Consider the following 142,414-nt stretch of genomic DNA (forward strand, 5'->3'; position numbering starts at 1 on the left):
GACACTCGGCACAGTTTCTCTGTCCATCTGCTGCTTTGTACCGTCTCTCTGTCTGTTACACTCAGTCACATTTGGCTCTGATAGTGTTTAATCTGTTTGTTAACTTTATTCCGGGTGATGTTACATATCCTCTGTTGATACCAACAGTTTCACATTTCTTGGGCTTAGCACCAAGTCCATTTTAAGTGTCTTTACAGAGTCTTGAAAAATACACAGTATCATTTAGCTTTAGGTTGTAAGTAGCAGTTTTTTCACCCTTTCCTTTGGAAGTAAATGTGGACTTCTTACTAGTGATGGGTCATGGGTCAAAATCCTTTCTTGTAGCGCACAAATTTCTTGTTGATATATCCGAGAGCTATCAGAGGGCATGTTGAAAGGACTGTAGTTACTGAATCATCAGATAAATTCTAAAAAGAATAAAATTGATTAAAAAAGTCTGAGTTCACTTGTGGAAAGAAGTAAAATGATTTAAAAGCAAATAAAGCGATAAGCAGCAGGAGGAAGCAGAGACACGTCTGCACTCTTCAGAAGCAGGAAGCAGGATAGTTAAAGCCATGAGTAGAAGTGCCTCCAGTTGGTTCAAAACTTCATCATATCTTGCAGATATTGTTGGGTTTTCAACTCAGACCCTGGTGTTCATGAGGAAGGCACTTTCACCAGTTACAGCCAGATCTCATGAAGCGGTGTACTTATTACACGCCAACTCATTTACTGTGTTTTTACAAGGCTTATTTATGCTTTTGCGTATTATTTTCCGCTACATATTTCAAGGAAATGACGTCCTGCCCTCAGCTTTTACTTTAACTCTGACTATTTCACAGTTTGTACATTCATTTTGATGTTATGTAGTGTGACAGGAGGAGAACCTCCACCGTACTGCACCCTAACCATTTGACGTGTTATGTGAACGGAGGAAAATTACACTCTGAAAGCATAAAATAGGCATAAATGAGACTTTAAAAGCTGTGTACTATTTATACACACTTTCATTAAGTGGACCAGTGAGTCATAGCTTGCTCTGAAGGCCCACAGGCACTGCTGGGATTTGAACCCAGGATCTCCTGTTTATAAGACAGGCACTTTGGCCAACTAAGCCACAGCGCCACATGGTTCATAAAACTGATGAAAGAATAAAGAGCATGAACTGGATCCATTTCAGGAAGTGGTTTTTGTGATTTATTTCCAATATTCATGTGATCTCTGCATAAATCAGGGCTTGATGTTATTGAAATTATCTCCATATGTAAAAACATTGGATATGGTCCCAGTTCAATCTTCTGTACCTCAAGAATATTTAAAGCCATGAGATGAAGTGCTTCCAAGTACAGACTGCTTTGGAAGTCCAGCATTCCTGAAGCACTGCTGTAAACAGTTATGGCACCATGTTGATGTACATAATAACACCTAAAGGCACTGCTGGGATTTGAACCCAGGATCTCCTGTTGACTAGACAGGCACTTTGGCCAACTAAGCCACAGCACCACATGGTTCATAAAACTGATGAAAGAATAAAGCAAACATTTTGCTTGTTAGTACTTAAAATCCAAATTACTTTTTAAGATAGTAAGTAAGCGTTGTTTCTAAGTGCTTGTTAAAATGATTATTTAAGACAGTAATTAAGTGTTTTTAGGCGATGTGAAAACCGTTTGCTGTGACTTTCAAATATGCTTCAAAAACTGGACGTGTTTCTTCAGATAAACTCCTGACCAGCTGTGAAAAAGCAGTGAAAATGTCTGTCCTGTATAAACTTTGTGATGTCAAACAAGATCAGAGATGACATCGATTGTGATGTCACTACAGTGATGACATCACAGCTTTGTGAAGGCTTCTGTTCTATCTCTTCTGGTCTGTGGTTCCAACCACAGATTCTGGATGGAAGTGAAGTCCAGATTCCAGAATGTTGATTTGTGTTCTCTGTTTATCTCTGGACGACTTCAGCTGATTACTTCCTGTCACTGTCACGTTGGAAGGTCCACTTCTGCCAGTTTTTCAGCAGCCAGTATCATGTTTTCCACCAGCAGTGTTTTCCAAGGCAGAATAATGTCAGTTTGTTTAAAATGTTGCCAAAATAAACTATTACAATTACAACAAATGTCATCTCAGGGCACTTCAGTAATAAAGTCCAATTCAGGCCAATTGGAGTTTTATTCATTGTAATTATAATCCAATTCATTAAATTCAGAATGAATCCAATTCATTCATACAGAGCAATTCAAAAACTATTTCCTCGCTAAGGAAACCAACAGATGGCACCGAACCTGCACTATTTTAATTAGATAGAACTTTTTAATAGTTCTAAGATCATATCTTTCTGGTTTTATTTGCATTTTACAAAGAGTCCCGAGTAATTATGAAAGTGGGGTTTTAATTTGAAGAAAAAGCCTCAAAATAAAGTGATTTTTAGGAGTATGCAGGGATTCATTTCCATCTAATGAACAGGTCAGTTATATTAAACAGTGGGCCGTGTGAGCAGCAATCAGGGGAGTAAGGAGTTCACAGATCATAGACAGAGGCAACCGTCCAACTATTCAAAGCTTTTAAAATGAGTAATAAAATCTGACAGGTAACCGGGGAAGGAAGTCCTTTAATCCTGGAAATATTCTCCAGGTGATAGTCGGCTGACTTCCTAACTGAGCTGATCTGGCTGCTGAAGTTCAGCTCTGAGTCCATAATAACACCCAGATTCCTGCTTGGTTTGTGCTTTTTAACATCACAGCCTGAAGCTGAGCTCAGATTTTTAACAGCTGACAATGACCTCTGTTTTCTCTTTGTTTAGCTGCAGGAAGTTCTGGATCATCCGGTTGGTTATTTGTTGGAGGCTCTTTGCTGGGCCAGTTATTCCTCTGTGCCAGCAGCTGAGCACCAGTTCTGCCAAAACTAACAGGAAACATCATCCTGCACCGCTGGATTATCAACAAGTAATACTGACCAAGTCAGGAGATTAAAAAGGATGCAGAGGACAGTCAGCCATCTCCTAAACACGGGACTTGTGTTTGACACCAGTCTTTGAACTGCTGTGAGACCGTTGTTTCCTTCATTCGTTTTTCACCTTTTTTTCCAAAACTACTTGGTCGAAAGGTGTAAAACATTAAAAGTACTGGGTTAAAGTTAGAAAAGCATCATCTTTAGGAAATAAAATACACTTTTGGGGGAAAACTTGGCCAATAAGACCAGGAGCTCCTGACCTGTCTCATACATTTCAGTAAGACCTCGGGAAATTGTACCAAAAAGGGCAAAACATGTCTCCTTTAAAGGACCAATAAGAGCTACATCTCAGACTCTACAGGCCTCAGTTAACTTGTTAAATGTGTCAGTGGGTCGGTGTGAAAACTCAACATCTATGATGTTATTTCCAGCTTTTACGTTTAACTGAAATAGAAAATCTGAGAATTACAACAATTTGGGTAGAGTTATTTTACGACAGTAAAATATTTGGCAGTGACTAAGTGCCTTTAGCACAGACAGGAGGGTGGAGGCGAGAGGAGACAATGAGGCTGATACCAGAGCAACCAGATGAGCCTCCAGCGTCCACCTGTCCTGATAGTCCCTCACAAGCAGCTGTCTGTTGTTAGCACGTTAAGCTTTGATTGGTCTGGGCTGGTCTGTGGCATTATTTATAACCCTTCACCCTTGCTGCTTCCTCTCATAGCTTGTTTTCACCATGACAGCTGCTGGGTTCTTCCTGAGGTATAAGCACAAGCTGCCTTTTACAGTTTTTGTTTGATTGGAAACATTAGTTAATATTGCATTCTTACTCTTTGTTGTACATAATTTCAGGGTTTCCCTCTTTGCCTTGTTGACTGCTGCTACATGGGGTTTTCCCACTAAAGGTGTGCTATCATCTGTTGTGGTAAAACATTACATGCTTGCTTGAATTAGCTTCTGCTAAACTTGTTCTCATGCACCCAGGTTCAAAATCAGCAGGCCAGAGCAGCAGCGGCACAAGAGCTGCAGGTCATTTTGGCTCTTACCAGGGAGCAGCCGCTGGCCGCCCGGTGACCGTGCCCTACACTGCTTCCAGTGACGTTTATATGGCGACACCTGTGCAAGCCTCTGGTCTAAGTCAACCTGTTCTTCAGGCAGACCCAAGATTCAGTGGCTATGGCTCATTTGTGCCAACGCAACTGGTTGTCCAAGCTCCTGGTTTTGTCCAAGCTCCTGGCCTTGTCCAAGGTGCTCTTCAGGCAGATCCAAGATTCAGCAGCTCTGGCTCCGTTGTGCCCGTGCAAATGGCTGTGCAAGCTTCTGGTGTCCCACAGGCTGTTCAGACGGGTCCAGCATTGAGCAGCTTGAGCTCTGGCCTGCCTGCAACAGGATACTCTACTGTCACTTATGTGCCTGTTGACGTAGGATCTGACGCTGGCGCTCTGCAACCTGGAGCTGCCCAATCTGGACCACAAGGTAAATCTTCTGCTTGGAGTGTAGATGGCCCAAAATATGTTTGGAAGCCTAAAGGTGTCTGTGCGTTTTCATGTAGTCACTAGCAAATCTTGCTTAGTTAAGAATATGTTAAGACTCTGTGGTTTCAGAACTTCTGCTGTGAAAAGGACTAATTGTGAAATGTCTCCACACAGAAACCCAGTGGGCTATTGCTCCCTCAGTCTTTGAGGATGCGTCAGCCCAAGCCCTCAGCCTCACTGACGTTCTCCCTGCAGCCCCTCTGTCACCACCTGGCCCTGTCCTCCAGTCAGGGGAGACCTCCAGTGTCACCAAGGAAGCTGAACTCGGGAATTACCAGCAGCAGACGGAGGAATTCGGCTACCCGGATGACCGCCAAGGGTCTGGACCGGGATCCGCAACCGTACTGGTGCCACGCTTTGGTGTGGGTGGATCTCCTGACTTTGACTACAGGCTTTTGTATGGCTTGTACCCCTCTGGAACCTACAGCACCTTCAGCCAGCAGCATGAGAAGGGCAAAGACTACTTTCAGGATGTCCACTACTTGAAGGAGCATATTACTGACAGCCATGGTTCTGGGCAGCAGAAAAAGTTCTTCCCAAGTGCCCGCTAGAGCTGAACATGATGTGCAGAGGGTATGTTGAGTGGTACCTGCAAATGTCTTTATCTCAATGCTCTAACTAATCTGGTTCTGTTTCAGATTGGAAAGCTGAATCCAACGGCACAAGATTCTTTTTAGTCTTTGAATAAAATCTTGTCAAATGATCTCGCTTCAGAATGATTGACTAAGGGAAACAATGGCCTGTGTACACCATCTGGGTTGAAGGCAAATGGCAGGCATCGCCTGTCATATTTGACTCGGACATTCTGCTTTCGGTTTCAAACATGGCTTCTCAAAGCTCTGCATCTTGAGAGGAATTGCTATGGCAGTGTTAAATAGTTGCTCAATTGACTATAGCGATCAGCTACAGCATCCTTTACAGCCATTTCTCTACACCTGTACATGGCAGCCAGACACAACCCCTTCCATAGGTTGCTGAGTGCACGGTAGCAAACCTGAAGGCTTGCCAAACCAACGTTGTGCTTGAAATACTTGGCTGGATACTCCTTAAATATTCTTCTACAGTTGAGCCACAGCCAGTGCTGTCTTTGGCAGTCTTGTCAAATGATGACCTTGCCAAGGGTTTTTTTTTTTTTTTTTGCTAAAGTTAACAGACTTAACTACTTGTATAGGTGGTTTATTCAAGTTGAAACATTTAACAATTTTTGTTTCATGTTATGCAAAGTCTTTTCTTGACAGTTTTCAAGATGTAACCATGTTGCTGGTGGTCGAATGATACGCTAACTGTCAAGGCTTCTAAATTTTTCCATCAACTGACCAAAATCTGAAGTATTTCCAGGCGGGCCTTTATATATTATTGGGGGTTAAAATTACTTTCTTTGTGCCTGCGGTCAAGTTGGGCCCTGAACTTTCTGCCATCAAGTGAATCAACTTTCAGCAGTGACGCTTTACCAGACAGTGTGACTCCTGTGACCTGACCCTGTCATGCAGTGTGCCGACTCAAGGCAGATGGCGGCTGCGCAGATGTTTTTCAACATTCGAATATTAATTTTCACCTTTGTCGTTTATTTTATTTTTTATTTTAAAAACCTATTCAAATTTAGAATATTCTTTGACAACCCTACCCTGTACCACTCTACTGTTGTGCTTTAATAGGCAACTTGTTGCCTTTCCACTCTGTAATGGCAGGTTCTGCAGTTGTGCCAGAACATGCCTATTGATGTTGCATCCTCTGAATGCAATAATAAAGAATTACAGGAGTCAAATCCTGAAGTAACAAATGCCTGGAGCAGTTTTACTGCATCACTAAGACAGGATGTTCCTGATTTTAACAATATTACAAAGGTGAAAGAAGGCAGTCCTAGAAACCTGTTTTATGTGCATTGAATGATAAATTCTGGTCAAAAATAACTCCGAGGTTCCTCACTGGAACTATATTACCATCCATTTACTTTACTCAATGTATCCAGTTTAGGGTAGTGGAAGCCTTTAGCCCAGTGATACTATTTTTTTCCACAAGAGCCACATTGGCAGAGCAAAATCAAGGGAAGAGCCACTTTTATGACAACATACTAAGTCCCCTTTTGCAAATATGCATTTCTACATATAAAACATCCCACAAAAAAAGAAACAACACAGCCAATACATTTTCAATTAAGACCGCATTTACCTGAATACTGGAATCCTTAATACTCAATACTGGAAGCTGGCATGCATGTCCTTGACTTTCTTCATGTTGTATTTGTAGTTTGTTGCAATCATAGTGAGACATTCAAGATGAGCATGGTTTAGTCCTTTTTTAATTAAAAACCGACCCATTGTGCCTGCATCTTGGGCTGGCTAAAGGAGCTAGCGTGCACTGCGGTCAAGTGTGACGGTGGTTTAAGCGGGCTGCGTTGCCAGGTTTAACAGAGCCCCCTTTAGGAAACACCATTAAGCCTTAATAAAAATACTTCATACTGTGCAGTATTCGCTGTATGTTATTTGACAAAAATTGTTATTGTTACCATATTGTTATAAGCTACTATGCGAGTGCGAGCCACCAATTAAAGCTTGAGGAGCCACGCAATGAGTATCTCTGCTTTAGCCTATCCCTGCTGCCAATTGAAAGAGTCAGGGTACACCCTGGACAGCTCTCCAGTCCACTCTGCAAAAGGTCTCATAATTTCCACACTTCCATTCACTGAGACTCTGCTAGAACTGTTTGGAGACCTTTTCTAGAGGGCCGTATCAGAGAGCCTACTGTGGGAGAGCACTTTGAAAGTTTGATTGTGCCAACTATTGCTAGTTTAATAGCAAGTTAGCTGAATCGAAGGAGTTAAAAAATATTTTGCAAATTGATCATGTAGCTTTGCACGCGAGGGAATTTGAAAAGGCATCTTCCACATGTGGTAGAATCAGGAACACAAAAGCAGAGGAGATATTTAAGTCTTGTGTAGGATGAAAACCAACATGGGAAGATGTGATGCCATGTTAAGGACCGAGTCTGTATGAAGCACAGTGTCATAGCCCTCCAGCTGGTGTCCCAGGTGAGACGAACAAAGGCCGCACACACAGAGGGCAAGTCGAGACAGTTGGTTAAGAGGGATGTATGGCTCTGATGAGGCACACAGAAGACACCAAGTGGTGCCAAGCAGAGGGGCAAGGCTACGTAGCATAGGCTAAAGAGTCACATGCAATTAAAGCTTGGAAAAGGCCAGCGAGTGCAGATTTAACTGAAACACCTTCATGGTGCAAGGTCAAGCAGGGCCACTGTATTGAGCTTCAAGTTATTTTGGTCTGGGTTTGTGTAATGCAATTCAACCATGAGGAGAAGGAAACATGTAGTGGTGGAATTTAAAGCAGCAGTATTCAGTTTGCCCTTCAAAAGCAGAGTCAGCCTCAGTGGGTGTGGTGAAGACTCAAAGCCTCTATGAAGTGAAAACAAACCTTGAGATCAATACACAGACCTCATTTTATTGGTCAAGTTTATTTTGCCAGAGTTCAGCCACATGTTGGAATCTCCATGGAAGTGTCCATGAGAGTCACCTGCAGAAAACAGAAGGGGTCAGTATTGATACAGGAGTCTCAATACTTCAGACACGAGTCCAGCTTTACCTTAGTACAACTTCTGCCCTTTAGACCCAGTCTTGGCATCAACGTGGTCAAAAGCATCCTGGGAGTATTTGGCGTACGAACTGGAGTCGCGGGCTCGTTGGTAGCCATTGCTGGACTGGACGACGTGGGATGAAGGGTATACAGTGCGCATCTCAGATGTGTCCTTAGGGACCTGGTCGGAGGTCCAGGCAGACTGTGGGAAAGAACTGTCGATCTTCAAGTTCATTAGGGCAGCAAGGAAACGAGCAAAGTCTGCGTCCTGCGCAGTAAAGCCAGCATTAGACCCAGAGGAGCCGCTGCCGTAGCCAGAGGAGCCGCTGCCGTAGCCAGAGACAGAGGAGCCGCTGCCGTAGCCAGAGACAGAGGAGCCGCCGCCGTAGCCAGACCCAGAGGAGCCGCCGCCGTAGCCAGACCCAGAGGAGCCGCCGCCGTAGCCAGACCCAGAGGTGCTACTACCAGAGCCAGAGGACCCACTATTTTGACCTGAGCCCAGAAATTAGTTGAAGCAAAGTATGACAGCATGGTTAGTCATGCTGTCAGTAGCCTCTGTATCACTGCCAATATGTTTAGTAACAATAAACAAAGCTAAAGGAGTATTTGAATTTCAAGTGGGTCATTAAACCTGAAGTCTAATATATTGTAAGATTTGGTGCTGCATGATTAATATAGTTGCAGACCCTCTTCCCTCTCATTCCTACCAACATCATGGGTTGAGCATGTCCAGACTAAACAACTTCCCATGTTGGCTGCCTTTATATAAACTGCACCTAAATGTTGATATACTTGCTTTTCTGGGGGGGATAACATGTTCCAATGCTGAAGAGCAGGACACAAAGCCAGGAAATCCTGTTTGGATTTCAAAAGAAAAGAAAGAAACTTTAGTATATAGGAGAACAAAAACCTAAACCATTAAACATGAAGACTCACCTGAAGAAAACCTTAAACAACATGTTGAACAAGACAAAACAGAAGCAACACAATTCAGATAAAACTGGTCAAAAACAGCAATCTGGTGACTGCTGTTGAGAGAAGTTTTGTGCTGTAACTCATCTGAGGCTGCAGCTGACTTTATATTGGTGCTCTACCTGCTCTAATTACACTCATAAACCTCACCTGGGACCCAGTCAGATCGTGCTGCATTCAATTCAGCTCTGAAAAGGAACACTTCTGACATTTAAAAAGGTTTGTTGCAACATGTGAGGAATGAACATGGGATGTTTTAAAGAAGGTGAATTACGCTTGGTCAGATACGGTGTTAAACATCTGGACCAAAGTCCTGCAGATCACTGTGGGCCCCTAATCTCTGGCTGGGGAGTGTGAGGGGAGTGACAGAGATTTGGTCTGAAGGACTCCAGGTTATAACCTCGGTTCTAATACGTCACAAAGACGTCACATTCATGAAATTGGGGTCCAACACATCACTTGTCCACTTCACTAGTGGGAGCTGCTAGTTGGGTTTCAAGGGGAAAAAACTGAGCTCAGCGTGACATAAGACTGGAGTCTTAGTAAGTGAACCTGCTGAGTTCTGGAAATAACTCTAACATAATGTTGACTCCTTGGCAGGAATAAGGAGCTCTGCAGCTCTCTCATCCAGAGGATCTAGAAGCATGGATGTGTTTGGAACATAGCAGAGGGTGTATTCTTCCTAAAGTCACGCTAACTGCCTTCTGCGCACTCTGAGATGTTTAAAGCTCAGATTAATATCTGAGCTGAGATGTAGAAACGTGAGACAACATGATGCAGAGCTGCTCTTTTATTAAGTGATATGGAGGAGATCTTAGATTTATTTCAGATGAACTTGATTAAACAGGACATAACGGAGGTTAAATGTTTAAAGCACCTTGTGCCATCATTTTGTTCATATCTGAAAGTGTTTCTCAAATTTGTCTTGATGATTTCTGTGGATTTCCATCATTCCTCCTGAAAACTTGTTGCCTTGTGAGAACAACCAAAGACTCCCACAGACTCCCTGTGACACAGCAAACTTCCAACATGGGAAATGTGACATTTGAGCACTTTATAGTCTGTAGGCGACTGTTTTCTGTTCTTTGTACTGTGGAGGCTTTAGCAGCCATCAGTGAGGTGGAACTGTACTGAAAATACACTGAAGTTAAAGTTACATTTTTAACTCATTTAAAAGGGAAAATGTGTCTATTTGAATAATGCTCTTTTTTAATATGGGTCTAAGTTTCTGAGAAAGTCTTTTTTTTACTGTAAAATGTTGACTGTCACACCTGAACTTCATATTTATTTATGAAAATGAGAATATTTATATCCCCAGGTTGTTTTAATTCTGAAAACTAACATTTGTTACAGTAGTTCACATCATCTGTCCTCATAATTACTTTCATAAAATCCAACAAAGACCAGACTTTATCATGTTCATATTTAAACTGCAACCTGCAGGTTAACAATGTGAGTGACTTAAAGTGTGGGAACAAGTCCACAGAAGATTTTCTTTTAATTATGTCAGTATATGTCGACTATGTGCAAGTAGTCCCCACAGGCAGTGTCCTTGCTGTAGGGACGACCAGGTAAGACATCTGATTCTCACATATAGATGGAACATTTGATGTTGCATTATGCCCAGTATTAATCAGACATGTTTGTTCATGTTCCAGACAGGATAGTGAATGCTTTTGTGCACAGTCCACTGTGTGGTTGTACAGCTCACGCCTTAACTGAATATATTCCAACACCTGGCTCGTCTTCTCGCATCTAAATGTAGAACAAAATAGATGTTTGATCTGTAAAATCTGATGTAATGAACAGAATCCATCCAGTTGTTTGATTTATTCATTTATTCTAACCCTCCCCGGGCTCCAACTCTAACTTTCCCCGTTGCCACTGATTTTCAGTCCACTTCTCGTGTCATTTGGCATAGCTCAGCCTTTTCTCCCCGTTTCCCCTCCTTAAGAACGGCTTCTTGACAGCCACCCTTCCATGGAGACCATTTCTGATGAGGCTTCATTGAACAGCTGAAGGTCCAGATGCATCTCAGGGAATCACCCGTTTTCTGCAAAAATGTCATTTCATGCATGTCAAACTGTTATTTTATAACAGTTTGACATAACACCCAAAGAAATGGGAACAGATGACAAATTCTTCCCATACCTGAATTTTAGCTTGAGCAGCTACTGATGATGCAGCCCTTTTGGCCACCTGGTACCTGCTTCAGGTCAACCTCCTGAACAACCCAACACAAAAGGCCTTTTTCTTCAGCTTTAATGTTTCCCTACATGCTAATATTCACAAGCAGGTCCTATGCTACTGTCATGATAGGCAATGATGGCCTTCTGGCCACACCTCTGCTATTGAGGTTGAGAGGCTCCTTTCAGTTTCCATGACCCAACCGCAATGGTAATGTATAGATTTAATAAAAATACTCAGCTTTGTGTTTAAGATGTCATGAACAGGGTCCTCCACTTGATGTTTACCCCACCACCTGATCCAACTTACTTCCAGGTAGTGAGTAAGTGACAACATTGAGGCAATACATTTTGTTCCCAAGCAACTTCACTAAAAGTAGCTGCCACATCTTTTTGATTTGTGTAGCACAAGCTTCATTACAAATATGCAGAGTACAAGACCTTTGCAGCCACAGAAGATATTTATGAAGCCATCCTCGGTCATGGACTTGCAGAAACTACTGTCCAGGTTTCACATGGCCCCAGCATCTGATGGGTCTGCCCTTACCCAGAGCTGTAGGGTGAGGACTGCTACAGAGTGTAAAGGTTCCCCCCTCAGCACAATATGCAGCAGTGGAATCTTCTGATAGAGCTCAAGGCCACACCTTTACCCACTGCTGTCAGAGAGCTGCTGTCAGCTTTTCAGCCATTTTTAGTTGGGAATACATTCCAAGCTGAAGCCGTCAAGACCTTCATAAGTTCACCTTTGAGCAGAAACTGTCCTTAAGTTAATGCCAACAGCTTATTTATAGGATTAAGTCATGTCAACCTGTCAGGCCCTCAACTATCCCCTCCAACCCACAACTGGATGACCCAGAGACAGCTAGGAGCCATTTGATGGAGCAACAAGGTATTCAAGTTAAAGCCATTTATTCAAGCGGTAGCAGCAGCGATGCCTCTAGAATATGCAGAGCTGCAAGACAAAGAAAGTCAGTCAACTACCAGCAGCTACAGAGAGCACACATGCAGAGTAAAATGAGCCTCACCAGAAAGATCCTCAGAAGCCGCTCTGAACTTGAACCTTGTGCTGAGATGTTTTGCCGTGGTCTGGCTCAGATTCTGTTGGGCTGTAGCGGAACTGGCTGAACAGCACACGCTTCTTGTTGTAGCGGGACCGAGATTTGTAAGCGTAGACTTGATCCTCGTCGGTCACAGGAGTGAAGACTGGCTCGTCCTCGCCGCTGGTGTCAGATGAAAGGCTCCAGCTCCCATCTTCAAACTGGTAATTGCTGCCAGGAGCTCCAGACTGACCTCCCTGAGCGCCATGCTGCTGTGCTGCAGAACCACTGGTTCCAGCTGCTTTCTGATACGTTGGCTTAGATAGAGCTTGTCCATAAACTGAATACATGGGTGAGGAAACAGAATTAAGATCAGCCTTCCATTTAAACCCAGAGTCAATTTAAACTGCTTTTAGTTGCTGAGCTTTGATTGGGATCAGCTTACCGCTTTGTGCAGGAATGCAGGTGATGCTTCCAATCAGCACACAAGAAATCCACAAAACCCTGCAGAAACAGGGACATCTCATATGAAGTTCTGAGTACATTTAGAGACCAGTGGGGTCCAACCCCCACCTCCCCTTAACATGCCCAGTCCTGTTGAGCTCAACTGCATATTCATAGTGTAATGCTGCGAACAAATGAGGTTCTGCTTGCCTCAGACATTTAAGGCAGCAGAGGTTCAGTGCCACCACTTAGAAGCACTGGGATAGACTAGAAGTTAAGGCCGGCGCACACCTTTACGATTCGTGTACGATTTTGTCGGCCCGATTACTTCGCATGGGAATCGTAAAGGTGTGCGGTAGCAGCCGACAGACGATTTTGTCGTTTCATCGGATCAAATCAAACATGTTTGATATTTCCGTACGGATTTTCCTTGTGCCGAATACAATCGTATGTGTGTGCGGTCTCTGTTCCGATGCCATCGCGCAGGATTATTTAAACAGCCAATGGGAATAGCGCACTTAGTCACGTTGGCCGACTACGACACAAACATGGCTGCCTCCGGTTTGAAAGTCACGTGATTTGTGGCTTCCTATTTCGGTCATGTGATAACATTCGGGGACAAAACTCGTAGGTTCGCAAGTGTGTGCGGTGGACGTGCGAGCGTGTCAAATACGGTCCGAATTGTTATGCCGATCACCCGACAAACAATGCAACGATGACATCGTAAAGGTGTGCGCCGGCCTTTACTCACCTCATTCTGGTGCAATATAATTAAAGCTTGCCTGGGACCTGCTCCTGCCAAACTGCACTAACACAAAGTTCAGAGCCCTGTGACACTAACCTGAAGCTGCAGGAGCTGCTTTCATATGATCCTCAGTGCAGAGGGAACTGATTGCTCAGCGGTAACAGCTGCTGCTGAAAGGTGCAAGGCTGCAGTTAACTGGCAACAATGGACTAACATATGGAGCATCTCAGTGTTATGTCCATAAATAGATAATAATCAGGAACTCTTGTGAGTATTATGTATTTTAGTTACATATATAAATATTAAATTATAAATATAAATGATCAAATATTCTGAACTGCTGATATACGTGATAATAATAACAATAACAATGGTGGCTGCTCTCAACACGTGAAATGCTTCTCATAATTCATTATTAGTAGGCTAATTGATGAATAAACATCCTGCTGCTGAATATGTGTTTAAAAATAAATAAATCAGAAGGAAACCTGCAGAAGAAAGTCTTCTAACAGCTGTCTCTCTGTGTTTATTGGCATACAGCACGGTTAGTGAGATCCAGATCCATGTGGGCACTCAGGACGGATTTAAATAGCGACTCTGAATGGACGGTAAACCCGCACTGAAGGCCCAGTGAGCCAAAGCACGGCCGCCACTGAAAAATATATTTGAAACCCGTCAATATGCTAACTTTGCGTGTTTACCTCTATAACTGATGTTATATGTAAAACAGAGCACATGGTCAATTAGCTTTTTAAAAATCTTTATTTTAAAGAAAACGATCAAAACAAGAGTTTTTCTGGAAGAGATTTAAATAAGTTCTGAATATGCACTGAAGAGAGGTTACATGTGAGTCTATTTTCTTTGTACAAAACTTAAAGCAAAAACCTGAAGTCTGCACACTGAGGAAAACTGGTTTTGAGGATATTTATGAAATTTCCTCCTAATAACCAACTTGGGTGGGTCACCCCAGTGGAACATTTTATGTGTAGTCTGCAGGTTTCATGTTTTCAGCTGGAGATGGATGCTTTTTGTTCTGTATGTTACATATTTTTATCTTGATCAGGACATTCAGAACGCTTGCATGCACAGGTAAGTCCAGCTTCAGTTCCAGGTGTACTCGTCCATTTAACTGAACCACCATGTTGTCCCAGCGTACATGCACGGGATAGACTGTGTAGGAAACCTTCATGACATTCTGCTGCCTCTAACTTTCTCTGTGGGACATCACGCTGCATGTAAGTGCAACTGAAATCGCTGCCAACATGTTGTCTTTAAGTCACCTGAAGGGTGATTTTCTCAGATGAGGCTGCGGTTACAAAATCAGGATTTTATTAGAGCAGAGCGGCAGTCTGGACATGCTTTAAGTGACCACGAGTTGACACGTAGTCTTAATGGGCTGATTTTCAGTTTAGCCGTCTGACAGAAGAAACAGAAAAATATGTGGATGAGAGCAGCTTTATTGGGAATTTGGCTGGAAATATACACTCATTCTTTCCTGTTTTTACTAAAAGATGCAGAAATATTAAACTCTGTAACATGTGTTTAGTGCACCAACCCATGCCAACTCAGTTAGCATACATACAGTTATAGGAATAGTTTACTGAATGTCCCATCTTGTAGACAGCCTCAGTGTTGCATTTCCAGTCCAGTCTGCTGTCCAGGTGAACCCTCAGGTATCTGTAATCCTCAACCACCTCTTCACCGAGGATGGAGACGCTGTTCAGCTGACTGCTGCTCCTCCTAAAATCCACAATCATCTCTTTTGTTTGTATTCAGATGAGGTGATAGTTTATTTTCCTATAGATTTGATAGTTTCATGTAGATGTGCTGAGGTGTGACAGGGAAGCTGTTGGTACATGGAGGATGTGAGGTCTGTAGCAGGAGGCAGCAGCATGCTGAGTTTGTCTGAACTCTTCCATCTGTCTGATCCCACATTATCCCAAAATAATATAGTGTGTTTACTTGCACTGTTTGAAGACCTCTAATACTTGTTTTTTTGTACAGTTGTGTTTCCCCTCAATTTAAATAAAATTTGTTTGTATTACATTCACTTCACTCTCATATTGTTTTTTGTTAGGCTTTTCAGAATACAACCATATGTGTCACTTTTGCAGAGATGTTCACAGTTAGTTGAAATACTTGAAAATGTCAAGGTGGTGACAACTGCCTCAAAGTCTCTGAAAAGGCCTTAGACTCCAGAGGGTTAAACTTACTTTGATTTGTTTCAGAGATCAAATGTTGTTGCTGTTCTGAAAACTCTCAGTAATGATCTAACTAAACTAAATGTAACTAACTAAATGTTCTGATTCTGGATGTTTTTCTGTGAATAATAAATTGTGGATTCATCCTGATCATGAGTTGTGTTTCTGTGAAAATGGGAGTGAGGCTGTCACACCACCAGCATCCCTCATGGTGGCAACAAGTAACTGCTTTGCTTCAAAGATATTTGTTTAAACCATCTGTGGCTGGAAGAGTTGCTTGGCTTCAGGATCATATTCTGCTTTCACCTGTTTGGGCCCAAACGCTTTAAACTTGTTTCTGAATGTGTTCTGAGACGTTGGAAGAAACTTAGAAAACAGAAAGAACGACATGAAACCTCAAAGTGATTAAAATCAAACCTAAATGTAACAATATTATATGATGTCAGTCCTTACAGGAGATGTCATTTGTACTCAGAGACAAGAAGTGGAAGAAGAATTCTTGGACATAAGTTACAGAATCAGAACCACAGAGATTTTGTTTCAGGTAAAAACTGTAGATTTACTTTTCATTTAACTCAAACTACAAAAATATTCACATGAAAACATACTTTAACATAAAGAATAGAATAAATGAGGTAGAATGGCACTCTGGAATAAGGTGTTACGGAATGATTAAAGGTGATGTGTGTGATCTTACATCATATTCTATGATCTGATTCTGCTCTTTCTGATGTTTTTTAGTATCACTCTGAATCTGCTGAAGTTATCAGATGAATGTAGTGGACTAAAAGGTACAACAGAGTCTCTGAATGTGCTGGAGTACAAGTATAAAGTAGCACAAGATAAAAATACTGAAAACATTGTAATTATGTTCTGTATATTTAGTCACTTTCTGCTGTTGTCAGTGATGGCCTTTTCTAAGAAATCTGACTCAGCTCTGATCATTAATGAGAATATGATGAAGAAAGGATGATTTCATCCGAATGAATGAAAAGGTTTTGTGGTGGGGCTGAGAACTGTTGAACTCTCACTGTTCTGTTCCACGTATTGTTTAAGGATCGTCACAGGTACGAGTTTGGGTGGAGCGGGTCAAAGTAAAGTGGAGTTTCCAGCAGACTCCTCAGTTTCTGTCGTGTTTGGAGGCCAGATGGAGAGCTAACTGCGCTGTTTGGTCTGCCACTTATTGATAAAGTTAAAGTTTGGAAAAAAACAAACAATAACAGGAAGAAGTTCCCTGAAAGCAGCATCAGTGTTACAGGTTGTGAGTCCTGTGAACAAACTGACACAGTGTGATGTTACAGATATTTAAATCTCTCTTTTCTCACGTTTTCTCAAACTGGGTGGTGTCGTGTGTGCAGTGCAGCAAAGACTGTGCAGACCTCTTTATAGGAGAGACCAAACAGCAGCTCCACCAGCGCATGGCCCAACATAGGAGAGCCACCTCTTCAGGTCAAGACTCAGCAGTGCACCGACATCTCAAGGAGGAGGGACACTCTTTTTAGGACAGTGATGTCCACATTCTGGACAGAGAAGACAGATGGTTTGAGAGAGGAGTCGAGGAAGCCATGATTATTGTAATCACACAGTCTTAAAGTGGAGCTTCTTCTTATGTTTCTATGCTGCTGAGCACTCACATCATGATGACTGATGGCTGGAGAAATCCTGCTCTTCAGCACATTTCATTTTACATCCAATAAAGTTTAAAGTTCACATTGTTCAGCTTTCATGCTGCTTCCACATCTCTTACTGTCTGTAATGCAGCTCCAGGTGTTATTCGATGTATTTTGTTGAAACATCTGATCACCTTATGACACATCAGGAAGTTAACCTGGAATGGATAGTGTAGTGGTAAGATTGCCACCATTCATGTAGGTGACCTGGGTTCAAATCCTGTGCATGAAAGGTACTACCTCCAGTAAGGGTCCTTAGGCAAGACCCCCTTACCCTAGCTCCCTACCTGTAAGTTGCTTTGGATAAAAGTATCTGCCAAATATGTAATGTAACCAGCTTGGGCTGCTGCTGATTGGTTGGCAGACACCTCTGTTTGGTTTTGGCTCTCAGTCTCCATGTTGCTGATCCTGGATCTGCTGAGATGTCCCAGGCCATTGTTGGCTTTGATCCTCATACATTTAACTTTGTCCTGAGAAAGGACAAGTTCCAAAAAGTCAAACAGGGACTGCTTCAGCATTTGACACAGCCTATATCATGCCAACGTTCATCTGGGGCTGCAGTTTTTCAATTAGTTTCAGACTTGTTGTTGGATTCAAATGTTGATGAGTTTCTGTGGCAGATAGGCTCCAGTCCCCCTGAAACCATGTAAAGCAAATGGAAGGATGGAACTTTTAATGTTCTTTTTGATGTAAAGTTATCTTGAAGAAAATAAATATGACCACAGAACATCAGCACTGGCCTCCCCCAGGAGTGTGTTCTCTCCCAGCTGCTCCTCTCCATATAAACAGCTGCATTCGCCTGGAGAAGCGAGAAACTTTACAGCACCTGGTATTCCAAGTCGGTCTCCCATCCAAGCACTTACCAGGCCCAAACTGTAGTTGTTGTGGTGGCTGTGTGAGGAAACAAAACTGAGGGTTGCCCATCCGTCTAACTGACAGGACAGCTGCACCACGACCCAACTCCATCTGGTCCCTGTGGTGGACTTTAAGGCCTTGGGTGACAAACTCTGTCCGGAGAAGCTGCGACCTCTGAAGCGTTCAACTGTGCCTGGAGGTTCACTTGACAACCTGAACATGGATAGCATCGAGGTTCTGAAGAGTCCTGGATGACTTTAAAGCTAGAAATCAAGTTGCTTCAGGTTTTGAATCTTTTATTTTCTGGTGGGCAAAAATAAATAAGAATGTTGATTGGATAAATTACATCTACAAGGCATTGCTGAAAAATTAGGTCCAACTTCCCTTATGGCATGGCAAAATAGAATGTCTTTGGAAATGTTACTGGCATAGAAAGTGTGTGAAATGTTTGAAACGTTGCACCTTTATTCCTAACAATACCTCACCTGATGGCAGCATCACCAAGGCCTTAGAGGGACTGACATCACTCTCTGCAGAGCGAGCAGAGAACTCTGGGATCAACGACCCCTTCACTGGCATGATGGAGAAGTGGTTTGGCCGGTGGAGCGGACTACTTGCTTCAGTACTGCTATCTCTGTCTGTTGTAGCAGCCATACTAGTCACCTGTGGTTGTTGTTGTATCCCATGCTTGAGAGGACTGTTCCAAAGATTGAGACCACCCTTACCTGCACAATGTATCTTTTTTTTTTTTTCAAAGATTTCTTTATTGGTTTTTCAAAAGTAAATACAAAGGTTTAGGATCTTTTCATGTGGTGTATGTCCAGAGCCCAACAAGTAAGGCAATTTGAGTGGCTGACATTAGGAATGATACCACACATTGGTTAAAAAAAACAACAAAGAACAAACCAGACCCCCCACCCCCCAACCATATACAGTACACCATTTAACACAAACTAAACAGAAACATAACAAGAACAAATCAATTATAAAAGTAATAATAACAACAACAATAATACCAAAACTTAAATTACAAAATAAAAACATACCTACACAATACACAAAGCCTGCAACCTTAGAAAAATAAATAAATAAATAAATAAATCTGTTACCACAGTAATCCATTTCCTGTAACATATGCACACAGTTCTAGTCTGTCACAGAGGGGAGATTCAACTTGTCAATGTAATCAGACAAATATCCCCATGTTTTTGTGAACTTGCGGGTAGAGCCTTTCATGCTGTGTTTTATTTTTTCTATTTTCATAAAATAAAGAATATCTTTAATCAGGGAACTGAATGAAGGGGCATTAGGAGACTTCCACCTGAGCAGAATTAGACGCCTGGCTACGAGAGTGATAAATGCAACAAAGTCAGCCTTATACGAAGATGTGGACATAGTAGAGGGGAGAACACCAAACAACGCAGTTAAGGGAGAAGGAGAAATTGTTTGCTCTAAAACATAGGACAGGATATCAAAGACCTTGGACCAGTATTCAAATAGTTTTGGGCAAAACCAGAGTGTATGTCCCAGTGTCGCAGGTGCTGAGTGACACCTCTCACATGTAGGGTCAATGTCAGGGAAAAAACGGCTTAATTTGACCCTAGTCCAGTGAACACGGTCAACAATCTTACACTGAATGACGCCATGTTTAGCGCAAATTGACGATGAATGCACACGTTGTAAGATTGAGTCCCATACATCATCTAAAATATCAATTCCCAGGTCCTCCTCCCATTGAGTCTTAATTGAATTGAGATTTACTGGTCTTAAGGCATACATTCTATTATAAATAGAGGATATCATTCCTTTAGCATTAGGAAGAGGCATTAAGAGGGAGTCAAGGGGGTTAGTAGAGGGCACATTAGGGAAATTGGGATATAAGGATTTAACAATTTAATCTGTAGATATCTAAAGAAATGTGATGTGGGTAAGGAATATTTTCCAGATAGCTGTTGAAATGATGCAAATACCCCATCTATATACAGATCCTTTAAGGACTTGATACCCAACCTAGACCATATCGACCACGCTTCGTCAGTCAGTGAGGGTGGAAAAGCAACATTTGAAGTGAGAGGAGAGAGGATAGAAATATCACCCAGATTGAAATGTTTTCTGAACTGGTTCCAAATTCTCATTGATGTTTTAACACATACATTTTTAGTGTATGAAGACCGAGAAAATCTGAGAGGGGAGTACAATAATGCCTTCAAAGAAGTGGGTTTACAAGACAAGGCTTCCATCTGTAGCCAAGTAGGCTGTGGACTAAGAACATCTAGATGCAGCCAGTAGTGTAGGGTTCTAATATTGGCAGCCCAATAATAGTACTGAAAGTTAGGCAATGCCATGCCTCCAAGTCTCTTAGGCCTTTGGAGTAGCAATTTGCGAATTCTGGGTGCCTTCCTATTCCAGATAAACTCTGTAATCAGTTTATCAATCTTACGAAAAAATGTTTGTGGGATGAATATGGGGATGGTCTGAAAAAGATATGAGAATTATGGCAGCGTGTTCATTTTAACAGAATGAATCCTAGCTGGCAGTGATAGGGGTAAAATAGACCACTTTTCAAAGTCTTTCTGTACACTGGATAGCAAACTTGCAAAATTAAATTTAAACAAATCCTGAAATTTTTCTGTGACCTGTACCCCCAGATAAGTAAATCTGTGATTTGCTATTTTAAATGGGAAAGAGTGGATAGGATATGCTCGAGCTGCGGCATTTATTGGGAAAAACTCACTCTTACTAAAATTTATTTTATAGCCTGATATAGAACTAAATGTTGTAAGGCACTGAAGTGCTGCTGGTATGGATGTGGAGATGTCTGACACATAAAGGAGGAGATCGTCAGCATAAAGCGACACCTTATGTTCTATACCCGACCTAGATACGCCTACCCGCACAACGTATCAACAGGTAGAGAGTGACGATGATGACGAGCTACATGAGGATGATGGAGACGAGGATGCAGATGACGTTTAAAGTGCAAAGCAGTACCTTGCATGAACCTGAGTAAATTCTAAATGATATGTTTCACAGAAATCTCCCTGAAGTGTTAAACAATGATGTAGAAGATATAAGGCTATGCAAAGTTTGAAAAGACCCCAACAAAAACAAAAACAAATGCATGTGTATATATGAATCTACTTTACTAATTTACATCCTCTTTTCCTCTAGTATAAACAGGAGGGAAATGTTAGAAAAATATCATGAAGTTATACTATGAGAATAAGTGTGAGGTACCATGTGTGAGACGATGTTGCAGGGTCAAAGGTCACTGTGCTGGAAAAGGCCTCCTATCTATCTTATTTCAGCTTCTGTCTAAGCCTTGTTTTACTGAATGTCTCATAACCTTGTGTGGCCAGTGATCTCGTAGTAGGAAACATAAATAGCGACAGTATCATTTGTTGAACTCAGACAACTCTGCGTCAGCTTCCTGATATATTCTGCAGACTCCTTGCTGCAAGAATAAATGTTTTGTGTTAATTGTCTCCAGCGACTCTGAGACTCATTTTGAGATTTTTCTTGACACCAACACAACAGACATTTGAAACAGTTTCACAGCTTGAAGTTGAGCCTCGTGCCCTTTTAGTGTTGGAACAGCCTTAACTTTCAGCTTCAGTCATGAGCATCATACAGCTGTCTGGAAAGTACAGGGAACAACTCCAAACCTTTTTTAGACTGCGTTAAAGATTTCTGGGACTTTGGGAAAGATGATAAAGGTCAACTTTCCCTCGTAAGCAAACAAAAATTTTCTTCAAAAATATCTCTGTAGCAAGAACATGAAAACCATGAGAAATGTTAACATCTGACCTTTAATAAAAGCAGAACAATGAAATACAGACGAGTGTAAAGCTAGACTTTACATCAAACTGAAGTGATATATTGCTTCTACAGATGTTGTATGGTTACATAAATACCCACGGCTGGGGATACTTGTGAATCTGAACTTAACAAAGCATATATGTTCAGTATAACAGAATAAAACACGTTTCTACTTTCAAACAGATTGCATTTTGTTCCGTCCATCAACTCACATCTGATGCCACGTTTGTCTTGAATTGTGGAAGATCTGTCCACAGTTAAAACAATCCTAAAAAATTATAAAGCACTTTCAATCATGTGCTACCCACAGAACATTCAGAACAAAAGTCCACAAACAAGATTTTTAATCTGAACAACGGTAGTTCCTGTTGCTGGTCCCAAGTGAATGTTCCTTATCGAACGTAAAATATGTTGTTGATTAAAACCAATCATTTATCCGCAGTGTGAGTACGTTGGTGTCTCTTTAAACTAGATAATGCACTGAAAACTGCTACACACTGATCACAGCTGTAAGATTTCTCTCCTGTGTGAATATGTTGGTGTCTCTTTAGACTAGATAATTGAGTGAAAGCATTTCCACACTGACCACAGCTGTATGGTTTCTCTCCAGTGTGAATACTTTGGTGTCTCTTTAGACTAGATAATGCAGTGAAAGCTGCCCCACACTGACCACAGCTGTATGGTTTATCTCCTGTGTGAATATATTGGTGTTGCTTTAGACCACCTAATGTAGTGAAAGCTGCCCCACACTGACCACAGCTGTATGGTTTCTCTCCAGTGTGAATACTTTGGTGTCTCTTTAGACTAGATAATGCAGTGAAAGCTGCCCCACACTGACCACAGCTGTATGGTTTATCTCCTGTGTGAATATATTGGTGTTGCCTTAGACCACCTAATGTAGTGAAAGCTGCCCCACACTGACCACAGCTGTATGGTTTCTCTCCTGTGTGAATACGTTGGTGCATCTTTAGATGAGATAATCTAGTGAAAGCTGCCCCACACTGACCACAGCTGTATGGTTTCTCTCCTGTGTGAATATGTTGGTGTTGCCTTAGACCAGCTAGTGTAGTAAAAGCTGTCCCACACTGACCACAGCTGTAAGGTTTCTCTCCTGTGTGAATAAGTTGGTGTTTCTTTAGAGTAGATAATTGAGTGAAAGCTGCCCCACACTGACCACAGCCATAAGGTTTTTCTCCTGTATGAATACGTTGGTGTGTCTTTAGAGTAGATAATTGAGTGAAAGCTGCCCCACACTGACCACAGCTGTAAGGTTTCTCTCCAGTATGAAGCTTCTGATGATACCTCAGATGTGATGAACTTTTCAAAACTTTTCCACAGTGCTTACAGCAGTGCCATCTGGATCCCTCTTGGACTATACGTTTCTGCAATGACAGAGAGGAAGAAGATTTAGATTCTTTTGAAGTTCACACAAACGATTTCTCCAAGCTAACCGACGCTAACCAACATATTCTAACTGGACCTCGGCAGACAGAGCCACACAGGTCTCAATATCTCATATCAAACATGAACACTGAGGGTGAGTTTATAAGTGCCCTCAGCTATCAGCACTGTGCTCTCATGCGTTCTCCACACATTTAAGTTTTTAAACAGTAAACTTGCTCTTTGACTAATTATTTTTTGTCTTGATTAAATTCTGAAAAGGGAACTTTTCTTGCTACAATATTTCTAAACGATAGAAGGAAGCAGTCTTGTCCAAGTTGTTCACTTAAACATGTTGATGACCACTGGTTTAAATGAATAAAAGTAACAGTGGTGGTAATACATGACATTCTAACACTAACCCTTTGTTCCAGCTTCCAACTCAGAGGTCTGCAGCCATTCAGCTCAACAACCATCAGGGAAACATGGTCTGTTTTAACTCAACCTTCATTTCTCTCTAAAACAACTCTTTACACTGAAGTAGAGAGCTCTACAAACCTGTCATCTAACCATTAAAGACCCAGAAGTATTACCACCACCAGGTTCAATTCATGTAACCCAGAGACTTTAAACACAAATAACGAAGATTAGCTCCTGAACCTCTCAAATCTGCAGACTGAGAGCCAGAAAACGTCCCACCACAACAATCTGCCCGCTGATTTTCTTCCAGCAGATCATTCAGCCTGCAGCACATGTTGAGCTCGGAGAGAGGAGATGAAACCAGGAAACACTTTGCGGTTTTTAACCAGGAAAAACTCAAACTTTGACACTTTTTCCACATCAGATGGAAAAGCAGAATGAGCAGAGGATACACGGAGCCCCAACACTCGTCCTCGTGTCTTTAGCGTCCTCCACACTGACCTGTGGCCCGGTGGAACCGGAGGATGAGCTGGCTCTGTTCCTGGTGGAGGGGTTTGGATCCTGGTTCTGCTGCTCCATTCTGGTCCTGGTCCTCTGACTGATGGACTCTGTCTGAAACTGTCAGTACACACAATAAGATCCAGCTGTGGCGTGCAGCGTGTTAAACCACACCCACTTTTCTTCTTCTCTGGATAACCTTTCTGCACAGTTTTTAACCATCCAGTCACATTCCATTAAACTCATTACTGTGCTTTTTATTTAAATCCCTGTGAACTTTAAAATGCTTCTTTAAAGACCCACTAAGGTCACAGTTCAAAATATTTGTAGCTTTTTGATCAAATTCAGAAAAAAAATGTAATAATAACTCTGTAGACCGACACCCACTGTGTGCAATATCCCATAAATCTCACCTGAGTCACTGGAACACCATCAACTTAAATCATTTTACTACATTAAGACAATGATCCTGTTTGAGGAAAGGGTCCCCATATCATCCCAAAGACTGAAGTTCAGATTTTCTCTGTTTCTAAATGTGTTCTCATTTCCAGAAGCTGGCAGGGATCCAGGAAAGTAACACAGAGTAATCTCAGATTCGTCACATTTACACTCTGAAGCCCATCTTTGAGCAGTTCAGTTCTCAGGGAGCTTCAGTCTGGACTGAGGCCTGAAACTGAGAAGATGTGATGGTTCAGTGGGGGAATCATCTGGTTCTGTGTGGCGGACATCACGTCAGCAGGAGCTGTCTGACTGATCTGAGACGCTCTGAAGAACAACATGAAGTGGACCTTTCTGAGGCCGTCCTTTAAATATAAAGGAGTGTTTTTCTGGCATCAGAAGTGCTCGTCCAGCGATTCATTCCAGAAAGCTGCTTTAGTGAAAGCTAAAGTTTGAGATGAAGGAAACTCTCAGACCCTTAAAAATCTGAAATGTTTTTCAACCCAAATAACCTACAATCTTTATTTAGATTCTGAAATGATCTTAACTGGTAAACTTATGTGTCCAGTAGAAGAGTAAAAAGTGATCTTTTGTTGTGGTCAGATTAGAGTATCAGCTCCTAAAAGTTGCACAGATCCTCCTAATAAAGATCATTTTAGCTCCAGATGTGGGCAGGTGGACTTAAAGAGTAAAGATATGTACAACCTTTTTATCATCTGGTCAGTCAAGTCTTTAAAATAATGCTATGACTCCTCTTCACACAACTTAAACTCTTCATGTAATTAAAGTATTTATATTGAGCATAATTAAGTCCCATTTTAAGATCTAATCATGAAATATGGCATATTGTGTACATTAAACACATCAAATCACATGTTCCACAGTTTTATCAAAAAGACAAATGGTACCCAGATAAGTCTGGAAAGAAGAATTCTAAATTTTACATTGATCATCAAACTTTTTAAATCACAAAAGATTTCAGCAAAACTACAGAAAGAAGTTTAGAAAACTGCAGCTTTAGTGGGAAATGTGACAGGATGGTCAAAAAGTGCCCCAAAAGGTTAGAAAAGAGGAAGAAAAGGGCCCAGAAGTATGTTTCACACACAGCTAAAAGGATAAAGCTCCATTTTATTTGGCCATCTGGCCGGCTTATTGAAATCTATAGCTGAGGCTGGGTTTCTGGTATTGTGCACAGCTTTGAGTACGACGGTTTGCAGAGCATTAGCATTTTCATTAGCATGACATGCTAACTATGGATATCAGCCAGGTTATTTAAACTTTTTTACTCTCTGGTACATGTTCTGACTGCCCGTGTCCAGGAGCAGGAATCAAACCAACGACACAGAGCACTTTGAAGACTTTTCTGCAAATGTTTGACCGCAACATGTATTATTTTCTGGCCTTACCTGCAGCTTCCTGTAGTGATGTTCCTGTAGATGTGCCGAGCAGAGTGGTGTAAAGAGAGAGCAGCGACACTCCCTCTATAGAAAGAAAGGAATGCGGAAGTCACGTGGGTCACTGAGCCGCTGATAGGTCCAGATAGTCCCAAACACCAGCAGTTCCACCGTGGAACGCCGTTCATTTTTGGGGTTTCTCAAGTATTATTTCCGGTAAGTTAATAAAATTACATTTTTTTTTGGCACTGTGAGGCACTAGCTGGTTGTTCTTTAACTAATTGAGTAAGTTAAGTTTTAGTGAATTAACCGTGCTAACCAGCTAGTTGTAGTTTAGCTGCAGCTAGCTAATGTGAGCAAAACGGGTCCAAACGGGTCTCAGGACATTCACCTATTACTGTCTGATTCAACTTTTTAAAATATTCAGCCAATTTTGAAATATTATACTTTAGAATTACTCTGTCCCTTCCTGCACTGTATCTATGCTGGCAGACTGATATGGTTCATTTAGTTGGAGTTATGTTATTGTTATTGACAGACAGAGGCGGCAGCATAAATGTGATTATCAGTAAAGAAAAATGTGATTGTGAAGATGAGTAATTATTTCATATTTTTCAGTTAAACCACCGACTCCAATGAACTGCTTAAGCATGTTATATACACATGATCAACAAGGTAACCTGATGCCATTTTCTCTGTGTCCTCCAAAATAATCAGAGCTGAATCAAAATGTTTCAACAACAAACACTTGAAAAATTGTAACCTTTACAAAGTTGCTATTTACTGCAGGCTGTTTGATTTCATTCCTTCATTTAGTGTTTCATCATACAGTCAACCTGAGACTAAGATCTCTATTAGAAGACAGAACAGGAAAAAATAATTATGTACAGTAACATATCAGCAAGAATAAATAACTGTATGACATTTATAAAAATAAAACAACTATGATCAAAGTATTCCGGTTTACACTGCTGACATTCATGTTCATCTTCATGTTTTCAGGGGGACTGATTGTGAGAGGTGAGCTGGGCGATGAGCAGCTGGGTGGAACTTGCCCGTCCTGTCAGTGATGGAGTGATGCACCAGCTGGTGAGTGGAATGGTGCACAGCTGGAGCTGGCTGGGTGATGGGGAGGCTGTCAGAATAAAAGTGATCAGAAATGAATTTATCACCTAATAAAGCTAATGCAAACATGGCAACACAGTTTTCTAAAATGTCCTGAAGAAGCCGGATGATGTATGAATATAATAACTTCTATGCAATTAGTGAAATAGAAATGAAATGTCAGGGAGCAAAAAGATAAACGCAGCATCCATATGTACTGGTGTTGAAGCTGCCGCGGGGGGAGGGATGCTTGCAAAGGAGAGACCAAGCGTCTCCATGGCAACAGGCGAGGTGTTTGGTGGGGGCTCGCTTGTTGTGGGACAAGATGCTGTTTTCTCTTCATGTTCTTTGTCTGGCTTTTACTCCCCAGATGCCCAGCTTTGGACAGCACTTTCTTTCTTTCATTCAGGAGATGCTTTGCTGGCAGTCTCAGTCTGAGCCTGATGAGTCTGCTGGTTATTCTCCTCTGTACATCATGACATGAAGGGAGCACGCTTTCCAGCAGCCTTGCTTCTCTCTGTAGAGCATCTGTGGCATTTGGGAGTTCCATGAAAGATGCACTGGACCTTTTTCAGAAAAGCTCCTCAGTTTTCTGGACCAGTCTGAAGGCCGACAGAGCACTCCTGGATTGAATTCCCTCAGCGTCAGTAAGGTGCCGTGCTCTTCTTCCAGACTGTCATCATTTTGCTTAGTTGCACTTTGGCGTCCATCACAGATGTTGGAATATTTGATTACTTTGTTTACACCGTATCCTGTAAGATGGTGGAGAGGACGGGTTTCGCTGTTTGTGAGATCAGGAGTGCCTTTGTGTCCGATCAGCTGGTCCACACTCAGGCCAGGACTGGGAAATGTCTCCTTAATGTCCAGGAACTCTGCCAAAAGCCTGCTGTCTCCTGACTCCTGATAGCTTCCTGATTGGACTGCGGTAAGAAACTGCCCGACTGAGATTGATCTCAGGGCCTGGTGTTGGGACAGGATTCCTTTGCCTTATGCAGCTGAACAGGTTTTTAAAGGTCCCAGGGCATGAAATTTTCACTTTCAGAGGTTTTTGAGCCTTAAAATGAGTTTCTCTAGCCTCCTTAAGTCACCCCAGTGAGTAGAAATTGCGAAATGTATTCACAGAGCAGTACAGCATTTCCTCCGTGTTTTGAACAGAGCGCCTCGAATTGTCTCGTTGACTCAAGGCTCCTGGTATGACGTCATGCCAGGATAGAGCTCATCAAAATTTCCCACCCCCTCTCTCCGCCACGCCCTCTGTCTCCACCCACTGCTGGTAAACTACCTGTATCTTACCCGCCCAACTCATGTGGAGTAGACCGAGACTCGCCACGACTGAAGACAGTCACAGAAGATACAGCAGTGGCTTCCAAACGACGTTACCATGCGAAATGTACAGTGCCAGGATGTGAAGATGAAGAGAAGAGTCTGTTTGCGCTTCCATCCGCTGTCCCTTTGAAAACGGAATGGCTAATTTCATTTAGAGGGACGGGTGCCCATGCATGTTCCAAAGAGCGTCAGTGTTTGCGCGACACATTTCAGAGGAATGTTTTCACAACCCTACACCTGAAGTTGAAGCCTGGATCAGTGCCAAGCCTTGCCGGTCCATCAGCTACCCACACCGATCAAGTAAGTCATAATTATTTGCTAGCCGCTAGCACTTTATGGGTGACAGCTAACTAGCCAACATTAGCTGTGGAGGTATTTATCCATGAAACCTACACTGCGCTACAAAACCAATACTCTGTTAAACTGGTTAGATTTGGAAAGTTGGTTGTAAAACAAGACATTTGTCTTTTGACCAAGTATCTTACGTGTAGGGGACTACATACAGCATGAATACTTAGGTAAGCAAGTCTAGTTCTGTTCTGCGGCTAGATACGTCTGTTACACGGAAAATGACGCCCGACGATAACAATTCATATTTTGTAAGCCTTTCTTTAGATTGGTGACTTTATATTTTGTAAGCATTTGTTACGGTTTGGTGACTTTTTTTTTTAAACGTCGAGTCGTTTCTGCGTCTTTCGTGTGTGATATGCGATCGGGTGTTGTGGCTGGGTGAAGGATGTTTAGCAAACGTTTGCTGACTTCCCTCGAACATACACCATTACGTATCTGTCAATTCGAACACAATTTTACTTCAAATCTGTCGTGACACGTCAGTTTATCATGAGTGTAACGCTCGGCTTTCGAACCATGAGATGTGTGCTCTCTGTCTGCATCAGGTTCACTTTCACTGGCCAGCACATCAAGTGCTCACGTCCAGACATCCCGGAGCAGGGATGCTGCCTGCCAGACTGACCCCATTGTCACTAGGACTGCAGCCACACCGAAGAATGTTGTCTTTCTCTATAGTGGAATGCTTTGCAGGTGAGATGTTTTACCTTGTAGTTGTTGAAAGTTTTTGTTGTCTGAAATGTCATTATTGAGCCGGGTTTCTCCAGCACTGTAAGGCACGAAACACCTAGACCAGGTCCCCTGAAAAGATTGTCTTGTGAATGTAATTTATATTTGATTTACCAAAAAATGTATACTTTTAGGGAGTTTTCAGATCATAGTTCCTATGAAACTTCACAATATATGAAAAGCTTTTTCCAAAATGTTTTTTACCTACTTTCAAAAATATTGTTTTATTTGTTACTACCATTAAAAGCAGCATTTAAATGTTTCAAATGCTATCTCAGCTGATATCACTTTCCTGATGCTTGAAATCAGATTTAAAAAAAAGTAATGAGAACAGCTTCTATAGCATTTTGGAAAAGAGCTTTTCATATGCTCTCCCATGATGCATGTGTCTCTACCAGCTAACCCCCACCACCATGACAAATGAAAATTCTGTGAGAAACACCGTTTACATTGTTTCTTGTACTTTCAGACTGTACTTGGCGGCGATCCACTTTAATGAAAATGCAAACCGACCACAGGCCCAGACAGCAGACGGTGTACCTCTCTTCAAAATCTCCTTTCCCAAATCCAAGAAGGGAGAGTGCAGTCAAACGTCAAAAGACTAAGCCAACCTTTGGTAAGACCTCAAAAGTTCAAGAATTCAAGTCCAACTACTTTTGCCTTTATCAAATTTACTGAGGTTAATTCCAACAAATAGGAATACAAAAAATGTGAGAAATAGAAATCTAAACAAACATAAATATATAGAACAAATATAAATATATAAATAAACATTGAAATGTACAAATGACTAACTGAAATATACAAATGTTGTGCGTGTACAGTGTGTATGAATGTTCTGTGTGAAAGGGAATGTGGATGTCCTGATGGACCGAATTTTTCGCATGCGAGGGAGTCTAAACCCGGTGCAGTGTCCTTCATCATCGGGGTACTCGGCACGGATACGCAGGACCACACAGGCAGGAATGACCACTCTGATCCGGCGACCCAAAAAGCCCCAGCACCACGCCACGAACTGCCTGCAGGCCAAATACCTGAAGCGCCTGGAAGAACAGATAGAAAAAATTACACTTGCAGAGAATGTTGTTGTTCTTCTGTTATTGCTATGTTGTACATATTTACATATTCCTATGGATTATTCTTGATTGTGTTTTAATAATGTCTTGTAAATAAATATACAAACACTCTTCATACTGTCTGCATAGTTGAATTATCAGGCTCTGTTGGGTGGGTGTACTGTAAACTCTATGTATGTGGCTATGAGTGATTATTTTACAACGCTTATCGATGCGTTCTTCTCAGGCGTAAACTGCCAAACAGGTAGATCCAAATGTTTACAGTGTTACCTGAGGGATCTCCATGCAGCATCTATTCTCCCTTTCTGTGGGCATTATCGCAAATTCCACATTGACACCTATTATTTAAAAAAAAAAAAAGGCAGTGTAATGATATTCTGTTTTCAGGTAATGCCGGCAAATATAACAATGAAACATCTTTAGTGGCAAGTAAATGAGTTAACATGTGAGCATGGAGAATAATTACATGCTGGTCAGACTACTATCATGTTTTTTGCATGCCATAGGCTACTGTATAACTACATGGGCAACGCACAGCTGGCTGTTCCCAGTGAAGACAGGCTACTAAAAAAGGTGTACACAGAAATATGTGGCATAAGTTTCACTTCGTGTAGTTACCCTTTGGATCCAGCACCTGGTCAGGATATGATGAGGTATGTTTTTTTTTGTATATTACAGCATGTAAACCTTTTTGTCTAGAAAACTTGGTTATAAATCGCTCCCCTTATGTCAACACTGGGTGGAGAATCATTTGCCAAACAGGACAGTGTTTGTGGGGGTAATTGCAATTGCAATTTTCATGAAATTACCCACCGCCAGCGTTTATTACAGTTGTTTTTCATAACATGTTGGCAATGTGTACTATGGGAAATACTTTGGCAGTGTTACTGTTGTACAATGCAAGGCGACATTGAGAAAGTTACTTGGTGTAGAGACTGGAGATGCCAGCAGCCATACTCACTAATGTTAGCACTGCAAATACGTGCCCACATTGCAAAATAAGTTGGGAACTTATACGTTTTGTAAGCAAAAATAATATTTTAGGTAGTCCTGATGTAGTGACTAATTTCTGCTCTAATTAGGCTACCGTAGGCTAAGCGACTGCTATATCTGCGCACCTCAGTGGTTCGGACCGACCCAACTATAAACGTTTCCAGACATAACATTTCAAACTCACCATTCTGAGACGTTTTGCTGAAGGCGCTGCTGATCTGCAGTTTGTTGCTGAACTGCCTGCGCCTCGGCTTCAGGGTCCGATTCCGGGTCGAAGGCGAACGGTACGATGGTTTGCTCACCTGCCATTTCTATTTTTTTTTCCTACTACCAGGCAGCTAACATGCGCGGAGCCAAAACAGAGAATCAGACACGCCCCCATTCAGCCATGACACACCCCTCGCGCTCCTCCTTGCTTCTCATTAGGAAAACAGGGCACTGGAGAGAGCGCTGAAATGCGGCTTTCTTCTAAGTGGCCAAATCTGCGTTTTCCGGGTGAATTTTGAGAACGCCTTGGGGTATAACATCCTGAAGCCTCCGAAAGCCCATTTAAAGTGCCGCTACTATACCATGCCATGGGAACTTTAAGAGAATTTGCGCATTCACCAATCTTTTCGTATTTTACGTTTTCTTTCAGGTAGGAACAGAATTTACGAGTGATCCAGACCTGTCGTAGGAGTTTCGTAAAATAGTCCGCTGTTATTCCAATCAAGTTTGCTTGACTAATGGATTGTATATTTAATTACTTTGAAGAAAACATAAATAAAATAAATATATACATTATATCCCAAAATTATGCTGACATTATTCTGTTTGACTTAAAGTATGCACTAATTGAAGGTTCATTTGAATCTGTATATAACAAGGTTAATGGGAAGTGTAACCAGCGGCTGTCTTGCTACTTTTGGATGCCTTAGCGCGTCAGGCTCTTGGAAGAGACCTTGTGGAGACAGACGAATGGCTGACAGTTCGCTGACTTAATCGCGATTAAGACTGCCAAGGACTGTGCTGCTACAAATGTGCAGCTTGCTAGAGGCACAACTCCAGAGAGAAACACGCCGATCAAACCCAATTCCACCACACGCCAAGGTCCTCACCACCCTTGGATTTTTGGCCACTGGAACCTTTCAGAGGGAGATTGGAGACAGATCGGGGGTGTCCCAGTCCTCTGTGAGTCGTGCGCTCCTCTTGGTCATCAAAACTCTCATCAGTTTATCACCCATGGTACATCAAATTCCCATACGCCGCTGTCCAACAAGTACAAATTAAGAGGGACTTTCATGCCGTGGCTGGACTGCCAATCATAATCGGAGCACGAGACACATATACGCATCAAAGCACCTCTGCTGTCGTGGAGCGCACTGAGCTGAAGGCAAGGTGGGTGTGTCGATACCTCGTTCATGGAGCAATATTGCCATGAACGAGGGTCTCCACCTGAACCAGCCCAGGCAGACCAGAAGCTGTGGTGCCAGAAGACCCCCCTCATGGACCACCCCATCAAAGTGCCATCATGATGAGGCAACAACTGATTGCACGGCTTTAGTTGCCGTCATCGATCGCCTGCCCAGGGCGAGACGTTTTTTTTAAGCCATTTTCATAGCAAACCATTTATTTTTTATTTCAGTGACATGGTATTAACAGCACTCGTAATTGCTTCCCATTTCTTGGCTTTAGCAGGTCCCGTAATTCCACTGCTGACACTGCTAAAAATGACAGATTTTCCTTTTTGGATCTCTGAAAGCAGAACTTCAGTCTCAGAGCCCGTAAAGTTGTTCTTTTTGCGCCTTGATGCCATTTTCATGACTCAACACTCAACACTTCCTGGCACAGGAGAGAGGAAGCACAGCCTTATATGGTGTAATTTAGGGCGTGGAGTATGCAAATCTACTATCCTCGTGCACGTGAACATAGATACGCACGAGTGGGATTCATCATTTACGCAGGTCGTTTACACACTTTTTCCGAAGTTAGGAGCGCTTGTTGAATCTGACGTGGTGTGTTCGTACGAGACCTTCTTACGAAAAAAGTGAGAGAAAATTAGAATAAAAATACGAGAATGTTCTTGCATGAGGCCCAATGTGTATTGACACCTCAGTCTGGGAGAAGATACAAAGAAAACTTGTAGTTGTTTTGATGTATTGATTTGACCAAAAAATAACATAGTGTATACAAACCATATTATTTCTGAATTCTTGGACCTCATGTTGTGTGTGACATGAGGTATGCCCCACCATCCTACTCACCGTGCAGCCCATAATTAATAAACTAGGTGTTGGTTTTCTTAGAGCTTATACCCTGGGTGCTTGATCTTCTTGACACGTCCCACCCTTCTCCTTTTTTCCTAAAAACCCAAGCATATAGAGACTCCAAAATACTTTAAATACATTTATTTATATTATTTTATTCTTTAACCAGAATGTGTTTGGTTAAAAATGCATTCAAAATGTCCAAAGAACCCAACGTAAAGGTTTCAACATGAACATTTTCCATTTACTACATTAAACACAAGTAGGCAAGACCTAATTCGTTTTAAAGCTCACTCACCACGACAAGGTTCAGGCCACGAGTGAGATGACGAGACAAGACGAGGGACAAACATTTAGTAACAATTGCAAATGTAGCGTGGTGCAGAGTGAAGACTGCCTCCACTACACATTTAATTTGTTGTAATGATTTTTGTTCTGCAAAGAGCAAAAGTAGGTAAACTTATTTATTCCCGTTCGCCACACACAGCTTCTTTCACATTCACAGGTCTGTTCTCCTTCTCTAATAACATCAGCACCAACATCAAAACAAATAATTATGTATTTTACATCACTATTCAAAAACCAGTTTCATCAAGTACATTCAATATCAACTTATTTCTGAAATACACAGTCAGTCAATCACGTCTCCCAAACATTGTCATATTAACCAAATTAATCATGTATCTATTTCTTAAACCATGAACTAAACATGAGCAGCGCGAGCTTTTAAGATCAACTTCTATTCCTCTCCAGCTTAACGGGCGCTCGAGGTTGCTAGGCAACCAACACTAACCACTGGCCAGCCATCCTCAGTACATTACGTTCGCTGAACAAGTAACGTTTATAAACAAAATCACATTAAGTCCAACCGGGATTATAAAATACCACATAACATATTCACACATCAATTACACCCTTCTAACCCTCCCTTCTTACCTGCAAAGAGCAAAAGTAGGTAAACTTATTTATTCCCGTTCGCCACACACAGCTTCTTTCACATTCACAGGTGTGTTCTCGTTCGCGGAACGTATTCCCGCGAGACTTCCCTTTGTCCCTTAACACACAGTGCAGCGAACGAGGCCTCTGCTGGTAAGGGTTAGACACTGCATCCCGATTGCTTGATGACCATATTTTACACTAAATAATAACAACAATAAACTAATCTCCTATCTTATCACAAAACACCCAGAATATTTTCACCACCCTGAACATGAGCTGTCCAAAATGGGAAATCAAATTAACTATGGCTCTGTATGCCACACTCTCCCCTCCAATAATAAATGTCCTCAGACATTTCAGATAACCAAAGTGTACCTTTGCACAACACCTTGAACTTTCTCTCTGAAAACATGGTATTACTTAGTTTAAAGTGGCACCTGACATTCAATTCCCTTAGTACCCATTTATCAAAGTATCTGACCCATTTAGACCTATACCACTAAAGATCAGTTGCTGTACTCTTGACCCCAGTCAGATCAACTCTCAAATATAACACAACTCATATCGGCCTCAGTTCTTTTAGTCCGTTACCAGTCTCTTCGTTTGTACAGTAGCAGTTCAATCTGTTCTCCTGGAATTGTCTCTTCTTCACAGTCCATAACATTTCACCACTCTACTTTTCCGTCCGTTTTCTCTGAACTTGAGTAATGTTCGTATACTGTGAGTTCAACCCATTATCTCAATGTCTGGTGATGCCCACGGTCGCCACATGACCAGTGGGTTACAGGCTGAGGACATTCTCCCAACGTGCAAGCTCTCTGCACCCGCTTTCACCCATGTTGGTTCACCCAAGGAGTCGTAGGTCAGTCTTTGGGGACGGTGCCTGTGTCGCCGCGTGTAGCTGGTCGCTGGCAGAGGGTCTGGATCATCTTCTTCTAACGACTCTTGCAGACTTTCCACAGGCTCTACAGTGTCATTCCCACCATGTCCATCAGCTGTGATGTTCCTGTCATCTGAATCTGCATCCTCTTCCACAACCATTGCATCTTCCAGATCTGGTGCAAATGGCTCTGCCTCTGGATTCAAGTCTGCAGCTCTCTGACTTGGTTCTTGGTCGTATGGGAAACGACACACCAGCTCAACTTCATCACCGCTTTCGCTCTCAGAGTCCTCCACTGGTTCGTTGATTTGGTGCTGTCTTGTTCTCGTCCGTGTCTGCATTTTCCTCTCTTGTTTTGAAGGGATGGGTTCCGGATTCTCCAAGGGCAGACTGTCACATGGGAGTAGAAGATTCCTGTGCAATATGCAACTCTTACCACCTCCCTCTGGTGCTACTTCATACACCGGGCTGTGACTGCTCCTTCTCTTCACCACCACATGCACTTTAGTTTCCCAGTAGGATCGCAGTTTACCAGGGCCGCCCCTCTCTGACATGTTACGCACAAGCACCCGTCCACCAGGTTGTAGGTTGGCTCCATGTGCTCTTTTGTCATAGCCTTTCTTGCCTCGTAGAGCTTCTCGGGCTGCTGTTTTGGATGCAATCTCATAGGCTTGCTGCATTCGGTTTTGCCAGTTCTGTACATATTCAGTATAAGTCTCTTTTGCCTCTCTGGGCTGTAGGTTGAACAGCAGGTCTACTGGTAAGCGAGGTGACCTTCCGTAGAGCAAGTAGTAGGGAGAGAACCCTGTGACCCCACTGCGGGTGCAGTTGTACGCATGCACCAGTTTTGTCAGTGAGCTCTTCCAGTCAGCCTTCTGTTCACTTGTGAGGGTACGGAGCATTGATAAGATTGTTCTATTAAATCGTTCACACTTTCCGTTGCCTTGGGGGTGGTAACATGTTGTGTGCGACCCCCGCACGTCACAGCTCTTCTGTAGTTGGTCCATCAGCTGATTCTCAAACTCTCTTCCCATGTCATGGTGGATTCTCTCTGGAAATCCAATGCGCAGTGCAAAGTCATTGAATAGTTTGTCAACAACAGTCTTGGCGGACTTGTTTTTCGTGGCGTAGGCTTGGGCGAAACCAGTGAAATGATCAATCACAATTAAAATGTACTCAAATCCCTGTTTGCATGTCTCTAAGTGTAAAAAGTCAATGCAAACTAGCTCACCTGGCCGTGTTGTGACAATGGTTGCCATGGGAGCCCTGGTTGCTTTGTGAGGTCGCTTTACTTTGAGACACTCACACTCTTGGGTGACAAAGTGTTCTATTTCAGAGTACATACGAGCCCAATAGAATCGATCTTGGATCAGGTTCATAGTCCTCTCGACCCCAAGATGTCCCATTTCTCTGTGAAGCTCGTGGAACACTCTTTGACGGTACTCTTTTGGGAGGATAAGCTGTTGTTTATCTCCTGCTTTCCTATAGAGAATTCCATCCTCGTTTACATACAACTTTGCCCACTGTCTCATTAATACTCTGACGTCCGGCGGTTCCACTTTAAGAGCTCTCCTGGACGGGTGCTGATTTTCTCTCTTCTAATACAGAACTTGGCCTATGACAGGATCTCTTTCTTGACTGTCTCGGATCTGTTCTGGTGTCAGGGACTTGGTTTGCGGGTGTGCACTCGCATCTCTCACTAAGTCTAGAGTTCCTATGGGGACTGTGGCTACCCAGACCGGGGGGGTGTCTCTCTGCACACTGACTCCCTGCACTGTTGCCCTAAACACTTCCTGACCCACCTCCTCTGTACACTGGGTTATGAACACATTAATGTCTAATAGCATGCGGGATAAGCCATCTGCATCTGCATTACTCTTCCCCGGCCTATACTTAATGGAGAAGTCAAACTCGGACAGCTCACCCACCCACCTATGACCTGTAGCATTAAGCTTAGCTGTTGAAAGGATATAGGTTAAGGGGTTGTTATCTGTATACACTACAAAGTGTGGAGCATGATACAGATAATCTCGAAAACGTTCACATATTGCCCATTTTAGTGCTAAAAACTCTAATTTCCCTGAGTGCATGTGATAGTTCTTTTCAGGTGGTGTTAGAGTTCTAGAACCATAGCCTATGACTATCATTTTGCCGTTATGCCTTTGGTAGAGTACTGCTCCCAATCCCTCCTGAGATGCGTCGGTGTGGAGGACGAATGGTTGTGTCATCTCTGGGTACCCTAGGATGGGAGGCTCTATCAGTTTGTCTATGAGAGAGTTCAATGTCTTTTGGTGGTTCTCTGTCCACTGTATAGGAGTGTTAGGTGGGAGGTTACCTTTCTTCCTGGTTGTGGCCCTGATCTTCTCTCTGCTCATCTTATCAGGTGCTGTTGAAAGTAGCTGGTAGAGAGGCTGTGCTATCCTGGAGAAGTTTGGGATGTATGTTCGGTAGTATGAGAGGAATCCCATCACTCTTCTCAGCTCTCCCACGGTTTTAGGCGCTCTCTCCTTTAAGGCTTGGACAGGGGCCACTTCAGATGGATCCATAGTGTAGCCTTCTCCAGACACCAATCGTCCCAGAAATCTCACTTTCCTCTTCAAAACTTCACACTTGCGGGGGCTGAGTTTGACCCCGTGCTCCTGATATCTCTGTAAAACAGTTCTCAGGTGCTCGATGTGGTCCTCAAAGCTTGGGCTGTGGACCAAATTGTCGTCCAGATACGGCTGACACATAACATCTCTCAATCCACGCAAACAGTCTTCCATGTTCCTCTGGAATTCCGCGGGCGCCGCACTCAACCAAAACAGGATTCGGACCCACTGGTACAGGCCCCAAGGGGTTATGAAAGCAGTCAGGGGCTGGCTCTCCTCATCCAGGAACCCCTGGTGATAGGCCTTCCCCTGGTCCAGTACGGAGAACCAGGAGCTGCCAGTGAGTGTGTCAAGCATATCTTGGATTCTAGGAATGGGGTGGCGATCAGGGACTGACCTTTTGTTCAGTTCTCTGTAGTCACAACACAGTCTTAAAGTCCCATCCTTCTTTCGCACGCACACCACTGGTGAGGAATACGGAGAGCGTGAAGGAACAATCCAGCCCCGATTCAACAAGTCCTGAATATACTCCTTCACCTCCTGGTGCAGTGGCTTTGGGACTGCCATGTATGTTTTTCTTACTGGAGTGGTGTCATGCAGCGTGATGTGGAGTTTCAATGAGGGGATTGAGCCGATGTCGTCATCGTCGTACGCAAACGCGTGACACTCCTCTCTCAGCAGCTGTTTGGTAGTCCTCCTCTGTTCCTCGTTTAAGTGACTAAGATCGACCGGAGGGTCCCACCAGGCGGGTTGTTGTTTTTTAGTTGCCCTCACCTGTGGCTGATGCTGTGTTGTTGGTAGCTTCACTCCCTCTCTTCTGTTCATCTGTTCAATGTTGGCCGCATAAGCAGTCTTGACTGTTTGCAGGTGACCAAGAACGGTGTGCTGGGTCAGGGTTACACTGTGTTTGTTTGTGTTGGCGATGGGGACTGGCATATAACCTGACCTTTTCCTGGGGATGCTGACTAGACCCTCCTCTATTACTACCACCTCTGGCAATGTAGGTTCTTCACTTGGGACTAGAAGCAGGTCTTGGCCATGATACTGAGCTCCCGTGTTGACGTTAACACACACTGTGGTGACCTGTTCAGCGCCTAAAGTGAGTGTCCTTTTTCCTGTGTGTGCAATTCCTACATCTTCCTCACCAATAGGGGCATGGATGAGCTGAAGCACTGCTTGTGCTGTCTTGACTGTTATCCGGAAGGCCTGACACACAGTGTTGATTGTCTCTGTCTGACGACCGTCTCCTGTTATTTCCTCTATCACATTGTAGCCAATTATGGGCTCTTCTGCTACATGTGGGTCACTTGACACTAAAATAGGTACGAGAAGTGGCTTTGTCATGGCGGAGTCTTTCCCTAATCTGAACTCTACCTCCACCCAGCCCATGAAGGGTATTTCAGTCTGGTTGGCTGCCACTCCCAATAAAACGTCTGATCCTAACAGTTCACTGAGAGGTCGCACCATGCTGTGTGATAAGTGCAGTTTTCTCCATTCTTCATTAATGATGGTCGCCTGAGCGCCTGAGTCCCATAATGCTTCTACTGGAACCGTATCCAGTGTACAATAGACAGTGTGTCGCTTTGCAATCAACTTGATGTGTCTTTCCTTACGTCGTGGTGGGAGATAGTTAACTGATGAGATTTGAGGCAGTGTGGGAGGGGGGGCAGGTTGCTGCATGATGAGACTGGATGATTCATGGGCTACCGAGGGTCCCGGCTCGGTAGCCCAGTCTCGTTTCCCTGCTGCTCTCTGGTCCGTCGACATCCTCTGGAGAGATGCCCCTCTTGTCCACACTTAAAGCAATGTCTGCAGGAGTCACCCATCTGAGCTTCCTGACATGCCCTACAACCCCTGGGCCGACTACGGCTTGGTGAAAACATTTTCTCTGTCGGTCTGGCTTTTGTGGCCTCCACTGTCTGTAACATCAACTTTTTAATTTCTAGAACCTCAGCCTTGAGTGCTTCTATTGAGTCTGCCTCCATCTTGAGTCCCTGACTTTTCTTGCCCTTCCCCGCTGCTTCACGGTTAGTAACTGTGTCATCTGCTGCCGCTGAGGTGTCAGGTGGATACACCTCTGCCTGCACTTCACTGAATTTTGGGGGCTTGTTTATGGCTGTTTTTCTCAGTTTTTGCTGTCTTTCTTGTTCTAAGTTTGCAGCTTCACTGATTCGCTCAATTAGCACCTCATCTGTGACAGTACGGTTATTGAGATATGGCTTGAGCTGGAACTTAACCGCATCACTGTAAAGACCAGTTTCTATGGAACGGAGGAATTTTCTCTGGATTAGCTCTGGACTAAACTGCTCACCTTCCTCACCTGGATCATCATCAGCGGATTTTCTCAGTAGCTTCTCTTTCAGTTCTATTGCTCTGAATAAGAAATTCTGTGCTGATTCTTTTGGATCTTGTGTCATGTTCATCAGGTGATGCAGCAGGTCAGAGGAGGAGTCCACTTTGTAGTGACCCTTAAGTATGGTCTTGAGGGTGTGCAGCGTCAGTTCTCGCTTTATTTCAAGCATCTCCCTCAGATGAAGACCTGGACTTACAGCCCGTGTGACTGCTTCAATAATCTCCGCTTCTCCATGTCCTTTCGGCTGTCCAGACTCAATTTGGTTGATGAGGCTTGTGTAGGACAATTTCTCCTTTTGACCAGCTTCTCCAATCTGTCCAATTATCCGGAACTCCCGCCTCAGCGTTACTTCGGGCAGTCTGGTTGGTGCTGTGGTGACAGTTCTTGTGTCCTCTTCTTTTGCAGTCACGATGACAGGCGTACTGTCTCCTCCTGCTGTTTGTGTCCTCCGCTTGATCTTTTCCTCCAACGCTCCGATTTCCTCTGCCATCTGCTGGTACTGCATTTTCAAGTTCTCCAACTCACTTATTTCTTGAACTACTCTCTCAGCCTCAGTTTTCCCCGGTGTCAGCTTCAGAGGGGCCAAGTAGGACAGGACACGCTGCAGATACTGCTGATATGACTCGGTGGACTCTTCATCCTCCTCAATTTCATCCAAGGTTGTCTCCACTAACCTGATGAGGGCGCGTCTTGTTTTACTGGCAAACCCCCCGACAGGCGCGTTACATTTGAGATGATCACAAAGGGAAATGAGCTCCGTCTCCTCCAGTGTCAGCAGTAATCTGCTTAATTCATCCCTTGCTTCCTCCATGGTCCTCCTCTGTTCTGTCCTTCTAGACTTCTATGCCACTGGGCCGTGGGCTGAATCAACCATCCTCTGCTACCAAAATATGTAGCGTGGTGCAGAGTGAAGACTGCCTCCACTACACATTTAATTTGTTGTAATGATTTTTTTTCTGCAAAGAGCAAAAGTAGGTAAACTTATTTATTCCCGTTCGCCACACACAGCTTCTTTCACATTCACAGGTCTGTTCTCCTTCTCTAATAACATCAGCACCAACATCAAAACAAATAATTATGTATTTTACATCACTATTCAAAAACCAGTTTCATCAAGTACATTCAATATCAACTTATTTCTGAAATACACAGTCAGTCAATCACGTCTCCCAAACATTGTCATATTAACCAAATTAATCATGTATCTATTTCTTAAACCATGAACTAAACATGAGCAGCGCGAGCTTTTAAGATCAACTTCTATTCCTCTCCAGCTTAACGGGCGCTCGAGGTTGCTAGGCAACCAACACTAACCACTGGCCAGCCATCCTCAGTACATTACGTTCGCTGAACAAGTAACGTTTATAAACAAAATCACATTAAGTCCAACCGGGATTATAAAATACCACATAACATATTCACACATCAATTACACCCTTCTAACCCTCCCTTCTTACCTGCAAAGAGCAAAAGTAGGTAAACTTATTTATTCCCGTTCGCCACACACAGCTTCTTTCACATTCACAGGTGTGTTCTCGTTCGCGGAACGTATTCCCGCGAGACTTCCCTTTGTCCCTGAACACACAGTGTAGCGAACGAGCCCTCTGCTGGTAAGGGTTAGACACTGCATCCCGATTGCTTGATGACCATATTTTACACTAAATAATAACAACAATAAACTAATCTCCTATCTTATCACAAAACACCCAGACTATTTTCACCACCCTGAACATGAGCTGTCCAAAATGGGAAATCAAATTAACTATGGCTCTGTATGCCACACAAACATTTAGTTAAACATGGAGCTGACAAAGACAAACAAACATCATGTATGACAAAAACACAGATTAACTGAACATAAATTAACAATAAATGGTATCTAAATTGATAGTGTAAGATTGAAACAGATTAGATTGGAATGAATATTGGACATAGACCAGCACATATTTGTATAAAAAAGATCCTACAAAGTGCATTTTTAACAAAAATCTAAATAATTAAAAAGACAAGAACATTCTTAAATTGTACTACAAAGTGCATTTTTAACTATATAAATAAATAGGCTCTGTATAGCTCTACTTGCTAAAACACTTTGAAACACTTTTAAATACTTTGAAACACTTTGAAACACTTTGATCAAATAAATAAACAAAAACAAACAAGCTTTTTGTCCTCTTTCTCTTACAGATGGCACAGGAGAAGTGGCATCACACAGGTAAGTCACAGGTATTTAATTGACTTTCCTCTTTGTTAATTCTTCATCAACCACATTTCTGAAGTGTTCAAAACTATCAAAGACAACACTGTCAAAACCAGAAGTGGTTGATTTCCTAGTTGCTGGGCAATTGGTGAAAATTTTCTGTCTGTTTCCAGCAACTTTGTCCTTGGAGGGTGCCTACCTCTTACGCTGCCCACCACATTGAGGTACTTGGCAGGCCCCACATGGCTTTGACGATTTATGAGGTATGCTTGGTTTGGATGGCTGTGCAGGGGGCGGTGCTACAGGTATGAAACGAATGCTTCCCTCAGTGCATGATGGCCTGTGAAGTAGCATGGAGGGAGCCTGTGGTTGTGCAGGAACCACCAGGAGTACGGCTGCTGCAGGCTTAGGCTGAATGGGCCGGTTCACCACCTCTGGTTCTTCACCTTTTGACCTGCGAATATAAAACATACATGTGGTGATGAGTGGAAGAACGGTTTATGTCCACACACTACAAAAGTGCTGTAAATGTCCACCTTTCTAGCAGGTGAAATGAAGTGTTTAAACAACTTACCTCCGCTTCTCACCACGCCTTTTACCAGCAACTTGATGAACGTCCTGCTACTGCACCTGAGATCCATCTGCTGGTGACAGGGATGTTGGCAGAGTTGGAGCTGGTGGCATTTGCTCGTTTGAAAGTACTGTCCGGTGAGGCTTTGCTGTTGGTTTTACTGTACCCATGTAGTTGGCCTTCTTCTCCTCTCTGGTGATGAAATTAGAGATGGATCTGGCATTCAGATTGTGCAGAGGAATGGAGAGAGTGCAGAGGATGGGGTCGTATCTAACTCTGTCAACAATCCTTTTGTACTGCCCCTTTATGGAAGAAGTTATTTTACTGGGGGAGGAGAGGTGACTGGTTGGTGGAGCATCTTGATGATGAGGTACAACAGAGGCCTATCCTCGGTCACCTGTGCTGCCTGAGGATACCTCATCCACCCAAACTTTGTCTTCTGGGCTGCTCTGGTCTAAGGTGTGTCAGCCCCAAGACACCGGCCAAACAGGGTGCAGCCCCACCTGGACTCATACCTCTTCACAAAGTTGGCAGCAGTCTTGTCATGCTCCTGGAGACAGCTGGCAGCAGTGACAATCTTCTGCCTGAGGTCAGCTGGCACAAGGTGGAGGTGACTGCTGTCTGCCAGTTCAAGCGTCAGTAAGGCTGACGCCTCCACTTCCTCTATTCCTGGCAGGTGCAGATGTCTCTGGGTCATCATCACATCCTGCAGAGCGGGACTCTCCTCCTCTTCCACCTGTTCTGCTTGTGTGAGGATAACATGTTTCCTACAGACGACATCAATAGGATCCTCCTCTGCAGGCACGTCAATGCCCTCATCTGCCATCTCCTCCTCGCTTTGCTCAGCCGACTCCTCTTCATCACGAGCCTGCTCTTCCTTAACTGAAAGTATGTAATTGTACTAATCACAAATGTGTCTGCCCAGTGTGGGAGAAGAATGTCATGACATGGCCTGGTTACATCGTGTGCTTTGTTGTTCGGCTCATATGAATATTGTTGATAGTTAGAATGAGCTTGTTTATGATTACGGCGAAAGCTAGGCGCCTCCAGAGAGGGCCACGTACGCTTGTTATGTTCCAAGTCAGTATAAGAGGGTGTCGCAAAATTAACTCTTTGGAGATTTCTGAACATTCTGTACGCACATTTGCCGTGAGGACTGTTCGAAATAAACTTCCCCAATGGACGGCTGACCGACGCGTATTCGACTCCTTTTCTCCACAACATAATGGTGACCCCGAATTCGTGAGATTTTGCATCTGGATCCCGGCGGAGCGTGTCCTCTGTGCCCCGAGAGCCGACATCAGCTGTAAAAGCCGGCCGGCGATTTTTTTCCTACCATCACGCAGCGGATTTCTGTTGGTGGAGCACAGCTGACAGGCTTTTTCCGGCTTCCCCAAATCAAAAGAGCACAGTAGAGAGAGGACGAGTACATTCGGTAAGCATTTCATTGTTTTCCTCTGCGCTGGGGGGCTGTTGAAATCGTTTTGGAAATTTTGGGCCAAGAGGTGCCAAATGTTTGAATTGAGATAAAATTGGGTAAACAGCAGCTTATGTGAGTTGTAAAGCAGACAGCTGTGAGCAGTTGGTCTGGCTAATGTGTTGTTGTATTTTTGTGGTAATATTGGAAGGGCTAGTCGCTTACGCTCCGGCAGGTAATGAATCGGATGAATTCAAACTGGATTAATGAATACGCTTGTATTATATAGACAAGTGGATTATAACCACTTGTCTATATCATGTTTACTGTCATTGCTAGAATATGCATGAAGAATAAAGGGATATTCTTGCTTCATATGTATGTATATTGTTTAAGTGTGCGATTAAATACTTTACCTCTCTGGGCATAGTAATTCCTGGCAGTGAAGCTTGTTGACTGGCACATGGAATACTCCACACCAAGGAGCTCCTCCACTTCTGGGTCCCTGTATCGATCAGGGTAGGGCATAGGAGCGGCGAAGTTTGGCTCCAGGACATGATCTCTGCCGAAGAGCGCCTCAGCCTGCCAATTTATGCGCTGGATCTGCTGTGCATCCATGCATGATGTCTGCCGACCCTGACCACCACCGACTCGAAGTGACTCCATCCGATTGTTCCACTGCACAGCAAACTCAACCAGATATACCTGAAACACAAGACCAATTGATGTATTATTGCATATGCTTAGCACACACAAGTTATTAAAGCTATGAAATAAAAACATTACTGATAGAAATGTTGCTCTATTGAAGTGTTGTGTTTATTACTTACCTGGAAGGGCATAATCCCACATCTCTGAGAAGGAATGGCATTGTACAGGTGTGTGTGCAATCCCTCCAAGGAGTTACTGCCTCGCCAGCACCTGTACTTGTTCAGCTGAACACCGTGCAGCACATCCACCTTCACAGTGACGTACAGCTGTATGCCAGGGGGATCCTGTAAAACACACATAAACTTTCTTGTTTATTCTGGAGTCCGTTGAAAGGTTGCCATATTAGTTTAGATGGTTTTACAATGACACATGATTATGTGATTACAAAGACATTAACCCACCTGCATACAACTAAGATGCTTGCTTGCAGTTGCCCTGTGAGCATCGAGTGCCTCTGTTGACTTGAACAGGTGGATGCCATCGATGTCAAGGCCCGCTGGTCCCTTGAACTCTGCAATGATGGACTCAATCGTGAAGCTGTCTCCTGTAACATATATTTAACATAGAATTAGGGCTCATCTTGTAGTGTGATGCTTCTATTTCATGAAATTAATATGTGGATTCATTTTACACTTACGTCAACACCACGGGTATGTCCTCAGCCTTCTGTAGAACTTTCAGACCTGACCCAATTATTTGAATCAGGTGTGCTGGAGCAGGGAAACATGGGAAACATGCAGGGCGGTGTGCCTTGAGGACCAGGGTTGGGAAACACTGCTTTGGAGCATGAAGCTTCTTGTGCCTATAGTCAGGTTAGACTTCTCAGTGAAAGTCCTGTTGCACACACTGCACTCGTGGCTCTTCTTCTCCATGTTTGACCTTTACAACATAAACAAATATCAATTCATTCAGTTTTCCATTTCTTTGTTTGATTTGATTTTATTCATCTATTATTTTGTATATCTTTCGATTTTTTTCTCCCATCTATTGTTTTTCACTTGTAAACCTTTGTTATTCAGGTCACAAATTAACAAAGCATTGTATAAACCAAGGATAGATGTACTGTTGATACACTGTTTGCTTCAAAATAAAAATATTTCAAACATAATTCAGTTTTCCAATACAGCTGTACAAGAATCGTATTTTGTCCTGTTTTAGCTACATAGCTAGCAAGCTAGCTAGCATATTTTGATAGTAAAACGGATTATAGTCAACTGATTAGGTAAACTAAGATATATAATAGATTGACAATCATAAGTTTCATAACTACAATAGGTTATAGATTTGTTAAACTGCTGTCATGATGGTAAAAGTGATAGAATGTGCATAAATTCTCACAACAATAAGATGCCAAACTACTGGAAGGCAGGTTGTCAATTGCCTACGTTGTCTTTACAACGTATATGTAAACAATGACATTTCTGACGCAGGAAGTTGCTAATTTTAAGAGAATCTTTTCATTCATCAAAACCAGCACCAAGATAGTTTAATGTACATCTGAAGAAGATTAAACTTACGTGAGCGAAATGACGGCTGAAATGACGAACGAGACAGGTAGCAGCCGGCATGATGCTGATTGGCAGAAAATCCCTGCTCAATGATTGGCGGGTTGAGCGCTCAACTGTGCTCAACAGCGCTCAACCATTGGTCGCGATAGGGACTTGGAGGGGAGCGCGCCTGGGAATACCAGGTGCTGTAAGCCTTTTGGCTTCTCCAGGCGCATGCAGTTTGGCTACGTCAAATGCAAAAGCAGTCCCTGTTTGACTTTTTGGAACTTGTCCTTTCTGAGGACAAAGTTAAATGTATGAGGATCAAAGCCAACAATGGCCTGGGACATCTCAGCAGATCCAGGATCAGCAACATGGAGACTGAGAGCCAAAACCAAACAGAGGTGTGTGCCAACCAATCAGCAGCAGCCCAAGCTGGTTAACTTCCTGGTGTCTGTGTGGCACACGGTGATGGTCAGATGTTACATGCAGGTCGCAGAGAGAAGAGAAAAAAGCTTACAGCACCTGGTATTCCCAAGCTGTCTCCCATCCAAGTACTAACCAGGCCCGACCCTGCTTGGCTTCCGAGATCGGGCGCGTTCAGGGCGGTGTGGCCGTAAGCCACAGTCCCTGTGACAAATATATGTTATATAGGTGCTGGAACCATACGTTTCCCCTATTTTTACCAGAGAGCTGGCTTGAGAGGCTGCTGTTGAGCCTGCACATTGACTTCCCTGATGTGATTGTTCTCTGCAGCTGAAAATGGGACTCTCAGATAACGTAGTGTCTGTCAAAAGCCTCTGTTCCCTGTGTGTAGTTTTGTGTCCGTTGTCATATAGAGAAACCAGAGAAGCTCAATCCCACGACACGCTCATAAACTGCGTCTTCTCTAAACACTATCGTTCTATTTTAGAAGTCAGAATACAATAACAGATTCTGTTTCAGAATCTATAAAGAGCTGGTTTGTGATACCTTTGCTGGCTCACGGCCACACTGCCCTGAGCACGCCTGATCTTGTCCGATCTCAGAAGCCAAGCAGAGTTGGGCCTGGTTACTACTTGGGTGGGAGACCGCCTGGGAATACCAGGTGCTGTAAGCCTTTTGGCTTCTCCAGGCGCATGCAGTTTGGCTACGTCAAATGCAAAAGCAGTCCCTGTTTGACTTTTTGGAACTTGTCCTTTCTCAGGACAAAGTTAAATGTATGAGGATCAAAGCCAACAATGGCCTGCTGGGACATCTCAGCAGATCCAGGATCAGCAACATGGAGACTGAGAGCCAAACAGAAACAGAGGTGTGTGCCAACCAATCAGCAGCAGCCCAAGCTGGTTAACTTCCTGGTGTCTGTGTGGCACACGGTGATGGTCAGATGTTACATGAAGGCCGCAGAGAGAAGAGAAAAAAGCTTACTGCACCTGGTATTCCCAAGCGGTCTCCCATCCAAGTACTAACCAGGCCCGACCCTGCTTGGCTTCCGAGATCAGATGAGATCGGGCGTGTTCAGGGCGGTGTGGCCGTAAGCCACAGTCCCTGTGACAAATATATGTTATATAGGTGCTGGAACCATACGTTTCCCCTATTTTTACCAGAGAGCTGGCTTGAGAGGCTGCTGTTGAGCCTGCACATTGACTTCCCTGATGTGATTGTTCTCTGCAGCTGAAAATGGGACTCTCAGATAACTTAGTGTCTGTCAAAAGCCTCTGTTCCCTGCGTGTAGTTTTGTGTCCGTTGTCATATAGAGAAACCAGAGAAGCTCAATCCCACGACACGCTCATAAACTGCGTCTTCTCTAAACACTATCGTTCTATTTTAGAAGTCAGAATACAATAACAGATTCTGCTTTAGAATCTATAAAGAGCTGGTTTGTGATTCCTTTGCTGGCTTACGGCCACACCGCCCTGAGCACGCCTGATCTCGTCCGATCTCAGAAGCCAAGCAGAGTCGGGCCTGGTTAGTACTTGGGTGGGAGACCGCCTGGGAATACCAGGTGCTGTAAGCCTTTTGGCTTCTCCAGGCGCATGCAGTTTGGCTACGTCAAATGCAAAAGCAGTCCCTGTTTGACGTTTTGGAACTTGTCCTTTCTAAGGACAAAGTTAAATGTATGAGGATCAAAGCCAACAATGGCCTGGGACATCTCAGCAGATCCAGGATCAGCAACATGGAGACTGAGAGCCAAAACCAAACAGAGGTGTGTGCCAACCAATCAGCAGCAGCCCAAGCTGGTTAACTTCCTGGTGTCTGTGTGGCACACGGTGATGGTCAGATGTTACATGCAGGCCGCAGAGAGAAGAGAAAAAAGCTTACTGCACCTGGTATTCCCAAGCGGTCTCCCATCCAAGTACTAACCAGGCCCGATCCTGCTTGGCTTCCGAGATCGGGCTTGTTCAGGGCGGTGTGGCCGTAAGCCACAGTCCCTGTGACAAATATATGTTATATAGGTGCTGGAACCATACGTTTCCCCTATTTTACCAGAGAGCTGGCTTGAGAGGCTGCTGTTGAGCCTGCACGTTGACTTCCCTGATGTGATTGTTCTCTGCAGCTGAAAATGGGACTCTCAGATAACTTAGTGTCTGTCAAAAGCCTCTGTTCCCTGCGTGTAGTTTTGTGTCCGTTGTCATATAGAGAAACCAGAGAAGCTCAATCCCACGACACGCTCATAAACTGCGTCTTCTCTAAACACCATCGTTCTATTTTAGAAGTCAGAATACAATAACAGATTCTGCTTTAGAATCTATAAAGAGCTGGTTTGTGATTCCTTTGCTGGCTTACGGCCACACCGCCCTGAGCACGCCTGATCTCGTCCGATCTCAGAAGCCAAGCAGAGTCGGGCCTGGTTAGTACTTGGGTGGGAGACCGCCTGGGAATACCAGGTGCTGTAAGCCTTTTGGCTTCTCCAGGCGCATGCAGTTTGGCTACGTCAAATGCAAAAGCAGTCCCTGTTTGACGTTTTGGAACTTGTCCTTTCTCAGGACAAAGTTAAATGTATGAGGATCAAAGCCAACAATGGCCTGCTGGGACATCTCAGCAGATCCAGGATCAGCAACATGGAGACTGAGAGCCAAAACCAAACAGAGGTGTGTGCCAACCAATCAGCAGCAGCCCAAGCTGGTTAACTTCCTGGTGTCTGTGTGGCACACGGTGATGGTCAGATGTTACATGCAGGCCGCAGAGAGAAGAGAAAAAAGCTTACTGCACCTGGTATTCCCAAGCGGTCTCCCATCCAAGTACTAACCAGGCCCGATCCTGCTTGGCTTCCGAGATTGGGCTTGTTCAGGGCGGTGTGGCCGTAAGCCACAGTCCCTGTGACAAATATATGTTATATAGGTGCTGGAACCATACGTTTCCCCTAGTTTACCAGAGAGCTGGCTTGAGAGGCTGCTGTTGAGCCTGCACATTGACTTCCCTGATGTGATTGTTCTCTGCAGCTGAAAATGGGACTCTCAGATAACTTAGTGTCTGTCAAAAGCCTCTGTTCCCTGCGTGTAGTTTTGTGTCCGTTGTCATATAGAGAAACCAGAGAAGCTCAATCCCACGACACGCTCATAAACTGCGTCTTCTCTGAACACCATCGTTCTATTTTAGAAGTCAGAATACAATAACAGATTCTGCTTTAGAATCTATAAAGAGCTGGTTTGTGATTCCTTTGCTGGCTTACGGCCACACCACCCTGAGCACGCCTGATCTCGTCCGATCTCAGAAGCCAAGCAGAGTCGGGCCTGGTTAGTACTTGGGTGGGAGACCGCCTGGGAATACCAGGTGCTGTAAGCCTTTTGGCTTCTCCAGGCGCATGCAGTTTGGCTACGTCAAATGCAAAAGCAGTCCCTGTTTGACGTTTTGGAACTTGTCCTTTCTCAGGACAAAGTTAAATGTATGAGGATCAAAGCCAACAATGGCCTGCTGGGACATCTCAGCAGATCCAGGATCAGCAACATGGAGACTGAGAGCCAAAACCAAACAGAGGTGTGTGCCAACCAATCAGCAGCAGCCCAAGCTGGTTAACTTCCTGGTGTCTGTGTGGCACACGGTGATGGTCAGATGTTACATGCAGGCCGCAGAGAGAAGAGAAAAAAGCTTACTGCACCTGGTATTCCCAAGCGGTCTCCCATCCAAGTACTAACCAGGCCCGATCCTGCTTGGCTTCCGAGATTGGGCTTGTTCAGGGCGGTGTGGCCGTAAGCCACAGTCCCTGTGACAAATATATGTTATATAGGTGCTGGAACCATACGTTTCCCCTATTTTACCAGAGAGCTGGCTTGAGAGGCTGCTGTTGAGCCTGCACGTTGACTTCCCTGATGTGATTGTTCTCTGCAGCTGAAAATGGGACTCTCAGATAACTTAGTGTCTGTCAAAAGCCTCTGTTCCCTGCGTGTAGTTTTGTGTCCGTTGTCATATAGAGAAACCAGAGAAGCTCAATCCCACGACACGCTCATAAACTGCGTCTTCTCTAAACACTATCGTTCTATTTTAGAAGTCAGAATACAATAACAGATTCTGCTTTAGAATCTATAAAGAGCTGGTATGTGATTCCTTTGCAGGCTTACGGCCACACCACCCTGAACACGCCTGATCTCGTCCGATCTCAGAAGCCAAGCAGAGTCGGGCCTGGTTAGTACTTGGGTGGGAGACCGCCTGGGAATACCAGGTGCTGTAAGCCTTTTGGCTTCTCCAGGCGCATGCAGTTTGGCTACGTCAAATGCAAAAGCAGTCCCTGTTTGACGTTTTGGAACTTGTCCTTTCTCAGGACAAAGTTAAATGTATGAGGATCAAAGCCAACAATGGCCTGCTGGGAAATCTCAGCAGATCCAGGATCAGCAACATGGAGACTGAGAGCCAAAACCAAACAGAGGTGTGTGCCAACCAATCATCAGCAGCCCAAGCTGGTTAACTTCCTGGTGTCTGTGTCTGTGTCTGTGTTGAAGTAAATGGAACTGTAATTTTGTAACAATTGCAAAGAATTGTCGCTGTTGATAAAAATGATGTGATTAACATCCATTTGCCAGACGGAAGGTAATCTTGAGTCGTGTTTTGTTGACAGCTGCACCGTCACTGTGAAGGAGAGAGCACGACAGCGTAATAAATAGTGCCTAATGGTGTGTATACTGTTGTGTCGATCTCCCTAAAGAAAGTGAATCTGATGCAACATTTCCCCAACTATGTTCAGGGAATATAGTCCATTACACAAACACTTTTACATATTTATTATATAATCCACCCCAGTCAGAACATCATCTGAGACGTCTACCTTGTGAGGGACAGCTGTGGTTTAAGCTGTGGGAGTTAGAGGCTGCTGGAAGCGCTAACAGTCAACCAGCCACAGAGGATGAAGCTCTGATCACTTTTTTCATCTCATTGCTTTACAACTTCACTGCTTGACTTGGCTCATAGATTATCTATGTACAATACATCTTCACTGTAAAATCCATAGTTGCCCTGACATACATACATTCGTTAACTTTACTAGGTTAATTACAACATTCACTTATGACTGATTTTTATGAAGTAACAGTTAGTTGCATGGTAAAAAAGGCAAAAAACTTAGTGTTTAGAGTGAAGATGACTTTATTTAGAGTGAAGCTCACTCAACAATATGTAGGAACACAGTTTTACTCCCACTGCGCATTCAAAGAAGAAGAAGTGTATATGCGCAGTAGCAACATTCAGTCTCTCCCGCTCAGCAACGTATATTATGTCTATGTCAGCAACGCAGCAGTCCAGCACACAGGCCGGGGCACTGAGGGGAGCCTGCTGAGTCCACTTTTTCAGTTTTTTTTAAATTCTTTTGAAGAAGAATAAATAAGCAAGTATGTTTGTTAATATGTTTTAATTACTGCTCCGACTGTTAGCTAGGGTGACCATATTTTCGTTTGGGAAAACCAGGACAGCTTGGAGCGGACGGGGGACGACTCTGTTCCCATGCATATGGAGGATGATGCTGCTGCTTTAACAATATTATTATTATATTATATTATATTGCATATTATTATTATAATATTATCATTATTTATGTCTGTGGCATGCGCTCACTTAACATAGGCCTACCCAGTCCTACAATAACAAGATTTACAGTTGGTTTATTAAAAATGCTTTTCAGTAAAAGTTAACAACAAAACTTAACAATAACTCTCAACTCCAAATAACACATGATAGGCCAACTCACTTAGCCTCAGTAATGAACAAAATAATGTCTGTTCTGTAGGCTATTGGAAAAAAATAAAAAATAAATGAGCTAGCACTACTCTCGCCTCGGACAGCTGTTTTGTGCTTCTCGGTGTCCAGGTGGCTTTTCAGATCTCTTGCACCCATATTGGACACCGAGACATATGTGCCTGCTTTGCACACTGTGCACAAGGCTTCCCATTTGTCTCGACCCGGTCTGAAAGCGGGGAAGCTCTTTTGTAAATCGTTGGTAAACGTGCATTTGCGCTTCGGCATGATTGTTGCTTGCCTACTGACAGTCACGCTGTCTACATTCTGCCTGCACAGACGCAGGTCAGGGATTACGTCACACGCAGCGCCGTGGGCAGTGCCCTAGTGCCTGTAAATTTAATGGTCCAAAGAAGGTCATTTAAAAACCAGGACATTTCCTCACTTTCTAAAAAAAAATCCGGGACGCCCGGGACAGGACGTGAAATACGGACATGTCCCGGGAAATACGGACGTTTGGTCACCCTATGTTAGCGTTCACGAGCTAACGTTAGCGTTAGTTAGCTAGCTAACAAACCAAACAGGCATAACATTAGCCTGTTCAAGCCATGGTTAAGGTGAGTTTGGGCGGTTTCTTACCATAGTCCTGTGACTATTGTAAGGGAAAAATTAATTCCTATATACATTGTATGAGTGTTACTCTGTATCACCCGGTAATAACTCATTTAAGACACTTGTTTTTCTCTTTTCTCCCTCTTTCAATGAGGGTATTGTGCTCTTATGATTGAACAACTTTAAGGAGTTTGACTGGGAAGATGGCACGATACAGAGGTGCCTTGGCTGGAGAAAGGGAGGAAAGATAGACAAAGTCTTGAACATATCAAAGGAGTGACTACGTATTAACCTGTATATTAACTGACTTGTTTTCGTCTAAGAGTCAGAGCAACTCTGAACTCTGTTCTGTGTTGTTCTCTCTTGCAAGACATTATTAAAAGCATCTTATCTCCTCAGAAAATAACTGACTCTGTGCCTTACTAAAATTTCAGCAACACTATCTTAAAACATTTTAAAGGAGAAGTTCACTATTTAAGACCTTGAGTCCCAGTTCCAGCTTGTTTATCAAGAATAAGAAAATAGGAGACCATTTTCACAACAATAGCTCATTTCTATCCATTTTGGCTGTTTTCGCTGGTCCATCATGCTGCTACAGACAGGGTTCCATTGGGCACTCTGTTCAATGTCCTTAAAACAATACCAATGTTAATTTTAAAGAAAAGGTCAACTCACCGGGTTGTCTAATCTCAAGCCAGAGATTAGGGGCCCACAGTGATCTGCAGGACTTTGGTCCAGATGTTTAACACCGTATCTGACCAAGCGTAATTCACCTTCTTTAAAACATCCCATGTTCATTCCTCACATGTTGCAACAAACCTTTTTAAATGTCAGAAGTGTTCATTTTCAGAGCTGAATTGAATGCAGCACGATCTGACTGGGTCCCAGGTGAGGTTTATGAGTGTAATTAGAGCAGGTAGAGCACCAATATAAAGTCAGCTGCAGCCTCAGATGAGTTACAGCACAAATCTTCTCTCAACAGCAGTCACTAGATTGCTGTTTTTGACCAGTTTTATCTGAATTGTGTTGCTTCTGGTTTGTGTTGTTCAACATGTTGTTTAAGGTTTTCTTCAGGTGAGTCTTCATGTTTAATGGTTTAGGTTTTTGTTCTCCTATATACTAAAGTTTCTTTCTTTTCTTTTGAAATCCAAACAGGATTTCCTGGCTTTGTGTCCTGCTCTTCAGCATTGGAACATGTTATCCCCCCCAGAAAAGCAAGTATATCAACATTTAGGTGCAGTTTATATAAAGGCAGCCAACATGGGGAGTTGTTTAGTCTGGACATGCTCAACCCATGATGTTGGAAGGAATGAAAGGGAAGAGGGTCTGCAACTATATTAATCATACAGTGTGGAAGTTGCCTCGGCGAGCAGCCGTTGGAAACTGTCCGTGACAGAGAGCAGGCTGGAGAGGTGTTCTGCACTAGAGTCGCTGAGCGCGCAGGCATAAGAACAGAAAGTGACGGCGTCGATCAAGCGCTGATTTTTTTTTTTTTTTTTTTTTTTTTTTTTTTATAAACGTCCACTAACAGTCCAAATGCACACAAAAAATCTGATCCTAAGAGGGGAACAGCGACTTTGGCAGTCACAAAGTCCCAGCCGAAGCATTGGCCGTCAAAACACAGTTCAACATGCCTTGTGCCGTATGTACGGATAGGGCTTCCATTGGCGGCTTCCATGGGGGGGCCGTGGGTGTCAGCCACCACGTCCACCTGTGAAGCAGGAAGTAGACTCCGCTGTGCCCCTGTGTCGCAGAGGAATCGCCGGCCAGAGATGGAGTCGTGGATGAAGAGCAGCCCGCCGGCATGGCCGACGCTCACGGCCACTAGTGAGCGCCGGCCTTGGCGTTTCCCGCTCCACTGAAGCTGCCGACGCGGGGCTGCTGCTGCGATGAGCATGTGATCATCGGATATTTCTGATACAGCACCAGCAGGAAGAAGGGCAGCTGCGCAGGGCTGTTGACTAGCCAGGAAACACTTGTCAGCCTCAGCAGCCAGTTCTCTACAATCCGTGCTGGCAGTGTTGGCCAAAGCAGCTCTCACATGAGCAGGCAGTTGGCGCAGGAAAAGGTGGAGGAAAAGGAAATCTGGCTTGTTGTCACCGAGCAGATCGAGCATTCGGTCCATTAGCTCTGAGGGCTTGCTGTCACCGAGCCCTTGAAGAGAGAAAAGCCTGCTAGCCCTCTCTGTGTCAGATAGTTTGAATGTTTTCAGTAAGTATTCTTTCAGAGTTTCATACTTTCTCGTCAGAGGAGGACGTTTAAGAAGGCTCACTACTCTCGATGCCGTAGAACTTCCGAGAGCAGATACCACATAGTAGTATTTCGTTTCGTCGGCTGTTATCTGACGCAAGGCAAACTGTGCCTCAGTCTGAGCGAACCAGGCAGAAGAAGACGATTCCCAGAATTCGGGGAGCTTGAGAGACACAGCGTTTGCGGTCATGGCGATCTGGATACATCCAGTAAACAAACGTCGGGGTCACCAGTGTGGAAGTTGCCTTTAGGCGAAAAGATGAGCCGAAAACTTCTCACATTAAGACTCTGTGAGTCGCGTTTATTAACTAACAAAAACTGAGAGTTCCAACTGACAAAAACTGACAGTTCCAACTGACAGCTCGCGCATCAACAGAACAGCTGTTATCATGAAACGTCACCGGATCTCTTAAAGAGACCGCAACTATTAAATGCATCATAACATTAAAGACGATGAACCAACAACATAACAGATAACAGAACACATATAAGAAAGTGAATTATGCCGTCAGTGTTGAGAGCACTACAACAGCACCAAATCTTACAATATATTAGACTTAAGGTTTAATGACCCACTTGATCTGCAAATACTCCTTTAGCTTTGTTTTTTGTTACTAAACATATTGGCAGTGATACAGAGGCTACTGACAGCATGACTAACCATGCTGTCATACTTCAACTAATTTCTGGGCTCAGGTCAAAATAGTGGGTCCTCTGGCTCCGGCAGCGGCTCCTCTGGGTCCGGCTACGGCAGCGGCTCCTCTGGGTCTGGCTACGGGAGCGTCTCCTCTTGCTCTGGCTACGGGAGCGTCTCCTCTGGCTACGGCAGCGTCTCCTCTGGGTCTGGCCACGGCGGCGTCTCCTCTGGGTCTGGCTACGGCGGCGTCTCCTCTGGGTCTGGCTACGGCAGCGGCTCCTCCTCTGGGTCTGGCTACGGCAGCGGCTCCTCTGGGTCTGGCTACGGCAGCGGCTCCTCCTCTGGGTCTTGCTACGGCAGTGTCTCCTCTGGGTCTGGCTACGGCAGCGGCTCCTCTGTCTCTGGCTACGGCAGCGGCTCCTCTGGGTCTGGCTACGGCGGCGGCTCCTCTGGGTCTGGCTACGGCAGCGGCTCCTCTGGGTCTGGCTACGGCAGCGGCTCCTCTGGGTCTGGCTCTGGCAGCGGCTCCTCTGGCTCTGGCTACGGCAGCGGCTCCTCTGGGTCTAATGCTGGCTTTACTGCGCAGGACGCAGACTTTGCTCGTTTCCTTGCTGCCCTAATGAACTTGAAGATCGACAGTTCTTTCCCACAGTCTGCCTGGACCTCCGACCAGGTCCCTAAGGACACATCTGAGATGCGCACTGTATACCCTTCATCCCACATCGTCCAGTCCAGCAATGGCTACCAACGAGCCCGCGACTCCAGTTCGTACGCCAAATACTCCCAGGATGCTTTTGACCACTGTAGCAGTCACAGTGCCGTGTGGATTAAGAGTTTTTCAAACTTTGACAAAACCAACATTCCTGTGGGGGATGTTTACGTATGTGGATATAAACCAGATCTTCATTTTCTTTCCACAAAGGAAAAAGAGACAGAAACTGCCTAATTTACAACACCCTTAAGAGCTTTTGGGGAGTCGAACTCACTCTTGGAAAAGTGGGACACTTACTATCTTATCTAGACCATAACTCGAAAGTTGACACTTTAACACCCCTTTTCACCAGCAAACCGACCAGATGGCTACACACGAACTGAGAAGACTCACTTTTAGTCGAATCTTAAAACTATATTAAATGTGTTTGATAACCGTGTACAATTTCTTTCAGGTTTCCAGCTTGATCACAAGACGCATATAGAGACAATTTGTACGATTCTGGCTTAAATATTGACAAAGAACTGATTTTGGTGGAAAACGCCCAACCTGCCTGATGGAACCACATTGCCCCCTAGTGGTCTGCAGTGTTGATTAGTTGAACATTTAAATCCCAGAGGACTCAGTAAAATGGACAATATATGCAACTATTAACTTCTAACGATGTCCCTTCGGTATCTATTTGGTATTTGTTTAGTGTCCCCATTGTTAACACAGAAAATGAACATTGTATGGCTCACTATTCATATGTCACGATTTCATAGATATTCATCTGAATTTTGAAAGTCATAATTGTCTTTATCATGTGTGTTATTTTGATGTCTTTATATTACAAGTCCATGTTATATCTTTAATCTGCATATCTTAACAAGATGTGGTGTTTTCAGAATCACCGAGACAAATGTTCTATGAGATGGGAGTAATGGAGAAACACAGAGTTCTTTGTCTCATCCAGAAATCCCCCTAACACAGATCACCTTACAGAGACATGCACACAGTTCAAGCATGTCATTGGCTGAAAAAGTAGTGTAAGCCCCGCCTCCGAGAGTCAAAACCCGGAACCCGCGGAAAACACACGCTTTTTCTCTAGTGCTCTCTGGCTCTCTAGTTCTCTCGTTTGCTGGCTCGCTTCAGGCGTCTGCTCTCTGGCTTCTTGCCTCTTGTTCCAGAAGGGTTCCAACCCAGAGTTTCAGAAGGAGATTTGAGCAGAGAACAGCTGCTCAGAGAGTTTTGGAGATGGTTTAAGCAGAAGAGAAGAGCTCACCAGAGTTTGGGAGTTTTCCCATAATCTCAGGAGAGAACGGAAGGACGTGTGGATAACGATGCAGCGGACGACCGGAGGAGACCCTCCAGAACCCAGTGAGACCCCGGAGACGAGAAAGAAAGACCCGAACAAAGAAACAGATTGAAATACTCTGAAGATGCACGTTTTACGTGTTTTTGTTCGTCCCTCGCCATCCACGTCCTTCTACGTCGCACGTCCTAACCTCCGCTGTTTCACGCCATCATCACCTTTTCCTACCAAGAAAGCCAACTCCAAGCAACCTTTTTTTAATCTTCTGTAAACTTAAGTTCACTTCATCAGAGAAGCAACGGACCCACTGACACTAAGAAGATTCGATCATCCAACCCCAGTCCTCGGCACCATCGTTTCGGTTTCCCGGTGAAAGAAACAACTGAGAAGTCCGCTAAAGTCAGCCACCACAGTCAGGAAGGCCCAGAGAGCGGAAGAGAAATCCCCTCGGACCCGCGTGGCCGCTACCGTGAATAGAACTTCAGCACAGTAAGACCGACCCGTTGATGGATGTCTCGAGGCTTTCACAGAATGATACATTAATCCGAAATGTCAGTATTTAGATTCAAATAGTCAGCCAACCCAAACTATTTGAATAAATCCAGTAACTCTCCATTCCCATATTTTATTTTATATTCACTAAGTGTTTTTATATAATCACCCATATTCAATGCATCTCCTGTTTGTTTAAAGGTTCATGTCTAAGATCATATCATTGTAATAAACAGCTCATATATCTATATATATGTTATAATCACAGATTGTGTCGTATGCTTTCTTTACGTAATGTCTGTCCAACCAAACGAGAACTTCACGAAAGTAGCGAGAAATGAGACTGAATATTAATTGAAAGATTAATTTAACACCAGGATCGTAAGATTTCGAACAGTTTTCCTACCTGACTGTGACTTAAATTAAGTTAAAACCTAGGTAGGTGGTGCCCTGAATTCGAGGTAAGGTTTATTTGAGACTGTAAGAACATCTCATAAATCCTTATATTTAATAGGTATATAAATACCCGGTAACGCTACACCACGCTGATGCTAGGACTGGGTCTAAAGGGCAGAAGTTGTACTAAGGTAAAGCTGGACTCGTGTCTGAAGTATTGAGACTCCTGTATCAATATTGACCCCTTCTGTTTTCTGCAGGTGACTCTCATGGACACTTCCATGGAGATTCCAACATGTGGCTGAACTCTGGCAAAATAAACTTGACCAATAAAATGAGGTCTGTGTATTGAATACTTGATCTCAAGGTTTGTTTTCACTTCATAGCTTTGAGTCTTCACCACACCCACTGAGGCTGACTCTGCTTTTGAAGCACAAACTGAATACTTCTGCTTTAAATTCCACCCCTACATGTTTCCTTCTTCTTATGGTTGACTTGCATTACACAAACCCAGACCAAAATAACTTGAAGCTCAGTACAGTGGCCCTGCTTGACCTTGCACTATGAAGCTGTTTCAGTTAAATCTGCACTCGCTGGCCTTTTCCAAGCTTTGATTGCATGTGACTCGTTAGCCTATGCTACGTAGCCTTGCCCCTCTGCTTGGCACCACTTGGTGTCTTCTGTGTGCCTCATCAGAGCCATACATCCCTCTTAACCAACTGTCTCGACTTGCCCTCGTGTGTGCGGCTTTTGTTCATCTCACCTGGGACACCAGCTGGAGGGCTATGCCACTGCTTCATACAGACTCGGTCCTTAACATGGCATCTTCCCATGTTGGTTTTCATCCTACACAAGACTTAAATATCTCCTCTGCTTTTGTTTTCCTGATTCTACCACATGTGGAAGATGCCTTTTCAAATTCCCTCGAGTGCAAAGCTACATGATCAATTTGCGAAATATTTAACTCCTTCGATTCAGATCACTTGCTATTAAACTAGCAATAGTTGGCACAATCAAACTTTCAAAGTACTCTCCCACAGTAGGCTCTCTGATACGGCCCTCTAGAAAAGGTCTCCAAACAGTTCTAGCAGAGTCTCAGTGAATGGAAGTGTGGAAATTATTAGACCTTTTGCAGAGTGGACTGGAGAGCTGTCCAGGGTGTACCCTGACTCTTTCAATTGGCAGCAGGGATAGGCTAAAGCAGAGATACTCATTGCGCGGCTCCTCAAGCTTTAATTGGTGGCTCGCACTCGCATAGTAGCTTATAACAATATGGTAACAATAACAAATTGTCAAATAACATACAGCGAATACTGCACAGTATGAAGTATTTTTATTAAGGCTTAATGGTGTTTCCTAAAGGGGGCTCTGTTAAACCTGGCAACGCAGCCCGCTTAAACCACCGTCACACTTGACCGCAGTGCACGCTAGCTCCATTAGCGAGATGCAGGCACAATGGGTCGGTTTTTAGTTAAAAAAAGGACTAAACCATGCTCATCTTGAATGTCTCACTATGATTACAACAAACTACAAATACAACATGAAGAAAGTCAAGGACATGCATGCCAGCTTCCAGTATTGAGTATTAAGGATTCCAGTATTCAGGTAAATGCGGTCTTAATTGAAAATGTATTGGCTGTGTTGTTTCTTTTTTTGTGGGATGTTTCATATGTAGAAATGCATATTTGCAAAAGGGGACTTAGTATGTTGTCATAAAAGTTGCTCTTCCCTTGATTTTGCTCTGCCAATGTGGCTCTTGTGGAAAAAAATAGTATCACTGGGCTAAAGGCTTCCACTACCCTAAACTGGATACATTGAGTAAAGTAAATGGATGGTAAGATAGTTCCAGTGAGGAACCTTGGAGTTATCCATCCATCCATCCATTATCTTCCGCTGGTCCGGGGATCGGGTCGCGGGGGCAGCAGCTTGAGCAAAGAGACCCAGACGTCCCTGTCCCCGGCCACTTCCTCCAGCTCTTCTGGGGGGACCCCGAGGCGTTCCCAGGCCAGCCGAGAGACATAGTCTCTCCAACGTGTCCTGGGTCTTCCCCGGGGCCTCCTCCCAGTGGGACGGGCCCGGAACACCTCACCGGGGAGGCGTCCAGGAGGCATTCTCACCAGATGCCCGAGCCACCTCATCTGACTCCTCTCGATGCGGAGGAGCAGCGGTTCTACTCCGAGCCCCTCCCAGATGACCGAGCTTCTCACCCTATCTCTAAGGGAGAGCCCAGACACCCTGCGGAGGAAACTCATTTCGGCCGCTTGTATTCGCGATCTCGTTCTTTCGGTCACTACCCACAGCTCGTGACCATAGGTGAGGGTAGGAACATAGATTGACCGGTAAATCGAGAGCTTCGCCTTCTGGCTCAGCTCCTTCTTCACCACGACGGGCCGGTGCAGAGCCCGCATCACTGCAGACGCCGCACCAATCCGTCTGTCAATCTCCTGTTCCATTCGTCCCTCACTCGTGAACAAGACCCCGAGATACTTGAACTCCTCCACTTGGGGAAGGATCTCATTCCCGACCCGAAGAGAGCATTCCACCCTTTTCCGGCTGAAGACCATGGTCTCAGATTTGGAGGTGCTGATGGTCATCCCAGCCGCTTCACACTCGGCTGCGAACCGCTCCAGTGAGAGCTGAAGGTCACGGCCTGACGACGCCAACAGAACCAAATCGTCCGCAAAAAGCAGAGACCCGATTCTGAGGTCGCCAAACCGGACCCCCTCAACGCCCTGGCTGCGCCTAGAAATTCTGTCCATAAAAATTATGAACAGAATCGGTGACAAAGGGCAGCCCTGACGGAGTCCAACCCTCACAGGAAACATGTCCGACTTACTGCCGGCAATGCGGACCAAACTCTGACACCGGTCATACAGAGACCGAACAGCCCATATCAAGGAGTCCGGCACTCCATACTCCCGGAGCACCCCCCACAAGAGTCCCCGAGGGACACGGTCGAACGCCTTCTCCAAGTCCACAAAACACATGTAGACCGGTTGGGCGAACTCCCATGCACCCTCCAGGATCCTGCGGAGGGTATAGAGCTGGTCCACTGTTCCACGGCCAGGACGAAAACCACACTGCACCTCCTGAATCCGAGATTCGACTATCCGGCGGATCCTCCTCTCCAGTACCCCCGAAAAGACCTTACCAGGGAGGCTGAGGAGTGTGATCCCCCTATAGTTGGAACACACCCTCCGGTCCCCCTTTTTAAAGAGGGGGACCACCACCCCGATCTGCCAGTCCAGAGGCACTGCCCCCGATGTCCACGCGATGCTGCAGAGGCGTGTCAACCAAGACAGCCCCACAACATCCAGAGCCTTGAGGAACTCAGGACGGACCTCATCCACCCCCGGGGCCTTGCCACCGAGGAGTTTTTTTGACCACCTCGGCAACCTCAGCCCCAGAAATGGGAGGTCCCACGTCCGAGCTCCCCAACTCCGCTTCCTCATCGGAAGGCGTGTCGGTAGGATTGAGGAGGCCCTCGAAGTACTCCCCCCACCGACTCACGACGTCCCTAGTTGAAGTCAGCAGAGCCCCGCCCTCACCATACACGGTGTTGACGATGCACCGCTTCCCCCCCCTGAGCCGCCGGATGGTGGACCAGAATCTCCTCGAGGCCGTCCGGAAATCGTTCTCCATGGCCTCCCCGAACTCCTCCCAAGCCCGAGTTTTTGCCTCAGCAACCGCCGAGGCTGCGTTCCGCTTGGCCTGTCAGTACCCATCAGCTGCTTCCAGAGTCCCACTGGCCAAAAAGGCCCGATAGGACTCCTTCTTCAGCTTGACGGCCTCCCTCACCACTGGGGTCCACCAGCGGGTTCGGGGATTGCCGCCACGACAGGCACCGACCACCTTGTGGCCACAGCTCCGGTCGGCCGCCTCAACAATGGAGGCACGGAACATGGCCCATTCGGGCTCAATGTCCCCCACCTCCCCCGGGACATGGTTGAAGCTCTGCCGGAGGTGGGAGTTGAAACTCCTCCTTACAGGGGATTCCGCCAGCCGTTCCCAGCAGACCCTCACAATACGTTTGGGCCTGCCAGGTCTGACCGGCTTCCTCCCCCACCAGCGGAGCCAACTCACCACCAGGTGGTGATCAGTTGACAGCTCCGCCCCTCTCTTCACCCGAGTGTCCAGGACATACGGCCGCAAGTCCGATGATACGACCACAAAGTCGATCATCGAGCTGCGGCCTAGGGTGTCCTGGTGCCAAGTGCACATATGGACACCCTTATGCCTGAACATGGTGTTCGTTATGGACAATCCGTGACGAGCACAGAAGTCCAACAAAAAAACACCACTCTGATTCAGATCGGGGGGGCCGTTCCTCCCAATCACGCCCCTCCAGGTCTCACTGTCATTGCCCACGTGAGCATTGAAGTCCCCCAGCAGGACGAGGGAGTCTCCCGGAGGAGCACTCTCTAGTGCCTCCTCCAGGGACTCCAAAAAGGGTGGGTACTCTGAACTGCCGTTCGGTGCATAAGCACAAACAACAGTCAGGACCCGTCCCCCCACCCTAAGGCGGAGGGAGGCTACCCTCTCGTCTACCGGGGTAAACCCCAATGTACAGGCGCACAGCTGGGGGGCGATAAGTATGCCCACACCTGCTTTACGCCTCTCACCGCGGGCAACTCCAGAGTGGAAGAGAGTCCAACCCCTCTCGAGGAGGCTGGTTCCGGAGCCCAAGCCATGCGTCGAGGTGAGTCCGACTATATCTAGCCGGAACCGCTCAGCCTCGCGCACCAGCTCAGGCTCCTTCCCCAGCAGAGAGGTGACGTTCCACGTCCCAAGAGCCAGCTTCAGTAGCCGAGGATCAGACCGCCAAGGTCCCCGCCTTCGGCTGCCGCCCAGCTCACATTGCACCCGACCCCCATGGCCCCTCCCACGGGTGGTGAGCCCGTAGGAAGTCTTTTTTTACCAGAATTTATCATTCAATGCACATAAAACAGGTTTCTAGGACTGCCTTCTTTCACCTTTGTAATATTGTTAAAATCAGGAACATCCTGTCTCAGTGATGCAGTAAAACTGCTCCAGGCATTTGTTACTTCAGGATTTGACTCCTGTAATTCTTTATTATTGCATTCAGAGGATGCAACATCAATAGGCATGTTCTGGCACAACCTGCCATTACAGAGTGGAAAGGCAACAAGTTGCCTATTAAAGCACAATAGTAGAGTGGTAGAGGGTAGGGTTGTCGAAGAATATTCTACATTTGAATAGGTTTTTAAAAAAAAAAAAAAGTGAAAATTAATATTCGAATGTTGAAAAACATCTGTGCAGCCGCCATCTGCCTTAAGTCGGCACACTGCATGACGGGGTCAGGGACAGGTCACAGGAGTCACACCGTCTGGTAAAGCGTCACTGCTGAAAGTTGATGGCAGAAAGTTCAGGGCCCAACTTGACTGCTGGCACAAAGTGACTTTAACCCCCAATAATATATAAAGGCCTGCCTGGAAATACTTCAGATTTTTCAGTTGATGGAAAAATTTAGAAGCCTTGACAGTTGTATACGAGCTACAGTTAGCGTATCAGTCGACCACCAGCAACATGAGGTTACATCTTGAAAATAGTCAAGAAAATAGACTTTGCATAACATGAAACAAAAATTCTTAAGTTTGAACTTGAATAAACCACCTATACAAGTAGTTAAGTCGTTTAACTTTAGAAAAAAAAAACCTAGGCAAGGTCATCATTTGACAAGACTGCTGAAGACAGCACTGGCTGTGGCTCAACTGCAGAAGAATATTTAAGGAGTATCCAGCCAAGCATTTCAAACACAACGTTGCTTTGGCAAGCCTTCAGGTTGGCTACCGTGCACTCAGCAACCTATAGAAGGGGTTGTGTCTGGCTGCCATGTACAGGTGTAGAGAAATGGCTGTAAAGGATGCTGTAGCTGATCGCTATAGTCAGTTGAGCAACTATTTAACACTTCCATAGCAATTCCTCTCAAGATGCAGAGCTTTGAGAAGCCATGTTTGAAACCGAAAGCAGAATGTCTGAGTCAAATATGACAGGTGATGCCTGCCATTTGCCTTGAACCCAGATGGTGTTCACAGGACATTGTTTCCCTTAGTCAATCATTCTGAAGCAAGATCATTTGACAAGATTTTATTCAAAGACTAAAAAGAATCTTGTGCCGTTGGGATTCAGCTTTCCAATCTGAAAAAGAACCACATTAGTTAGAGCATTGAGATAAAGACATTTGCAGGTACCGCTCCCAACATACCCTCTGCACATCATGTTCAGCTCTAGCGGGCACTTGGGAAGAACTTTTTCTGCTGCCCAGAACCATGGCTGTCAGTAATATGCTCCTTCAAGTAGTGGACATCCTGAAAGTAGTCTTTGCCCTTCTCATGCTGCTGGCTGAAGGTGCTGTAGGTTCCAGAGGGGTACAAGCCGTACAAAAGCCTGTAGTCAAAGTTAGGAGATCCACCCACACCAAAGCGTGGCACCAGTACGGTTGCAGATCCCGGTCCAGACCCTTGGCGGTCATCCGGGTAGCCGAATTCCTCCGTCTGCTGCTGGTAATTCCCGAGTTCAGCTTCCTTTGTGACACTGGAGGTCTCCCCTGACTGGAGGACAGGGCCAGGTGGTGACAGAGGGGCTGCAGGGAGAACGTCAGTGAGGCTGAGGGCTTGGGCCGACGCATCCTCAAAGACTGAGGGAGCAATAGCCCACTGGGTTTCTGTGTGGAGACATTTCACAATTAGTCCTTTTCACAGCAGAAGTTCTGATAGCACAGAGTGTTGACATCCCAGTTTCCTAGGACGTAAAGTTAAAAGCCCCAACCCCCTCTACAGAGATTGAGCAGACTGAATGAGAAGCACAGGTGCAATGCTCAGGTTCCCTTTGGTGCCCCAGTAAGGCTGCTTAAAGTGAAGGGCCTTTCCTCCAAGCAGAAGGGATCCATTATTACACACCTGAACATCATTTTGTGTTTTAATACATATGTTCGGAATTTTTATTTATTTTTTAATTCAAACTAAACAGCAGGTTTTGGCTTCATAATAGAGCTCGGCAAGATTTGCTAGTGGCTTCATGAAAACACACAGACATCTTTAGGCTTCCAAACATTTTGGGCCATCCACACTCCAAGCAGAAGATTTACCTTGTGGTCCAGATTGGGCAGCTCCAGGTTGCAGAGCGCCAGTGTCAGATCCTACGTCAACAGGCACATAAGTGACAGTAGAGTATCCTGTTACAGGCAGGCCAGAGCTCAAGCTGCTCAATGCTGGACCCGTCTGAACAGCCTGTGGGACACCAGAAGCTTGCACAGCCATTTGCACGGGCACAACGGAGCCAGAGCTGCTGAATCTTGGGTCTCCCTGAAGAGCACCTTGGACAAGGCCGGGAGCTTGGACAACCAGTTGCGTTGGCACAAATGAGCCATAGCCGCCGAGTCTTGGGTCTGCCTGAAGTACAGGTTGACTTAGACCAGAGGCTTGCACAGGTGTCGCCATGTAAACGTCACTGGAAGCAGTGTAGGGCACGGTCACCGGGCGGCCAGCGGCTGCTCCCTGGTAAGAGCCAAAATTACCTGCAGCTCTTGTGCCGCTGCTGCTCTGGCCTGCTGATTTTGAACCTGGGTGCATGAGAACAAGTTTAGCAGAAGCTAATTCAAGCAAGCATGTAATGTTTTACCACAACAGATGATAGCACACCTTTAGTGGGAAAACCCCATGTAGCAGCAGTCAACAAGGCAAAGAGGGAAACCCTGAAATTATGTACAACAAAGAGTAAGAATGTAATATTAACTAATGTTTCCAATCAATCAAACAAAAACTGTAAAAGACAGCTTGTGCTTATACCTCAGGAAGAACCCAGCAGCTGTCATGGTGAAAACAAGCTATGAGAGGAAACAGCAAGGATGAAGGTTTATAAATAATGCCACAGACCAGCCCAGACCAATCAAAGCTTAACGTGCTAACAACAGACAGCTGCTTGTGAGGGACTATCAGGACAGGTGGACGCTGGAGGCTCATCTGGTTGCTCTGGTATCAGCCTCATTGTCTCCTCTCGCCTCCACCCTCCTGTCTGTGCTAAAGGCACTTAGTCACTGCCAAATATTTTACTGTCGTAAAATAGCTCTACCTACATTGTCGTAATTCTCAGATTTTCTATTTCAGTTAAACGTAGAAGCTGGAAATAACATCCTAGATGTTGAGTTTTCACACCGACCCACTGACACATTTAACAAGTTAACTGAGGCCTGTAGAGTCTGAGATGTAGCTCTTATTGGTCCTTTAAAGGAGACATGTTTTGCCCTTTTTGGGACAATTTCCCGAGGTCTTACTGAAATGTGTGGGACAGGTCAGGAGCTCCTGGTCTTATTGGCCAAGTTTTTCCCCCAAAAGTGTATTTTATTTCCTAAACATGATGCTTTTCTAACTTTAACCCAGTACTTTTAATGTTTTACAGCTTTCGACCAAGTAGTTTTGGAAAAAAAGGTGAAAAACGAATGAAGGAAACAACGGTCTCACAGCAGTTCAAAGACTGGTGTCAAACACAAGTCCCGTGTTTAGGAGATGGTTGACTGTCCTCTGCATCCTTTTTAATCTCCTGACTTGGTCAGTGTTACTTGTTGATAATCCAGCGGTGCAGGATGATGTTTCCTGTTAGTTTTGGCAGAACTGGTGCTCAGCTGCTGGCACAGAGGAATAACTGGCCCAGCAAAGAGCCTCCAACAAATAACCAACCGGATGATCCAGAACTTCCTGCAGCTAAACAAAGAGAAAACAGAGGTCATTGTCAGCTGTTAAAAATCTGAGCTCAGCTTCAGGCTGTGATGTTAAAAAGCACAAACCAAGCAGGAATCTGGGTGTTATTATGGACTCAGAGCTGAACTTCAGCAGCCAGATCAGGTCAGTTAGGAAGTCAGCCGACTATCACCTGGAGAATATTTCCAGGATTAAAGGACTTCCTTCCCTGGTTACCTGTCAGATTTTATTACTCATTTTAAAAGCTTTGAATAGTTGGACGGTTGCTTCTGTCTATGATCTGTGAACTCCTTACTCCCCTGATTGCTGCTCACACGGCCCACTGTTTAATATAACTGACCTGTTCATTAGATGGAAATGAATCCCTGCATACTCCTAAAAATCACTTTATTTTGAGGCTTTTTCTTCAAATTAAAACCCCACTTTCATAATTACTCGGGACTCTTTGTAAAATGCAAATAAAACCAGAAAGATATGATCTTAGAACTATTAAAAAGTTCTATCTAATTAAAATAGTGCAAGTTCAGTGCCATCTGTTGGTTTCCTTAGCGAGGAAATAGTTTTTGAATTGCTCTGTATGAATGAATTGGATTCATTCTGAATTGAATTAATTGAATCATAATTACAATGAATTAAACTCCAATTGGCCTGAATTGGACTTTATTACTGAAGTGCCCTGAGATGACATTTGTTGTAATTGTAATAGTTTATTTTGGCAACATTTTAAACAAACTGACATTATTCTGTCTTGGGAAACACTGCTGGTGGAAAACATGATACTGGCTGCTGAAAAACTGGCAGAAGTGGACCTTCCAACGTGACAGTGACAGGAAGTAATCAGCTGAAGTCGTCCAGAGATTAACAGAGAACACAAATCAACATTCTGGAATCCGGACTTCACTTCCATCCAGAATCTGTGGTTGGAACCACAGACCAGAAGAGACAGAACAGAAGCCTTCACAAAGTTGTGATGTCATCACTGTGGTGACATCACAATCGATGTCATCTCTGATCTTGTTTGACATCACAAAGTTTCTACAGGCCAGACATTTTCACTGCTTTTTCACAGTTGGTCAGGAGTTTATCTGAAGAAACACGTCCAGTTTCTGAAGCAGATTTGAAAGTCACAGCAAATGGTTTTCACATCGCCTAAAACAGTAATTACTATCTTAAATAGTCATTTTAACAAGCACTTAGAAACAATGCTTACTTACTATCTTAAAAAAATGTGATTTGAAGTACTCATAAACAACAAGCAAAATGAGTCAAACTAAGAAATCATCTCCTCCACTTCAGTGGTGTGACATGGCAGACGACGATTTGCCCGAGGGTTTCTACACGTGTCCTATTACTTTTGGCACTAAGGAAAGTTATGAGGAACCCAGCAACTGTTGGAAAAAGAACAATCCCAGGTCTCTGCTGCAGCTGGGACTCCTCACTCAGAGGATGTCCAGCTCCTGCAGGATCATCTCCAGGCCTCCGTAGTTCCTCCAGTCAAGTGGAAGTTTCCAGTTTCACAAACCGAGGGGATTCCCTCTAACGCCTCTGCTGCCGACCGAGATTTCTCTCTTGCATGTGTTTTGATGTTTGCAGCGTAACTGGGGTATTTTCAACATTAAGCCTCATTTATGAGTCGTCTGCAATGTTTTAGAACCCCCCTCACCTTTTTTTTTAAATTTTACTGCTGTATTTGCCTAATTTTGATTAATCTCAACCTGCTTCAGAATGGCAAGTATGGTGCATTTCCTAAAAGGTCCGTAAAAGCACCATAAACGTCCGTTTTCAAAATCATCAACTCACCGGAGTGGTTACTGGTGTGCACTGGTAATCCATATCAAATTTTGTTGCGAAATGTTGCTTCTGTCGTGTTTTATTTGACATTTTGTAAATGTAAATGTTGTATTGAAGACTGGATGTTCGTTGATATTACTCCGCCACCGAACCCGGAAAGAGGAGATGTTTGTAGTTCTCTCGCACCGGAAATGCAAACCAGGATAATACACCTAGCAGCATGGTTTGAAAAGCACAACTGGTTAGAATATTCAGTCAATCACAATACAGCTTTCTGCTTCCCATGTAAAGTGTTTGGCAAAAACATCAAACATGATAGTTTGGTCAGTAGTGGTTGCAAGAACTGGAAGAAAGCTTTGGTCATCTTTGGCAAACATGAGGTTGCACAAACACATAAAGACAGTGTTGTTGCATGGAAGAGCTATCAGGCAACTAGAAAACAGGGAAATGTTGCACAGATGATAGCATCAGCAAATGTGAGTGAGATAGAAGAGAGAAGAGAATATCTCAGGCGAATTGTTGCATTCACTTCTATGTTAGGGAGACAGGGACTCCCTTTTCGTGGCCATGATGAAGGAAAAGACAGCACAAACAGAGGGAATTTTCTTGCGTGCATGGAGCTTTTGAAGGAATTTGATCCTTTTCTGCAAAAACATAACCCCCCATCAAATGCTCAGTATACCTCAGCAACCTCCCAGAATGAGATGATTGACTGTTGTGCCCAGGAAGTCACGAGTGTCATTGTATCTGAAATGACAAGGTCCAAAATCTATGCCATCATGGCAGATGAAGCAAGAGATGTCAAATCAGAGCAGTTAGCTGTTTGCGTCAGGTATGTGTCAGATGGGGCAGTGAAGGAACGTTTCGTAGCGCTCGCGGAGATGAAGTCATTTGATGCCCAGTCCATTGCAAAGGAGCTGCAGCAGCAGATTCAAAAAAGTGGTCTTGCAGAGCTTAAGTGTGTAGCACAAACTTATGATGGTGCAGCTGTCATGAGTGGGACCACTGGAGGTGTACAAGCACATTCTAGAAGGCTCCCCACTGAAGCTATCTATGTGCATTGTTACGCTCATGAACTCAACCTGGTGTTGTGCCATACTTGCAAGGTCATCCCAGAGGCTGTGGAGCTTTTCAGCTTGTTGGAGTGTGTTTACTCTTTTTCAGCACCTCCCTAGTGATTCATCATAAGTTCATGGAGGCTCAGACAAGGCTTGGATTGAGAACAGTTGAGCTTGTCCAACTTTCAAACACTCGCTGGGCTTGTCAGTTGCCGTCAATCAGTGCAGTTCTTGACACAATGTCTGCCATTTTGGAGTGCCTTTCTGCTATTAGATCCCCCATGGCTGTTGGTCTCAGAGCAATGCTCTATAAGTTCTCAGCAGTCCGAAATCTGAGAACTTCTTGAGTGAATCACACTTGAATGAACTTGCAAAACACTACAGCATTGACCTGAAAACAGAGGAGGTTCTGGTGGCCAGAAACTTTCTTGCCCGGAAAACAGAGGCTGGATGTTCATCCAAAGATATGTTGACTGTGCACAACCTCCTTTATTCAGACATGTTTCCCTCTCTGAAGGCAACCATCCAAGTTGCTTTAACAGTGCCTGTAAGCAGCTGCTCGTGTGAAAGGTCCTTTAGTGTACTGCGCCGGCTGCACTCCTGGCTACGCCAAACAATGGGTCAGAAAATACTTCACAGTCTTGCAGTCATGTCGATTGAAAAAGAGGCACTTCAGCACCTAAATCACAATAGAGTGATAGACGCCTTTGCCACCCTTAAAAACAGACGACATTCTTTGATGCTTCCACCCACCAAGTAACTGCCAATTGTAGCCATGTTATTTTAAAATGGTGTACTTAGTGAGAACACAGTGCTTTTTTTGCATAGTTTTGTATAATACTTGAATAAGAAGCATTGGTTAAATACGGCACTGTAACTATGTGGGTTTTTTCTTTTTGTTGTTGTTAATGCTGTAAACATACAGTACTTCCTGTGTTTGTTGTTGTACTGTACTAAAGATGTTGTTAGCTGTTTGTGAAATTAAACGTTCGCTCACATCCTGTGCATCTCCTGGGGGCTTAGCCCCCCCGTCCTTAAAACCTAGTGACGCACCTGAGTCCAACCTATGAGGCTATAAATGCAAATGATAAACTGGAAATCGAGGCTCTGTCTGACGGATTCCTGCGAGAGTTCTGTCGTACCGAGACCAGCGCTGAAATACTTAACTTGTTGCCATCAATAAAGACTTCATTTTCACTTGAATTACTCCGGTCCGTTCTTGAGCTTCCAATCAAAAGAACCGAATCTAACACAGCACACAACTTGACATGCAAAGCCGACGAGAATGGGATTGGAACCCATGCGTGCAAAGCACGATGGATTAGCAGTCCATCGCCTTAACCTCTTGGCCAAAAATGGGGCAAAAGGAACTACATGGCGAGGGGAAAGAAAAAAGGGGGGAAAGAGAGAGAAAAAACTATATATTTTTTATCTACTCTTCTATCTTCTCAACATTGTTTACACACAGTTCTGCACTTGTTTGCAAGGTTTATCATCACTTTAATTGTCATGTCTCTTGTGGGATACGAACCAGTGCTGTGGCAATTTCACTTGCAAGCCCCTTTCACACTGAGGAATAACCCTCGTTTAATCCGCGAATTTAGCGTGTTCGCTGTTGCGTTCACACTGCCGACCCGGGCTGCCGCGTCAACTCGACTCGCCTTTCGACCCGCGTCGGACCCTAGTCTTTTTGCCGAGCCGAGTTTGGTGTGAACACAATCGACGCGGGTCGGACGTGGACATGGCGTGAGGAGTTTAAAAGGCAGAATGGACAGCTGATTCAGAAAAACAGCGACAGGTGAGGACAAGTTTTACTCTGTTTTAGCCTACATCAAGTTGGAGACATTTTTTGATATGGCCAACTGGGGAGACAAGGAGGTCCGCGAGCTCCTCAGCCCCCGAGCAGAGGACGTTATTTACCGCCACATTTCGGGGACTATAGTGCTCTTGTATTCTCCGCATATGTTCTTCGGCGGCATCCCACGTTGTAACCATCCACACCCCGTAAAATAACATCTCCATGAACTGCATATACAATTTCAAAAATGAATCCTCAAGGTGTATTTAACCCTACCTCCGACGCATGGCTTGTGACTACGTCATTGTACACGCCCAGCATTTTATGTGTTCCGTGTGACGCTCTGCCACTAGGCACCGCCCCCTGAACTCGGCTTCAGGCGACACGGGTCACCCTGACACGCCAAGCGTTCACATTGCTCGACGCGGGTCGAAGGTGCAATTTGGACCCGCCAAGGTAGCGGTTCGCAGTGTGAAAGGGGCTTCAGCTTGCTCTCTCGTCTCGCAATGTATTTTGGGTAACGTAGTCATTTTTAACACAGGAACTCTTTTTCCATACAAATCACCAAAGTAATAACCCTGTTATTATGCAATTACGCACATGAAATGCATTTAATATGATGAAATGAATATGATACAATATTCAAATAATTAACTCAAATTGCCATATGCTACATTTAAAGTTAAAACAGTATTAACAGTCTATAACTGTAAATGTAAATAACTCCCACATCATGTTTCCCCTCCTTCTTTATTGTAATCTCAATTATTTGATAGACTACATCTGTGCAGCACAAATAAATAAAACTAATTCCAAATTGAGCAGCAAAGAGTGTTGTGTTTTGTGAATAAATGTAAATGATTCTGGCTTTGGTTTTCACAATCACATTCAGTGGACGACACTCGCTGTCCTGTTATTCAAGAGGAAATTAAATAAAAACATGAAGGCTGTTCTTGGCAAAAATTATTAACTTTAATTTAACATACACTATATACATATCGTTCAGGAGGTCAGGAGTGCATTAAGTATGTACATGCCCGTCCCTCCTGTCTCACTGAAACAGAACCGAACAGAACAGAACTTTTGGCACCCTCACGCACACACACACACACACACACACACACTCACTCACTCACTCACTCACACACTCACACACTCACACACTCACACACACACACACACGCAGCAGCTCCCACACTGCGCACCTCAGCTCTGGCCCTGTCATATATCCACGCCAACAGACAGAGAGACGGACCGGAACAACCCAGAGACAGACAGACAAACACCAGAGAGAGACAAGTAATGGAGACATTAGCCGCTTTCGGACTGTAGGAACCTTTGGCAGTTCTAATAACCTTTTAATCCGCGGGGCCGTTTTCTCCCGTGTTCGGACATACAGGAACTCAGGGCTATCTCCCTCAGTTCCTATAACTATTTAGTTCCTTCTCCGAGGTCGGGTCTTTTCATGGTTCTATAGAACGAATCTAACGGAGGTGTGTGGTGGTCGGTAGCTACGCCCCATGTCATGCTATCACGGCTGAAATGTTTCCTCATAGACACAGATACAACCGGCGGGTGTTTAATAAGTTAAACTTACACTGGTCTCATTTGTCTGCAGTGCTCTGCTCTCCTTTCTTCCTTCATGAAATGAAAAAGTATCGTCTCCTGACTCTCTCTGTGAGCTCTTCCAGCCTCGATATTAGACGCCTGATGTGATTGTCCATGATTAATATCACCATCATGCAGACCATAAACACGGTGGCCTCCCCGCTCTCCATATTAGCTTCTTGGTGGTGGTTTTTCTACTCTCCTTACTTTTACCGTTTTGTTTTGTGTTTGAATGTAGCGGTAAACGGCTAACGGCTAACACGTCACTGAAGCAGAGGGCTGCGCGCGGCGCATCAGTCCCTATCAGGTCCCGACTCATGTGCGAATGCAGACTGAAACAGAGGGACAGTTATCAGAACGAAATTCGAGTAGGGCAGTTCTGATAACTGCGTTCCTATAACTACTCTGTCCGAAAGCGGCTTATAGGCCTCCACTCTTCCTCCAGCCATCCAGGGTCTGTCCTGACTCTGGACTGTACCACCGCCCATTTAGCTGGGTGTGTCCAGTCTGTTTGTTTTTGTCCTGGCCACACACTTTGCAGGTGTAGTGGTATGTCTCCTTTTTCAGCCTCTTCCGGGGCTGTTCCCACCTTGCCATTCGCTCCTCATCCTCCTGGTTAGCTTTGTTCAGCCTCCAGGCAGGTTGCCTTGGCTGGGCACCTGGAAGGCACTCTGGAGGAGCTTGTGGTTGAGGAGCCTGAGAAAAAGGAGGAGCATGTGTAGATGGAAAGTGGGGAAATGGGGGAGCATATGAAAAGGGAGCTCGCTGGAACGGAGCTGGCCCAAATTGTTGAGGGAACTGAGGAGGTGGAGGTGGCGGAGAGATGACTGCAGGCTTGTTTGAATGCGCTGGCGGGGGAAAGCTTCGCCCTCGCGGTTTTCTGGCTCCTCAAAGGTCATCTGTTCGTGTGCATGTTGCACAGGGGCAGCCGGGAGAGTGCTGATTGGAGGGAGAGGCTCCTTGGCCAGGTGCAGCTGTTGCGGGAGAACAGTACCTTTCAGCAGCATGTTCATGTCCTTCCTCTTGTCCCTCCTAAGCAGCCTACAAGACAAACATTCATTATTTTATATGTGTAAGCCTATCATCCCTCCCTAAGGTTATTACATACAGTGTGTTACATATTTTCCAACAAGCATGCAGGTGGAGGGTTTTCTTGGTTTTTCTTGAGGTTAAATATTGATGTACATTTATATACAGTATATACTGTCTTAGCTGTATGGGGAAGGTAAATGAAATAACACATACCATGCAGAGACCGTGGTGTTGTTCACCGGCACCAGAGCCAGCGTCGTCTGGACCAGGACAACCCTGCTGTCCTCCAGCAGCTGTCTAATGTGGCTGTACACACTCACAGTTGACTGAGGCATGGGCAGGGTTTTCCGTTCATGTCCTTGGGCCTGTTGCGTGACTGCTCGAACTCCTTGGCCAGTCTAAGGCAGACACACTCACTGACCCTGTGGACTTCGGAGTCCTGGGCTGTGAACAAGGTTGTAAAGCAGCAAAGAACAAAGTGACAATGTCAGTAGAGATTGCAATAAAGTAATTTACACTTGATAACATGTGCTGTCTCTTAATCAATGATTTGCATTGAACCAAAATGATAGAAAGCACCTCTCTGCAGCCTGCTGTCCAGGAGCAGAGCCACTCGGCTTCCTCGGTGCTCTCCACGGTCCTCCTGATGCCCGTGCTTTCTTCCCTTCTGGGTGTAGCTAAATGGTGAAAGAGACATCCATATTCTTCATCCAGCCCATGGAATGTATGTTTAATTCTGGTGTACAAAATAATTACTATTTTGTACCTTGTCCATGGGATGGAGAGCTGTGTAGCGGTGGACTATTTCCTCCTCCTCCTTGGCTGACAAGGCTGTGATGGTGCGATTCAAGCCTAGTAGGTAGGATGCTAGGGCATCAGCTGCCTCCCATCCTGCAACACCTCGAGTCACATTGACTGGTCTGAAAAGTGATAAGTGAGAAAAAGAATAACCAAGCAAATAAATGTACACTCTTGTTTCTAATATGTGAGCCATGCTGATTTTACATTCATTTATCTTATTAAAATGTAACCACATTTACTTCAGTTAAATATTGTGTTGTAGAGTAAGGTGTTACAGAAAGTGTTATTGACCTCTGTGACGAGGGGTCCGGGTTCAGCGTCACCCATCACAGCACTCGGAGGTTCACCAGCCCCTATCGCAGCTGACTGGCCGACAATGTCAGGCGTGCTGATGGTGTCATCCGGCTCCTCCTCCTCCTCAGGCACCTGCGAGGGGACTTCAGGGACCTGCGATGGAGCCAGGAGGTCACCTCTGTTGGTCTGGGCCAATAAATATTCCACTCCTATGCGCTCGCCTGTAACCAGTATAAACACAAAGATGAAGAAAGGACATGCATACACATCTATCTCCAACATGAGTAGCACAATCATCACACAACAGAAATGCATGTCCTCTGAGTAGGGGGTAGCCTAAGGAAGAGAGGAGGAGGGGATGGAATACTCTGGTCAATCAGTGTTGCTTAGTTTGTTTTGGATCTCTTACTAGTAGGTTTCCCTGGTGGAGTGAACTCTGGCACCAGAGCACAACCATGGACGCGCTGGCTGAGGTTGTTCAGGTGGGACATCAAGTGAACGTCGAAGCTTCTGAGGGTTGAAGCCCCCTCCACGTCTACTGCTTCCTTGGCCCGGCCCATGTTCCACCCTGATGCCCCCTCCAGCATATACATCTGCATATGCACAGCATTGCACCGCCAGCCTAAGAAACAAAATACCTAGTGAATACATATGAATACCCGACAGTGTTAATTGTGTTATTTTGAATAATTGAACAACCTATTCTCTGTCATATTTAAAAAAGACATACAAAACAGTAAGTATGCCTAGATGTGATTGTACCTGGGACGAATGCACACTGGTGCCGGTGGAAACTCTCCAGGGAGGAGGACCCCCTACCACACCTCAGGATGTCCAACTCCTTGCCGCCCTTCTTGAGTGTCCCCACCTTTGTGTACAGTAATACACCTGCAGGGTGCTGCTTCTCCCAGACGTGGGGCATGCTGTCATGGTTCACCAGACGCAGCCCTGTGGTGTCGGTCAGGTCCCACACTGATTCCAGGAGCCCGGAAATCATGCGCCGCATCTCCTCCACTCCACGTGTCCTCCTCCTGCAGTGCCTCTTCAGTTCCTCTGGGCTGATGGATGCAAGGAGCTGTTCTTCAGTTGGTGGGTGTCCGCTGTGGCTGTTCCTCCACTCCCCTCTCTTGGCCTGCTTCAGACGTTGCACATCCTCTTGGTCCCATTCAAAGACACAGGAGGAAATCTTGGCACAAAAGGTGCCATAGAGAGGGTGGTGCTCTGTAGTGAGGCCGGCGCTCTGTAGTGAGGCCGCAGCTAAAGCGCCTCATGAAGTGGAAGCTGTCCAGCCGCACTGCAGACTTCCACGGGTGAAACAGCTTTGTCACAGAAGACACACCTGTGAAAAACAACCATTCATAATTAATAACATAGACCACAACATCTGTGTGTGGTTACATCAAACTCCCAATTGCCTGTACCACTTCTCCCCAAAGTGACATGACAGGATTTGAACCTACGCGGGGAGACCCCATCACCTTAACCGCTTGGCCACGACAACGAGAGCTTGATGTTATTCAAATTATCTCTATATGTGAAAACATTGGATTAAGTCCCAGTTCAATCTTCTGTACCTCAAGAATAACTAAAGCCATGATATGAAGTGCCTCAAAGTACAGACTGCTTTGGAAGTCCAGCACTCCTGAAGCACTGCTGTACACAGTTATGGCACCATGTTGGCGTACATAATAACACCTAAAGGCACTGCTGGGATTTGAACCCAGGACCTCCTGTTCACTAGACAAGCACTTTGACCAACTAAGCCACAGCACCACATGGTTCATAAAACTGATGAAAGAATAAAGAGCAGGAACTGGATCCACCTCAGGAAGTGGTTTTTGTCATTTATTTCCAATATTCATGTGATCTCTGCATAAATCAGGGCTTGATGTTATTCAAATTATCTCTATATGTGAAAACATTGGATTAAGTCCCAGTTCCATCTTCTGTACCTCAAGAATAGTTAAAGCGATGAGATGAAGTGCCTCCAAGTACAGACTGTTTTGGAAGTCCAGCACTCCTGAAGCACTGCTGTAAACAGTTATGGCACCATGTTGATGTACATAATAACACCTTAAGGCACTGCTGGGATTTGAACCCAGGATCTCCTGTTTACTAGACAGGCACTTTCACCAACTAAGCCACAGCACCACATGTTTAAAAAAACTGATGAAGGAATAAAGAGCAGGAACTGGATCCACCTCAGGAAGTGGGTTTTTGTGATTCTGTACCTCAAGAATAGTTAAAGCCATGAGTAGAAGTGCCTCCAATTGGTTCAAAACTTCATCATATTTTGCAGATATTGTTGGGTTTTCAACTCAGATCCTGCTGTTCATGAGGAAGTCACTTACACCAGTTACAGCCAGATCTCATGAAGCGGTGTACGCCAAGTCATTTACTGTGTTTTTACAAGGCTTTTTTATGCTTTTGCATATTATTTTCTGCTAAATATTTCAAGGAAATGACGTCCTGCCCTCAGCTTTTACTCTAACTCTGACTATTTCACGGTTTGTACGTTCATTTTGATGTTATGTAGTGTGACAGGAGGAGATCCTCCACCGTACTGTACCCTAACCATTTGACATGTTATGTGAACGGAGGAAAATTACACTCTGAAAGTATAAAAAAGGCATAAATGAGACTTTAGAAGCTGTGTGCTATTTATACGCACTTTCATTAAGTGGACCAGTGAAAAGGATTTAGTAGAAATCTGACAACAAGCTGTTTTATATGCTAAGTCATGGTTAACTCTGAAGGACCCCAGGCACTGCTGGGATTTGAACCCAGGACTTCCTGTTTACTAGACAGGCAATTTGACCAATTAAGCCACAGCGCCACATGGTTCATAAAGCTGATGAAAGAATAAAGAGCAGGAACTGGATTCACCTCACAAGTGGTTTATGTGGTTTTATTCCGAAATTCATGTGATCTCTGCATCCTCACTAGCATAGAGGTTTGCACAAGGTGCAAGAATTTTACTTACCTGAAGGAGTGTACTTTTGAAGTAAGCTGTATATAGCATAGTCATAATTTTGGTAATCTCATGCAGGCACGTCACCAGACACTTTTTACCGGGGCACGTGCCTCTGTAAACATGCGTTGTGCCCCTGTAAAAATTCCCAAATACGTCCTTCAGACTACGCCATGACTGATATGAAAAGGAGTTGTGTCTTCAGAGATCAATCTGTGCAGAAGTTCATGTGATCAACGACACGTCTGGCCTTTGTTTTATTTCATCAAATGGTCTAAGGAAATTGTGCTTCTTTCCAGGTTAACTTTTCGCAACCCTGGGTCAATAATGTTAACGTTGTTGGCAGGATTCAAACCTACGCAGGGAGACCCCAATGGATTTCTAATCCATCATCTTAACCTCTCGGCCACGACAACAACATACATGCTTGTTCACCTTTGACATTCAAGTGTTACAAATCATCATTTTCATGAAGGACTTCAACTCCTAAGACAGACCTAAGTTATGGCGATCAAGAAAAAGCTTATTTTTTGTTTGTTAGAAATGGTCAGTATTGGAAATGGGTCAGAGGAAGGAGTTGTGTCTTCAGAGATCAATCTGTGCAATAATTCATACGATCAACGACACGTCTGGCCTTTGTTTTATTTCATCAAATGGTCTAAGGAACTTGTGCTTCTTTCCAGGTTAAATTTTCGCAACCCTGGGTCAAAAATGTTATCGTTGTCGGCAGGACTCGAACCTGCGCAGGGAGACCCCAATGGATTTCTAATCCATCGCCTTAACCTCTCGGCCACGACAACGACATACTTGAGTGTTCACCTTTGATATGCAAGTGTTACAAATGATCATTTTCATTTAGTACTTCAACTCCTGAGAAAGACCTAAGTTATGGCGATCAAGAAAAAGCTTTTTTTTTGTTTGTTAGAAATGGTCAGTCTTCGAAATGGGTCAGAGGAAGGAGTTGTGTCTTCAGAGATCAATCTGTGCAATAATTCATACGATCAACGACACGTCTGGCCTTTGTTTATTTAAATGGTCCAAGGAACTTGTGCTTCTTTCCTGGTTAACTTTTAGCAACCCTGAATCAGTGAAGTTATCGTTGTCAGCAGGATTCGAACCTGCGCGGGGAGACCACATCGCCTTAACCTCTCGGCCACGACAACGACATACACGCTTGTTCACCTTTGACATGCAACGGTTACAAATCATCATTTTCATGAAGTACTTCAACTCCTAAGACAGACCTAAGTTATGGCGATCAAGAAAAAGCTTATTTTTTGTATGTTAGAAATGGTCAGTCTTCGAAATGGGTCAGAGGAAGGAGCTGTCTCTTCAGAGATCAATCTGTGCAGAAGTTCATGTCATCAACGACACGTCTGGCCTTTGTTTTATTTAATCAAACGGTCCAAGGAACTTGTGCTTCTTTCCAGGTTAACTTTTAGCAACCCTGAGTCAATAATGTTATCGTTGTCGGCAGGATTCGAACCTACGCAGGGACACCCCAATGGATTTCGACTCCATCGCCTTAACCTCTCGGCCACGACAACCACATACACAAGTGCGTTCACCCTTAACATTCAGTGCTTACAACTCATCATCTTCTTGAAGGACTTCAACTCCTAAGACAGACCTAAGTTATGGCGATCAAGAAAAAGCTTATTTTTTGTTTGTTAGAAATGGTCAGTCTTCGAAATGGGTCAGAGGAAGGAGTTTTGTCTTCAGAGATCAGTCTGTGCAATAATTCTTACGATCAACGACACGTCTGGCCTTTGTTTTATTTCATCAAATGGTCAAAGGAACTTGTGCTTCTTTCCAGGTTAACTTTTTGCAAACCCTGGGTCAATAAAGTTATCGTTGTCGGCAGGACTTCAAATTCAAATTCAAATTCAAAAATACTTTATTTATCCCAGAGGGAAATTAAATGTTGATGTAGCTCAATTAAATCAAAGAGTTATTATAGATGCTGATGGCTGTGGGCAGGAAAGATGTCCTGTAGCGGTCCGTTTTGCATCCAAACTGAAGAAACCTTTGACTGAAGAGACTCTGTTTTCCGATTACAGTCTCATGGAGAGGATGTTCAGGGTTGTCCATAATTCCCTTGATTTTATGCAAAATCCTTCTTTGCATTATTGTCTCCAGAGGTTCCACAGTCGTCCCCAGAACAGAACCAGTCTTCTTTATCAGGTTGTTGAGTCTTTTTAGGTCCCTGGTTCTGATGCTGCTGCCCCAACAGATGACGCAAGAGGAAATGACGCTCTCAACAACAGACTTGTAGAATATCTGCAACATCTTGTTGCAAACCTTGAAGGACCTTAGCTTCCTCAAGAAGTACAGTCTGCTCTGTCCTTTCTTGTAGATGGCTTCACTGTTGTGTCTCCAGTCCAGTTTGTTGTCCACATGAACACCAAGGTATTTATATTCCTCAACTACCTCCACTTCTTCTCCCATGATGGAAACAGGGTTTGATCTGACCCTGTTTCTCCTGAAATCTACAATCATCTCCTTTGTTTTGTTAACATTCAAGATGAGATGATTGTTCCCACACAATGCCACAAAGCGGTCCACCAGCTCTCTGTACTCAGCTTCTTGTTCATCTCTGATACACCCGACTACTGCAGAGTCATCTGAATATTTCTGTAGATGACAGGAGTCTGACTTGTACTGGAAGTCTGAAGTGTAGAGAGCAAAAAGGAATGGTGAGAGTACAGTCCCCTGTGGTGCTCCTGTGCTGCTGATCACCTGTTTAGTCACACAATTCTTCAGTCTGACAAACTGTGGTCTGTTTGTCAGGTAGTCATTAATCCAGGTGATTGTTGAGGCCTCCACCTGAGTCTTCTGGAGTTTCAGACGAAGCAGATCAGGCTGGATTGTGTTAAATGCACTGGAGAAATCAAAGAACATGATCCTCACAGTGCTGCCTGCTTTGTCCAGATGACAGTGGGTTTGTTGAAGCAGGTGTATGATAGCGTTTTCAACTCCAACTCCATGGCGATAAGCAATCTGCAGGGGGTCCTGATATGTGCTGGTTTGCTTACACAGGTGGGTCAACAGGAGTCTCTCCAGGACCTTCATGATGTGGGATGTCAGGGCAACAGGTCTGTAGTCATTGATGTCTGAAGGGTGAGTTTTCTTTGGTATCGGAACCAGACAGGATGTCTGCCCCACAACAGTGGTACCTTCTCTTGGGTCAAGCTAAGGTTGAAAAGGTGATGCAGAATCCCACAGAGCTGCTCTGCACAGGCCTTCAGGACTCGGGGGCTGACACCATCTGGACCTGCAGCCTTGTTCCGGTTCAGTCTCTCCAACTGCCTCTTCACCTGACTTCTAGAAACAGAAAAGTGGGAGGGGGAGGCAAAGGGGACAGCAGCATCTCCTGATTGGGTTGAAGAACCTTCGCGGGGAGACCCCAATGGATTTCTAATCCATCGCCTTAACCTCTCGGCCACGACAAGAGGAACGAGTTGTGTCTTCAGAGATCAATCTGTGCAATAATTCATACGATCAACGACACGTCTGGCCTTTGTTTTATTTCATCAAATGATCTAAGGAAATTGTGCTTCTTTCCTGGTTAACTATTCGCAACCCTGGGTCAATAATGTTATTGTTGTCAGCAGGAGTCGAACCTGCACAGAGAGACTCCAATGGATTTCTAATCCATCATCTTAACCTCTCGGCCACGACAACAACATACATGCTTGTTCACCTTTGACATGCAACGGTTACAAATCATCATTTTCATGAAGTACTTCAACTCCTATGACAGACCTAAGTTATGGCGATCAAGAAAAAGCTTTTTTTTTGTTTGTTAGAAATGGTCAGTATTCGAAATGGGTCAGAGGAAGGAGTTGTGTCTTCAGAGATCAATCTGTGCAGAAGTTCATGTGATCAACGACACGTCTGGCCTTTGTTTTATTTCATCAAATGGTCCAAGGAACTTGTGCTTCTTTCCTGGTTAACTTTTCGCAACCTTCACTTAATACTTTTTACATTTTAAATTTATGTTAAATTTAGCAGAGAATCAGAATTATGACTATTTTGGTTGTTTTCTGTTTATACTATTACTATTGAGGTCCAACAGAATTTATATGATACAACACAAACAAATTATGATCAGTGAAATTTATTTAGTCTTACACAGCTGCATACACTGATCTGTCGTTTCTTCTGGACATGTGTAAAGGCTGACTAAAACAAAACAACTGGGAGAATATTCCAGATCAAACGTTTTTCTTCAGACTGATCACATCTAGTACAAACCAGTGTTAAATCAAAACACAGTGTCAATCATATTCTTCAAAAAAAATTTACATTAAAACAACAGAGTAACAAACAAACAAACTGTAACAAAGAAAATCATTTCTTTGCAAGAGATTCTCTCCATTCCAAAATGGTCTGTCCAGAGGCTGGACAATACCATTTCCCTTTAGTCTGTGTATGGCCAGTGCTTTTATTTTTGGCCTGACCACAAACTGAACATTGATAGTGGTAGTCCGGTTTCCACTGCCGCTCTTTGGGAGGTTCCCCTCTTGCCAGGCGATCCTGCTCTTCTTGTTCTGCCCTATTCTGTCTCCACCTCCTGTAGCGATTCGTGTTTGCTGAAAGCAGATCTGATGGTGATGCTGCTGCAGCTGCAGCTGCTGGAGCTGCTGGAGCTGCTGCATGAAGTGGTGGTGTATGGTGCTGATACCATGGAGCCAGAGGAGATGGCAGGGGTGGGAACTGTCCTTGTCTAAATGGGGGCAAGACTGGGGCTGATGGACTGTAGCAGAAACCCGAAGAAGTGGGCAGAGTTTGTGGCATCTGATTCTGCTCATAGTAGGACCAAGCAGGTGATGGTGGCTGCTGACTCTGTGCATACAAACAGCAGTCAGGAGCTGGGGCATGAAAAAAGTGACCTGACTAGTGTGTGGATGATGAAACAGTGTTAGAATAAGGAGGATAATGCTGTGCAGAGCCAGTTCTACCACCAACGTGTGAACGGATCAGTGCCTCGCCTTCTCTGTTCTCAGGTTCGTTTATGTCCATGTTCCACAGGAATGGAGGGAAGCTGTCTTGCTTCTGGCAGGAAAGATTCAGCCACGGAGACCTTCTGAGGAAGCTGCACACCTTGGAGTAGAGTCTGTTCTTTTCTGTCGCTCATGTAACCTGAAAAATAGTACAATAGAAACTGTTTACTTTTCAAAGACAAGCCCATCTGTAAAGTGCAAAAATATATTCAAAATAAAAAAGGCATCTTACCAAGCACACACAGTGGTGTTGTTGATGGTGACTAACAACAAGTTGGTCTGGTCTTGTATGGGCTTGGAGTCTTCAAGCAGCTGTTTGACATGACAGTGAGTTTGCACGATTGACTGTGGAATGTGCAGAACGTTTTCCTTGCAGTCTTTTGGTCGGTTTCTCGCTTGTTGGTATTCTTTTAACAGATTGAGGCAAATGCACTCAGAGATTCTGTTGGTGTCAGGTCTCTGGGCAGCCTGGCCATGGGTCATGAACAGTCTGTGTGAAAAACAGGTCATTAAAATTGCAGAAAAATGCAAGTTCCTGTAAACTAATTTTAATGGAGCAGCCATGAAATGCAATAGTATTAATTATTATTACTGTATTAATCTCCTAATCTTAAAACTAAAATGCTAAGACATAAAAATAGAAATTGCAAAACTTGACTTGGCTTTTACTAGTCAGTAGGCAAACAAATTATGCATTGTGTCAAATATCAGACAGGTTACCTTTCAGCTGCTTGCTGACCAGGTGCAGACCCACTGCGTTTCCGAGAAGCTCTCCATGGTCCTGGCAACATGCTCTTCTTACTTTTTAGGGTGTATTTGGAGGGTTGCTTGTCCATGTTGTGTAAAACAGAATACAGCTGCATCATTTCTTCTACCTCTGTGGTTGACAGCGCAGTTATTGTGCGATTGAGGTTCAAAAGATACTCTGCCAAGTTGTCAACAGCCTCCCATCCAGGAAAACCTCTGGAGTCACACCGGGTCTCCTTAAAGGAAAATTAATTTATATACAGATACACATGCACACAGTAAATGTATAAAAATACTGATTTTTAATGTTACCTGAAACAATTTCCTGGGACTGCTGAACGAGTCATCTTCTGTGAATGCACCACTGGTATCGGACTGGATAATCCATATTTGTAGCAAAGAAAAAAAAGAGAAATATCTTGTTCAATAAAAATAAAGTAAATCAAAGCGTAACATCAAGTGCTGTCCATGGTGTGCATGAATGAAGTATGCAGGTGTAGGTGCTGAGAATAGCAAGCAAGCCAACCAACACTAACCCAAATAATAAAAGTGGAAAAGAACCTGTAGATCAAGCTGAGCCAAAGCCTGATTTCAAAACAAGACTAATTACGTCCCCAAATTGTCCATATAACATAAACCAGCTACGAAACAAAGTGGTTCATACTCTAACCAAACACAATGGACCCATAGGGGTCTCACTATACCTGGGATGAACTGCTGCTTGGTCCACTAAAGGAGTTGTCATCAGTAAGCAGATCTCTGACTGGATCAACAGTGCGAGTGGGAGAAGCAGGGCTTGCATCGAGACTAGTTTCCTGAAAACATACAGAAAAGACAGCAAAGATTCCTCATATCCTTGGACTGCAAAAAAAAAACTTTTCTCTGTATTCATGATATCCATTTCAGATGTTGGTACCTGATGTCAAGGTCTTTCTAACATAAAAGATTGAAATATTTTTTTTTCATCATTCAAATGATCATCATAAACTGTTCACTAACAGTCATGATGACAGCCAACCATCAAAATCTGGTCAATTAGAACAAGGGGAAGGCCCATATATAAGCACGCAACACGTGATGCTTATTGGTTCTGTTAATGAGACAAATTATTCACAATACATGCAAGTGAATATTTGTAATTAAAAATAAATCAAATCATTCTAATTAAATGATCACATTACCTGAGATGACATGGGAGATGACCCTTCCTGGAGAAAAGGAATATTAGGGGCCGATATCTCCAACTGCCATACTGCAGCACCCTGGAGGGGCTCTCCAAGACGATGTCAGTGACGTCACTGATGGTACCATCAGCACTGTCCTCCTCCTGAACATCAGCTTGCATCTCTGGCAAAACAACTTCCAGTTCGCTGTCCTGCTGGGGACCTAACAGGTCTCCCCTGTCTGACTGAGCAAGAAGATACTCCGCAGCAATCCGCTCACCTACAAAGTCAATCATAAAGTACACTTACAACCATATTTTAAGTTTACAAATTTCCTGTACGAAAATGAGTATTTTTGTGGAATTTGTGAGATAAAGGTCCAATACCAGTTGGACAGCCTGGGGGAATGAACTCTGGCAAGAGGGCATGACCCAGCACTCTGATGCTCAGGGTGTTGATGTTGGACATCAGACGAACATCGTAGAGTTTAGTGTGAGATCTGCGACTCGCATCTAAAGCTTCTTGGGCTCTTTTCATGTTCCATCTGGATCCACCCTCAAGCATATACATCTGAGTGTGCATGGCATTGCTTCTCCATCCTTAAAAAAAAACAATGTGGCAAAGATTAACTGCATTTATGAAATGACAAATATTCTTTGCATTTTCTTTTCAGAAATTATGCTGATTTAACAATTTTAGATGTACAGATAAAAATCTGGAAGGTGTGACAGCAATGAATGACATCAAATATAGCAATTTACTGTTTACCTGGGATGAAGGAGCACTGATGTCGATGAAAGCTTTCAACTGAAGACGACCCCCTGCCACATCTGAAGGTTTGAACTTCTTTGTCTCCCTTTTGTGTTGAGCCAAGCTTAGTATATAGTTCAACACCAGGTGGGTCTTGGATGCATGGTAGGTGCTTCTGCTGCACTCGCCACACATGAGTCATGCTCTCAGGGTTGATTAGGCGTAAACCTGTGGTGTCAGTCAGTTCCCACATGGACTTTAATAATCCCTGAATGAGTTTCCGGGTTTCTTCTACTCCTCTGGTTCTTCTTCTACAATGTTTAGCAAGCTCACTGGAGCTAATGTTGGCCAAAACTTGTGCTTCTGTGGGAGGATGACCAGGATGCTTTTTCCTCAGCTCTGAGCTCTTGGCTTCTTTAAGGCGGCTGACATCATCTTGATCCCTTTCGAAAATGCAGGAGGACAACTTGGAGCAGAATGTGCCATAAAGAGGATGATGCTCTGTGGTGAGACCGGTTGTGAATCGTCTCATGTAGTGAAAGATGTCCAGTCTCACTGTAGTCTTCCACGGCCGAAACCACTCAAGCACTGGAGGCGCACCTGCTTAGACAAAAAATAAGCAAAATAAAACACAAATACATTCTACAGTATTTCTTTATTCCTTTTTCATGATGACTCAGGGCTGGTGATATTAAAGTTGTGACATAAAACATAACTGTTGCCAGATTATACCTTGTTAAAAACACATTTCTTTCTTTTGAATCAGGTTTTCAATTTAAAGTTTAAAATGTTTTAAACTTTGAACTGTAAACTAATGTTACAATGAAGTGCAACAAAGTCTGAAGATCACAAACCTGATGCACTGCAGCAGTCTCTGTCAACGTAAAGGATCTTTGGCTCTGGTTCTCCAGCATTCTGATAGCGCAGGACAATCCCTTGGCACAGTTCCTCCAAACCTGCTCCCTCACCTGTGGTCAGCACACAGTTCAGAGCTTGGCCATGTTCGTTGGTGATGTTCGTCATCCACGTAGCCGTCTCAGAAATGCCACCAGCAAGCTTTTTAGTGATCTGTTTGGTGTAAAGAAAATCAAAAGCAAGAACATCAGAATGCAAATAATAATTAGGATTGACAAAATCTTAGAGGTGTTTTACTTTACCTTTTTGGTAGAGTCAAGCTTTAAAATCCTGCCGTATGTTGAGGTGATGACACCCTTCATCTCAGACAAGTGACTCAGTATTTCATTGGCATGCACAGTCTGAAACCACTGTGCAAGAGGAAGAGGGCAAAACCGTGGCGGATTCTGGTAGGCAACTTCATGGCTCCTGGCTAAGACACTCTTTTTTTTGTGACGCTCACAGTCAGACATATACTCAATGGTGCGCTTTGCCCACTCCTCACTGTGCAGCTCTTCCAACGCTTGCTGCACATAACTGGAGCTATTTCCAACAGTCCGCGGTTTCAGCAAAGTTACGCACCTTTTGTCCAGAGCCAGCTGTGTGGTGAGAGTAGCTGGAAACTTGTTTCTGTTGGCTGGATCTAATTGGCTTAAAACCTCGGTGCTCCACGGACAGACAGGAATCATGCATTTACTGCATCGTGGATAATCTCCTCCAATCAAATAGTACCTTGAATCCAGGTCAACGACTTCTCTAACCTTTGTGTAGATCCCAGAGTGGTGCATCTTGGTGTTGCACTGTTGACACTTCAGTGAAATACCCCACATCCGCATAGGTGCCCACAGAAACATCCGCTGCCTGAAGTAGACCAGGGGATCCGGAGGTGCAGTCACTACCTTTGGTGGACTGGGTGGATGAAACCAGTTTTGGGAGAACCGTTGTCTAAACTGGCCTGTGGGGTGGTAAAGGCACTGTGCAATCCACTCCTGGTCTGCCGGCTTGATGACCCGCACAAACTGCTTGGGAAGAAAACTCACCCAATTCACCTCTGGAGGCCTAAGGTGGACAACAGGAGAAGAAGCAGCTGGAGGAATTGGCTGCGGGCGTTGCACTGGTGGAAGGCACTGCTGTGGCTGAAGTGGTGGTTGTTGGGGTGGTGTTGCTGGTTTCCCATGTTGTGGTGGTTTGAATGCTGGTAGTTGGTGTGGTTGAGATGCTGATGTTTGGTGTGGTGGGTCATGACCTTCTTCAATATGTTGAAGCAGCCCAACTGCACCCTTGACCTTTTTCCCACATTGCTCACAACATTGTTCTGCATGAAAGTCAGACAAGTGTTCATTAAAATGTTCCACGTTGATGTTTGCACTACATAATGCACACTGTATCTGCTCTGGGGTTTGACTGACTGAGATGCTTTGAGGTTGACATCTTCCTGAATTTGAGCTCCTCTGTGCTGTGGGGTCAGCTGGAACTTTGCCTACATTTGAACTGCTCTGTGCGGCTGGATCTGCTGCAGCTGCGGCTACACTTGAGCTCCTGTGCATGGTCGGGTTTACATCTGAACTGCTCTGTGCGGCTGGATCTGCTGCAGCTGCGGCTACACTTGAGCTCCTGTGCATGGCCGGGTTTACATCTGAACTGCTCTGTGCGGCTGGATCTGCTGCAGCTGCGGCTACACTTGAGCTCCTGTGCATGGTCGGGTTTACATTTGAACTGCTCTGTGCAGCTGGATCTGCTGCAGCTGCGGCTACACTTGAGCTCCTGTGCATGGTCGGGTTTACATTTGAACTGCTCTGTGCAGCTGGATCTGCTGCAGCTGCGGCTACACTTGAGCTCCTGTGCATGGCCGGGTTTACATTTGAACTGCGCTGTGTGGCTGGATCTGCTGGGGCCCTAGGTACACCTTGGCTGCTCTGGTTGGCCTGGAAATCTGACGCTGTCCCTGCACCTGACATTTCGGATTGAACCCTTGTTGAACCTGCCTGCTCACCTGACTGTGGAAAAACAACATTGAATTTGTTGCTAAAGCTTGAAAAACTTTTGTAATAAAACATTAAATTCTTTCCAGTGTTTTAGAACAATCAATTTTAGAACAATTTCTAATTAGATTTTGTGTCTTGTATTCAGAAAGGTAAAAATCTGTGAAACACTCACAACTTTTAACAGTCACATATTGCAGTGTGAAACATAGCTTTTTTTCCATCTATTGTAAATAAATAAAAAAGTTGAACTCACCTTATGATAACCACCTTTCATTCTGCCTAGCCAAAGGGATTTAGGAAAAGTTTTAAATGATTAAACTACTAGTCATACCCATCCAGTTGTTCCACTTGTCGACTCCATATTGATCGTCCAAAGCCTCTGTCTTGGACTGCTAGGCACTGCCATTGCCCTGTGCCTTGCACACTGCCATCTGGTGGATGCTCCGTGAATAGAGGGCTGTGCCGCTTTTCACATTCAAATCGGCATGCATTTGTTTGTGCATCGTGAAGCACAGTAGGAGTGTGTCAAAATTACGCCATGGACACGAGAGCAAAAAATGGATCCACAAATGCAAAAAATGGATCCACAAATGCAGATTGCCAGACTGCACACACAAAGTCAAGCATATTTATTTTAAAATGTCGAAAATATATTTACAAATGTATGTATATTTATATATATATATATATATATACATTTATTTGTGTCACATTTTTATATTTATATTAATTATATATACATTTATAAATTCGTTCATATTTATGTTCATTTTTACTCACATATATCTCGATCACATTTTTATATTTATATTAATTATATATACATTTATAAATTCGTTCATATTTATATTAATTTTTTTTACCCAAAATTTCCCCCATACAATTGCAGGGGATTTCTTTTCCAAATATGTCGGTTGTCCGGACTTTCTGGTTGAAGACAGGAGTCAGTAGACAAGCGCCTATCCGCTGAATGACAGCCCTCCATCTTCTGGTTCCAGGTCTCTTCCCAGTGGAAAACTTGAACTTTCCCTGAGCATACAGCTGCATAACACCAGCCCAATACGCAACGGGCTTCCCTGTCTTCATCATCCCAAAAAACTAAAATTTTAGCCGAATGATAGTAAAAAAAACGGCAGGAAGGAGCGTTAAAATAAGACAATAATGCTTGAAAGGATATTTTAAACCAACAGAACGACGCACAGATACGGACAGAGTCAGGTTAAACTATATTAAACGGGAGTCAAAAGTTGGGAGACGGTGGCGGCAAACTTGTTTTTGTTTTTCCCATCGACCACCACTGCGCATGACTTACGTGATGACGAAAAACGTCAAATGTTAGGACTTGTTAGGATTTGTTAGGATTTGTTAGGAATTTAGTAGGATTGTTAGGAATTTGTTAGGACTGTTAGGAATGTGTTAGGACTTTGTTAAGAACTTGTTTGACGGCCAGTTGGCAGAGGGTACGGCCACCTCGTCCTCTCTGTTGCAAGTTTGACCATAAAAAATTCCGTCTTAAACGACAGCTGGTATAATTTTGATCTCAAAATTGGAGACTCATTAGATACAATGGTCTTGCGTGCAGAGGATATGAATTTATCCTCCTTTCACAAAAATAGAATCAGTATTATCTAAATGTGGTACCATGTAGGGATGTTTGAGGTTGTTTGATTTAAAATTGGGCGAAACAAAAGCAATTGCACTTAGGATAAGTCAAATTTAAGGTTGGGGTTATTACAATCTCTTCAGTATATACCCAAATATGGAAGATAAACTATGTCAAATTATAAAGGGCTTGCTTTCCAGGCAAAATGTGGCGGGATTGATGTCCGCACTCCTCAGAAATCTTTTAGGTGCTCTTCTGGTGAGAGGCCTTAATGGTCATCTTATAAAGACAAACCAACTAATGTGCAAATTCAAATTTGTTTAAAATCGGAAAGAAAAAAGAATCTGCCAAACCATGAAACACTACGGATTTTCCATGTCACTGATCGAACGCAAGACTCTACTTGATACATTCAACCACTCTGAAAAACACTGATAAAAACCAACAAGCTTCAGTTGTGAGATCTATTCCTTTTGATGTATCAAGGAATGGATCATTTGGTCAGAAAGGGTTCGTTAATTTGGAAGCGCTAATAATACATCAATCGAAGGGGAATTAGCTCAAATGGTAGAGCGCTCGCTTAGCATGTGAGAGGTAGCGGGATAGACGCCCGCATTCTCCAGTTGTCTTTCTTTTGTCCTCTGTGGAGGAAATGATTAACAGCTGGATGTGGCAAAGGTGGATGCAAACTGAAAGAAAGACAGCTCTTTCACATTAGCCTGAAGTCACACTCAGAATTCTTCATGATAGATTCAATCGCCCAAATGAACTTTGTGTAGGCAAATAAAAATTTTGCGACAAAACCATTGTTTGATAAGCCTGCTTGTAAGAAGTGGAATGAGAAATTTTAACAAACCAGAACAGAACTTGACATGCAAAGCCGACGAGAATGGGATTCGAACCCATGCGTGCAAAGCACAATGGATTAGCAGTCCATCGCCTTAACCGCTCGGCCACCTCGTCCTCTCTCTTGTAAGTTTGACCATAAAAAACTTCCGTCTTAAACTACAGCTGGTATAATTTTGATCTCAACATTGGAGCCTCATTAGATACAATGGCCTTGCGTGCAGAGGATATGAATTCATCCTCCTTTCACAAAAATAGAATCATTATCTAAATGTGGTACCATGTAGGGATGTTTGAGGTTGTTTGATTTAAAATTGGGCGAAACAAAAGCAATTGCACTTAGGATAAGTCCAATTTAAGGTTGGGGTTATTACAATCTCTTCAGTATATACCCAAATATGAAAGATAAACTATGTCAAATTATGAAGGGCTTGCTTTCCAGGCAAAATGTGGCGGGATCGATGTCCGCACTCCTCAGAAATCTTTTAGGTGCTCTTCTGGTGAGAGGCCTTAATGATCATCTTACAAAGACAAAGCAACTAACGTGCAAATTCAAATTTTTTTAAAATCGGAAAGAAAAAAGAATCAGCAAAACCATGAAACACTACGGATTTTCCATGTCTCACTCATCGAACGCAAGACTCTACTTGATACATTCAACCACTCTGAAAAACACTGATAAAAACCAACAAGCTTCACTTGTGAGATCTATTCCTTTTGATGTATCAAGGAATGGATCGTTTGGTCAGAAATGGTTCGTTAATTTGGAAGCGCTAAGAATACATCAACCGAAGGGGAATTAGCTCAAATGGTAGAGCGCTCGCTTAGCATGTGAGAGGTAGCGGGATCGACGCCCGCATTCTCCAGTTGTCTTTCATTTGTCCTCATTGGAGGAAATGATTAACAGCTGGATGTGGCAAAGGTGGATAAAAAACTGAAAGAAAGACAGCTCTTTCACATTAGCCTGAAGTCACACTCAAAATTCTTCATGATAGATTCAATCGCCCAAATGAACCTAGTGCAAGCAAATAAAAATATTGCGACAAAAGCATTGTTTGAAAAGCCTGCTTGTAGGAAGTGGAATGAGAAATATTAACAAACCAGCACACAACTTGACATTCAAAGCCGACGAGAATGGGATTCGAACCCATGCGTGCAAAGCACAATGGATTAGCAGTCCATCGCCTTAACCGCTCGGCCACCTCGTCCTCTCTTTTGTAAGTTTGACCATAAAAAATTCCGTCTTAAACTACAGCTGGTATAATTTTGATCTCAACATTGGAGCCTCATTAGATACAATGGCCTTGCGTGCAGAGGATATGAATTCATCCTCCTTTCACAAAAATAGAATCATTATCTAAATGTGGTACCATGTAGGGATGTTTGAGGTTGTTTGATTTAAAATTGGGCGAAACAAAAGCAATTGCACTTAGGATAAGTCCAATTTAAGGTTGGGGTTATTACAATCTCTTCACTATATACCCAAATATGAAAGATAAACTATGTCAAATTATGAAGGGCTTGCTTTCCAGGCAAAATGTGGCGGGATCGATGTCCGCACTCCTCAGAAATCTTTTAGGTGCTCTTCTGGTGAGAGGCCTTAATGATCATCTTACAAAGACAAAGCAACTAACGTGCAAATTCAAATTTTTTTAAAATCAGAAAGAAAAAAGAATCTGCAAAACCATGAAACACTACGGATTTTCCATGTCTCACTCATCGAACGCAAGACTCTACTTGATACATTCAACCACTCTGAAAAACACTGATAAAAACCAACAAGCTTCACTTGTGAGATCTATTCCTTTTGATGTATCAAGGAATGGATCGTTTGGTCAGAAATGGTTCGTTAATTTGGAAGCGCTAAGAATACATCAACCAAAGGGGAATTAGCTCAAATGGTAGAGCGCTCGCTTAGCATGTGAGAGGTAGTGGGATCGATGCCCGCATTCTCCAGTTGTCTTTCCTTTATCCTCTGTGGAGGAAATGATTAACAGCTGGATGTGGCAAAGGTGGATAAAAAACTGAAAGAAAGACAGCTCTTTCACATTAGCCTGAAGTCACACTCAAAATTCTTCATGATAGATTCAATCGCCCAAATGAACCTAGTGCAAGCAAATAAAAATATTGCGACAAAACCATTGTTTGATAAGCCTGCTTGTAAGAAGTGGAATGAGAAATTTTAACAAACCAGCACACAACTTGACATTCAAAGCCGACGAGGATGGGATTCCAACCCATGTGTGCAAAGCACAATGGATTAGCAGTCCATCGCCTTAACTTCTCGGACACCTCGTCCTCTCTCTTGTACGTTTGACCATAAAAATTTCCGTCTTAAACTACAGCTGGTATAATGTTGATCTCAAAATTGGAGACTAATTAGATACAATGGCCTTGCGTGCAGAGGATATGAATTCATCCTCCTTTCACAAAAATAGAATCATTATTATCTAAATGTGGTTTCATGTAGGGATGTTTGAGGTTGTTTGATTTAAAATTGGGCGAAACAAAAGCAATTGCACTTAGGATAAGTCAAATTTAAGGTTGGGGTTATCACAATCTCTTTAGAATATACCCAAATATGGAAGACAAACTATGTCAAATTATAAAGGGCTTGCTTTCCAGGCAAAATGTGGCGGGATCGATGTCCGCACTCCTCAGAAATCTTTTAGGTGCTCTTCTGGTGAGAGGCCTTAATGATCATCTTACAAAGACAAAGCAACTAACGTGCAAATTCAAATTTGTTTAAAATCGGAAAGAAAAAAGAATCTGCCAAACCATGAAACACTACGGATTTTCCATGTCTCACTCATCGAACGCAAGACTCTACTTGATACATTCAACCACTCTGAAAAACACTGATAAAAACCAACAAGCTTCACTTGTGAGATCTATTCCTTTTGATGTATCAAGGAATGGATCGTTTGGTCAGAAATGGTTCGTTAATTTGGAAGCGCTAAGAATACATCAACCGAAGGGGAATTAGCTCAAATGGTAGAGCGCTCGCTTAGCATGTGAGAGGTAGCGGGATCGACGCCCGCATTCTCCAGTTGTCTTTCCTTTGTCCTCATTGGAGGAAATGATTAACAGCTGGATGTGGCAAAGGTGGATAAAAAACTGAAAGAAAAACAGCTCTTTCACATTAGCCTGAAGTCACACTCAAAATTCTTCATGATAGATTCAATCGCCCAAATGAACCTAGTGCAAGCAAATAAAAATATTGCGACAAAAGCATTGTTTGAAAAGCCTGCTTGTAAGAAGTGGAATGAGAAATATTAACAAACCAGCACACAACTTGACATTCAAAGCCGACGAGAATGGGATTCGAACCCATGCGTGCAAAGCACAATGGATTAGCAGTCCATCGCCTTAACCGCTCGGCCACCTCGTCCTCTCTCTTGTAAGTTTGACCATAAAAAACTTCCGTCTTAAACTACAGCTGGTATAATTTTGATCTCAACATTGGAGCCTCATTAGATACAATGGCCTTGCGTGCAGAGGATATGAATTCATCCTCCTTTCACAAAAATAGAATCATTATCTAAATGTGGTACCATGTAGGGATGTTTGAGGTTGTTTGATTTAAAATTGGGCGAAACAAAAGCAATTGCACTTAGGATAAGTCCAATTTAAGGTTGGGGTTATTACAATCTCTTCAGTATATACCCAAATATGAAAGATAAACTATGTCAAATTATGAAGGGCTTGCTTTCCAGGCAAAATGTGGCGGGATCGATGTCCGCACTCCTCAGAAATCTTTTAGGTGCTCTTCTGGTGAGAGGCCTTAATGATCATCTTACAAAGACAAAGCAACTAACGTGCAAATTCAAATTTTTTTAAAATCGGAAAGAAAAAAGAATCAGCAAAACCATGAAACACTACGGATTTTCCATGTCTCACTCATCGAACGCAAGACTCTACTTGATACATTCAACCACTCTGAAAAACACTGATAAAAACCAACAAGCTTCACTTGTGAGATCTATTCCTTTTGATGTATCAAGGAATGGATCGTTTGGTCAGAAATGGTTCGTTAATTTGGAAGCGCTAAGAATACATCAACCGAAGGGGAATTAGCTCAAATGGTAGAGCGCTCGCTTAGCATGTGAGAGGTAGCGGGATCGACGCCCGCATTCTCCAGTTGTCTTTCATTTGTCCTCATTGGAGGAAATGATTAACAGCTGGATGTGGCAAAGGTGGATAAAAAACTGAAAGAAAGACAGCTCTTTCACATTAGCCTGAAGTCACACTCAAAATTCTTCATGATAGATTCAATCGCCCAAATGAACCTAGTGCAAGCAAATAAAAATATTGCGACAAAAGCATTGTTTGAAAAGCCTGCTTGTAGGAAGTGGAATGAGAAATATTAACAAACCAGCACACAACTTGACATTCAAAGCCGACGAGAATGGGATTCGAACCCATGCGTGCAAAGCACAATGGATTAGCAGTCCATCGCCTTAACCGCTCGGCCACCTCGTCCTCTCTTTTGTAAGTTTGACCATAAAAAATTCCGTCTTAAACTACAGCTGGTATAATTTTGATCTCAACATTGGAGCCTCATTAGATACAATGGCCTTGCGTGCAGAGGATATGAATTCATCCTCCTTTCACAAAAATAGAATCATTATCTAAATGTGGTACCATGTAGGGATGTTTGAGGTTGTTTGATTTAAAATTGGGCGAAACAAAAGCAATTGCACTTAGGATAAGTCCAATTTAAGGTTGGGGTTATTACAATCTCTTCACTATATACCCAAATATGAAAGATAAACTATGTCAAATTATGAAGGGCTTGCTTTCCAGGCAAAATGTGGCGGGATCGATGTCCGCACTCCTCAGAAATCTTTTAGGTGCTCTTCTGGTGAGAGGCCTTAATGATCATCTTACAAAGACAAAGCAACTAACGTGCAAATTCAAATTTTTTTAAAATCAGAAAGAAAAAAGAATCTGCAAAACCATGAAACACTACGGATTTTCCATGTCTCACTCATCGAACGCAAGACTCTACTTGATACATTCAACCACTCTGAAAAACACTGATAAAAACCAACAAGCTTCACTTGTGAGATCTATTCCTTTTGATGTATCAAGGAATGGATCGTTTGGTCAGAAATGGTTCGTTAATTTGGAAGCGCTAAGAATACATCAACCAAAGGGGAATTAGCTCAAATGGTAGAGCGCTCGCTTAGCATGTGAGAGGTAGTGGGATCGATGCCCGCATTCTCCAGTTGTCTTTCCTTTATCCTCTGTGGAGGAAATGATTAACAGCTGGATGTGGCAAAGGTGGATAAAAAACTGAAAGAAAGACAGCTCTTTCACATTAGCCTGAAGTCACACTCAAAATTCTTCATGATAGATTCAATCGCCCAAATGAACCTAGTGCAAGCAAATAAAAATATTGCGACAAAACCATTGTTTGATAAGCCTGCTTGTAAGAAGTGGAATGAGAAATTTTAACAAACCAGCACACAACTTGACATTCAAAGCCGACGAGGATGGGATTCCAACCCATGTGTGCAAAGCACAATGGATTAGCAGTCCATCGCCTTAACTTCTCGGACACCTCGTCCTCTCTCTTGTACGTTTGACCATAAAAATTTCCGTCTTAAACTACAGCTGGTATAATGTTGATCTCAAAATTGGAGACTAATTAGATACAATGGCCTTGCGTGCAGAGGATATGAATTCATCCTCCTTTCACAAAAATAGAATCATTATTATCTAAATGTGGTTTCATGTAGGGATGTTTGAGGTTGTTTGATTTAAAATTGGGCGAAACAAAAGCAATTGCACTTAGGATAAGTCAAATTTAAGGTTGGGGTTATCACAATCTCTTTAGAATATACCCAAATATGGAAGACAAACTATGTCAAATTATAAAGGGCTTGCTTTCCAGGCAAAATGTGGCGGGATCGATGTCCGCACTCCTCAGAAATCTTTTAGGTGCTCTTCTGGTGAGAGGCCTTAATGATCATCTTACAAAGACAAAGCAACTAACGTGCAAATTCAAATTTGTTTAAAATCGGAAAGAAAAAAGAATCTGCCAAACCATGAAACACTACGGATTTTCCATGTCTCACTCATCGAACGCAAGACTCTACTTGATACATTCAACCACTCTGAAAAACACTGATAAAAACCAACAAGCTTCACTTGTGAGATCTATTCCTTTTGATGTATCAAGGAATGGATCGTTTGGTCAGAAATGGTTCGTTAATTTGGAAGCGCTAAGAATACATCAACCGAAGGGGAATTAGCTCAAATGGTAGAGCGCTCGCTTAGCATGTGAGAGGTAGCGGGATCGACGCCCGCATTCTCCAGTTGTCTTTCCTTTGTCCTCATTGGAGGAAATGATTAACAGCTGGATGTGGCAAAGGTGGATAAAAAACTGAAAGAAAAACAGCTCTTTCACATTAGCCTGAAGTCACACTCAAAATTCTTCATGATAGATTCAATCGCCCAAATGAACCTAGTGCAAGCAAATAAAAATATTGCGACAAAAGCATTGTTTGAAAAGCCTGCTTGTAAGAAGTGGAATGAGAAATATTAACAAACCAGCACACAACTTGACATTCAAAGCCGACGAGAATGGGATTCGAACCCATGCGTGCAAAGCACAATGGATTAGCAGTCCATCGCCTTAACCGCTCGGCCACCTCGTCCTCTCTTTTGTAAGTTTGACCATAAAAAATTCCGTCTTAAACTACAGCTGGTATAATTTTGATCTCAACATTGGAGCCTCATTAGATACAATGGCCTTGCGTGCAGAGGATATGAATTCATCCTCCTTTCACAAAAATAGAATCATTATCTAAATGTGGTACCATGTAGGGATGTTTGAGGTTGTTTGATTTAAAATTGGGCGAAACAAAAGCAATTGCACTTAGGATAAGTCCAATTTAAGGTTGGGGTTATTACAATCTCTTCACTATATACCCAAATATGAAAGATAAACTATGTCAAATTATGAAGGGCTTGCTTTCCAGGCAAAATGTGGCGGGATCGATGTCCGCACTCCTCAGAAATCTTTTAGGTGCTCTTCTGGTGAGAGGCCTTAATGATCATCTTACAAAGACAAAGCAACTAACGTGCAAATTCAAATTTTTTTAAAATCAGAAAGAAAAAAGAATCTGCAAAACCATGAAACACTACGGATTTTCCATGTCTCACTCATCGAACGCAAGACTCTACTTGATACATTCAACCACTCTGAAAAACACTGATAAAAACCAACAAGCTTCACTTGTGAGATCTATTCCTTTTGATGTATCAAGGAATGGATCGTTTGGTCAGAAATGGTTCGTTAATTTGGAAGCGCTAAGAATACATCAACCAAAGGGGAATTAGCTCAAATGGTAGAGCGCTCGCTTAGCATGTGAGAGGTAGTGGGATCGACGCCCGCATTCTCCAGTTGTCTTTCCTTTATCCTCTGTGGAGGAAATGATTAACAGCTGGATGTGGCAAAGGTGGATAAAAAACTGAAAGAAAGACAGCTCTTTCACATTAGCCTGAAGTCACACTCAAAATTCTTCATGATAGATTCAATCGCCCAAATGAACCTAGTGCAAGCAAATAAAAATATTGCGACAAAACCATTGTTTGATAAGCCTGCTTGTAAGAAGTGGAATGAGAAATTTTAACAAACCAGCACACAACTTGACATTCAAAGCCGACGAGGATGGGATTCCAACCCATGTGTGCAAAGCACAATGGATTAGCAGTCCATCGCCTTAACTTCTCGGACACCTCGTCCTCTCTCTTGTACGTTTGACCATAAAAATTTCCGTCTTAAACTACAGCTGGTATAATGTTGATCTCAAAATTGGAGACTAATTAGATACAATGGCCTTGCGTGCAGAGGATATGAATTCATCCTCCTTTCACAAAAATAGAATCATTATTATCTAAATGTGGTTTCATGTAGGGATGTTTGAGGTTGTTTGATTTAAAATTGGGCGAAACAAAAGCAATTGCACTTAGGATAAGTCAAATTTAAGGTTGGGGTTATCACAATCTCTTTAGAATATACCCAAATATGGAAGACAAACTATGTCAAATTATAAAGGGCTTGCTTTCCAGGCAAAATGTGGCGGGATTGATGTCCGCACTCCTCAGAAATCTTTTAGGTGCTCTTCTGGTGAGAGGCCTTAATGATCATCTTATAAAGACAAACCAACTTATGTGCAAATTCAAATTTGTTTAAAATCGGTAAGAAAAAAGAATCTGCCAAACCATGAAACACTACGGATTTTCCATGTCTCACTCATCGAACGCAAGACTCTACTTGATACATTCAACCACTCTGAAAAACACTGATAAAAACCAACAAGCTTCACTTGTGAGATCTATTCCTTTTGATGTATCAAGGAATGGATCGTTTGGTCAGAAATGGTTCGTTAATTTGGAAGCGCTAAGAATACATCAACCGAAGGGGAATTAGCTCAAATGGTAGAGTGCTCGCTTAGCATGTGAGAGGTAGCGGGATCGACGCCCGCATTCTCCAGTTGTCTTTCCTTTGTCCTCATTGGAGGAAATGATTAACAGCTGGATGTGGCAAAGGTGGATAAAAAACTGAAAGAAAGACAGCTCTTTCACATTAGCCTGAAGTCACACTCAAAATTCTTCATGATAGATTCAATCGCCCAAATGAACCTAGTGCAAGCAAATAAAAATATTGCGACAAAAGCATTGTTTGAAAAGCCTGCTTGTAAGAAGTGGAATGAGAAATATTAACAAACCAGCACACAACTTGACATTCAAAGCCGACGAGAATGGGATTCGAACCCATGCGTGCAAAGCACAATGGATTAGCAGTCCATCGCCTTAACCGCTCGGCCACCTAGTCCTCTCTTTTGTAAGTTTGACCATAAAAAATTCCGTCTTAAACTACAGCTGGTATAATTTTGATCTCAACATTGGAGCCTCATTAGATACAATGGCCTTGCGTGCAGAGGATATGAATTCATCCTCCTTTCACAAAAATAGAATCATTATCTAAATGTGGTACCATGTAGGGATGTTTGAGGTTGTTTGATTTAAAATTGGGCGAAACAAAAGCAATTGCACTTAGGATAAGTCAAATTTAAGGTTGGGGTTATTACAATCTCTTCAGTATATACCCAAATATGAAAGATAAACTATGTCAAATTATGAAGGGCTTGCTTTCCAGGCAAAATGTGGCGGGATCGATGTCCGCACTCCTCAGAAATCTTTTAGGTGCTCTTCTGGTGAGAGGCCTTAATGATCATCTTACAAAGACAAAGCAACTAATGTGCAAATTCAAATTTTTTTAAAATCGGAAAGAAAAAAGAATCTGCAAAACCATGAAACACTACGGATTTTCCATGTCTCACTCATCGAACGCAAGACTCTACTTGATACATTCAACCACTCTGAAAAACACTGATAAAAACCAACAAGCTTCACTTGTGAGATCTATTCCTTTTGATGTATCAAGGAATGGATCGTTTGGTCAGAAATGGTTCGTTAATTTGGAAGCGCTAAGAATACATCAACCGAAGGGGAATTAGCTCAAATGGTAGAGCGCTCGCTTAGCATGTGAGAGGTAGCGGGATCGACGCCCGCATTCTCCAGTTGTCTTTCTTTTGTCCTCATTGGAGGAAATGATTAACAGCTGGATGTGGCAAAGGTGGATAAAAAACTGAAAGAAAGACAGCTCTTTCACATTAGCCTGAAGTCACACTCAAAATTCTTCATGATAGATTCAATCGCCCAAATGAACCTAGTGCAAGCAAATAAAAATATTGCGACAAAACCATTGTTTGATAAGCCTGCTTGTAAGAAGTGGAATGAGAAATTTTAACAAACCAGCACACAACTTGACATTCAAAGCCGACGAGAATGGGATTCGAACCCATGCGTGCAAAGCACAATGGATTAGCAGTCCATCGCCTTAACCGCTCGGCCACCTCGTCCTCTCTCTTGTAAGTTTGACCATAAAAAACTTCCGTCTTAAACTACAGCTGGTATAATTTTGATCTCAACATTGGAGCCTCATTAGATACAATGGCCTCGCGTGCAGAGGAAATGAATTTATCCTCCTTTCACAAAAATAGAATCATTATTATCTAAATGTGGTACCATGTAGGGATGTTTGAGGTTGTTTGATTTAAAATTGGGCGAAACAAAAGCAATTGCACTTAGGATAAGTCAAATTTAAGGTTGGGGTTATTACAATCTCTTCAGTATATACCCAAATATGAAAGATAAACTATGTCAAATTATGAAGGGCTTGCTTTCCAGGCAAAATGTGGCGGGATCGATGTCCGCACTCCTCAGAAATCTTTTAGGTGCTCTTCTGGTGAGAGGCCTTAATGATCATCTTACAAAGACAAAGCAACTAATGTGCAAATTCAAATTTTTTTAAAATCGGAAAGAAAAAAGAATCTGCAAAACCATGAAACACTACGGATTTTCCATGTCTCACTCATCGAACGCAAGACTCTACTTGATACATTCAACCACTCTGAAAAACACTGATAAAAACCAACAAGCTTCACTTGTGAGATCTATTCCTTTTGATGTATCAAGGAATGGATCGTTTGGTCAGAAATGGTTCGTTAATTTGGAAGCGCTAAGAATACATCAACCGAAGGGGAATTAGCTCAAATGGTAGAGCGCTCGCTTAGCATGTGAGAGGTAGCGGGATCGACGCCCGCATTCTCCAGTTGTCTTTCTTTTGTCCTCATTGGAGGAAATGATTAACAGCTGGATGTGGCAAAGGTGGATAAAAAACTGAAAGAAAGACAGCTCTTTCACATTAGCCTGAAGTCACACTCAAAATTCTTCATGATAGATTCAATCGCCCAAATGAACCTAGTGCAAGCAAATAAAAATATTGCGACAAAACCATTGTTTGATAAGCCTGCTTGTAAGAAGTGGAATGAGAAATTTTAACAAACCAGCACACAACTTGACATTCAAAGCCGACGAGAATGGGATTCGAACCCATGCGTGCAAAGCACAATGGATTAGCAGTCCATCGCCTTAACCGCTCGGCCACCTCGTCCTCTCTCTTGTAAGTTTGACCATAAAAAACTTCCGTCTTAAACTACAGCTGGTATAATTTTGATCTCAACATTGGAGCCTCATTAGATACAATGGCCTCGCGTGCAGAGGAAATGAATTTATCCTCCTTTCACAAAAATAGAATCATTATTATCTAAATGTGGTACCATGTAGGGATGTTTGAGGTTGTTTGATTTAAAATTGGGCGAAACAAAAGCAATTGCACTTAGGATAAGTCAAATTTAAGGTTGGGGTTATTACAATCTCTTCAGTATATACCCAAATATGAAAGATAAACTATGTCAAATTATAAAGGGCTTGCTTTCCAGGCAAAATGTGGCGGGATTGATGTCCGCACTCCTCAGAAATCTTTTAGGTGCTCTTCTGGTGAGAGGCCTTAATGGTCATCTTATAAAGACAAACCAACTAATGTGCAAATTCAAATTTGTTTAAAATCGGTAAGAAAAAAGAATCTGCATAACCATGAAACACTACAGATTTTCCATGTCTCACTCATCGATCGCAAGACCCTACTTGATACATTCAACCACTATGAAAAACACTGATAAAAACCAACAAGCTTCAGTTTTGAGATCTATTCCTTTCAATGTATCAAGGAATGGATCGTTTGGTCAGAACTGGTTCGTTAATTTGGAAGCTCTAAGAATACATCAACCGAAGGGGAATTAGCTCAAATGGTAGAGCGCTCGCGTAGCATGTGAGAGGTAGTGGGATCGACGCCCGCATTCTCCAGTTGTCTTTCCTTTATCCTCTGTGGAGGAAATGATTAACAGCTGGATGTGGCAAAAGTGGATAAAAAACTGAAAGAAAGACAGCTCTTTCACATTAGCCTGAAGTCACACTCAAAATTCTTCATGATAGATTCAATCGCCCAAATGAACCTAGTGCAAGCAAATAAAAATATTGCGACAAAACCATTGTTTGATAAGCCTGCTTGTAAGAAGTGGAATGAGAAATTTTAACAAACCAGCACACAACTTGACATTCAAAGCCGACGAGGATGGGATTCGAACCCATGTGTGCAAAGCACAATGGATTAGCAGTCCATCGCCTTAACTTCTCGGACACCTCGTCCTCTCTCTTGTACGTTTGACCATAAAAATTTCCCTCTTAAACTACAGCTGGTATAATTTTGATCTCAAAATTGGAGACTCATTAGATACAATGGCCTTGCGTGCAGAGGATTTGAATTCATCCTCCTTTCACAAAAATAGAATCAGTATTATCTAAATGTGGTACCATGTAGGGATGTTTGAGGTTGTTTGATTTAAAATTGGGCGAAACAAAAGCAATTGCACTTAGGATACGTCAAATTTAAGGTTGGGGTTATCACAATCTCTTTAGAATATACCCAAATATGGAAGACAAACTATGTCAAATTATAAAGGGCTTGCTTTCCAGGCAAAATGTGGCGGGATTGATGTCCGCACTCCTCAGAAATCTTTTAGGTGCTCTTCTGGTGAGAGGCCTTAATGATCATCTTATAAAGACAAACCAACTTATGTGCAAATTCAAATTTGTTTAAAATCGGTAAGAAAAAAGAATCTGCCAAACCATGAAACACTACGGATTTTCCATGTCTCACTGATGGAACGCAAGACCCTACTTGATACATTCAACCACTCTGAAAAACACTGAGAAAAACCAACAAGCTTCAGTTGTGAGATCTATTCCCTTTGATGTATCAAGGAATGGATCGTTTGGTCAGAAAGGGTTCGTTAATTTGGAAGCGCTAAGAATACATCAACCGAAGGGGAATTAGCTCAAATGGTAGAGCGCTTGCTTAGCATGTGAGAGGTAGCGGGATCGACGCCCGCATTCTCCAGTTGTCTTTCATTTGTCCTTTGTCCTCTGTGGAGGAAATGATTAACAGCTGCATGTAGCAAAGGTGGGTGCAAAGTGAAAGAAAGACAGCTCTTTCACATTAGCCTGAAGTCACACTCAAAATTCTTCATGATAGCTTCAATCGCCCAAATGAACCAAGTGCAAGCAAATAAAAATATTGCGACAAAAGCATTGTTTCAAAAGCCTGCTTGTAAGAAGTGGAATGAGAAATATTAACAAACCAGAACAGAACTTGACATGCAAAGCCGATGAGAATGGGAATCGAACCCATGCGTGCAAAGCACAATGGATTAGCAGTCCATCGCCTTAACCGCTCGGCCACCTCGTCCTCTCTCTTGTAAGTTTGACCATAAAAAATTCCGTCTTAAACTACAGCTGGTATAATTTTGATCTCAACATTGGAGCCTCATTAGATACAATGGCCTTTCGTGCAGAGGATATGAATTTATCCTCCTTTCACAAAAATAGAATCATTATTATCTAAATGTGGTACCATGTAGGGATGTTTGAGGTTGTTTGATTTAAAATTGGGCGAAACAAAAGCAATTGCACTTAGGATAAGTCAAATTTAAGGTTGGGGTTATTACAATCTCTTCAGAATATACCCAAATATGAAAGATAAACCATGTCAAATTATAAAGGGCTTGCTTTCCAGGCAAAATGTGGCGGGATTGATGTCCGCACTCCTCAGAAATCTTTTAGGTGCTCTTCTGGTGAGAGGCCTTAATGGTCATCTTATAAAGACAAACCAACTAATGTGCAAATTCAAATTTGTTTAAAATCGGTAAGAAAAAAGAATCTGCATAACCATGAAACACTACGGATTTTCCATGTCTCACTCATCGATCGCAAGACCCTACTTGATACATTCAACCACTATGAAAAACACTGATAAAAACCAACAAGCTTCAGTTTTGAGATCTATTCCTTTCAATGTATCAAGGAATGGATCGTTTGGTCAGAACTGGTTCGTTAATTTGGAAGCGCTAAGAATCCATCAACCGAAGGGGAATTAGCTCAAATGGTAGAGCGCTCGCTTAGCATGTGAGAGGTAGCGGGATCGACGCCCGCATTCTACAGTTGTCTTTCCTTTGTCCTCTGTGGATGAAATGATTAACAGCTGGATGTGGCAAAGATGGATGCAAACTGAAAGAAAGACAGCTCTTTCACATTAGCCTGAAGTCACACTCAAAATTCTTCATGATAGATTCAATTGCCCAAATGAACTTCGTGTAGGCAAATAAAAGTTTTGCGACAAAAGCATTGTTTGAAAAGCCTGCTGGTAAGAAGTGGAATGAGAAATTTTAACAACCCAGAACAGAACTTGACATGCAAAGCCGACGAGGATGGGATTCGAACCCATGCGTGCAAAGCACAATGGATTAGCAGTCCATCGCCTTAACCACTCGGCCACCTCGTCCTCTCTCTTGTAGGTTTGACCATAAAAAATTCCGTCTCAAACTACAGCTGGTATAATTTTGATCTCAACATTGGAGCCTCATTAGATACAATGGCCTTGCGTGTAGCTGTCTCTCTGTGTTTATTGGCATACAGCACGGTTAGTGAGATCCAGATCCATGTGGGCACTCAGGATGGATTTAAATAGCGACTCTATAACTGATGTTATATGTAAAACATATTAGCTTTTTAAAAATCTTTATTTTAAAGAAAACGAGAAAAAATAATAATTTCTGAATGGTCAGGCTCTGTCAGAGGTGACAGTGTAGAAACAGAGTGCAGCATAGAGGGAAGTACAGGTTAAGTGGTAAATTACATTTCTACACCTGAACAGGGACTTGAACTCTGGACCCTCAGATTAAAAGTCTGATGCTCTACCAACTGAGCTATCCAGGCCCTATGAGAGTGTGTCTGAGTGACAGCTGACATCTGAAACACTTCCTGAGTCCAAAGCTGTGACGCTGTTTTCTGAACAAACGCCTGGTTGATGTGAACTTGTGTTGCAGCCACTGAGCATAAAGAAGAAGGCCTTCATGGAGGGAAACAGGGAGTTAAGGAGGAGTGTGAAGAAAAAAGGAAGAGAGCAAGTCGGTGGGAAACTATCTGCAGCAGAACAGTGTGAGGGATGTGTGGTCAGGAATGGAAAAGCTCACAGGCTTTGGGATAATGTGGGATCAGACAGATGGAAGAGTTCAGACAAACTCAGCATGCTGCTGCCTCCTGCTACAGACCTCACATCCTCCATGTACCAACAGCTGCCCTGTCACACCTCAGCACATCTACATGAAACTATCACATCTATAGGAAAATAAACTATCGCCTCATCTGAATACAAACAAAAGAGATGATTGTGGATTTTAGGAGGAGCAGCAGTCAGCTGAACAGCGTCTCCATCCTCGGTGAAGAGGTGGTTGAGGATTACAGATACCTGAGGGTTCACCTGGACAGCAGACTGGACTGGAAATGCAACACTGAGGCTGTCTACAAGATGGGACATTCAGTAAACTATTCCTATAACTGTATATATGCTAACTGAGTTGGCATGGGTTGGTGCACTAAACACATGTTACAGAGTTTAATATTTCTGCATCTTTTAGTAAAAACAGGAAAGAATGAGTGTATATTTCCAGCCAAATTCCCAATAAAGCTGCTCTCATCCACATATTTTTCTGTTTCTTCTGTCAGACGGCTAAACTGAAAATCAGCCCATTAAGACTACGTGTCAACTCGTGGTCACTTAAAGCATGTCCAGACTGTCGCTCTGCTCTAATAAAATCCTGATTTCGTTCTGAATTTCCTGATCAAGATAAAAATATGTAACATACAGAACAAAAAGCATCCATCTCCAGCTGAAAACATGAAACCTGCAGACTACACATAAAATGTTCCACTGGGGAGACCGACCCAAGTTGGTTATTAGCAGGAAATTTCATAAATATCCTCAAAACCAGTTTTCCTCAGTGTGCAGACTTCAGATTTTTGTTTTAAGTTTTGTACAAAGAAAATAGACTCAAATGTAACCTCTCTTCAATGCATATTCAGAACTTATTAAAATCTCTTCCAGAAAAACTCTTGTTTTGATCGTTTTCTTTAAAATAAAGATTTTTAAAAAGCTAATTGACCATGTGCTCTGTTTTACATATAACATCAGTTATAGAGGTAAACACGCAAAGTTAGCATATTGACGGGTTTCAAATATATGTTTCAGTGGCGGCCGTGCTTTGGCTCACTGGGCCTTCAGTGCGGGTTTACCGTCCATTCAGAGTCGCTATTTAAATCCGTCCTGAGTGCCCACATGGATCTGGATCTCACTAACCGTGCTGTATGCCAATAAACACAGAGAGACAGCTGTTAGAAGACTTTCTTCTGCAGGTTTCCTTCTGATTTATTTATCTTTTAAACACTTATTCAGCAGCAGGATGTTTATTCATCAATTAGCCTACTAATAATGAATTATGAGAGAGATTTCACGTATTGAGAGCAGCTTCCATTGTTATTGTTATTATTATCACATATATCAGCAGTTCAGAATATTTGATCATTTATATTTATAATCTAATATTTATATATGTAAATAAAATACATAATACTCACAAGAGTTCCTGATTATTATCTATTTATGGACATAACACTGAGACGCTCCATATGTTAGTCCATTGTTGCCAGTTAACTGCAGCCTTGCAGCTTTCAGCAGCAGCTGTTACCGCTGAGCAATCAGTTCCCTCTGCACTGAGGATCATATGAAAGCAGCTCCTGCAGCTTCAGGTTAGTGTCACAGGGCTCTGAACTTTGTGTTAGTGCAGTTTGGCAGCAGCAGGTCCCAGGCAAGCTTTAATTATATTGCAGCAGAATGAGGTGAGTAACTTCTAGTCTATCCCAGTGCTTCTAAGTGGTGGCACTGAACCTCGCATATTCATTTACGATTCTTCTATTTATCCATGCTCTCCCACAGGAGTGTGTTACAATCCCACTTCTGACTCAATTTGTTGCGACTCCACAAACTCTTTCCGCAAGCAACAAAATTTGGGAAAACTTACCTCATTCTTTGGCTTCCGGAACACTCGTGAACCAGTATGGAGCCAGTTTCCGTAGTGTAGTGGTTATCACGTTCGCCTAACACGTGCAAGGTCCTCAGTTCGATACTGGGCGGAAACATTACTTGCTGCTCCATTATTTATTTCATCCTTGTGTGAAGATGTATGACTGCACGTTAATGATAGCAACATCAACATATTCATAATTATGGATAGGAGGGGAGCCTCATCTGCTATTCTTGACATGTAAAGTCAATTTTTGCAAGTTTTAAAAAGATTTTCTGATGCTATGGTGTGAAACGGACTTTGGCAAATCCCTAGCTGCTGAGCGAAAATGGCAACCTTTGGTCAAGGAATCGAACGCTGTTCCTCCGCTTGACAGGGGGATTCTAACCTTTGACGAGCGAAGATACAGAATGTGTTGCTTGACTGTCGTGCCAATTCTGAGAATACAAGCTGTAAGAGTATCACTGAAAAATTGACAAAAAAACACGTTGCCAAAACCCAAGTTGTGTTGAGTAGGCACAATTTGTTGCGACTCCACAATCTCTTTCCGCTAGCAACAAAATTTGGGAAAACTTACCTCATTCTTTGGCTTCCGGAACACTAGTGAAGTATATATTTAAAAAAAAAAAAAAAAAAAAAAGCTCGGTGGAACCTTCAGGTGTGTGCTGTCATGGTTGCGTTCTGGAAAGAAGATGAGTTGAGTAGGCTAGTCAGTTGTGAAATTACACCAGATTGCACGATTGATCAAATCCAGCTGAGAGGATCTGTGGTATGTGACATCACACCTCTGTGTTGCTAGTTGAATCTTTTTTGGTTTCTTCTTGCATATTCATTTACGATGCTTCTATTTATCCTTGCTCTCCCAGAGGAGTGTGTTACAATCTTGCTAGCGTTAGCACCAATTTAGCACGCTAGCTAGAAACTCCGAACATTAGCATCATCTTATGACGTTTTATATCTATGGTTACAAAGTGCATGACTCGTCTCACTCAGCCAAAACGTCAGGCAAAACTTACCGTTTACTGGCGTATCTCACTTTTTATGTTACAGTGAGAACAGGCATGCTAACCTCTAGCTCATTAAGCAGGTGTTAGGATGGTTAGTAAAAGCGACGAGTAAAGTTACCGTTCCAAAATGACCGGGTGCCCGAAGAGTAATATTGATATAAAATACAATATCATCAGATAGGCCTACCACTTCATGTACTTACCGAACAGTATAACCGTTAAAAGTTGAGATGTTGCTCTTTCTTCAGTAGACCGATTGAGTAGAGACTGAGTCGAGACAGTTCTTGCTTCAGCAGAGCGGTGTTCGTACATGGGGTGGGGGTTATGGGGTCACACTTGAGGTGTGAAATACAGGATCAGAGTTTAGAGTAAAAAGTTCATAATAAAATAATTAAGTTAATAATTAAACATTTCCAATTAGAGGTTTGATTCAGTGACACTTCCTTTTTTACACTCGGTTTTGACAACAACTATTTATCTACTGAGAGTTAATTATAATGGATTAACTCTATCCAAAGTATAATTAACTTTACTAGTGTATGTCTAGTTTAACACCAAGAATTCAACTCTTCGTCGCTATTTAAATCCGTCCTGAGTGCCCACATGGATCTGGATCTCACTAACCGTGCTGTATGCCAATAAACACAGAGAGACAGCTGTTAGAAGACTTTCTTCTGCAGCTTTCCTTCTGATTTATTTATTTTTTAACACATATTCAGCAGCAGGATGTTTATTCATCAATTAGCCTACTAATAATGAATTATGAGAGATTTCACGTATTGAGAGCGACTTCCATTGTTATTGTTATTATTATCACGTATATCAGCAGTTCAGAATATTTGATCATTTATATTTATAATATTTATACATGTAAATAAAATACATAATACTCACAAGAGTTCCTGATTATTATCTATTTATGGACATAACACTGAGATGCTCCATATGTTAGTGCATTGTTGCCAGTTAACTGCAGCCTTGCACCTTTCAGCAGCAGCTGTTACCGCTGAGCAATCAGTTCCCTCTGCACTGAGGATCATATGAAAGCAGCTCCTGCAGCTTCAGGTTAGTGTCACAGGGCTCTGAACTTTGTGTTAGTGCAGTTTGGCAGCAGCAGGTCCCAGGCAGGCTTTAATTATATTGCAGCAGAATGAGGTGAGTAACTGCTAGTCTATCCCAGTGCTTCTAAGTGGTGGCACTGAACCTCTGCTGCCTTAAATGTCTGAGGCAAGCAGAACCTCATTTGGTCACAGCATTACACTATGAATATGCAGTTAAGCTCAACAGGACTGGGCATGTTAAGGGGAGGTGGTGGTTGGACCCCACTGGTCTCTAAATGTACTCAGAACTTCATATGAGATGTCCCTGTTTCTGCAGGGTTTTGTGGATTTATTGTGTGCTGATTGGAAGCTTCACCTGCATTCCTGCACAAAGCGGTAAGCTGATCCCAATCAAAGCTCAGCAACTAAAAGCAGTTTAAATTGACTCGGGGTGTAAATGGAAGGCTGATCTTAATTCTCCTTTTCTTCACCCATGTATTCAGTTTATGGACAAGCTCTATCTAAGCCAACGTATCAGAAAGCAGCTGGAACCAGTGGTTCTGCAGCACAGCACCATGGCGCTCAGGGAGGTCGGTCTGGAGCTCCTGGCAGCAATTACCAGTTTGAAGATGGGAGCTGGAGCCTTTCATCTGACACCAGCGGCGAGGACGAGCCAGTCTTCACTCCTGTGACCGACGAGGATCAAGTCTACGCTTACAAATCTCGGTCCCGCTACAACAAGAAGCGTGTGCTGTTCAGCCAGTTCCGCTACAGCCCAACAGAATCTGAGCCAGACCACGGCAAAACATCTCAGCACAAGGTTCCAGTTCAGAGCGGCTTCTGAGGATCTTTCTGGTGAGGCTCATTTTCCTCTGCATGTGTGCTCTCTGTAGCTGCTGGTAGGTGACTGACTTTCTTTGTCTTGCAGATCTGCATATTCTAGAGGCATCGCTGCTGCTGCCACTTGAATAAATGGCTTTAACTTGAATACCTTGTTGCTCCATCAAATGGCTCCTAGCTGTCTCTGGGTCATCCAGTTGTGGGTTGGAGGGGATAATTGAGGGCCTGACAGGTTGACATGACTTAATCCTATAAGTAAGGTGTTGGCATTAACTCAAGGACAGTTTCTGCTCAAAGGTGAGCTTGTGAAGGTCTTGACGGCTTCAGCTTGGAATGCATTCCCAACTAAAAATGGCTGAAAGCCAACTGCAGCTCTCTGACAGCAGTGGGTAAAGGTGTGGCCTTGAGCTCTATCAGAAGATTCCACTGCTGCATATTGTGCTGAGGGGGAAACCTTTACACTCTGTAGCAGTCCTCACCCTACAGCTCTGGGTAAGGGCAGACCCATCAGATGCTGGGGCCATGTGAAACCTGGACAGGTCAATGGCCGAGGATGGCTTCATAACTATCTTATGTGGCTGCAAAGGTCTGTTACTTTGAATACTTGTAATGAAGCTTGTGCTACACAAATCAAAAGATGTGGCAGCTACTTTTAGTGAAGTGGCTTGGGAACAAAATTTATTGGCTCAATGTTGTCGCTTACTCACTACCTGGAAGTAAGTTGGATCAGGTGGTGGGGGGGGCAAACATCTAGTGGAGGACCCTGTTCATGACATCTGAAACCCAAAGCAGAGTATTTTTGTTAAATCTATACATTACCATTGAGGTTGGGTCACGGAAACTGAAAGGAGCCTCACCAGCAGAGGTGTGGCCAGAAGGTCATTGCCTATCAGGACGGTAGCATAGGACCTGCTTGTGAATATTAGCATGTAGGGAAACATTCAAGCTGAAGAAAAAGGCCTTTTGTGTTGGGTTGTTCAGGAGGTTGACCTGAAGCAGGTACCAGGTGGCCAAAAGGGCTGCATCATCAGTAGCTGCTCAAGCTAAAATTCAGGGATGGGAAGAATTTGTCATCTGTTCCCATTTCTTTGGTTGCATCTATAAAATAACAGTTTGACATGCATGAAATGGCATTTTTGCAGAAAACGGGTGATTCCCTGAGATGCATCTGGACCTTCAGCTGTTCAATGAAGTCTCATCAGAAATGGTCTCCATGGAAGGGTGGCTGTCAAGAAGCCGTTCTTAAGGAGGGGAAACGGGGAGAAAAGGCTGAGCTGTGCCAAATGACACAAGAAGTGGACTGAAAATCAGTGGCAACAGGTCTGATGGAGGGATGAATCCTCCCCAGAGCCCGGGGAGGGTTAGAATAAATGAATAAATCCAACAACTCTCATGGATTCTGTTCATTACATCAGATCTTACAGATCAAACATCTATTTTGTTCTACATTTGGATGCAAGAAGACGAGCCAGGTGTTGGAATATATTCAGTTAAGTCGTGAGCTGTACAGCCACACAGTGGACTGTGCACAAAAGCATTCACTATCCTGTCTGGAACATGAACAAACATGTCTGATTAATACTGGGCATAATGCAACATCAAATGTTCCATCTATATGTGAGAATCAGATGTCTTACCTGGTCGTCCCTACAGCAAGGACACTGCCTGTGAGGACTACTTGCACATAGTTGACATATACTGACACATAATTAAAAGAAAAACTTCTGTGGACTTGTTTCCACACTTTAAGTCACTCACATTGTTAACCTGCAGGTTGCAGTTTAAATATGAACATGATAAAGTTGGGTCTTTGTTGGATTTTATGAAAGTAATTATGAGGACAGATGATGTGAACTACTGTAACAAATGTTAGTTTTCAGAATTAAAACAACCTGGGGATATAAATATTCTCATTTTCATAAATAAATATGAAGTTCAGGTGTGACAGTCAACATTTTACAGTAAAAAAAGACTTTCTCAGAAACTTAGACCCATATTAAAAAAGAGCATTATTCAAATAGACACATTTTCCCTTTTAAATGAGTTAAAAATGTAACTTTAACTTCAGTGTATTTTCAGTACAGTTCCACCTCACTGATGGCTGCTAAAGCCTCCACAGTACAAAGAACAGAAAACAGTCGCCTACAGACTATAAAGTGCTCAAATGTCACATTTCCCATGTTGGAAGTTTGCTGTGTCACAGGGAGTCTGTGGGAGTCTTTGGTTGTTCTCACAAGGCAACAAGTTTTCAGCAGGAATGATGGAAATCCACAGAAATCATCGAGACAAATTTGAGAAACACTTCCAGATATGAACAAAATGATGGCACAAGGTGCTTTAAACATTTAACCTCCGTTATGTCCTGTTTAATCAAGTTCATCTGAAATAAATCTAAGATCTCCTCCATATCACTTAATAAAAGAGCAGCTCTGCATCATGTTGTCTCACGTTTCTACATCTCAGCTCAGATATTAATCTGAGCTTTAAACATCTCAGAGTGCGCAGAAGGCAGTTAGCGTGACTTTAGTAAGAATACACCCTCTGCTATGTTCCAAACACATCCATGCTTCTAGATCCTCTGGATGAGAGAGCTGCAGAGCTCCTTATTCCTGCCAAGGAGTCAACATTATTTTAGAGTCATCCCATGTTCATTCCTCACATGTTGCAACAAACCTTTTTAAATGTCAGACGTGTTCATTTTCAGAGCTGAATTGAATGCAGCACGATCTGACTGGGTCCCAGGTGAGGTTTATGAGTGTAATTAGAGCAGGTAGAGCACCAATATAAAGTCAGCTGCAGCCTCAGGTGAGTTACAGCACAAATCTTCTCTCAACAGCAGTCACTAGATTGCTGTTTTTGACCAGTTTTATCTGAGTTGTGTTGCTTCTGTTTTGTCTTGTTCAACATGTTGTTTAAGGTTTTCTTCAGGTGAGTCTTCATGTTTAATGGTTTAGGTTTTTGTTCTCCTATATACTAAAGTTTCTTTCTTTTCTTTTGAAATCCAAACAGGATTTCTTGGCTTTGTGTCCTGCTCTTCAGCATTGGAACATGTTATCCCCCCCAGAAAAGCAAGTATATCAACATTTAGGTGCAGTTTATATAAAGTCAGCCAACATGGGAAGTTGTTTAGTCTGGACATGCTCAACCCATGATGTTGGTAGGAATGAGAGGGAAGAGGGTCTGCAACCATATTAATCATGGAGCACCAAATCTTACAATATATTAGACTTCAGGTTTAATGACCCACTTGAAATTCAAATAGTCCTTTAGCTTTGTTTATTGTTACTAAACATATTGGCAGTGATACAGAGGCTACTGACAGCATGACTAACCATGCTGTCATACTTTGCTTCAACTAATTTCTGGGCTCAGGTCAAAATAGTGGGTCCTCTGGGTCTGGTAGTAGCACCTCTGGCTACGGCAGCGTCTCCTCTGGGTCTGGCTACGGCAGCGTCTCCTCTGGGTCTGGCTACGGCAGCGTCTCCTCTGGCTCTGGCTACGGCAGCGGCTCCTCTGGGTCTGGCTACGGCAGCGGCTCCTCTGGGTCTGGCTACGGCAGCGGCTCCTCTGTCTCTGGCTACGGTAGCGGCTCCTCTGTCTCTGGCTACGGCAGCGGCTCCTCTGGCTCTGGCTACGGCAGCGGCTCCTCTGGGTCTAATGCTGGCTTTACTGCGCAGGACGCAGACTTTGCTCGTTTCCTTGCTGCCCTAATGAACTTGAAGATCGACAGTTCTTTCCCACAGTCTGCCTGGACCTCCGACCAGGTCCCTAAGGACACATCTGAGATGCGCACTGTATACCCTTCATCCCACGTCGTCCAGTCCAGCAATGGCTACCAACGAGCCCGCGACTCCAGTTCGTACGCCAAATACTCCCAGGATGCTTTTCACCACGTTGATGCCAAGACTGGGTCTAAAGGGCAGAAGTTGTACTAAGGTAAAGCTGGACTAGTGTCTGAAGTATTGAGACTCCTGTATCAATACTGACCCCCTTCTGTTTTCTGCAGGTGACTCTCATGGACACTTCCATGGAGATTTCAACATGTGGCTGAACTCTGGCAAAATAAACTTTACCAATAAAATGTGGTTGTCTGTGTATCGAGCGCTGACATCAGTATACTTTAACTCAAGGTTTGTTTTCACTTCATAGAGGTTTTGAGCCTTCACCACACCCACTGAAGCTGACTCTGCTTTTGAAGGGCAAACTGAATACTTCTGCTTTAAATTATACTAAATGTTTCCTTCTCATGGTTGACTTGCATTACACAAACCCAGACCAAAATAACTTGATGAAGCTCAATACAGTGGCCGTGCTTGACCTTGCACCATGAAGCTGTTTCAGTTAAATCTGCACTCGCTGGCCTTTTCCAAGCTTTAATTGCAAATGACTCATTAGCCTATGCTACGTAGCCTTGCCCCTCCTCTGCTTGGCACCACTTGGTGTCTTCTGTGTGCCTCATCAGAGCCACACATCCCTCTAAACCAACTGTCTCAACTTGCCCTCTGTGTGTGCGGCCTTGTTCATTTCACCTGGGACAACAGCTAGAGGGCTATGACACTGTGCTTCATACAGACTCAGTCCTAAACATGGCATGGTCCCATGTTGGGATTTTCATCCTACACAAGACTTAAATCTCTCCCTGTGCTTTTGTTTTCCTGACTCTACCACCTGAAGTGCACGCATGTGGAAGATGCATTCTCAACAGTGTTAATTTCGTCAGCTTTTTTTAATTTAGTCTTAGTCTTAGTCACAATGACGAAAATCAATTTTAGTCTTAGTCAAATTTTAGTCATTTTAGTCAACACTGACTGTACATAATAGAACTTCTCTACACACGGCGGCATGACCAATCATTATCATGCAGGTTGTTTTGTTGTACTTGTTGTAAACGAAATGGCTCCAGCTCCAACAAACCGTATACCGGCAGGTGAGCTAAATGCTACAACTAGCATGCACATGGCGAGTTACACATCAAAGCAACAGAAGCTATGGCTGCAGCAACCTGAATACATTACATGAACAATATATACAGCCATACTCACGTTTCATTTACGCACACACCACTTGCCGGGACATTAATCAACAGCTCGATCTTCACTCTGTCGACTCAGGGCACACACCTGTTCTAACCGAGCACCGACAGTTACGCTACATGACCAGCAGGGGGCCGCTCCGCTCTGAACTGACCAACACAACTTTGGAGCCTTTTCTACATCAAGAAACACTTATATTAACAATTACAAATTACAAATTAATTATAAACAATTAAATTTGTTAATGTCCATTCGTCCATGGCTTGTAAATTTCGTCTTGTCTTAGTCTCGTTAATGAAAATCATTTTTTATTCTCGTCATATTTTTATTTTCTGGAAGCATTTTTGTGCGTCATCGTCTCGTCATCGTCACGGGTAAAAGGGGCGTTAACGAAATATTTTCGTCATCGTCCTAGTTGACAAAATTAACACTGATTCTCAATTGCCCTTGGGTGCAAATCTACATGATCAATTTGGAGCTGGAAGCTGACACCCTCTCTACTTTTAAGATTATGCCTTAAACTTTGTTTAAATCAACAATGGTTAATGGGATTCCAATATATCAGCACAGTTATTTTTTTTACCAGAATTTATCATTCAATGCACATAAAACAGGTTTCTAGGACTGCCTTCTTTCACCTTTGTAATATTGTTAAAATCAGGAACGTCCTGTCTTAGTGATGCAGTAAAACTGCTCCATGCATTCAATGCCGGTTTGGCAATGGTATTATCCGGGACCCATCCCGGCCCAAACCATCGACCTAGGCTGCTTGGCCCATGGGGAAAATAGTTGTAACTAATTTTTGTCACTTATCTTATTCTTGCATTAATATCAAATCAACTGTAGTCTGCATAAATTCACCATTGCAGCGCAGCCGCCTGCTGCATCATAGCAGATTAAATAGGTTCTACCATGTAAGGGAATTCTCTCCTCCCAAATGTTTCAGATGGTTTGGCCCATGGCTCGTCTTTTAAATAACAATGGCGCGACACAGAGCGCGTCAGTGATGGAGGGTAGAAAGAGGCCAGGTGGAACAGAGAGGGCTAAGCTCAAAAAAAGACAGGAGGTGGCAGCCAAATGTGCCAAATTGACAGATATCTTCACAAGACAAGCTGGTAGGTTACTGAGAGATATGGATAATAGGCCTGGTTGTGAATTTGATCAAATAGGCTATAACGTGGCGAACGTTTGCAATGTCAACTCAACTGTCATCTGACAGCTTTTGTTGTTAAATATGTAAAATATCACAATTTATATGATTTAGAAGTGTATTCCTATATTCAAAGAAGAACCGAACACTTTCTTTACATTCCAGTTCTGATGAACAATTGCTTAACGCTTTATCACGCTTTATCTCCTCATCAACTGTAGCCTGCATTCCCACAGGCGCGCACGGCACATGGTTACTAACGCAATATTAAATAGGGGCGATCACATTTGTTGTTTGATATTTGTTATTAAATGCACCTCAAACATGCAATTAAAATAAATATAATTATTTAGAAGGGCTGTATGCAAATATTGTACATGGTTCGCGTGCGTAGGGACAGGGGCAGTATGGCAGGGCAGGGGCAGCGCGAGCAGATGGGGTGTTTAGTTGCCTTTTTTAATTACTGGAGAGTCTGCACACGCGTTCTATCCGCGGGAATCAGCATCATGTTTCATGTTCAAGCCTTCCCCTCCCATTTATTATAATGTGAGCTGAGCCCGCTCACGCCCGTGCAGGGAATAGACTGTTCTATTTTCAAGTTGCAATGAGCACTTATCCGGACACCGCGCGGGCACGACGCTTTGATGTGAAAGGAAGAATCTGTTTTCTTGTTGATTTCTATCCATTTTGGACTGAACACGAATGTTTTTTGTTTGTTTTATCTTTTTTCATGGACTCAAATTCCTCCTCCATATCAGAGTGGCCTGAATTTGAATTAAATTCCCGGACTGAGAAAATGGCCCACCCCGGCCCTGCATGCATTTGACTTTTGTAATTCTTTATTGCATTCAGAGGATGCAACATCAATAGGCATGTTCTGGCACAACCTGCCATTACAGATTGGAAAGGCTATTAAAGCACAATAGAGTGGTACAGGGTAGGGTTGTCAAAGAATATTCTACATTTGAATAGGTTTTTAAAAAAAAAAAAAAAGTGAAAATTAATATTCGAATGTTGAAAAACATCTGCGCAGCCGCCATCTGCCCTGAGTCGGCACACTGCATGATGGGGTCAGGGACAGGTCACAGGAGTCACTGTCTGGTAAAGCATCACTGCTGAAAGTTGATTCACTTGATGGCAGAAAGTTCAGGGCCCAACTTGACTGCAGGCACAAAGAAAGTGATTTTAACCCCCAATAATATATAAAGGCCCACTTGGAAATACTTCAGATTTTGGTCAGTTGATGGAAAAATTTAGAAGCCTTGACAGTTGTATACAAGCTACAGTTACCGTATCATTCGACCACCAGCAACATGAGGTTGCATCTTGAAAATAGACTTGGCATAACATGAAACGAAAATTGTTAAATGGTTCAACTTGAATAAACCACCTATACAAGTAGTGAAGTCTGTTAACTTAAGCAAAAAAAAAAAAAAAAAAAAAAAAAAAAACCTAGGCAAGGTCATCATTTGACAAGACTGAAGACAGCACTGGCTGTGGCTCAACTGCAGAAGAATATTTAAGGAGTATCCAGCCAAGTATTTCAAGCACAATGTTTGTTTGGCGAGCCTTCAGGTTGGCTACCGTGCACTCAGTAACCTATAGAAGGGGTTGTGTCTGGCAACCACGTACAGGTGTAGAGAAATGCTGTAAAGGATGCTGTAGCTGATCGCTGTAGTCAATTGAGCAACTAACACTTCCATAGCAATTCCTCTCAAGATGCAGAGCTTTGAGAAGCCATGTTTGAAACCAAAAGCAGAATGTCCAAGTCAAATATGACAGGTGATGCCTGCCATTTGCCTTGAACCCAGATGGTGTACACAGGCCATTGTTTCCCTTAGTCAATCATTCTGAAGCAAGATCATTTGACAAGATTTTATTCAAAGACTAAAAAGAATCTTGTGCCGTTGGATTCAGCTTTCCAATCTGAAACAGAACCAGATTAGTTCAAGCATTGAGATAAAGACATTTGCAGGTACCGCTCTCAACATACCCTCTGCACATCATGTTCAGCTCTAGCGGGCACTTGGGAAGAACTTTTTCTGCTGCCCAGAACCATGGCTGTCAGTAATATGCTCCTTCAAGTAGTGGACGTCCTGAAAGTAGTCTTTGCCCTTCTCATGCTGCTGGCTGAAGGTGCTGTAGGTTCCAGAGGGGTACAAGCCATACAAAAGCCTGTAGTCAAAGTTAGGAGATCCACCCACACCAAAGCGTGGCACCAGTACGGTTGCAGATCCCGGTCCAGACCTTTGGCGGTCCTCCGGGTAGCCGAATTCCTCCGTCTGCTGCTGGTAATTCCCGAGTTCAGCTTCCTTGGTGACACTGGAGGTCTCCCCTGACTGGAGGACAGGGACAGGTGGTGACAGAGGGGCTGCAGGGAGAACGTCAGTGAGGCTGAGGGCTTGGGCTGACGCATCCTCAAAGACTGAGGGAGCAATAGCCCACTGGGTTTCTGTGTGGAGACATTTCACAATTAGTCCTTTTCACAGCAGAAGTTCTGAAAGCACAGAGTCTTAACATATTCTTAACTAAGCAAGATTTGCTAGTGACTACATGAAAACACAGACACCTTTAGGCTTCCAAACATATTTTGGGCCATCTACACTCCAAGCAGAAGATTTACCTTGTGGTCCAGATTGGGCAGCTCCAGGTTGCAGAGCGCCAGCGTCAGATCCTACGTCAGGCACATAAGTGACAGTAGAATATCCTGTTGCAGGCAGGCCAGAGCTCAAGCTGCTCAATGCTGGACCCGTCTGAACAGCCTGTGGGACACCAGAAGCTTGCACAGCCATTTGCACGGGCACAACGGAGCCAGAGCTGCTGAATCTTGGGTCTGCCTGAAGAGCACCTTGGACAAAGCCAGGAGCTTGGACAAAGCCGGGAGCTTGGACAAAGCCGGGAGCTTGGACAAAACCGGGAGCTTGGACAAAACCGGGAGCTTGGACAAAACCGGGAGCTTGGACAAAACCGGGAGCTTGGACAAAACCGGGAGCTTGGACAAAACCGGGAGCTTGGACAACCAGTTGCGTTGGCACAAATGAGCCATAGCCGCTGAGTCTTGGGTCTGCCTGAAGAACAGGTTGACTTACACCAGAGGATAGCACAGGTGTCGCCATATAAACGTCACTGGAAGCAGTGTTGGGCACGGTCACCGGGCGGCCAGCGGCTGCTCCCTGGTAAGAGCCAAAATTACCTGCAGCTCTTGTGCCGCTGCTGCTCTGGCCTGCTGATTTTGAACCTGGGTGCATGAGAAGAAGTTTAGCAGAAGCGGATTCAAGCAAGCATGTAATGTTTTACCACAACAGATGATAGCACACCTTTAGTGGGAAAACCCCATGTAGCTGCAGTCAACAAGGCAAAGAGGGAAACCCTGAAATCATGTACAACAAAGAGGAAGAATGCAATATTAACTCATGTTTCCAATCAATCAAAAACTGTAAAAGGCAGCTTGTGCTTATACCTCAGGAAGAACCCAGCAGCTGTCATGGTGAAAACAAGCTATGAGAGGAAACAGCGAGGGTGAAGGTTTATAAATAATGCCACAGACCAGCCCAGACCAATCAAAGCTTAACGTGCTAACAACAGACAGCTGCTTGTGAGGGACTATCAGGACAGGTGGACGCTGGAGGCTCATCTGGTTGCTCTGGTATCAGCCTCATTGTCTCCTCTGGCCTCCACCCTCCTGTCTGTGCTAAAGGCACTTAGTCACTGCCAAATATTTTACTGTCGTAAAATAGCTCTACCCAAATTGTCGCAATTCTCAGATTTTCTATTTCAGTTAAACGTAGAAGCTGGAAATAACATCCTAGATGTTGAGTTTTCACACCGACCCACTGACACATTTAATAAGTTAACTGAGGCCTGTAGAGTCTGAGATGTAGCTCTTATTGGTCCTTTAAAGGAGACATGTTTTGCCCTTTTTGGTACAATTTCCCGAGGTCTTACTGAAATGTATGAGACAGGTCAGGAGCTCCTGGTCTTATTGGCCAAGTTTTTCCCTCAAAAGTGTATTTTATTTCCTAAACATGATGCTTTTCTAACTTTAACCCAGTACTTTTAATGTTTTACACCTTTCAACCAAGTAGTTTTGGAAAAAAAGGTGAAAAACGAATGAAGGAAACAACGGTCTCACAGCAGTTCAAAGACTGGTGTCAAACACAAGTCCCGTGTTTAGGAGATGGTTGACTATCCTCTGCATCCTTTTTAATCTCCTGACTTGGTCAGTGTTACTTGTTGATAATCCAGCGGTGCAGGATGATGTTTCCTGTTAGTTTTGGCAGAACTGGTGCTCAGCTGCTGGCACAGAGGAATAACTGGCCCAGCAAAGAGCCTCCAACAAATAACCAACCGGATGATCCAGAACTTCCTGCAGCTAAACAAAGAGAAAACAGAGGTCATTGTCAGCTGTTAAAAATCTGAGCCCAGCTTCAGGCTGTGATGTTAAAAAGCACAAACCAAGCAGGAATCTGGGTGTTATTATGGACTCAGAGCTGAACTTCAGCAGCCAGATCAGGTCAGTTAGGAAGTCAGCCGACTATCACCTGGAGAATATTTCCAGGATTAAAGGACTTCCTTCCCTGGTTACCTGTCAGATTTTATTACTCATTTTAAAAGCTTTGAATAGTTGGACGGTTGCCTCTGTCTATGATCTGTGAACTCCTTACTCCCCTGATTGCTGCTCACACGGCCCACTGTTTAATATAACTGAGCTGTTCATTAGATGGAAATGAATCCCTGCATACTCCTAAAAATCACTTTATTTTGAGGCTTTTTCTTCTAATTAAAACCCCACTTTCATAATTACTCGGGACTCTTTGTAAAATGCAAATAAAACCAGAAAGATATGATCTTAGAACTATTAAAAAGTTCTATCTAATTAGAAATAGTGCAAGTTCGGTGCCATCTGTTGGTTAGCTAGGAAATAGTTTTTGAATTGCTCTGTATGAATGAATTGGATTCATTCTGAATTGAATGAATTGGATTATAATTACAATGAATTAAACTCCAATTGGCCTGAATTGGACTTTATTACTGAAGTGACCTGAGATGATATTTGTTGTAATTGTAATAGTTTATTTTGGCAACATTTTAAACAAACTGACATTATTCTGTCTTGGAAAACACTGCTGGTGGAAAACATGATACTGGCTGCTGAAAAACTGGCAGAAGTGGACCTTCCAACGTGACAGTGACAGGAAGTAATCAGCTGAAGTCGTCCAGAGATTAACAGAGAACACAAATCAACATTCTGGAATCCGGACTTCAGTTCCATCCAGAATCTGTGGTTGGAACCACAGACCAGAAGAGACAGAACAGAAGCCTTCACAAAGCTGTGATGTCATCACTGTAGTGACATCACAATCCATGTCATCTCTGATCTTGTTTGACATCACAAAGTTTCTACAGGCCAGACATTTTCACTGCTTTTTCACAGTTGGTCAGGAGTTTATCTGAAGAAACACGTCCAGGTTTTGAAGCAGATTTGAAAGTCACAGCAAACGGTTTTCACATCGCCTAAAAACACTTAATTACAATCTTAAATAATCATTTTAACAAGCACTTAGAAACAACGCTTACTTACTATCTTAAAAAGTCATTTGGATTTTAAGTTCTTAAAAACAACAAGCAAAATGAGTCAAACCAAGAAACCATCTCCTCCACTTCAGTGGTGTGACATGGCAGACGACGATTTGCCCGAGGGTTTCTACACGTGTCCCATTACTTTTGGCAGTAAGGAAAGTTATGAGGAACCCAGCAACTGTTGGAAAAAGAACAACCCCAGGTCTCTGCTGCAGCTGGGACTCCTCACTCAGAGGATGTCCAGCTCCTGCAGGATCATCTCCAGGCCTCCGTAGTTCCTCCAGTCAAGTGGAAGTTTCCAGTTTCACAAACCGAGGGGATTCCCTCTAACGCCTCTGCTGCCGACCGAGATTATGGATCAGAGAAATGACAGAACTCTTACCGACAGAAGAATGACAAGATCAGCTATTTATAGCATGGGATGGATATTCTGAGGACAAAGCTGCTGAAGAAACATTTCTTTCTGACAGGAGAAAAAGACAGAAGAGTGGCAGCAGAGAGCGGCTGCTCCATGACTGAGGAAAAACTAAAGAAGGTGCAAAACTGTTTGACGTGTGAGCGTCATCTCCGTCAAAAGTGTGAGCAGGAGCTCAAGCAGTGCAACCGAGTCACTGCAGGATTGTGTGAAACTCTGAAAGCAGCAGCAGCAGAAAGTGAATATCAGTCAGTTCTGAAAGAGGCAGAGAGCTGGAAAGAGCAACTGAAAGAAAAGAGCCACGTTGGTGGAGCGGAACTCTCTCTTAGATTAGCCAGAACTATCGAGAAAAGCCAGGCTTTCTGCGAATCCAGCTTCATGGAACACCCCTCAGGACTTCCAAAACTTCTAGACTTCTGAACTGGGTTTCAGTTCCTGCTCTTTATTCCTTCATCAGTTTTATGGACCATGTGGTGCTGTGGCTTAGTTGGCCAAAGTGCCTGTCTAGTAAACAGGAGATCCTGGGTTCAAATCCCAGCAGTGCCTGTGGGCCTTCATAGCTAGCTATGACTTAGCATGAGAAACTGGTTATTAGTAGGGTTCAACTGAATGGTTTGCATTGTTGCTCTTCATCAAATGATGGACCTTTAAATGAGCATCATGGTTATTATGGGTCTGTTCTTTGGTCAGACTTGATAAAAATGTTTTTTAGAAGTCCCAGTTAGTTTTGGGAGAGTCTCAGGAGCTCATTTCCTGAGGTGGATCCAGTTCCTGCTCTTTATTCATTCATCAGTTTTATGAACCATGTGGCGCTGTGGCTTAGTTGGTCAAAGTGCCTGTCTAGTAAACAGGAGATCCTGGGTTCAAATCCCAGCAGTGTCTGTAGGATTTATTATCAGCTTTCTATTAAATGCTTTTCACTGGTCCACTTAATGAAAGTGCGTATAAATAGCACACAGCTTTTAAAGTCTCATTTATGCCTATTTTATGCTTTCAGAGTGTAATTTTCCTCTGTTCACATAACACGTCAAATGGTTAGGGTACAGTACGGTGGAGGTTCTCCTCCTGTCACACTACATAACATCAAAATGAACGTACAAACCGTGAAATAGTCAGAGTTAGAGTAAAAGCTGAGGGCAGGACGTCATTTCCTTGAAATATGTAGTGGAAAATAATACGCAAAAGCATAAAAAAGCCTTGTAAAAACACAGTAAATGAGTTGGCGTGTAATAAGTACACCACTTCATGAGATCTGGCTGTAACTGGTGAAAGTGACTTCCTCATGAACACCAGGGTCTGAGTTGAAAACCCAACAATATCTGCAAAATATGATGAAGTTTTAAACCAATTGGAGGCACTTCTACTCATGGCTTTAACTATTCTTGAGGTACAGAATCACAAAAACCACTTCCTGAGGTGGATCCAGTTCCTGCTCTTTATTCTTTCATCAGTTTTATGAACCATGTGGCGCTGTGGCTAAGTTGGTCAAAGTGCCTGTCTACTAAACAGAAGATCCTGGGTTCAAATGTTAACAGTGCCTGTAGGATTTATTATCAGCTTTTCAATGGTCCACTTAATGAAAGTGCGTATAAATAGCACACAGCTTTTAAAGTCTCATTTATGCCTTTTTTATACTTTCAGAGTGTAATTTTCCTCCGTTCACATAACAAGTCAAATGGTTAGGGTACAGTACGGTGGAGGTTCTCCTCCTGTCACACTACATAACATCAAAATGAACGTACAAACCGTGAAATAGTCAGAGTTAGAGTAAAAGCTGAGGGCAGGACGTCATTTCCTTGAAATATGTAGCGGAAAATAATACGCAAAAGCATAAAAAAGCCTTGTAAAAACACAGTTGGCATGTAATAAGTACACCGCTTCATGAGATCTGGCTGTAACTGGTGAAAGTGACTTCCTCATGAACACCAGGCTCTGAGTTGAAAACCCAACAATATCTGGAAAATATGATGAAGTTTTGAACCAATTGGAGGCACTTCTACTCATGGCTTTAACTATTCTTGAGGTACAGAATTACAAACAACTTCTGAAATGGATCCAGTTCCTGCTCTTTATTCTTTCATCAGTTTTATGAACCATGTGGTGCTGTGGCTTAGTTGGTCAAAGTGCCTGTCTAGTAAACAGGAGATCCTGGGTTCAAATCCTAGCAGTGCCTTAAGATGTTATTATGTACATCAACATGGTGCCATAACTGTTTTCAGGAGTGCTTCAGGAGTGCTGGGCTTCCAAAACAGTCTGTACTTGGAGGCACTTCATCTCATGGCTGTAATCAGTGCTTCTCAAAGTGTGGGGCCCAGCTGTTCACCTGGGGCCCGTTGCACAAAAGTAGGATAAGGGATTAAGCCGGGATATGTTGGCTATCCTGGATCAATTTATCCGTGATCCGGTTGCAAAAAAGTAGGATAAAGGAAGTGGGATATGTTCAGACCTAAGTTACCATGGAGATTTATTCTGTGAAGCTAGCCTGCTCCAGACCAGGCTAAGTTCCAGGATCTATTTAATCTCATTCCTTAGCTCAGTCAGCGGTCGCCACAAATGGAAACCAATATTTATTCCACTGCCTAGAACATATTGTTAAAACATTTAACTATACCTACTATCATTATTGAAACATTTGTGATCATTAATTACAATCATTTTAGATAACTGATGATTTTAGATGAACCACCAGATAATATAGTTTCCCACAGACTACACATAAAGTACATCACCATATAAATATAAATACACATTAGAGAGTACCATGATGTTCCTTTATTGAACAAGGATGAATCAAAGCAAGTAAACCATCAACTCCTTTCAAAACTGAAGTCACACAGTGCTCTACAAGACAAAAAGCACAGAATCAAAGCATGCAGTTTGAGACAAACTGTTTGTAAAAATGGTAATACAAATAAAATTGCCTTGCCTATACAGCACAAAAATTCCTCTGCCATTGCAGGCCCAACTTAAATCAACATGCATATTAATTACAATAATTTAACACATATTGGTCTCTGACCAGCCGGCCACAGTCGTCATCCGGGAAGATGGCAGGATTGTCCCGGTCTATGAGAGCTGGCACTCTGGGTTCCTCTCCTTTCTCAGGCAGGCCACATTGTGGAGGACAGCACAGGCCACAATGATATCACATGCCCTGTCTGGGCTGACTCTCAGGTGGGTCAGACACTGAAAGCGTGCCTTCAGTAGGCCAAATGTCATTTCTATCCGGGCCCTTGTTCTGGCATGGGCATGGTTGTATGCCAGATGTTTCTCCAGAGGGTCTGCAAATGGAGTGAGCAGAAAAGGCTGGCAGGCATACCCTCTGTCACCCAGCAATACACCCAGGAATTCACCTGTGAATACAAAATGTTACCATCACAACCTCATAAGTAGTGACATTCGTAACACAGCCATGATGTTAAAAGTGGTTATCAATAGAGGTTCTGTGGCTCACCTTGTGATAGGCGCCGATAGATCTCTGAGTTCCGAAACACTCGGGAGTCGTGGACCGAGCCGGGCCACTTTGCCACAACATTACTGATCAAATAGTCAGCATTGCAGACCATCTGAAATGATAAGATGCTAAACCAATTAATGCACATCACAGGCAATGTACAGTGTTCATTAATTAACTTTATCAAAAGTCATGTTCACCTGTACATTGATGCTGTGGAAGTTTTTCCTTTTCACAAAATCCCCCTCATGGCCACCTGAGAGGGATTTTATTTTGATGTGTGTGCAGTCCACTGCACCAATGACAATGGGGAAACCTGTAATACGATGCAATGAGTATCTTACTCTGAATGTTAACATTGTAATTGTAACTGTAATTTAAAAAAAAAAAAATTCTTACCTGCAATCCTATAGAACTTGATGTCACAGAGTCTTCTATGCCCAGGGAAGGAGATGAAGATGCTTGCAAGTCCTTTAATTGCGTTTTTTATTTCACTGCTAAAACAGTACAGACAATGTGTGGGCAGGCACATTCTTAATAAAAAGTTGCTGCCATGTCCATTTTGGTTGCTTGCTTGCACTTGACTCAGAGCGCGGATCTCGAAAACACATGAGAAGCTATACAGAATCATACGCGGCGGACAGCACAGCTTTATGCCAATTACACACACACGTCTGCAATCATAACTCATCAGGGGAAATCACATTTTGCCAATATTTTGGAGACCCCCCAACATTTCCCAAATTGTGTTTTCAGGGGGGTCTCTTGTCAGTTTCAGGGGGTCTCGGATCCCCCGAGTCCCCCGTAGTTCGAACACTGCCTAATTGTGATAATTTCAGTGGAGTGGTGAGTGTGATTTGTGCACTACTTACGCATTCAGGAGGTCAGCAATGGTTTGCCACGCTTGCTCCCTTTGTTTTTTAACTGTGGCAGTATTTCCTTTTAGTTTTATTTTCTCCGTCACCTCTTCAAATGCTTCCATTAATAATTATTGCTCCGCTGGGGAGAGATACGCCGCCCTTGTTGCCATGGTGAATCAGTGAATCTATGATCGATCGTGGGGTCCATTTAAGAAAGCCGTGTGCAGCACTTATCCAGGATCGCTTTCAGCTGGCTTAATGAATCCGTGTCTGCTCATCCTGGATTGGCCTTTGTGCAACCAACTAAGCCTGGGCGCCCATGTTTTGGATTCCTTGAACCTGGCTAAGTAATTCATCCTGGATGTCTAAATCCTGCTTTTGTGCAACGCACCCCTGCACAGATTGATCTCTGAAGACACAACTCCTTCCTCTCACATATTTTGAAAGATTGACCATTTCTAACAAACAAACAAAAAAGCTTTTTCTTGATCGCCATAACTTAGGTCTGTCTCAGGAGTTGAAGTCCTTCATGAAAATGATGATTTGTAACCGTTGAATGTCAAAGATGAACAGACATGTATGTCGTTGTCGTGGCCGAGAGGTTAAGGCGATGGATTAGAAATCCATTGGGGTCTCCCCGCGTAGGTTTGAGTCCTGCGGACAACGATAACATTATTGACTCAGGGTTGCGAAAAGTTAACCTGGAAAGAAGCACAAGTTCCTTTGATCATTTGATGAAACAAAACAGAGGGCAGACGTGTCTTTGATCACATGAACTCCTGCACAGATTGATCTCTGAAGAGACAGCTCCTTCCTCTGACCCATTTTGAAAGATTGACCATTTCTAACAAACAAACAAAAAAGCTTTTTCTTGATCGCCATAACTTAGGTCTGTCTCAGGAGTTGAAGTCCTTCATGAAAATGATGATTTGTAACCGTTGAATGTCAAAGGTGAACACGAGTGTATGTCGTTGTCGTCGCCGAGAGGTTAAGGCGATAGATTAGAAATCCATTGGGGTCTCCCCGCGCAGGTTCGAGTCCTGCAGACAACGATAACATTATTGACTCAGGGTTGCTTAAAGTTAACCCCGGAAAGAAGCACAAGTTCCTTGGACCATTTGATTAAACAAAACAAAGGCATGATCACATGTTGATAACATGAACTCTTCCACAGACTGATCTCTGAAGACACAGCTCTTTCCTCTGACCCATTTTGAAAGATTGACCATTTCTTTTTTATTTTTTTCCATGTATTTTTATTGAGCTTTTATAATACAAGGATACAAACAAACATTCATTACAGAACGCTTAAACAGAGACAACAGAAACAGGTTGACAAAAAAAAAAAAAAAAACACCCCCCCACCCTGTGGAGAAGACCCGCAAGGAAAATATCACAAGAACCCTGCTATGCTTATAGGAGATCAGGTATCAAGTTGGGTTAGCATTAGCAAGGTACTGTATGAGAGGTTGCCAAGTTGCGTCGAAATGTTGGAGTCTGTCTTTTAGAACATATCGAATTCTTTCCAAGTGGAGTGTATTAGTTAATTCCCCTAGCCACATCTTAGCTGTTGGTGTGTTCACACTCTTCCATGACATAAGGATCTTTTTCTTTGCTATTATAAGACCATATGAAATAAAACATTGTCGTGTTTTGTTTAATTTTTTAAAGGTTTCAGACACCACAAGAATAATAAGAATGGTTTCTGGCTTTATCACAAATTTCATAACCTCGGACATTATGTTAAAAACCCCAGACCAGAAAGAGGAAATCTTAGGGCATAGTACATAACTATGAAGATGGGTTGCAACGGAAGACTTGCATTTATCACACACAGGTGATACTTCTGGATATATTTTATGTAATTTTTCCTTTGAGAAGTGGAGCATGTGTATAATTTTAAATTGAATAAGGCAATGTCTTGCACTGTGTGAGCAGGTGTTGATCTTCTCAAGAGCACTGTCCCATAGATCCTCTGAGATCGGTTTGCCAAATTCTTTCTCCCATTTGTGTCTATGTGTATGGGCAGGGGGAGGACTTAATGACAGGAGATTATTATAGATACGTGTTATCAATTTTGGTTCATTTACTGGCAATTCCAGACACTCATCTATTAATGTTTTGGGTTCAGTCTGAAAATCCTCCAAATGCCTACGTATATAGTCCCTGATTTGCAGATATTGAAAGAAATTATTATTTTCCAATCCAAATTTCTGCTGAAAGATTGACCATTTCTAACAAACAAACAAAAAAGCTTTTTCTTGATCGCCATAACTTAGGTCTGTCTCAGGAGTTGAAGTCCTTCATGAAAATGATGATTTGTAACCGTTGAATGTCAAAGGTGAACACTAATGTATGTCGTTGTTGTCGTGGCCCATAGGTTAAGGCGATGGATTTGAAATCCATTGGGGTCTCCCTGCATAGGTTCAAATCCTGCCGACAACAACATTATTGACTCAGGGTTGCGAAAAGTTAACTTCAGACTTTTGCTGCACAACGCCTCTTGGTGTAAAATGCAGTGAAAGTTCCAGAATACCTGGTCTGGGTTAGCCTCTCGTACCTTTTCTCTCAACTTGACGACCACTCCGGCCTGTCTTCCTACCATGGAAGGTGCACCATCCGTAGCCACACTGACAGCGCGACTCCAGTCCACCTCCAGATTGTCAAGGGCCCCGACAAGGCTAACAAACACGTCGTTAGCTGTAGTCGTGTCTGTCATGGGTACCACGGAAACAAACTCCTCCGTGACATTCAAGGCAGCATCCACTCCGCAAATAAATATCGCCAACTGATCCGTATCAGTCACATCAGTGCTTTCGTCAAGAGCAATGGAGAACGCGACGAAGGATTTAATCTTTTCTTTAAGTTGGCTATGCAAGTCGCTGGAGAGCTCTTCCACTCTCTCGGTCACTTTAGGTCAGGATAAGCTGATGTTCGCGAGAGCTTGTCGATTTTCTGGACACACTAGCTCGGCTGCCTTTATCATGCACGTCCTCACGAATTCGCCCTCAGAGAAAGGCTTGGAAGCTTTGGCTATCTCCCATGCGATGACATAGCTCGCCTTCACTGCCCATAAACATGAAATAAAATGTTAAGTTAGTATTGAGAATGAGGAGTCATGGTCGGCCATGTTGGCAGGAGACGCTGTTGGTTGCCAGGGGCAATGCCATCAGAACTTAACGGAGGCGCGCCGAGACAGAAATCCCCATTCGAAAACAGCTGCAGTTAACGTAAAAATAAGAATTTGAGAAGATATACAATTAAAACGAACCTTCATTTATAACCTTGTCTCTCGGCATTTCGAGAAAGCCGCTTGCTGTTTTTGGAGGGATGAGGCTAGCTCGTTTAGCTTTTGTGTCCTACGTTGCCCTGTGTAGTCGTTGTACTTCTCCTGATGGGTCTCGTAATGTCGTCTGATATTGTACTCCTTTGGCACAGCCAATTGTTGCGAACTAATTAAACACACTGGTTTGCCCCTCACTTCCCAAAAGAAATACTTTTCTTTCCATCTCTCCTGAAAGATTCTACATTCAGAGTCAACCTTCCGCTTTTTAGACAACATCCTTCCTGACTGATGTCGCGCGACTCGTCAGTCAGTACCTTGGACAGTGCACGCGCTGCCGGTCTCTGTTGCAGCGCGTGCACTGGTCTCTGTCCAAGGTACTGAGACCGGCACGAGCGAGGGACAAACTGTTGGATTACGTGGAAATTAATTAAATGAATATTATACTTAAAACCATTAACACTCTGGGGTCTAATGCCCACCGGTGGGCATTTTTGACACATCTCCAAAAACACATCTGTAACTCTGTGAGTTTTTGTCATTCAAACATATAAGTGACACCATTAAAAACCTTGAAACTTCTAGTTTTCAAATATATATATTTTAAAAATAAATTATATAGCTGGCCCTTTTTAAAGAGAGTGAACAGAAATCTTTGGATTTTCTGTAGTCGCAGACTGCAGCAGCTTCCTAGGCCACACCTATTGCTATTCACATGTAAAGTACCAGGTGATTGAGTGGCTATTCACAGGTTAGAACACGCCCCATTCAGCCAGCATGTGGGGGAAGGCAGCAATGTCCTGCCAGTGACAGACAATTATCACATGGAGAGTGACAGGGGGGTGGGGGGAATCAGGGGTGTTACACACCCATCTAATTAGTATTCAACTCTCAGAGACACTGCCTGGAGTTACAAAACTTTTTTAGAGTTTTTGTGAAAACAACAAAACATTTCTGACTGCATTTTTACTTTTATGCAGCCAACACTTTTGTTTACAAGGTTCAACCTTCAAAAGTCTTGGCTAGATTTATTTATAGTGTGTTTTCTTGCATTATTTATTTAAGAAAAAAAAAAAAACTTCTCAACCACTGATGTAACCGGGCCGGTTGTGATGTCCATTCGGGCCGGTTCCAGCCCGCGGGCCGTTACCATGGCATCAGTGCCATAGACCAATTCTAACTTGTTTAAAGAGGTAAAATATGTCTCCTTTAATACTCATAAAAGCTGCCATTTTCGCTCAGCAGCTAGGGATTCGCCAAAGTCTGTTTCAAACCACAGCATCGGAAAATCTTTTTAAAACCTGAAAAAATTGACTTTACATGTCAAGAAAAGCAGATGAAGCTCCCCTCCTATCCATAATTATGAATATGTTGATGTTGCTATCATTAACGTGCAGTCATACATCTTCACTCAAGGATGAAATAAATAAAAGAGGAGCAAGTAATGTTTCCATGTAACACACTCCTCTGGGAGAGCATGGATAAATAGAAGCATCGTAAATGAATGTGCAAGAAGAAACCAAAAAAGATTCAACTAGCAACACAGAGGTGTGACATCACATACCACAGATCCTCTCAGCTGGAATTGATCAATCGTGCAATCTGGTGTCATTTCACAACTGACTGGTCTACTCAACTCATCTTCTTTCCAGAACACAACCATGAAAGCACATACCTGAAGGTTCCACCGAGATTTGAACTCAGATCACTGGATTCAGAGTCCAGAGTGCTGACCTTTACACCATGGAACCCCTTCCTCAGTCAATTTACTCTATCAGTCATGCAAATGCTTGACAATTCGCTGGTCAAAGGTTAGAATCCGCCTGTCAAGCGGAGGAACAGGATTCGATTCCTTGATGGAAGGTTGCCATGTGATTGCTGCTGCTTGTGCTTTTTTGTTTGTGTGTTTGTTCTCTGCTTGTCTGCTTACAGGTGCTCCTGGTTCCTTTAAGGCTGGATTCCCCACAAAGTTATTGGATTGTCTTCAGTTTTGTTTTTACAGGTGTAGCAGCTGGTTGTCTGATTTTTCATTGTTTTCTATGTTTGTCTCTTCATATTTCTGTTCCTTTTTTTCCCTTCTTCGCTCTCCCTCTCTCTCTGTCCCCCGGTCCGGTTCGGCACTATCACACTATCACATCATGTTAAGTATTGTAACAAAAATAAATAAATAAATAAGGAGTTGAGTGGCATCAATGGGAGCTTTACATTCATAAAGCTTCCCTTGGTATAGCAAATGTGTTTGGCATAAACGGTATTCAGATTACAATTCTGCTGCCGTAATGCTGGACAGGACAAGGAAAAAAAAAAAAAAAAAAAGAAGTTAGTGCTCATCAAACACAGCTCCAGAGCAGTCCCCAGGTCAGAGCCAGCCTTCTTTAGCAGTTTGCTCAGTTTCTTTGAGCCGCTGGCTCTGATGCTGCTGCCACAGCAGATGGTGCTGAAGAAAGATGGCACTCTGCACCACAGACTTATAAGAGATATGCAACAGGTAAACTCCCAGGTGTTCCTCAGCCACCTCTTCTCCTGGGATGGAGACGCTGTTTGGCTTATTGGTGCTCCTCCTAAAATCAACCTGTCAGATTTAAAAAAATAACTGACATTATTCTGTCTTGGGAAACACTGCTGGTGGAAAACATGATAGTGGCTGCTGAAAAACTGGCAGAAGTGGACCTTCCAACGTGACAGTGACAGGAAGTAATCAGCTGAAGTCGTCCTGAGATTAACAGAGAACACAAATCAACATTCTGGAATCCGGACTTCACTTCCATCCAGAATCTGTGGTTGGAACCACAGACCAGAAGAGACAGAACAGAAGCCTTCACAAAGCTGTGATGTCATCACTGTAGTGACATCACAATCGATGTCATCTCTGATCTTGTATGACATCACAAAGTTTCTACAGGCCAGACATTTTCACTGCTCTTTCACAGTTGGTCAGGAGTTTATCTGAAGAAACACGTCCAGTTTTTGAAGCAGATTTGAAAGTCACAGCAAACGGTTTTCACATCGCCTAAAAAACAATAATTAGTATCTAAAATAGTCATTTTAACAAGCACTTAGAAACAACGCTTACTGTTTCCCTTCCTTAAGAACGGCTTCCTGACAGCCACCCTTCCATGGAGCCCATCTCTGATGAGGCTCGGGCCAACAGCCGATGGATCAGCTGAAGGTCCAGATGCATCTCTCAGCTCCTGTGTCAGGTCTTTGCTGGATTTTTTCCTCTTTCTTAAGGACATCACTTTCAGATATTGTTCATCTTCTGTAGATAGTTTTTTAGGTCTGACACTTCTTCTTTTGTCCTCCACTTGTCCAGTTTCCTCAGATGTTTTAAGGACACACTGCAGAGCAAGACGCTGGAGCAGATTCTGGCAGGCGCTGCCGCTCAGAACTGTGACAGCGACACAAAGGAAGCTCATTTAGAAACACCTCCTGGGACGTCTGAGGAGAGCCCATCTGCACCTGTTCAAAACGTGGCATAGAAAGCCCTCAAAGTGTGCCCCGTTTGCTCTAAAGCATTTGATTGTGTCAGAATACTGAACAGACACATACAGTGCCACACGGACGATCGGCCCTATCACTGCATCCACTGCAACAAGCATTTTAAACACATGCACGGCTGAAAAGACACCAGATTTACGCCATTTGCCAGAAGAAGAGCACCCGTTTCTTTTGGAGAAAAGAGTCAAGAGCAGAAGTGAGCGGCACCGACCACCAACAAGGGTCGTCGCTGAAGATACCCGTGTGGTGCTCAAACTGCGGCAAACACTTCCAGTACCCGTCCGCCCTGAAGGAGCACCAGGAGAACCTCGTGGAAATGAGGGACCTCATGAAATGTGACGACTGCGGGAAGGAATTCAAGAGCATGACGATGCTCAACGTGCACCAGAGGATTCACGAGCCGCTGTACTGAGTTACATTCATCAGCCGCTTCAGTCAGACTGCCAAACACCTTATTGTCCTTTATGAAACACTTAGGTTGATCTGGTGATCAAGGCTTATTCACCATTACATTATTTAGGATGTTCCATGGGCGCTTCATATTATTTTGATTTATTTGTAACATTTTATCATAATGTTGCTTCTTTGCTTGCCTCAACATGTTGGTCAGCCTGTTTTTGTGCATCTACGCGTTTCTCAGCAACCTCTGTTCTAGTTTTGATGAAGTCTCCATAAAGTTTATTTTTCTTCTCACATGCATTTTTTAATGCCTTTGTTATCCGAGGTTTCTCAGCATAACTATGCTTATGTGAACATAAACCTGTTGGACAGTGTTTATCATAGAGAGATAAATAACAGTTGAAGAATGAATTGTCTGCAGTGTTTACTTCATCTGTATGAAACTCATTCCACTCTTGTTTTAAAGCTCATTTCTGAAGCATTAATTGCTTTAACAGTCCTTACCCTTTCATATCTACGCTTTTCTGTTTTCTTCCTCTGTAGCTGATCATTAAATGTTGCAAATACAGCTAAATGATCACTTACATCACTTATTACCAAACCACTATTTAAACCAATGTCCAAGGAATGTGTAAAAATGTTGTCAGTTAATGTTGCACTATCTGTGGCTCCTCTGCTCGGCTTAGTGATCAGTGGATACAAGCCTCTACCGTATAACGCAGCCAAGAAATCACAAGTTTGTTTAGGAGTATGTACCTTTAAGAGGTCCATGTTGAAATCACCACAGATCACAAGTGTTTTATTATCTGCTATAATTGTCTGTTCCAACGCTTCAGTCTTGTGCCTCTTGTTTAAAACTTAATAACAATTGCAGGCTTGGATTTGTTATCCTTTCATGCAAAAGTGCAGCAAGCTGATATCTGTTGATTTTCAAGATGAATGTTCTTACTTGCCTTGAAGTGAACCACTTGTTCATTTACATCCTCCACTCAACAGTGTTGGTCTAGTTACTTTTAAAAAGTAATTAGCTTAATTACTAGTTACTGCTCCCAAAAAGTAATAGAGTTAGTAACTCAGTTACCACATTGTAAAAGTAATTTGTTACTCAGCAAAGTAACTCTGGCATTATTTTTTGTGTTCTATAACGCTGTTATGTTCTATAACATCTTTAACATCAAATATGTTTATATTAACTGATTGTTCATAAGGCCCTTTATCTGGAGAGTGGGTGGCTCTGGTCTTATCTGGCTCTTTGCTAGAGGCCTTTTAGGCCAGAGGATGTGAGCTCTTAGGATTACCATGACCTGGATGAGTGAGAATCTTCACCAACATGCTGTGTGTGCTGATGCTAACTGTAAAGATGTGAAGCTCAGACAGGAGAGCTGCTTGTTGTATGAGGACACAGTTTGTGTCTTATATGGAGGTGGAAGCCTGGCTCAAATATAGAAATCATTTCTTTGTATGTTACTGATTTAAATGTGTCCTCTCAGTGGCTGTGAAGTACTGTCAGTAATACTGAGCGGGACTCTGCATTGATGGAGACGTGTCTCCCTCTGGTGGCGAGTAGAGGAACTGCATGATGTCAGTTTGATGAAGCGTTCGACTGAAGGAGGAAGTGAAAGTCTTCCAGTGGTTCCTGCAGAATCCTGACTCACTGGATGGTTTCCTGCCATGAAAAAGCTCCGTCTGCAGAAGACGAGCAGAACGGAGCCAGCGGGCCTGATGCTGCAGATGTGCTGAACACCACAGATGCAATGGTTGGGACAAAGATGGCTGGAGAGAAGACACAGAGGAGTGAAAGCCAGCTGTAGAAAGAAAAGCACCTCCAGGTCTGCTGTCTGATGCTGATATCAGTGAAAATGGGCTTCTTCTTCTCCTGTCTGATGATGTGCTCAGTAATTTCTGTGATACATCCCTCAGGTTCAGGCTTGTTGGTCTGGTGAACACCTTTACTTTCTCTCACAGCCTGCTGTGTTTTTCACTGACTGATTCCATCTGAGTTATGAAGGCAAAACAGGAAACTATGAAAAGATGAGAAAAACATCTGGATTGGACTGATGTGTGTGTGTCCCGTTACTTTAGAAAGCCTGAACTTATAAAGGTTCCTATGGTGACCATGTGTTCTGATAGTGTTGTATGAGTTTTATAAACTCTGAGGTGTCAAACAGAAGCTGTGAACATTACAAGTGTCGCTGCTGCCTCCAGAACCACTTCCGCTACACCGGCTTCAGGAGCCAGTAGGAACTTTGTCCGTCTCTGACGTCATAAGTAATAACCAATGGGAGAGCAGCTGAGCGTTTGGAACAAGCCCCGCCCCCTCGCTGGCTGCTTCTGCCGGGGTGAAGCACAGAGATAAATCCTCGTTCCCTCTGTTAAAGACACCTTTATGCCCACTGAATACAGTCTGAGGAGAACTCTGAAATGTTTCAGCTAACAGGAAAGTTTTCCACAAGAACAAACACAAGAGGCTCCATGTTTTTAAGTGTATACAGTAGAAAGTTTTCAGCTGTTTGGTTTGATTACTCTTACCTTCTCGGTCGACATAGCTTGCACCTTCTGACTCCTCGCCGGTTCGTCAACAAACGTGAAACGTGAAAGCGAAAGGGTGTTGTATTTACGACAGTGTAACCGTACATTACCTCCAAGCCTGTAGGGGGAGCTCCATAATGGGCTTTTTGAGAAGTTACATCGTATTGCTTTAACGCGGACACTAAAAGATGGAGGCAGCGGTAGAACAACAGCAACAGGGTTCGGTAAAGTTTGACACATATTGACAGATTCGCACTTGCTGAATAAATACCTCCAAAATAAAGCGTCGTTCCAGATCAAATCACACCTCTCTCCATCAGATAAACATTTGAATCCAAATAAGCTGTCCTCGGAGCAGGAAAATAACATTAGTCTCCATGTGCAGCCGGCTGCAACACCTGCTCCAGAAATATTCAATAACTCCGCTCTAACGAGTCTTAATGCCACTAAAATCACTGCAGACATCAACGGCCTCCTGTTGGTTCCACAAACACAGCTTGTGCTTCATTTGGTGCGTGTGTGTGTGAGTATGTTGTTCTGAACAATTTACCAACATCTGTATTACAGACTGTGGTGTCACCTCAGGAGACTCTGATATCCTGCTGCTTATACTACAACAGGTGTGTGCAGCAGGAACAGGGAAAGGATGGATGAGATCTTTATGATGTGATGGAGGTTGGAGCTTCAACAAGAAGATGAGAAAAGTCTTTATATGTCCACATTTATTTTCTTCATCTTTGACAGATCTGTCCTTTTTGTGGCAGTTCAGTAAAAATATGGAGTTTCTGCAGTCCGGGAGGCTAAACTGACATCATGCAGTTTATATTTACACCACAAGAGGGCGATATCACCATAAATGAAAAGTCCCCTTCCGTCACAGTTCCAGCAGATATGAGTTACATTAGAGCTGAACTGAACATGGATCAGTAACATTTATTCAGTCCTGATCATCAGTGTTTGTCCAGTTATGGTAACAAAGACAAACTGAACACATGTGGCACCATTAAAGATGATTTACAGCCCTTAAATGAACTCTCCGTCTCCTCTGTAACTGATGAGTTCAACATGTTGAAGAGCTGTTTGAACCAACTCTGAACTCATTCATTCATTCATTCATTCATTCATATCGTCTCACACTTTGATGGAAACGTGTCCCACAAAGAAAAGTGATCGTTCATTTCTTTAGATCTAAAATAATCAGTGTTGATAATCTGAGGCTCTTTTGTACAAATCTAACATGTTTTTAATCCTGTAAATGATGTGATCATGTGACCGGCACTAAATCAGCTGTCTTCAGATCAGAGGTTATCGTTTTATTTGAATAAAATACTTTATAAAGAATCATTTCAGATGTAGAATATCTAAGTTGCACAAAGAGCAGAGAGACCTCGATAAAATGACAAAATGACTTTTCAACAACATTTCTTCTTCTTTTGTGGAGACTCAGAATGTGTCCAAAGTTTTGGTGGACTTTCTTTAAAAAGTGATCCATCAGCTATATTCCATCAGCTATATTCCACTTCTGCTGAATACAGAAAGTTTGGACGTGTTTGTGGCTGCTGCTGCTGTCCCAGCCATGATGTGTCCACACTGGGTGTTGTGTTCAGAAAGAGGCATGCACATGCACATGCACATGCACATGCACATGCACATGCTAAAACAAGGGCACAGATAGAAATGACCTTTGGCCAAATTAAATACAGGTTCATTGCTTAAAGTTCTCAGGCACCACGGCTGACTTCTGACAGAGCCATCTTAAATTAATAGTATACTTCATATTTTATACGTTTTGTCTTGTGGACAACTTTTCAGGCTCAAGTCTTTTCTTCGTTGAGTCCCTGCAGGTTCTAGTGCCTGAAAGGACTCAGTTTCTCCTGACACAGTGAGGGACCTGTACAGGGACACATATTTCCTTTGATCCTTATTGTTGGGACCTTTGAGTTAGAACTTCTTTTCATAATTTAGCATTGACACAGTAGCAGTTTAAGTCAGAGCAAGTGTAAGAAGGCTAAATGGACAGAGATGATTTATAACTTTCCACACGTTTAGGTCATGGCACCCCACTGTGAATATAAATGTATAAAACACATTTCTAACACGTTGCATGAACCGTACAATAATGACAAGTTTGAGTTCAAGTTGTGTTGAATTGTTTAATTATTATTACATGTTTCTCAAGCTGTGGAGAGAAAACAGAATTAAATACAGTTCACAACATGAAATTCTCCTTTATCTGAATTTATACTAACATCCCTCTCCAGTTTCATAATCTCTAGCTTGATCTTTTTTATTTTCAGTTTCTTGTATTCCATATCTAGTTTGGCGCTCTCTTTATTGGACAAACACATTTCTTCAAAGGCTACTTACCACTCTGAAATATTTTCCTGTACTTTACCTTCACTTGCTGCCAAGTACGCTTTTGGCTGTTAAGATTGCTCCTGTTGAGATGTAACAGTGAAAAATTAATATCTGGGTCACACACACGGGATAATATAGTCACAAAGTATGATGATGCGTGTCGATTATTGGGTTATTAATAAAGTGAGCAGGGCCAGTATATTTGTGCTGTACATCTCATACAGAGACAATTCAGCATGCTTTATGTAAACAAATTATAACACAAAGAGGAGAGCATAAATACATGAGGACAGTAAAATAAATGTCAATGGTATGAAACTTTCATAACTTATTTAGTCTGTCTGCAGGTGTTTGCCATGCCGTTTCTTCGCTTTATTGATCACAGCTGTATTACCATTTCTGGTGCTGAACTTTTAAAATCCTCATGCAGCTCCATAAGCATTATTTGTTCAGCTGCCGAAAAAATAAAAGCTCTTGTCTTGCTCTTCTTTTCTGCCATCTCTGTTTTTCCACCATCCACTCGTCAGGGCTTCTTACGTTCCTCGTACACTCGCACTTAGCCAGGCTATGTAAGCCTCGCTTGGATTAGCCTCACTGAGATGCAGCTGAGCTGGCTTCATGGAACGACTTGAGGCTTAATTGGGAGATGGTGTCAGTTCAAGCGACGCTTTCTGGCTACAGCCTGGCTTTCTTTAGCTACTTTCTAGGAATAAACCCCCTTGAGTGCCTATGAAAGGTGCCATCCATCCATCCATCCATCATCTTCCGCTGGTCCGGGGATCGGGTCGCGGGGGCAGCAGCTTGAGCAAAGAGACCCATACGTCCCTGTCCCCGGCCACTTCCTCCAGCTCTTCTGGGGGGACCCCGAGGCGTTCCCAGGCCAGCCGAGAGACATAGTCTCTCCAACGTGTCCTGGGTCTTCCCCGGGGCCTCCTCCCAGTGGGACGGGCCCGGAACACCTCACCAGGGAGGCGTCCAGGAGGCATTCTCACTAGATGCCCGAGCCACCTCATCTGACTCATCTCGATGCGGAGGAGCAGCGGTTCTACTCCGAGCCCCTCCCGGATGACCGAGCTTCTCACCCTATCTCTAAGGGAGAGCCCAGACACCCTGCGGAGGAAACTCATTTCGGCCGCTTGTATTCGCGATCTCGTTCTTTCGGTCACTACCCACAGCTCGTGACCATAGGTGAGGGTAGGAACATAGATTGACCGGTAAATCGAGAGCTTCGCCTTCTGGCTCAGCTCCTTCTTCACCACGACGGGCCGGTGCAGAGCCCGCATCACTGCAGACGCCGCACCGATCCGTCTGTCAATCTCCTGCTCCATTCGTCCCTCACTCGTGAACAAGACCCCGAGATACTTGAACTCCTCCACTTGGGGAAGGATCTCATTCCCG

The 142,414-nt window shown here is 43.3% G+C and overlaps 28 non-coding genes and 5 pseudogenes across 28 annotated transcripts; 9 read left to right on the top strand and 24 right to left on the bottom strand.

Annotated features, from left to right (window-relative positions):
- Positions 1 to 1,030: 1,030 nt before the first annotated feature.
- On the bottom strand, positions 1,031 to 1,104 carry trnai-uau (transfer RNA isoleucine (anticodon UAU)). The gene has a single exon. It is a non-coding gene; the product is annotated as a tRNA-Ile (tRNA).
- Positions 1,105 to 1,408: 304 nt separating this feature from the next.
- Positions 1,409 to 1,482, bottom strand: trnat-agu (transfer RNA threonine (anticodon AGU)). The gene has a single exon. It is a non-coding gene; the product is annotated as a tRNA-Thr (tRNA).
- Positions 1,483 to 47,590: 46,108 nt separating this feature from the next.
- On the bottom strand, positions 47,591 to 47,699 carry LOC142393644 (5S ribosomal RNA; annotated as a pseudogene).
- Positions 47,700 to 48,057: 358 nt separating this feature from the next.
- On the top strand, positions 48,058 to 48,176 carry LOC142393634 (5S ribosomal RNA; annotated as a pseudogene).
- Positions 48,177 to 48,477: 301 nt separating this feature from the next.
- On the bottom strand, positions 48,478 to 48,596 carry LOC142393004 (5S ribosomal RNA). The gene has a single exon (XR_012771629.1). It is a non-coding gene; the product is annotated as a 5S ribosomal RNA (ribosomal RNA).
- A 358-nt stretch (positions 48,597 to 48,954) lies between these two features.
- LOC142393180 (5S ribosomal RNA) lies at positions 48,955 to 49,073 on the top strand. Its single transcript, XR_012771798.1, has one exon. It is a non-coding gene; the product is annotated as a 5S ribosomal RNA (ribosomal RNA).
- A 298-nt stretch (positions 49,074 to 49,371) lies between these two features.
- LOC142393727 (5S ribosomal RNA) lies at positions 49,372 to 49,480 on the bottom strand (annotated as a pseudogene).
- Positions 49,481 to 49,837: 357 nt separating this feature from the next.
- LOC142393182 (5S ribosomal RNA) lies at positions 49,838 to 49,956 on the top strand. The gene has a single exon (XR_012771799.1). It is a non-coding gene; the product is annotated as a 5S ribosomal RNA (ribosomal RNA).
- A 301-nt stretch (positions 49,957 to 50,257) lies between these two features.
- On the bottom strand, positions 50,258 to 50,366 carry LOC142393745 (5S ribosomal RNA; annotated as a pseudogene).
- Positions 50,367 to 50,723: 357 nt separating this feature from the next.
- LOC142393156 (5S ribosomal RNA) lies at positions 50,724 to 50,842 on the top strand. Its single transcript, XR_012771775.1, has one exon. It is a non-coding gene; the product is annotated as a 5S ribosomal RNA (ribosomal RNA).
- Positions 50,843 to 51,143: 301 nt separating this feature from the next.
- Positions 51,144 to 51,252, bottom strand: LOC142393747 (5S ribosomal RNA; annotated as a pseudogene).
- A 357-nt stretch (positions 51,253 to 51,609) lies between these two features.
- On the top strand, positions 51,610 to 51,728 carry LOC142392980 (5S ribosomal RNA). Its single transcript, XR_012771606.1, has one exon. It is a non-coding gene; the product is annotated as a 5S ribosomal RNA (ribosomal RNA).
- Positions 51,729 to 78,409: 26,681 nt separating this feature from the next.
- Positions 78,410 to 78,483, bottom strand: trnat-agu (transfer RNA threonine (anticodon AGU)). Its single transcript has one exon. It is a non-coding gene; the product is annotated as a tRNA-Thr (tRNA).
- Positions 78,484 to 78,787: 304 nt separating this feature from the next.
- trnat-agu (transfer RNA threonine (anticodon AGU)) lies at positions 78,788 to 78,861 on the bottom strand. The gene has a single exon. It is a non-coding gene; the product is annotated as a tRNA-Thr (tRNA).
- A 611-nt stretch (positions 78,862 to 79,472) lies between these two features.
- On the bottom strand, positions 79,473 to 79,546 carry trnat-agu (transfer RNA threonine (anticodon AGU)). The gene has a single exon. It is a non-coding gene; the product is annotated as a tRNA-Thr (tRNA).
- An 853-nt stretch (positions 79,547 to 80,399) lies between these two features.
- Positions 80,400 to 80,481, bottom strand: trnas-aga (transfer RNA serine (anticodon AGA)). The gene has a single exon. It is a non-coding gene; the product is annotated as a tRNA-Ser (tRNA).
- A 665-nt stretch (positions 80,482 to 81,146) lies between these two features.
- Positions 81,147 to 81,228, bottom strand: trnas-cga (transfer RNA serine (anticodon CGA)). The gene has a single exon. It is a non-coding gene; the product is annotated as a tRNA-Ser (tRNA).
- Positions 81,229 to 92,710: 11,482 nt separating this feature from the next.
- On the bottom strand, positions 92,711 to 92,792 carry trnas-gcu (transfer RNA serine (anticodon GCU)). Its single transcript has one exon. It is a non-coding gene; the product is annotated as a tRNA-Ser (tRNA).
- Positions 92,793 to 93,801: 1,009 nt separating this feature from the next.
- trnas-gcu (transfer RNA serine (anticodon GCU)) lies at positions 93,802 to 93,883 on the bottom strand. Its single transcript has one exon. It is a non-coding gene; the product is annotated as a tRNA-Ser (tRNA).
- Positions 93,884 to 95,984: 2,101 nt separating this feature from the next.
- trnas-gcu (transfer RNA serine (anticodon GCU)) lies at positions 95,985 to 96,066 on the bottom strand. The gene has a single exon. It is a non-coding gene; the product is annotated as a tRNA-Ser (tRNA).
- A 1,009-nt stretch (positions 96,067 to 97,075) lies between these two features.
- trnas-gcu (transfer RNA serine (anticodon GCU)) lies at positions 97,076 to 97,157 on the bottom strand. The gene has a single exon. It is a non-coding gene; the product is annotated as a tRNA-Ser (tRNA).
- A 2,101-nt stretch (positions 97,158 to 99,258) lies between these two features.
- On the bottom strand, positions 99,259 to 99,340 carry trnas-gcu (transfer RNA serine (anticodon GCU)). Its single transcript has one exon. It is a non-coding gene; the product is annotated as a tRNA-Ser (tRNA).
- Positions 99,341 to 101,441: 2,101 nt separating this feature from the next.
- On the bottom strand, positions 101,442 to 101,523 carry trnas-gcu (transfer RNA serine (anticodon GCU)). The gene has a single exon. It is a non-coding gene; the product is annotated as a tRNA-Ser (tRNA).
- Positions 101,524 to 102,531: 1,008 nt separating this feature from the next.
- trnas-gcu (transfer RNA serine (anticodon GCU)) lies at positions 102,532 to 102,613 on the bottom strand. Its single transcript has one exon. It is a non-coding gene; the product is annotated as a tRNA-Ser (tRNA).
- A 1,012-nt stretch (positions 102,614 to 103,625) lies between these two features.
- trnas-gcu (transfer RNA serine (anticodon GCU)) lies at positions 103,626 to 103,707 on the bottom strand. Its single transcript has one exon. It is a non-coding gene; the product is annotated as a tRNA-Ser (tRNA).
- Positions 103,708 to 104,719: 1,012 nt separating this feature from the next.
- trnas-gcu (transfer RNA serine (anticodon GCU)) lies at positions 104,720 to 104,801 on the bottom strand. The gene has a single exon. It is a non-coding gene; the product is annotated as a tRNA-Ser (tRNA).
- Positions 104,802 to 105,818: 1,017 nt separating this feature from the next.
- trnas-gcu (transfer RNA serine (anticodon GCU)) lies at positions 105,819 to 105,900 on the bottom strand. The gene has a single exon. It is a non-coding gene; the product is annotated as a tRNA-Ser (tRNA).
- A 1,010-nt stretch (positions 105,901 to 106,910) lies between these two features.
- On the bottom strand, positions 106,911 to 106,992 carry trnas-gcu (transfer RNA serine (anticodon GCU)). The gene has a single exon. It is a non-coding gene; the product is annotated as a tRNA-Ser (tRNA).
- A 361-nt stretch (positions 106,993 to 107,353) lies between these two features.
- trnak-uuu (transfer RNA lysine (anticodon UUU)) lies at positions 107,354 to 107,426 on the bottom strand. The gene has a single exon. It is a non-coding gene; the product is annotated as a tRNA-Lys (tRNA).
- Positions 107,427 to 125,107: 17,681 nt separating this feature from the next.
- Positions 125,108 to 125,181, top strand: trnat-agu (transfer RNA threonine (anticodon AGU)). Its single transcript has one exon. It is a non-coding gene; the product is annotated as a tRNA-Thr (tRNA).
- Positions 125,182 to 125,443: 262 nt separating this feature from the next.
- On the top strand, positions 125,444 to 125,517 carry trnat-agu (transfer RNA threonine (anticodon AGU)). The gene has a single exon. It is a non-coding gene; the product is annotated as a tRNA-Thr (tRNA).
- A 1,217-nt stretch (positions 125,518 to 126,734) lies between these two features.
- trnat-agu (transfer RNA threonine (anticodon AGU)) lies at positions 126,735 to 126,808 on the top strand. The gene has a single exon. It is a non-coding gene; the product is annotated as a tRNA-Thr (tRNA).
- Positions 126,809 to 131,312: 4,504 nt separating this feature from the next.
- Positions 131,313 to 131,394, top strand: trnas-uga (transfer RNA serine (anticodon UGA)). The gene has a single exon. It is a non-coding gene; the product is annotated as a tRNA-Ser (tRNA).
- The last annotated feature ends 11,020 nt before the right edge of the window (positions 131,395 to 142,414 follow it).

This window comes from Odontesthes bonariensis, chromosome 11 (genome assembly GCF_027942865.1).
Source record: "Odontesthes bonariensis isolate fOdoBon6 chromosome 11, fOdoBon6.hap1, whole genome shotgun sequence".
In the NCBI taxonomy this organism is placed as follows: domain Eukaryota; kingdom Metazoa; phylum Chordata; class Actinopteri; order Atheriniformes; family Atherinopsidae; genus Odontesthes; species Odontesthes bonariensis.